This window comes from Betta splendens, chromosome 10, assembly GCF_900634795.4.
Source record: "Betta splendens chromosome 10, fBetSpl5.4, whole genome shotgun sequence".
Classification (NCBI taxonomy): Eukaryota; Metazoa; Chordata; class Actinopteri; order Anabantiformes; family Osphronemidae; genus Betta; species Betta splendens.
Window position 1 is genome coordinate 18,200,844 of NC_040890.2, and position 140,873 is coordinate 18,341,716.

At 44.7% G+C, this 140,873-nt stretch overlaps 9 protein-coding genes across 24 annotated transcripts in view; 3 read left to right on the forward strand and 6 right to left on the reverse strand.

The window, feature by feature from the left end:
- Nucleotides 1–8,639: 8,639 nt before the first annotated feature.
- fgf24 (fibroblast growth factor 24) lies at nt 8,640–29,763 on the reverse strand. Of its 5 annotated transcripts, none has more exons than XM_029165824.3 (5): nt 28,994–29,760; nt 28,607–28,755; nt 14,459–14,636; nt 11,714–11,820; nt 8,640–10,181 (listed from the first exon to the last, which is right to left on the reverse strand). In XM_029165824.3, the coding sequence occupies exons 2-5, from the start codon at nt 28,733–28,735 to the stop codon at nt 9,903–9,905; spliced, it is 693 nt and encodes a 230-aa protein (XP_029021657.1). In that variant the 5' UTR covers nt 28,736–28,755; nt 28,994–29,760; the 3' UTR covers nt 8,640–9,902. The 5 variants fall into 5 exon arrangements, with proteins under 5 accessions (XP_029021657.1, XP_055368374.1, XP_029021659.1 ...); XM_055512399.1 differs by lacking the exons at nt 28,607–28,755; nt 28,994–29,760 and adding exons at nt 18,656–18,692; nt 18,862–19,623 and having other exon boundaries at nt 14,468–14,636; XM_029165826.3 differs by lacking the exons at nt 28,607–28,755; nt 28,994–29,760 and adding exons at nt 18,656–18,692; nt 18,862–19,618.
- A 206-nt stretch (nt 29,764–29,969) lies between these two features.
- On the reverse strand, nt 29,970–42,064 carry npm1b (nucleophosmin 1b). The gene is made up of 11 exons (XM_029165366.3): nt 41,941–42,064; nt 41,547–41,629; nt 40,700–40,819; nt 40,454–40,547; nt 40,137–40,225; nt 39,855–39,913; nt 39,639–39,699; nt 37,009–37,098; nt 33,337–33,432; nt 33,183–33,257; nt 29,970–32,089 (listed from the first exon to the last, which is right to left on the reverse strand). The coding sequence occupies exons 1-11, from the start codon at nt 41,987–41,989 to the stop codon at nt 32,036–32,038; spliced, it is 870 nt and encodes a 289-aa protein (XP_029021199.2). The 5' UTR covers nt 41,990–42,064; the 3' UTR covers nt 29,970–32,035.
- Nucleotides 42,065–45,861: 3,797 nt separating this feature from the next.
- On the reverse strand, nt 45,862–54,850 carry tlx2 (T cell leukemia homeobox 2). 3 transcript variants are annotated; one of them, XM_029166005.3, is made up of 5 exons: nt 53,744–54,844; nt 49,001–49,213; nt 48,276–48,513; nt 46,576–46,756; nt 45,862–46,254 (listed from the first exon to the last, which is right to left on the reverse strand). In XM_029166005.3, the coding sequence occupies exons 1-5, from the start codon at nt 54,258–54,260 to the stop codon at nt 46,243–46,245; spliced, it is 1,161 nt and encodes a 386-aa protein (XP_029021838.1). In that variant the 5' UTR covers nt 54,261–54,844; the 3' UTR covers nt 45,862–46,242. The 3 variants fall into 3 exon arrangements, with proteins under 3 accessions (XP_029021838.1, XP_029021837.1, XP_029021839.1); XM_029166004.3 differs by lacking the exon at nt 45,862–46,254 and having other exon boundaries at nt 46,263–46,756; nt 53,744–54,850; XM_029166006.3 differs by lacking the exons at nt 45,862–46,254; nt 49,001–49,213 and having other exon boundaries at nt 46,525–46,756; nt 53,744–54,848.
- Nucleotides 54,851–98,210: 43,360 nt separating this feature from the next.
- Nucleotides 98,211–103,981, forward strand: adad1 (adenosine deaminase domain containing 1 (testis-specific)). Of its 4 annotated transcripts, none has more exons than XM_029165908.3 (13): nt 98,211–98,343; nt 98,862–98,995; nt 99,164–99,304; nt 99,448–99,618; nt 99,913–99,984; nt 100,268–100,390; nt 100,511–100,634; nt 101,230–101,400; nt 101,680–101,755; nt 101,865–102,021; nt 102,701–102,935; nt 103,152–103,311; nt 103,451–103,981. In XM_029165908.3, exons 2-13 carry the CDS (start codon nt 98,875–98,877, stop codon nt 103,562–103,564), a joined length of 1,665 nt encoding a protein of 554 aa, XP_029021741.1. In that variant the 5' UTR covers nt 98,211–98,343; nt 98,862–98,874; the 3' UTR covers nt 103,565–103,981. The 4 variants fall into 4 exon arrangements, with proteins under 4 accessions (XP_029021741.1, XP_029021737.1, XP_029021738.1 ...); XM_029165904.1 differs by lacking the exon at nt 98,211–98,343 and adding an exon at nt 98,508–98,749; XM_029165905.1 differs by lacking the exon at nt 98,211–98,343 and adding an exon at nt 98,508–98,749 and having other exon boundaries at nt 103,179–103,311.
- Nucleotides 103,982–104,109: 128 nt separating this feature from the next.
- Nucleotides 104,110–134,393, forward strand: bbs12 (Bardet-Biedl syndrome 12). Of its 5 annotated transcripts, none has more exons than XM_055512214.1 (4): nt 104,110–107,065; nt 124,123–124,402; nt 131,638–131,726; nt 132,162–134,393. In XM_055512214.1, exon 4 carries the CDS (start codon nt 132,174–132,176, stop codon nt 134,097–134,099), a length of 1,926 nt encoding a protein of 641 aa, XP_055368189.1. In that variant the 5' UTR covers nt 104,110–107,065; nt 124,123–124,402; nt 131,638–131,726; nt 132,162–132,173; the 3' UTR covers nt 134,100–134,393. The 5 variants fall into 5 exon arrangements, with proteins under 5 accessions (XP_055368189.1, XP_055368191.1, XP_055368190.1 ...); XM_055512216.1 differs by having other exon boundaries at nt 124,123–124,256; XM_055512215.1 differs by lacking the exon at nt 124,123–124,402.
- Nucleotides 119,851–124,129, reverse strand: LOC114864906 (interleukin-21-like). 2 transcript variants are annotated; one of them, XM_029165914.3, is made up of 7 exons: nt 122,427–124,129; nt 122,218–122,318; nt 122,079–122,120; nt 120,664–120,771; nt 120,546–120,581; nt 120,371–120,451; nt 119,851–120,208 (listed from the first exon to the last, which is right to left on the reverse strand). In XM_029165914.3, the coding sequence occupies exons 1-7, from the start codon at nt 122,437–122,439 to the stop codon at nt 120,182–120,184; spliced, it is 408 nt and encodes a 135-aa protein (XP_029021747.1). In that variant the 5' UTR covers nt 122,440–124,129; the 3' UTR covers nt 119,851–120,181. The 2 variants fall into 2 exon arrangements, with proteins under 2 accessions (XP_029021747.1, XP_029021746.1); XM_029165913.3 differs by having other exon boundaries at nt 122,218–124,129.
- Nucleotides 129,345–131,683, reverse strand: cetn4 (centrin 4). Of its 2 annotated transcripts, none has more exons than XM_029165910.3 (5): nt 131,545–131,683; nt 131,147–131,302; nt 130,902–131,030; nt 130,215–130,352; nt 129,345–129,575 (listed from the first exon to the last, which is right to left on the reverse strand). In XM_029165910.3, the coding sequence occupies exons 1-5, from the start codon at nt 131,545–131,547 to the stop codon at nt 129,486–129,488; spliced, it is 516 nt and encodes a 171-aa protein (XP_029021743.1). In that variant the 5' UTR covers nt 131,548–131,683; the 3' UTR covers nt 129,345–129,485. The 2 variants fall into 2 exon arrangements, with proteins under 2 accessions (XP_029021743.1, XP_029021744.1); XM_029165911.3 differs by lacking the exon at nt 131,545–131,683 and adding an exon at nt 131,382–131,521.
- Nucleotides 134,394–134,828: 435 nt separating the features above from the next.
- Nucleotides 134,829–139,229, forward strand: fgf2 (fibroblast growth factor 2). Its single transcript, XM_029165912.3, has 3 exons — nt 134,829–135,877; nt 137,129–137,232; nt 138,764–139,229. The coding sequence occupies exons 1-3, from the start codon at nt 135,700–135,702 to the stop codon at nt 138,947–138,949; spliced, it is 468 nt and encodes a 155-aa protein (XP_029021745.1). The 5' UTR covers nt 134,829–135,699; the 3' UTR covers nt 138,950–139,229.
- Nucleotides 139,230–139,376: 147 nt separating this feature from the next.
- nudt6 (nudix (nucleoside diphosphate linked moiety X)-type motif 6) overlaps nt 139,377–140,873 on the reverse strand; it is a 5,781-nt gene continuing 4,284 nt past the window's right edge. The window contains exons 4-5 of the mRNA XM_029165909.3: nt 140,452–140,506; nt 139,377–140,122 (exon numbers count right to left, since the gene is read on the reverse strand). Of these exons, the coding sequence (XP_029021742.1) occupies nt 139,740–140,122; nt 140,452–140,506 (438 nt within the window). The 3' untranslated portion in view covers nt 139,377–139,739. The remainder of the gene's footprint in view (nt 140,123–140,451; nt 140,507–140,873) is intronic.

The following is a 140,873-nucleotide window of genomic DNA, read 5'->3' on the forward strand; positions in this document are numbered from 1 at the left end:
GGCGAGTGATTCCTGTTATGGTTACGTAGATATTTATCTGTGAGAAAGTCTCTTCACATCCATTATCCTGACGGCAGGACCCAGTCACATCTTTTGCCATAAATGGGTTTATTATTATTATTTAATTTAAATTTAAATAATCAATTTGATGATTAAGATTTTAATAAGGAATTTTAATAAACTCACATGATTTTATTTTTTATGTACAGTTCCTCAGTCGAGGCTTTTGCGGTTCCTCGTTTGTATCGGCAGGTGTTGTTGTCCATTGATCATAGATAATCAGAGGATAATCTGCATGTTCATACATCACGCAGGTATGAAAGCAGCATCGGCGCTGAGAACTCTGTGCAAACAGAGCCTCCGACGGGCAATCCGTCACTATCTGTGCCCCCTCCGCATGACAAAGCAACAAATTGACTTTCAATTGCTTGTTGCGGGTGAAATCCCAGCTCCAGGGAAGACGTTTTCTCCCCTCTCAGAGCAATGAATCATAGAAATGTGACAAACGCAGTCTGACATTGCTTTTTGGGGCTGATTAATGAGTGTAGCTACAGTCACGGTGGAAAGTCCCACACAGACAGGTTTGAAGATTTCTCCTTAGCGCTGGAGCAGTGAAGAAAGGCCGTTCATGTGCGTGCCGGCGTTCAGCGCACGTTGGCCGTGTGACATGCAATCAGGCCGTTCCCCTCACGTGAACCTGAAAATGTGTTTTAAGGCTCGCTGCGGGTTCACCGCCAGCGCAGTAACAACACAACGGCGCTTGCACTCGCAGCGGAGCTGCTGTCAGGCCTCAGCTAGCGCCGGGCGCTAACGTGGCGCTAACAGGAGGAAGGGTTCACTCGCGTTTGCCTTGAGTCAACACAGATTACGCAGCGCAGACAAAGAATGCGCTGCTGTCATGGGTCAGCAGGACTTAAAGTAGTGACGGAACACAAAGCGCTGATCATAGACTGTAAACAGTCTAGAAAAGCAGCGCTTCAGCATGTGAAGTGTTGTTGCTCAATGGTGATGACACACCGGGTCCTCAAACATGAAGCTGTTTTAAAAATGTAATGGAACACCTTCAAACGACAACACAATGATGACAAAAATAGAGAGACTTCACCGTGTCTGTATTAACTGATCTAAACAGAAGAAATATTAACAAGTTTGTGCCCAATTTCCCAATTTTCTGCACAATCTTGTAATAAAATGTTATCTTTACATCATGGATAGCATTAATATGATATTTCTAAGCTGAGAAAACACAGCAGTCGTGACCTTTCGTGCCTCTGTTGAGCACCACCTTTAGAAATACAGTGATTGATGTGGGGAAAGGTAGACTGTTAATAACTGAACTCCTTTGGCATCCGCTCCCATGAGTGAACTCTTCCTGCAGCTGTGCATCAGACCTGAAGCTCCACGTGTGTGTGTGTGTGTGTGTGTGTGTGTGTGTGTGTGTGTGTGTGTGTGTGTGTGTGTGTGTGTGTGTGTGTGTGTGTGTGTGTGTGTGTGTGTGTGTGTGTGGTTGAGACATGGTCCCGTTCTGGACCCCGTCTGACGGGGATGTTGTTAACGCTCACGGAGGTGCAGCAGTTAAATATGGAGTCCTCATCTTGTGCTAGAAAGCAGAGAGTGGTATTTGTGTGATAGTAACCATGACTTCACACAAGCTGCTTGGAAACAACCTTTTCTCTTTCACCCGTTTATTTCATTTGTCACCTGTGGCAACGTGTTCGTCTGTGTTTTATTTAGACCTGCATTCCAACTGGACTACATGAAGAGAAAGGCTTATCATAGCGCTCATAGCTCCAGAGCCGTTTCCCCCGTATGAATCCTAATAAGCTCAGACCACACACTTATTATACAACATCCAGGAGAAGAGGCTGATCAATGATGAGCTCCAGCCGTGCACTGGATAAATGGACTCAGTGTCAGTGTAAAGCTCTGGCTCCACAGAGTAAAAGCACCGTCTGGGATAAATGAAATCAATCAAGTGATGTCACCTTACTAAAGGAATATCCTGATTTTTTTATAAACCAATGTCATCATGAGTATTGGTGGAATTTTTTAAACTCAATAAAATTATTGAGATTAGTTGCTTTAAACCATTTGGGGTGTTTAGTAATGAGGACTGAAGCAGGTGAAGCAGGTTTATCTCGTTTATCCGGCTTTTATTCTCAGTAGCTAAGAATTAAACAGCACGTTAACATCTATGTTAACGCTACAAACAGTAGGAAAACCAATAAATGAGATATGGCAGGATGACATTAAACTAAAGTCACACATGCACAAAGACCAAGCTGCCGTTTCAGGGCCCAACGATCGTGTTTGTGTGGATGCTGCACTTCAGGCCTTTCAGCTGTGAAAAAAACAAATCTGCTGCAGTTTTTATCAAGTGAACGTGAACGTGTGGCCCCTAAAAGCTGCTGCAGCGCTGGAGCGGTTGCAAAACCGTGGCTGAACCGAAAAAAGCCTGTCTCCTCCGGTTGAGTCCCGCAGTTGCAAAATGCCTTTAATGCATCTTGCCGCGTTACAACACACTGCATGATTTCAGCATTGTTTGGGAATTTCCCTGAAGAAGCTTAATATTGCAGAATATTATTAAGCCGCGAGACTGCATGCAGACGTTGGTCCTGGAATGGGTAGAGACAATTTTTCAGATGATTCAGCTGCTACAATAATAAACACTGACATTCCTTTCTTTATCTCGATATCTAGAGTTACACACGCGCTGCCAAAGTGAGCAAGGTGTTTTCTTTTTCGCCGTGTGATGTATGTGATCATACGTAAGAATGTTTGCTGTATATGCTGTGAGGACGCCGTGTCCTTGACCCTGCTGCTAACGAAGCGCCGCGACCATCGCGCCTTCGCACTTTCTTTTTAGCCCCATCAGCAAAACATGATATTTAACACGGCCCAACATTGGCCGTTACCATTTTCTACTTCGCTTTTGGCAGCTCCAGCGCAGTGAAGGTATAATTAAGGTACGGTAACCAAAACAGCGCTTTAACCCGCTTTAACCAGGTCCATCTGCTGTAATTAGGGGCTTTTGCTGATATACTGCAGCTTTGATGAGCTGCCTCTGGCTGTGCTCTGTGCACATTCTCTCGCAAATGAGGACGAACACAGGTGATTGAAATTAATCTGCTTTAACTTAGTCCAGGACGCCGTCGTTAAGACGTCACTACTCAAAACCTAAAGGAGGTTTTAGGAAGGATTAAATGTCGTAGAGCAAATCCTGAGCCTGTTCTAATTTAGATGCATTCAGAGGAACAGGTCCAACTGGTGAGGACACCTAGTTCTTCTGTGTGCAGCACAAACAGATTCATTATTGGATTTACATTTATCAGGCGGACAAAGACTCCAGAATCACCATAATTATTAGCTGCACCTCGTGGCTAAAGGAGAAGTAGTTCACAGCAGGGAAACGGGATTCAACCCTACCTTCATTTAGACTCCTACATTGAGTGTGTGTGTGTGTGTGTGTGTGTGTGTGTGTGTGTGTGTGTGTGTGTGTGTGCGTGTGCGTGCCTGCGTCCATGCGTGCATGTGTGCGTGTGAGCGTGTGCGTGTGCGTGCGTGCCTGCGTCCATGTGTGCATGTGTGTGTGTGTGTGTGTGTGTGTGTGTGCATGTGATGGACACCTGTCAGGTTACTGTAGGTGCGCGTCTCGTCTCCCTCGATCGAACCGTCCCATGGCGTTAAGTGCCGCTGTGACCGCTGGTGTTGATACGTTTCATCAGGAGGAAACTCTATCCGCTCATATCTCTGTTTCATCCTCACGGTCTCCTGGGGAACAAAAGCTGCAGGCTCCTTTGTGGGGTACACTTAGGCCAGGTTCGGTTTACTGTAAACACACCAGCGGGGCATCGGCGAGGTCACATATGAGTGTTTGTGTGTGGAGCCTTTTGTCGTGGTGCTTTCGTGGACTTAGACGGCAGCTGGTGATGGAAAGACTGAGGAAAACACGCCTGTGACAAAACTCAGTTAAAAAAGTGAGCATTAAGGTGAAGACATGATCTCCAGCGTGAGCTCGGGTCTGATGCCGCGCTGGTGCAGGTTGTCAGCTCTGAGGAGGAGGCAGGTTGATGACAGCTCACCTTAAGGAAGACGTATTGGCCGTTTGTCGCCTTGACCCTCAGCTGATCCGCAAACACACCGCGCGGTCCGGCCTCTGATGAGGTTCCCCGTGTGTGCGTCCATTTGCACCTTTTCCAGCGCGGAGGTCAAGCGGTCGACCCGGTGCCGCGGGAACAACTTTGATTTGCCTGTGAGCGAGTTGGCGAGTGTGCTCTCAAAGTCCAGTAGTGCAGCGTCCAGACAGACCACCACAAAGGAGCTAATTCCCCGATCACAGCCAGCGCAAACACATTAGCCTCACAACATCAACACTGCGCGGGAGTCTCACTGCTCCCTCAATGAGAGTCAGAGCGGGGGCCGTGATGTTCCTTTCCCAGCGAATGGAGGAGCTCAAATGTTGAAACCTAAGATGCCGTGAGGAATGATTAAATAGCACCGCGGAACATTTTCCTCTTCAAATAACAACACGTGTCATTAATCTCTGTCTGTTTTTGACAAATCACACGTGAAAGTGTTCAAAGACGAACCTTTAGCAAAAGAGGCTGTTTTTGGGAAAACCAGAACCTTTGTTGCATTTCGCTGCATTCGCTGCATTCGCTGTCTGTCGGCTGCTTCCACTTCACGGCTGCAGGTTTCCTCAGCCCCGGGCGAGACTTGTTTGAAGGCAGACAGGTGATCAAGATGACTGACGGCTGCGTGAACTTGACTCACAGATTGCAATCATCTTCTTTGGAGCCACGTGACCTGAACCGTAGCGCTGAGCGGCTGAAGTTCATGTAAACTGCACCTGAGCGTCAAGATCTCAACGGGTTCGTCTTATTTTTTTCCAAACCCTCTTTATTTTCCACGGCCGATGGAACAGAGACCTGTTCTCAGAGTCCTCCCGTTCTCGTCCCGGCCGCTCTGCGAGGCTCTTCTGCTGCCGCACCTTGTAATCGGGCCACTGGGGAAGCAACACGTGGACGTAGCTGCTAACAGTGCGAACGCGGAATTAGCGCTGAGAACAAGAGGATGTCGTGGGAGGCACAACAGGGAGCGGGCAGCGGGCCCTTGGGCGCTGGGGGGGGGGGCTCCCAAGTGAGAACCCCGTGGGCTCCCAGCTGTTCTATGCAACATGCTGAGCAGCAGGGGGTCGCCTCGTGTTTGTTTAAAACCAACAGGAGTCCCATTAAAGCCCTGACTCCCCTCATTTAGCACTGCCATGGCGACACAAAGGACGGCCATGGGAAGCGGCACGTTGCAAGAGATACCAATTATTGGGGCGAGGACACAGGCCAGCTTGTTCCTGCTCAGGGACATGTCAACTTGTTGGACAACCCCCTCCGTCAAACCCATTGACCAGAGCACACAGAGAGGCATCTTAATTGGTGTTGGGCAAACAGATTTTGTCACAAAGTTGCAAAGGAAGCTAAGTAGCTGAATGTTCACATTGTTCAACCCCTGACCTAAGCTTCGGGGGCCATTCCGAGACATCATTATGCTCCATTACTTTGAGTAATCGTCTCAGACTCGTCCTATACGGCAGCGGGGAATCCAGGACAGCAATTAAAAGCAATATTCTGGCAATAATGGCAGAGTAAATAAAAAGTGAGCCCTTTTCTCTGTGTACACTGATATGATGGTGGCGAGGGGCAAGATTTGGCACAGGAGGTAACGGGACACGTCGCGTTGGGACCGTCCGGGTCTTTACGGCGACCTGTGCTCAGCTCGTCATCACACACACACACACACACACACACACACACACACACACACTGAGATTCCTCAGATCACACGCACAAAACACCTCACCCACGGAATGAGTGAGGTGTTTAAGGCTCTGAAAACAGCATTTTCTGTCTCGTATCTCGTTTGGTGCGTGTGTTTTTGTGCAGTTTTGGGATCCGGCCACCAACGGTAGCACACGTTACAGTGGCAGCGCTGACAGCAGGTCAGGTTTCCGCTTGCTCCACCGTAATGTCGTCCTCCAACAATGAACCAAACCTCCGGGCACTCGCTGTTGTGTTTTACATAACAAATTCGCGTCTGGTTTTATTGCAGATCTAAATCAAATAACAGCAGAGCGTGGATAAAGAGCCAACTGTGACATGCATCAACCTTGTTGTCATCCATTCCTAAAAACCACGTGTCCTGATATTTCTATTACGGGAGAAAAGTCGTCACTGCCTAAAAATCTGGCCCTGATAGAATCAAGCAGCTTCTGCCCATTGGTGGGAAAGTGCTGATTAATTCTGTCACAGCCCTGTGAGAAAGTACGCCCAGCGCAAAGCACTAATTATGGGCCCTGCCTGGCCCAGAGAAAAGGGGCCAAAAAGCCTCAACAAAGGCTCATCTCATATCTCAAGACAATGAGGAGCCAAAAGAATAGGAGAGAGGAGAAGTTAATGAGCTGCGTCACCTGGCATCTGGTGCCGGGACGAGGCCTGGCCGGGGTGTGTGTCTGTGTGCGTCTGTGTGTTTGTGTAGATGTGAGAAAGCGTTTCGTGTCCTTTCTTCAGTTCTTCCTGCAGCAGCAGAAGCCTTAAACCTTCTGAACTCCAGGGTCTTTAACAAAACTCATTATCTGACATCACGGTAGAACAATTTGCATTGCAACTGGCCTTTATTCCTGACCTTTGCCTCATGTTGATCTAAGGCGATCGCACAAGAGGTCTGACTTTCCAGAAACTGCGCGTACGGTAAGCACATTTGTAATCCTGTAAAAACACAACTCAGCCGTGCGTCAAAAATACTTTGCGATTCCGAGTGTTTTCCCCTTTGAAGGGCGACCAGTCGCCTGTGGTTTGGTTCAGTGTGAGTGGGATGGGTGGTAGCAGCAGGCCTGTTTTGACAGTAAATGACAAGACGTTAATGGCACAAGGTATAATATTCTGTAGCTTGAACTGTGTTTTGTTTGGCGTCAGCACTTTGTTTTTCACTGACCTTGAGGGACGATCTCAGGAGAATTCACAAAGGCGAATCTTGTTTCATGTCTCGAACAGAACACATTTCTGTTGACACTGCTAATTGTTAAGTGTGTGGTTGCTGATCTCAAGGCCAAAGAACCACTTTTGGTTGTGCCACCAAAATGTGTATAAGTTCTAGAGAACCACAAAGTGTTGCTCGGCGTTGACGCTGCTCTCGGGTCATACTGTATCCATTGTGCTGAGTTTCAGGGAGCGGAGGTCTTCTAATAATAGAATATAAACTACTTGGCAAGTGGGACGACATTTAAAGATTCCACCTCCCTTGAAAAGGGGCTGGACTTTGCAAGTGGGAATTCTATGTTTCATTTTGAAGTTATTGGTCCAGTTCCAAGACCATCTAGCCTCCAATGATCAAAGGCCGGGTCTGAGAAAAGCCTGGCGGGAGGCTTATGCAAAAATGTCGTCCCCTTATTGCGAATCGGCCAACGCGCTGGAAACCATCGCCGCTCGTTTAAATGTCAATATAGCCAGACGCAGTTCGGCTGTGCTTGGGCAGGTTTGAAGTATGTGCACGGGAAAATGGCGTCTTGCTCACAAATAGCAATTGGTGGATTTGAAAATGGCACTGATTGAATTACTCGTCATGAGGAGAACAGACAGTGTTGTTTGGCTTTTTATTTTTACCTTTTATGAGTTGCTGAGCAGCTTTGATAAACATCCCTGCAGTGGCTGTTGGTTGCAGAACCTTTTTCTTTTCTTCCCATCATTCTCATACAGAGGAGATAATAAGCATTTGAAAGAGATGAAGGCAAGATGAGCAAGCGTCTCGCTGCCTCCTCCCTCCCCACCGATCCATTATGTTAATGGTGAGTCACCGGGTCACGCATCAAGCACTATGTTTCCACCTTTAAAAGCAGCCCAGACGTCCAAAATCCTTTGACAGAAAGGGGGACTTGTGGATCTGTTGGAGGTAACAACCAGCGGAGAGTGAAGGAGGAGGGGGCTGATAGCATCGCTAGGAATTTAAACAAAAGTATTTTTTTCTCCCTCAAAGCCGCCATCTTTCAGTCTGACGGTTACTGTAAACATCATTCCAGCACACGGTATCATAAGACATGCTACTCTACATTCCTCCAGTGCTTTTAAAAGATGGGCAAATGTCTAAAATATTGTGTGTTTACTGGTCTGGAGAGCAGAGCATTTACATCAAAGTGTTTAGAAGTGCTTTTCTCCCAGCAAATATCAACTGGTTGTCACCAAAGTTGTAATTGACCAATTAAAGTCGTTTTACATCTCACATTCAACAAAATCCTCATACACACACACAAAATATTGGGTCTTTGCAAAAACGACTCACTGCTTATTTACGTAACGATTTCCATGTGTTAAAAAGCACCAACTGTGACCTTTCAATGCTCTTCACAGATGTAAAAAGCCTTCGGAGATGCTTCACCAGGTCCCTGTCAATTAAAAGCCACTGACCTTAAAAGCAGTCCTCACACTCTGGTTTGTATATAAAAATACATACCTTGGCAGTATGTGGAGCAGGGAATGTGCTCGACGTCCAACTAATCGCTACCTGCAGCGCTTCTCAGGAGCACATCAACAAATTCCAGTCTGAGGAACTTTAACCTCCCCACAGAGCAAGAAAAGACAAAAAGTGGATACCTCTTTAAAATATAGTCCTCGTTTTATTAAAAGAGGCCAGATAAAACTCATCAAATTTTATTTACAAAGGGAGGCAATAAATATCTTTATAATAGTCATAAAATTAATTTGCTTACAATTGTTTAAAAAACCCATAAATGTGTCATGTTAGTAGCAACTCATACAAAAGCCTGCCAGTGGACAGGTGAATACATACTAAAGGTACAAAGAGGCCAAAGAGCAAACGTTCCCCTTTTACCACAGATTGCCGAGTTTTCCCTGAATCCGGACCAACTTAGTCCTTTAGGTTTCTAAGGAGAAGTCTCAATTGTCCTGTGGATTTCTGAAGTGACTGGGAGTCGAACGAGCCCCAGCTTTCCCGTCCGTGGCTCTCAGACGACCACAGGACCCAGGTCCAGCTCAGCATCGACTGACAGATGCTTGAGATTACCAGCACGCAGACAGTCACAAATAAAGATAAACGAGAAGGAACAAGGAGGTAGAGGAAGTCTTCATCCCCAAATATCACGCTCAGAGTCAAACTCCTACGAGTTCGAGGAGAGAAGAAGCTCGATTTGCATCCGTCTCCCAGACGTGATGAAGCTGGAAGACGTGGTGGAGTGAGGAATCACATCAGCTGCTGTTTGTGTGTTTAGAGACAGTTAAAGCCACAGCTGGAGCCTGACTAGTCAAAGCATGTTGTGTGTTAGCCGCGTCGCAGGCTGCATGGAAACGTGGAGGAAATCCCAGGCAGCACTGCGAGGGTTGGAGCATTCCAGGAGCGACGAGCGGAGCGGAGGATGAGAGACGTACAGAAAAACAAAACCAGGACGACGAAGACGAGCGGGCGAGCGAGCGCGAGAGAGAGAGGGGCCTGTAAAATATTGCACTCAAAGCTACACAGCGTCACCTGCGACCGCCACCTCTCCCCCGTTTCATCTCCATGGTGTCTGAATCCAGTGGAAAGTATGGGATCCGTGTTGTCAGGGGCAACGCAAACAAAAACCGACAGGTATTCCAATAAATCTCTAGCTGGCTGATTTTTATAACATTACAGGTCCCGCTTCAGCCCCCACTGCCGAAAAAGAAGGTGAGAACGAGTGTGACAGGAATTCTCTCAGAGGTCCTTTAGTTTATCCAGTATAAATAACACGACACACACGGTGTGAGCTGCTCAGTCATCCTGAAATGCCGCAGTAGAACATCTTTGACCTTTTTGCTCTTTTTGAACGTGGTCTTTTACAGAAAGGTGGGCTTTCGCAGTCCGGGTCCGTCCCGCTGGAGCCGTCAGTTCCTCCGGGGGCTGGGTTTCAACCGCCGCGCCCGTCGCGTCCGCTTAGTGACTGTGGTGAAGCGGAACTCCTCCAGCGGGTCCACGCGGCCCTTGGGCTGGCGCTTCATGAAGTGGACCTCCTGCTGCCGCTGCGTGGTGCGCGAGCCCTTTTTGGGCCGCCCCTTGCGGTTGAAGCCCAGGTACCATCCTTTGTACTTGGCCGACACCAGGGCCGTGTAGTTGTTCTCCAGGAATTCCTCCACAAACACACAATCCTGCTTCCGTCCGTCGGGCTGAAAGGAGCAGAGACATGGATGTTTGTTATTGTTAACTCGGCAGCGTGGCCACTTTTAACTCACGTTCTGGCTTTTGGCCATTACATCTGTGGATTCTGACTCACACCCGGTTGCTGGCTACTTGTGCGCTGTAATTATGAGGCATGTGTGTTTGGTTGTAGCACGTTATAAAAGTAAGAACATTGGACCAACAGAAGAACTAAAGGAGCTGGAGCCGACGTTCCGTTTGCTGGGTTCTTCCGGAGGTGTGTTTGAGGGAACGCGCCTCATTCACATCCAGCTCCAGACTCTCTCAGTCTGTTGGATCATGTTCAGACACTGCTCCCAGTTGTTTGTTCGCACATTCAGCGCTCGGCCACACAATAAGCGTCTAGTGTGCGTTCTAGCGTCGAGGACGCAGGACGTTTGACTCTGGAGCGTATCAGCGGCCGCGATACGCGAGATCCGCGTCCGTGAGGAAACCGCAGTGGCTCCGGCGCACACACGCAGCTCAACTGAAGTCCTGACATGTTCAGGATTCCAGTGTGTGAGTGAAAGGGGCTCCGTTTTTGCATGTGAATGGGGAAACGGCGAGCGCGACCTGTACCACGCATAATTCTGGCTGCCAGCATCTCTGAACCTCAACAATAAGTTGATTTTACACTTCGCAGCCACCGGTTGCCGGGCGAAACCGCAGGAAGCCGAGGACTGGTTTCAGTTTTAGGATAACGCTCTACTCGTATCATGCAGGTAAAACTGTAGTATAAACAGCAAATCATCTATTTATTCTGTGCTGGTGCACATGTAGTGGTGCCACTGATGGAGAGATCAGTGTCTTGTACCAAGGACGCTTTGACATAAACCAGAACATAATTTGGGTGAGAAAACCCTTAAATGATTTAAGCGGTTTTGTATAAATGTCTGTGATTTAAAGCACAACTTAGTTTTTATCATTAATAAGGCTGAAAACCACGGAGTATCCGTCATTGTGCTGCGTTTTATTCTAAACAATGCTGCGGTGGTTCAAAGTAGGAAATGAAGGGACATTTTTCAAACGGACCATTGCAACGCGAACGCAAAGCGCTTGTTCCTAACAGATGACCACGATGAGAGAGTGAAAGCGTGTGTGAAGTCCTGCAGTCCCATTGATGCTGACAGCATGAGTTATTAATGCAACCAAATCGCGAGGGCCTCCAGTGAACGTTTTCAAATAGGAACTGCTTTTCCATATCGGAGCGGCCGAGCCCCGAGTCGCTCGCAATCATCTGGCGCTTGTGGCCACCTGGTGTGACTAAGTGATTTAATTGCAATGGCATTCCTCCTAAGTGACCATTAGTCTCTCAATGCATTGTGGTGATTGCAGTCTGTAATTGACTGATCGAGTGTCAAAGGAGTAGGCTGATTACGTAATGGAAGAATGGCTGTGAGTTATCAAAGAGGTTTTGTTAGGGTGTATGAAAACAACCCAAAGCAGAGCTGTTCAGCCGCCGTTGGAATATGCATGTTGATATCAGCGGAGCAACATTTGCCGTGTGATGATAAATGCTCACCCTTCCCACTATTTTGCCCTTCTCGTTCATGCAGATGTAGTGCTCGCTCTCCTTTCCTTTTATCCGGACGTGGCTCCCGAAGGTTTCCGTCTCCACAACGAGGAGAGCTGGAAAAGAAAGGAAGAAGCAGAGCGTTACAGACGTGCTCGCTGCACTGTTAACCCCCACTTACATTAAGACAGGACAGGATTTATACAAAGTCTCAGCTTTAGGGATCCTGAACATTAGCAATTTAATCAAGACAGTCAAGAACTGAAATCATAGGAACCCTGCAAAAAAGAGGCCTGAGAGATTTGTCAAGGTCTAATCTGGCAAAGAAAGCGTCGATGTGTAAGTGAAGACGTGGAATAATGAATATGTTCTGAGGCTGATCACATATTGCATGATGTTGCATAAATATGACGTTTCAGGCTGTTTATGAGTCTCCAGAGCAAATAATGTAAATCCTAAAAGGGTAATAATTTATGTGATACCATACAGTACATGCACCAAAACAACAATGCCCCCGTCACTTCATCCCGACAAAGCACTAATCCACTCTAAAGACGTATCCCAGCTGCTCTTTTATTTTTGCCCCCCCCCATGCCAAACGTTAACCCCTGCGAGGTCACCTTTGTCTCTGCTCGCCCCTCGACCAGCACGGAGATCTGCCAAACATTTGTGGAGCGGTTATGTGCCCCTCAGGATTAGGTTTCAAGTTCCCTTTAGTCTGTGCTCACTCAATCAAAAAGTTAAGATGATCCATTTGTTTAACACACAGGGCCTTTCAGTAGCGCTCAAGGGAGCAGAGGAAGAATAGGCCAAGGGGACGGGATGGGCTCGGGGGCAGAAGTAATTCTCCTCCTCTCCCCTCCCTCAAATCCAAGGGAGGAAAGTGGGAAACCTGTCTGAAAGGTGAAGCAGGGAACGTTCGAGACATTTCTCCTTTTGTTTGGAGAGATTTATGTTTTTAAGCATTTCTGAGCTGGTTTTACAGTTGGGACGATCAGTCAGGGGCCCTGGAAAAGGACCGACGTCCAACTGGACTGTTTTTCCCATGAAGTGAGTGATATTCTTTAAAGATATTTCTCCTCTGCAAGTCAAATCAGGGGTCATTTGATCGCTGTGAGATTCGCACCGAGACCCAAAAACTCAACCTCAGGCATGAAGCGTGGACCCAGAACATCAGATAACGCCCCGTTCCCGCCTTACGGTGGGTTCTCCCCTGGATGTGACCTCTTCCAAGCACTTGGTGGTGTGATCTTTAAAGCACACAATGTCCTGCAGCTGCGAGTTCAGACAAACGAAGCCAGTTACACACACCGACACTGAAAACAAGTAGTGGGAACGAGTGGGATTTACTTTGACCTTTATTTCGACTGTAAGCACAAATCCAGCTCTACGCACAGGCTGTGGGAAGTTTATTGATCATTAATAATAATTTCAATATTATTTCATTATACAGTAAGAAGAGCGTACGCTGCCGGTGCCCTTTAAATTGCAGCCCGAGCACTCGGCCGTATTCTTCGAGTGCGATATGAACAATGTGGGACCACGGACATTCATCAAGCTCAGCGTGGGGTCACCAGTCAAAGACGCTGTTTTATTTCCCCTCTGCAGCTTTTGTCAGCCAGTTAAAAGCCTTTGTGACGACAAACAGTGCTCTGAGCAGACAACAGGCATCACTTATAAAGGATCGTCCCAGTCTCTAGAAAATAATGCATACGCTTTGCTAATACCTAAGAAGAATGGCTCCACTCTGGCTGCACGTCTATGGAAGTGGTGAGATTTACTTCTCTTCTTCTGTGGTGCTTTGTGGCCCCGTTTCATGAAGAGAGAGGATTAAAGCGAGGAGAGCTCCTCCTGAGCAACACTGGTGAGTGCAAAGGAGTTCACAGGTGCCAGGTACTGCAGCTGGAGGTGGAGGAGGGGGAGGAGAGAGAGGCGAGGAGGGCAGAACTGGCAAGGCCTCATGGGAAAAATTGGATCTGCTTCCACTCAAGCTCTAACAAGCAGTGAGGAAACTTCGCCTCGGCGCATCTGCGACTGAACGCACACACTCAGACCAGCAATTTCGGGGCCGTGAGTCAGCTGTTATGTGCAAAACACACACACAAGTGGTTTCTGCCTCATGTTTGTGTCGCTGCATCAAAGTAGGTCTTTGGTGACGGCTTTAATCATCTACTGTTTTTATTATCCGCACAGAAAAACAGGGCCTGAGCTTTAAACGGGATCTTCTTCCATTCAGTGAGGACGGAAACGCTTCTGTCACCTTCATGTTTATGCCAGACACACATCAAACGGGCCTTTAGGTTTTATCTCCTGTCTTTTCGCGTCTAAAGATCCAGCTGCAGAGCGGCTCATTCCAGCACGACCGAACGCATTCTCTGTAAAACATGCACGTTTCTGTGAGCGTTTTTTCTCCCTCGTGTCTGATTATATCACGGCAATATCCGAAAACGACAGCCTGATAAACAGCAAACCAACCAATGTTTGGCCTTGGCACAAACCGCGTCTCCAAGCGAAACGTTCTGCTGTGGAGACCCACAAAAGACCCATGCACGTTCTCATCCGCCTCAAGCAGAGGTCGCTGTCCTCCAAAGGCCACGATCCAAGCAAACAGAGCAGAAAAGTGGAGCAGCGACAGAAAACCTCAGCACTGTGTTGTGGCTCGGCTGTGGTGGAAGCTACAGGTGGAAGCTCAGTGCTGGCCCTGTGTTTGAAGCCTAGCTAAGTGTGGGGTGCGATGCAGAGGTTCTCTCATACCATACTTGCCCCCATCATCTCCGTTGGCATTGATCTTCTTCCCCAGGATCTGCACGTGCTTCCCCGTGGTCCTGCTGTACAGCTGGTAGATCCGGACCTGCTTCCGGCTCAGGTCGTCCGGGTTCCGCGTGTGGTTCTCGATGTAAAACCTGAAATCAGCAGAGCTCTGCTGGGATTCCTGCGTGGACGAGGCGAGAGAGCAAGAAACAGCAAGTCAGAGGGAGAGAGGATGAAGAAAGACGGTGATAGATCGTCACGACACAGGTGTTGATAGTAATCTGTGCTTTTATTGGACCTGTGTCAAAACATTAGCTCAAGGGGCTGAAAAACTGAGAACAAAACCTGGAAACTGTGGCATTTTAGTGTTTCATGCCGCACATTTTATATGCATCACTTTTACAAGCTGCTAACTGTCCTACGAGAAGTGTTAATGAAGTCAGCGCTGGAGTGAAACTCCCAGAACAAGTGCAAAGTCAACAGCGCGGCCGCTGCTGTGAGGCACGACTCCACTATGTGCCCCCGGCCACATTGAGAAACCTCTACTTCATTTCCACCAGCAATTATACACCTGAAGCATCCAGACCTGTTGCACTATCATCAAACAAATATCTGCCCGCGGGCGCAGTGGCTCCACAAAGTAGGAAGCGCGGCAGACGGCAGGAGGCAAAAACGCTGCAACGCCGTTTAATCGAATGCCCAAACCAACGGGCCTTTGAGGAGCCCGTGTTTACGCGCAGTCACCACTCACACAGGGAACGCGGCCGTCGCGCGGACCAGCGAGTAACGTATACTTTGAGCAGCGGTGGAATCTGCGCTCACGCCAGGGTCCCGGCCTCCAGCTGCAACGCTGCGTAATTGCACAGTAATGGCTTTTTATGTGGCTGCGCTCAGGTGGCTAATTACACACACATTACAAACCCGGGTGTGGTTTTCTGGCCTCAGTAAATTAACGACGTACGGCGAGGCGCTGGATCGTCGCCCGTCATGTCCAACGAACCCTTGAAGGTGTAAATGAGCAGCGTGGCCCCGTGATGCTGAGCCGCTGCTGTGCAGGTTCACACCGACGCACGCACAACCCACAACCCTGAGACGAGGCGTCAGCACAGACCTCAGCCGTTCGAGGACCTGGAGCGTGTGGCCCCACACAGTGAGAGGCCCCATGTTACAATGGGAGCGACTGAAGCCAACGCTACGGACCTGCAGGAGCCACCGTCGCTCAGGACTCGTAATGGAGGCGTTACTGGAGCCGCTCAGTGTGTTACTCTCAATCACTGGAGTTTCGTATCAGGATCGTTCCCAGAGGTCCAACAACATTCGTGCACAAACCCTGAAGTCAACTGATTTTACATTTAATTTAATCTAATTCCAGTCAAACACCTGTGACGCGTTTAACTCAGTGTAGCTTCACATTTGATCATTTTATGCCTTAGTTTCCACCATGTGTGGTTTGTAGTGAAGCTCATAGTCAAGAGTTCATCAACAACCTGTCAACAAACAATAATGCATTTCAATTAAAAATGAATACGTTGGCGACAAAAGAGCAGAGAACGACAACAAAGACCTGTTGTTCTTGTTTTTTGGACTCCAGCAGGAAGTTCAAAGCTTTTCACACGGGAAACTCCACAACATTGGGCTTTTTTGACCTGAGCACGAGATCACAGCAGTTCAGCCAACAATGAAGAGTCTCAGCTGCAGAACTAAAGGTGTGATCCAAACGCACCACTGACACAACTGCACTACAACACACACCGACACGAGCCAGCTCCTTAATGACTTCACCACATGAAAGGCAGCGTTTCATCTCCACGACCACGCGGCCATTTCAGAGTCAAACAGCAGCATCGTCATGTTGTCAACTCTCTCTCAGGATGAACCTCAAAGCCGACGAGCAAACACACAACAAACAGAGTCTACGTGGGCCGCTGAGGGATTTGCCCCAAATCTCCCCATCTCTAAACAAACACCGAGGTGTGTTTGCTGGAGCGTCGAGGAGGAGGCAAAGCCTGAGCAAACGGCCGAGGTGACGGAGGTTCAACCACACGTGTGCTGCCTTCACAGACGCCGGAGGAAGAGGGTACGGCTACGGATGAGTCAGTCTGAGGCTGGAGAGAGGGGAGACCTGGGTCCACCTGCACACACACATGCAGACACGCACGCACACACGGACACACGCAAATACACACACACGTGCAGACACGCACGCACACACACACATGGACACACGCAAATACACACACACATGCAGACAGACAGATACACACACACATGCAGACACGCACGCACACACACACACACGGACACATGCAAATACACACACACACATGCAGACAGACAGACAGACACACACACACACACACAAACACACGGACACACGCAAATACACACACACACATGCAGACACGCACGCACACACGCAAATACACGGACAAACGCAAATACACACACACACATGCAGACAGACAGACACACGCACACACGCAAAGACACACAAACACACGCACAGACACACACGCAAATACACGCACACACATGCAGACACGCACGCACACACAAAGGGACAAACGCAAATACACACACACACACACACACACACACACACGGACACACGCAAATACACACACACACATGCAGACACGCACGCACACACGCAAATACACGGACAAACGCAAATACACACACACACATGCAGACAGACAGACACACGCACACACGCAAAGACACACAAACACACGCACAGACACACACGTAAATACACGCACACACATGCAGACACGCACGCACACACAAACGGACAAACGCAAATACACACACACACACACACACACACACACACACACACACACACACACACACACACACAGACAGACAGACAGACACACACGCAAATGCACGCACAGACACACATACGCACAGACACAGACACAGACACACACACACAAACACACACACACACACACACGCTGCAGGGACCTGAACTTCCTGCTGCGGTCGCCTCCGTTGCTTTTCCTCATAAACCCGACCGCAGCGTGACGCGTAGCTGCTGTTGGCTGCAGCTGTCAGCACCGACGAGGCCAATGGGACGATAAGAACCTGACAGACAGATAAAGGCCCGTTTCCTGATGTTGTTGATGTTTGATAAGCCTCAATTAATTCGCCTTGACTGACACATTTTGAAAATGAGTAAAAGACAGAACAAATGATTTAGCAACTCGGACGGAATGAGCACAGAGATGAAACTCCCTCCTCCATGTTTAACTTTTATCTGTTATCTTCTATCTCTATATTCCACTGTGACGGGCTGAGCCCAGCAGAACTACGTGTGCACCAATAAATCAGATCCTACGTGATCCTGTGACTTGGCGCTTTCTTATAACGGCAAATATATATTTTATAACCTGCTAAAAATATAATGAACTAGTAACAGATGGAGGATGAAACCCAGCCGTCATCATCTAATGCCTCCAATCACAGCAACAACGAGACATTAACGCAAAACATCAGCACGTGTTATATTAGGCGCACACACGTCATGCCAATAAACTGATCAGATACGTTCATGAGCGAGGGCGCGTGGCCCGCGCGACCTGTCTGAACCTCGGCGCGCGTTCGTTCGGGGAAGTGGATGCCTGCAAACCATTAGCGTTCAAAGTGCGACGCAACTAATAAAAAGCGGGGCTCCGTGCGCCAAACGAGCTCATCTGCTCGACGAGCACCTTCCATCGCCGCGCACCACAATTATTACACAGTTCTGCCGTAAAGTTCCGGTTCTGCTACTTGAACGCCGGATCCAAAGATACTCGCTTTTCATTTTTCCAGATTCACGTGTTTACTATTATTTATTCTCGTCGTTTACGTCCTGAGCGCCTGCTCCGTTGTTTCTCGTTTAATATCTAATATACCAATAAAACCTCTAAATTAATTTTAGCAACTGTAGGCGTTTAATATTGACTTTGACAACTTTTTAAAAGCGTGGTCATTTTAAAGAGTTGATTATCAATCTGCGCAAAAATATCTGCGTTCAAATGATGTTATTTCCCCACTAATAAAATTATAATGACTATAAGAAAAATCAAGGACCACAATTTAGTATCTTTTGCGCAAGTAATTCGGGGACCACGTTCCACATTTTTCACATTAAAACGCTTGCAGGCACATGCAAATACACAAAAAAAGGGCCGAAGAAGGGAGTGAACGTACCTGGAGCTGGAAATAGAGTACCAGAAAATGTAAACACCTAAGAGACACAAGGAGAAAGAAGGGAGGAGGGGAGTGAATCACACAGGGAATTACAAACGCAGCCGACCTGAATGACAGCAAGGCCCGAACATGAAGCTTTTAGCGACTTCTATTGGTAAGAATGCATGGTTTAATGTGCAAAAGCCAGCGGAGATGTGGACACTCACAGGTATATGAACCTCGAAGGCAGCAGAGACATCTTGACTCGCAGAAATACACCTGAAATACACCTGCTCCCACAGATTTACAGCGTCGGCAAAGGTTGGCGAAATCGCCCCCTCTCTCTCGCGTCTTCGCTCCCTGCGCGTCCTTTACGCATGCGACTGCGGGTTTAAGCGTGAGCCCGAATCCCAGTGTGCGGATCGATCGCCGGAGAGCAACAGCAGAGGCGCGGGGTGCAACATCAGGCGCTTCCTTGTCGGGGGTTTTATCCAAAAGGTTTCAATCAGACCCGTCTCCCCCGCTCCCGGAATCCGACGTCTCCGTAAATCGGTGCCAAGCGTGAAAGGGATTCAAAAATCGACCACCGATTAAAAATATCCTCCGACTCGTGCGCACCTAAAGCTTCACGCGAGATGTCCCGCAACCTCAATCCCGCTGCTCCGGAGATCACGCGCTCCTCAGCTCCGTCCGTACCTGCGGGGGCTTTCTACACCTTGCGCGGCTCATTTTATTCTGCTGCTGCAGAGGAAAAAAGTAAAAGCGGTGGGTGCCAACACGCCCTTCCACCAAAAAGCAGTCGCTAAAAGCGGGGAAAGCAACTCATCCACGAGTTTAAAAAGTTACGTTATATGTGGAAATGGCAGCGACTGCAGCGAATCCCTGGAGGTTTTGGCGCTGGTGATGGCGCAGCAGTGCCTGTCAGTGGGGTTTGCGCGTCTGCGGCTTGAGATTTGGGCACAGAGAGGCTTTTTTGTTGTTGGTGGGTGGAAACATGTCAGCGGTTTGCACCTGATAGGGTGATCTCGGATAGACCAGCAGCCTGCGGAGGCTTTTCTCCCCGCGGTGGGCAAAGCGCTGCGCTCTGCACAGGAGGCGAGAAGGAGCAGATCACGCGTTTCCTTTTTTAATGGTTTTTACCTTTTTTAATTTTGGACAGACGCTCAGGAAATTGTCTGGTTACTCGGATACAACAACGAACCAAACTTATGAAGTGATGAAAAAAAAAAATAACATCTTTCATTATTAGTTAATATAATAACAGGCTCTTTAAATGCACTTTATTGAGGTTTTAACTGCACTCGGTCCATTAATGTTGTTGTTATTATTGTTATTGCGCCGATCCACGTCGCTTGATTGCTGCTGTGTCGTAACAGAAACTGCTCCTCTCTCGGTTGCCCGCTGTTGCTCGTTTGTGGATTGGCCTCCACTCTCCCAGACACCATTCAAATGCGCGTCGCTGCCGAGCTTGATTTCGTCTTTTTCAGTAATGTGCTATAACTTATCGCGCATTTAAATGGAGAGGAGGTGTGTTTACTGGCGCTTCAAAGCTGACAGCAGCCGAGCGAGCGCTCATAAAAACAAAACGTTTGTGTTTCGGCCTTTTATTGTCCCATTAGAATTGGATCCTCGGCATTCCTGCTCCTTTTACATTCAAAGCGACTCTTAACGATTCTACGCGCACGTTACAGCGTTGAGGATTTCAAAAGAGGCTCCTGTAGTGAGGTGTTTCCCAAGAGCTGCAGCTGCAGCAAACACTAAATATTAATTATCAGGTAAAAGGGTAAGACTGCACCGAAGCCTTTATGACTTACATTGAATCACAACCTGTGGAGCTTTCAAGTATAAATATGGATAAAGTGGGTTCATGTGGGTTTAGCAGTGATTCATGGCCGGCTGCCTAACAAGAAGGCTTGATCCTGTCAACCACAGTGCGCTTTAATAATCCCTGCAACACAACTGGTGTATAATGTCATTTAAAGCATGACTAATTTGGACTTGTCTGCCTCAGGGAGGGAAATCACAGCAAAACGGAGCGAAGTGTACCTAACCACAAGGATAAATGATGACATAAGAGTGTCTCTGATCAAATAGGGCTGAAAGTCCAAAGTAAAAGCACCTGATTTAAACAAGGACAATCACTGCAGACTGTGACTGCGCTCGTTGCCTCCGAGCTCAACACGCAGCAGCAGGTTTGTATGATGCCACCATCCTAAAAAAGTCATCATTCCAAATTAAATGTTGAATGTTTAAACCGTTTACAAACTTTATTAAAAATGACTTTTAATACTTCTATGGTTTTTTGTATTTGAACCTATTCAGACTTATGCAGTAATATTTACTGAATGGAATTCATTTGCATAAAAAACTCTAACATCAATTAGCACGTTTTAACTTACAGTACATTTCTGCACTTTGGGTGAATTAACTGATTAAAGGGGGGAGAACAGGAATAATCTGTCTATAATCTACAAACCACTACTTATTCTAAAAAAAAGCCTGTTTTACTAACTGGATTCAGTGAAACGCAGGTAGAGTTAAGGAGAGTGAGGTTCATGCATCGGTAGAACTGTTTCAGTCTCGTTCTGGAGTGGGGGGGGGGGGGGGGGTGCAGCCACTCAGGAGTTGGGATAAGGTTACCCACAGAGATTAGCTGACAAGAGTGAGCGAGTGAGAAAAACAAGCAAGCTAGTTAAAGGTCTTAGTTTACCTGGCTGCAAGTCAGATTCACTGGGGATTCTCTGCCGCCACATTTACCCGCCGCTTGTTTGCTTGTTTGTTTGTTCGGGTGAAACCGAATTCAGCTTTTAAACCCCCGGCTTCCAAGTGACGACTGATGCGACTCGAACAAGTGCTAGAGGCCTTTTATGTCTTTGAATTTGAACCTTGCTGCGCCGGTGCAGCTATGCATGTCTGTCCGCAGCGACGGGACTGTGGGAATGTGACTGAGGATATCGCATTGAGGCTGAGGGAGGAGGCGAGTGAAGGCGGGCGAGCGCTCTGCGGTTCAAAGGGTCCTCGCAGCCATTTAAGGCCTGACAAAAGAACTTGGCAGATCAGTAAGTGAAGCCCAATGTACTACATTAGTGTCAGGACCCCCTCTGCGTCCCTCCCACTTTGCACTTTCATCTTTGACACGGACATATTGACTCTAAGGAAAGGAGGGGTGCCAGGGCCGTAAGGGGGGGGGCGGTGGCCGTGTGAGTTTGGGGGGGTGCGGGGGTCCCATTCAGTTCCCAAGGTGAGGCGATTGATGCCGAGGGGTGACCACTGACTCATATAAGCCACCCAGAAGCCTTTTTTACTACTAGTAACAGGCCGACGAGTGTGTGAGACCCCAACGGAACGGCCCTCTTCCTCTCATCTCGCTGGAATCGGCCTCACCCCATTAGTACACACTGACCCCGCCGCCACCTCTGCGAGCATACATCCACATCCTTTTTCACACCAGTGACCGTGCCCTCCTGCGAGCTACCGACGGTTCAGCGGTTATCTCGGGTTCAGGTCGCACCGGGGTCGCGACACCTTGACATTGTGGCGGGTGACAGAGAGAGGAGCCAGAGGAGGGAGGGCGCATCCAAGTAGCTACCACAAAACCTTTCAAGTATCACCTGAAAGGCAGCGAGGAGGGGAAGGAGCGGGAAGCGTTGGTAATTTGTCGCCCGTCACACATTGTTTGCATGGAGTCATTAGGGAACATTTAGGTTTTGCCCGCGAGGGAGCGTGGGTGCTGGTGGAGCTGGGGGGAGGAAGAGTAAGGGTGAAAATTAAAGCACAAATCCTCTCTGAGCACATGTAGAACGTGTTAGTGACCTGCTCCATCGTCGTCCGGAGAGTTGTCCCGAAACATAAAAACCAGGGCTAGTTACTAACACATGCAGGAACTTCATGTGACTACATACATTTTGAAGACATCACTGAATTGTTCCTGCTTGGATGAGGACCTTGGCCATTGCTCAACTCAGGGAAACTGCCAAGATGTGTCACAGTGCTACAGCGGCATAACAATCAGACAGACCCCTCGCGCTCCGAGGTTTTGGCCCACGTCTGACAGATAAATGTCTACTCCCTTGGACAAGGAGAGCTAATCAAAATGTCTTGTGTCTGTTCGCAGGCTAATGCTGAACAATATGAGTGTCTTAATGACATAATAAGCCTTAAGAGCTGGGTGGACTAGTGGTGAAAGTTTGGAAAGTAAAATGATGTAAGTGTTGTTTTGTCAGCTCTTTAATATTTTCCTCCCTGAATTGAATAAACCCAAAACCGTTTTCTTGGATGGCCATAATTAATGGGCTGGTTGTTTGTAATGTGACATTAAATTGCCGTCCAGAAAGTTTGACTCATCCACCCAAAACGTGTGATTATTTGAAGGTTGACCTGCTGCGTTCAAGCCATCTTCAACCCCTGACGGATGGAAGTTTATAGATCTCATTAGGGCTCAAAGAAAATTCGAAAATGTGCTTGAAACCCTCTTTGAGGAGGTGATACTCCAGAAACCAAAGGGTGCTGAAGCCCACCAAGTGCGTGACCTGGACTCTCCCACGCATGAGGGCGGCGACTTTGATTTAAAGTCATTAGCTTCATGTTTAGGGGTGAGAGCTACTAAGTGAGTGTTCAAAGCCGAAACCTGTCAGGCTAATGTTTATCTCATTACTGCGCCGTCTTAAAAGCACTTCCTCAGGTGCAACTGGACGGCCGCACTAGCCGACAGTAACACACTGGGTCGGTTGCATCTTTTCTCGTGATGGCTGTGTAGTTGGAAAATGGGGGATGAGTATGAATAGTTCTAGAGGACAGTTGCAGTTTGAAATAAGAATTTGGTTAACATCAGTTTCAATCATAAGGTCTCTGCAGCCTACGCGTCCACTTCAGCAGCGACGGGTCCCACAGCGTTTGGAGTGGAGTCCCCTTTGAGCTGTCTCAGCCCTGCTAAGCTAGCCTGAACCTGCAGTTCCACTCATCCTAATCGCAGAACCCAATCCATCCCCCTGTCTAGCACCTCTTCAGAGGCCGCTCACCTCTTTGTTCTGACAATACACAAATGGCCATTCAAATGGAGAGACTCTGTAATCAGTGAAATACTAGCCTCTGGGCTTTTTAGAAGAGAAAAAAAGGGATGGAGAGAGCGCGAGAGAGAGAGAGAGAGAGAGAGAGAGAGAGCACCGTCAAATGAACAGAGAGAGAAAATCCTTCAATGGCCAATCAAGTGGAACTAGCAACTGGTTGTTAAGCTGCAGATGTTATTTGGGAACGAGGACAAATGTGCCCATTCCAGATGTGAGAAGTACAAAGTGGCTGGTACCTCCACCCCCAGAAAAGGCCAGACATCCCAGCACCCCTTTGATACGACTGAAGCCACGTCCTTCAGGTAATAAATGATATGGGCCATTGTGTTAGCAGGAAACCTGCTATGAAATGCTATGAACTGCTCTGAAGCGATACACCGTTTTTCCAGTCTGTCGTTAACGTTTTGTCAAAAAAAATTGAAGGAACAATTTCTGAAAAACAGTCACAATTTTCAGTTTTCAGCTTTAGATTTTTCTTGTAGGTTCCAACAAAATCTAATCATTAGATTCTGTTTTGGGTCTAAAGTTAATACGCTTCATGTTTGCTAAATCATCCTAATGCCTAATCTGTTGTTGTGATCCATCGTCCTCTCCTCTCTTTGCTTTAAATAATGGTTAAAAACACCATGTGTGATGGGATCAAACATAAAGGCACCTTAATTAGTTTATTTCCTGCCCCAATAGATTTGTTTAGATTTCATTTCATATCACAAACCGTGATCGCCTGGAGCGATGCCTCCGTCCCCCTCCGTTCTGACTGTCTTGTTAAACTTGTTGTTTAAGTATTGCCGTTCCATAAGCAAGGGAAGCTGGGGAATATGTCAAGTGAGACAGCATGCAAGGTGCATAATGGCCTTGGAGAGCTGCAGGGCTCGACTCATTACAGATATCAGGTATTTGAAGTTCGGGCTCCGACAAATTACCGTGCTGAGTGCAGCGGTGTGACTGAGGCATGTCTGTCGCAGCGCTGGGAAAACGCTGCCTAAGGCCGTCGCTGCACTGATTTTGGACAGATGTGTGAAACAGATAATGTTATGAGCTATAAGTAGAAACGGGCAGAGCGATGGCTGACTGGTTTCCACATCTCGCTCCTCCACAGAGGCCTCACCAGGTTGAGGAGCGCCTTCCAAAGGATCCCAACCTTATCAGTAGTCAAGGTTAGTTCCTGGCTGAGAACAAGCTTCCTCCCATTATTGAGTCATCTTCAAGTGCAGTGAGTCAGTGGGTCTTTCTCACTTCTTTCCCCAAATGTTTTACTCATGTGTCACTGCAGACTTGGTGGTATCACATCATTTGGTATTCTTTGAACTGATTAGCCAGCTCTCCAATAAAGGGTTTGAAAGTGGCACTTCTGGACCGCACGTCCCCAAACTCCCCCTAGGAGGAGGTGACGACCGGTAAACAGGGTCCTTAACCAAACACAGAGGCTGTTGCATAGAGACTCGCTCTCCAGAGAAAACATCACCATAGCAGCACTAAGCAAAGACATCATGACTTCCACATGCATCCACTGCCTCTCACCCCGGACTGTTCAGGAAGACAAGCAGGGCTGGACGAACCAGGAACTGCTGCTGCTGCTCTATTTCTCATTTAAGCTTGGACTTGTTTGAGAACAATGGAATCTTCCAGCTCAATGACTATCAAAGTTCCTCAGATGGACAGTTGCTTGTTGAGTTGGTTCTGTCTGAAACCAAACCAAAGTTGAATCCAAGAACTCAAACGTAAACATATATATTCCAACCACTGTCCTGGTGGTGTCGGTCAAATAACTGCTTCATTGAAGCCGGTGTAGGAGGCGAGTCTGTGTGCGATGGGGCCATTCAGAAACATCCAGGAGCTTTTCCTGTGAAAAGGGTTCCTGGGCAGAGGAATGCAGCTTACATCTTTGCCACAGCAGCCGTGGAGGTAATGCCTCGCGTGTCGGCGCTTGTCGAGGCGAGCGCACCTCCCTCTTCTGTATTAATAACCGCATGTCCTATTGCTGTACCAACTGGGCTGTGTTTTACTGGGCCAAGGTTTCCTTACGGGAAGATAGATGATGAACTCGCCCACCTCTTCCTCTAATTTACACAACTGCCCCCCCCCCCTCGATGTGTGTTTCACTGAACTATTCCCTCTCCGTGAAGGAACAGCTGCGCACCTCCACCCTGTCATCCACCACGCACTCCCGAAGCCGTGAGCAGACGAGGAAAGAAACAACCCAGGGAGAGGACTAAAAATAACTGCCTTTCGTATTCACTGGATTCATGATCACGCCGCAGAGTTCACGCATCCCGACAGCGAAGGTTTGACAAGAAGAATGTTTACGTAAGAGCATCATCCACGACAATTACCTTCTACATCGAAGGAATTGTTATTCAGACAAAGTCAACTGTCAGAATGGTGTCGTGAAAGAGAAAATGACTGGTGATGACAATGATGGCTTCCTTTCTGTCTAATATAAACATACCAGCGTGATCACTTTTTCCCCTCAGGCGAAGGCATTGTTCCATTCTGAAAGCTCTCCGCGAATGCTTGAAATGTTCCCTTGATATTTTTTCCCTGCGCTGGTTTATTTGCTTGTATCCAGGTGATGTGCCAACCTGTCACATCAAGCACAGACGGCCTCGTTTCCTCAGGGCGAAGGTCAAAGCCATCGTCATGGGAGGGATGGGCGTGTGCGTTTGGGAGCTCGCTAGACCTCCACTACTACGTGGTTTCTGACTACGAACCTCCACTGGAAACCCATCCTGTCAACAAAGCGCTCACTCAAACCCGCCTGACACCGACCTTGACTTCTTTCGGATCCCAAACTTTTTGTTGTAAAGAGGAACCCAAACATTTGTGTTCCATGTGTGTAAGTTACATTACAATACGAGGAGCTAAATGTCACAGAATGGAGGGCAAGGCCGTCTGTCCACATCACATAACGTCACATTAGGACCCGCGACCAGGCCACAGGTTGCCGTCAGAGCCACTTGAGGCCGCCAAAGTGCACATTGGGCCGAGCAGCTCCTTTCTCCAACATGTGTCAGATTGTAGGACAATGAGGCACTTTCCAGTAGCATGGAACTATGCCTTCCTCAATTAGATGTCTGTAGGTGAGAAGCAGACGATTTGGACCTCAATAAATGTTTAAAAAGGAAAAAAAAACATGTTCAATAAACACAACAACATTCTTTCTATGTTTCTTTCTGTAAAAATGAAGGCTGAGGCAGCGCGGACACAGCGATGCAGGCCGTCTGACAGTCATGCTAGCGTTCCCTGAGGCAGGCCGAGGAACAGTGTAGGATGAGGTTGCATAATCTGCGCCTGGGATTCATGGAAAAGAGTGGCTGGCGTTTGAGAACGCTATACTGACACTTCCAAGACGTCGGAGGAGAGGTATGCGCAGCAAAGTCTTGGCAGAGACGCAGGTGATTGTATCAAATAGAAATTTGTAGCTTAATTGATACTAGTTGCTACAAGCCGTACTAACAAAGAAGGTGATGAAGCTGTGACAACACATGTCAGAATGTTAATGTGGATCTGAGTCTGTTTCTTTAGGCATATCTCAACATATTTTGAAGACATTCGATCTGTGACATAAAACAAAAATACTGGGATATTTATACATTTAAACGATTTGAGATTCAGGACTCAGACGAGCTGCTTGACGCACTTGTGGTGCTATTGTGTAGCGATTCTGTCAACATGGTGTTATTGGGCTGAGGATATTGTGTGGACCAGCGTTTTTGGATTTTATTAGCCAGCGGTTAGTTCCGCTTCAAGGTAATGCGTTTGCAAACGCATGTGCATTAGTGTTTGGTGTTTTGCAATCATAGTGGATCAGCAGCCACAGGTGAAAGCTCTGACATGTTGCTGATGAAATCTTCTGCAAACAGCATGAACAGAAACAGAAAACACACAGACTAAGACCAGGGGTCGGTGCAGAATTAAGCCTCAGCTCAGTTATGAAGTGGGAAGTGAAGTGGGTAAAAGTGTTTCTTTCTTTTGAATTAAACCATCTCAGCTCAGTCATTGTTTTTGTTTCTATTTTCATTGTTCCCTGTGTTATGATGTTTGCTGTCATGTGCAAAGTGCTAAATGAATCGAGTGGTGTTCATTTAAAACAATAGAATCACACCCAAACCATGCATTGTTGCAGTAAAATGATTCACGGTGGATGAAAGCTGACTTAATCCCCCTACGATCCTAACGAGGTGCTACACGGAACACGCTGCCTGTCCTGTGCTCGTCTCGCTTTCGCTCTCGACCGGGTAAAATCCCACTCGCACACAACACACATCAGAGGAAAGGTGCGGAGAGCTCATCCTCAGATAAAACCGCCAGGTCCCACATCCCGTGACAGCTGCAGACGAGGCAACAACAGCCACATGAAGGATGGATCTGTGTGTGTGTGTGTGTGTGTGATCTCACATGTACAGAGCTCCCACCTTGTTGCTGCATGATTTAACTATTACAACAAACAGCTAACACACGCAAAATAACAGCAACCATTAAAGGATCAGTTCGCCCATTTAGGAGGAGACTTAACACTACGTCACATGTGTTACAGCAGACACAAGGGCAGATAAAGGGCACAATGAGATCCATTAGTCACTGTTAATAATAAAATACATCATCTATATACAGTACAAACACTGAAACAGGGCCACAGATAACAAATAGCAGACACTGGCAGGTTACACTGCTGTGACTGTGATTGCAGTAGTCGGTCGTGGTCTGTTTTAGTTGAACTAAAGCTTAGCAGTTGGTCACCGTATTTAAAGTGAGGTCAAAACATTGGAGGCACCTTCTCCGCTCCCCTTCAGTAATGCACATATCGTAGATTCATCAGCTTAAAGACTGAGGAATTAGGCATTTTAATTAATACCTTGCCTGTTGTGTTTCGGACTCATGCCTGCGTGTGCATGTGTGTCAGTACCTGCAGGCTGGTTGCTGGTTCAGTCAAACCCTGGACTGGAATTCGAGCCAGCCACAAAGGGGGGGATTTCCACGTGCCTCTCAGCCTCTTGCTTGGAACATAGACGCGTGCGTCATCCCGCGGCTGCATCCGCCTGCGAGTGCGCCTCACTTCCCCACGGCCACAGGGCAGAAAGCGTTCAGGTGCCAGTCAAGTAATGCCTGACTCACACTTAAGGTAAATGCTTAATCGACGTCTAGAATTATAAAGACTGATTTTGGAAATGAATATCTGGGGTTGAGTGCCACCCAGTGGTGACAACAGATGAAGAGCGATTACACAATTCTCACATTAAATATTAGACAGTGAATGTGCAGACATCTAACCAGTAGAAAGCAGTTTCCTCACATGCTCAGCTCAGAAGCTCTGCCTTTGTGTCTGAGACTCTGTGGCCTGGAACTCAGGGACCATGTGCAGGTTTCCGGCAGAGACGCTTCTCCTGGACTTCACTGTCGCTCCAGTGTTGGTCCATTGGTTCTACTGGGCTGAGACCAGGTGGAACAGAGCGCAGTGGTGGAGAATATCCCGTTTGTTGTCCGTAGACGCCTGGTTCCTTCTGCTGCTCGGGTTCGGTGATGACCCACCTGCACCTATTTGACCCAGCGGTCCCATCTTCCATCAGCACCATCCGGTTCCGCCGACGGCCACGCGTCCGTGCCATAACACGCTGCCACCGCGCTCCGCTGCTCTGGATAATGGGCTGTTTCTCCTCATTCCTCATCACTGTGGTACAAGTTGACCGCGGTTTCGTCGGCCCAGGGCGTCTTCGTGTCTTTAGGACTTTTCTGCCCAGCTCTAATAACGCGTCGACCTCCTCGAGAGCGCTCATGACTTAACTAGATGTGGTGAATGGCTTCTTTTTAACCAGGTACAGAATTCTGAGCTGATCCACTTTAGTTGTTGTCCGTGGTCTTTCAGGCCCTTTGTTAACGCTGAGCCGCCAGTTAATTCCTTCGTTTTAGGAATGTTCCAAACTGTTGTATTCGCCACTCCTGGTGTTTCTGCTTTCTCTCTGACAGGTTATTTCATTTATTCTGCCTAACAATAGCCTCATTCACTTACATAGACACCTCTCTGGACCTCATGTTGAGAGCTCCTGGTACAGCTGCCAAACGCAAATGAGAACCACCTCCAGGCCTTTATCTTCCTGATTAGTCCTAAAGTAATAAGAAAACGGGGCACACCTGGTGACACAGCTGCTTGTGAAACATCCATTCCTTTATGTACAAGTCCCCAAGAATTCGTGTAATGTCGCCATTTCGCAGAATCAAAGCTAAACAAAAGTCTTGTACTAATTAAGATAGAGGTTGACAAGACCACTGTGTGACTCAGTCAGCCTGGATTCACTTTATTCAGGTAAAGGAAAAGAAGACACAGGACACATATGCTCATATTAACAAACCATGTCAACAGTCAACACTCATGCATGAACTAACCTTTCTTTCAACAGTTCGCCCATCATCAACTCGGCATTAGAAGACCCTCCAAAACAACAGGCATCAGCTTGTCAAGGAGATCACCATCGCCTTCATCTCTTTTTTAAAACATATTAGCAATGCGCCTACAGTTACTTTGTACAGTACTAAATAATAATGAACTGTGGACTAATAGGAGGTCCAAAGTAAAAATACAGGACACCACTTTTCAAAACGGGTACATAGTCAACCAAAACAGTTTTAATCAAACTAGAACACAAACATTACAAATGCAAACAATGACGAATGAAAGCAGACTCAAACACAGAATCAAAGTGTTCAGCTGCCACAAATGAAACGAAAAGCAAAGAATTCATTTACAGAAATGAATGTTAAACAATTTTTATTTAATGTTGATAACTGGACATCATTCTTCACCTACATTAACTAATATAGTCAAAGGACTTTCCTAATGTACATTACAGCCAGGAGAAAGGTCGACCTTCTGTCTGATTGGTTAAAGGTGGAACGTAACCACTACCATTTGGCTTATAAAATGCATTATACACTATCATAAACACGCCATAAGCATAAAGCCAGTGCGTGTGCATTGACTTCAGAGCATCAAGATGCAGACAATTAGGGGCCTGGGCTTCGCTGGGTTTCCATTAAGGTGACAAGTTTTTCTCACAGATTTTCTAATGTTAAGATGAAAACCTGTGATAATCATTGTATAGTGAAGCACAATGTTGGTGCCAGCTCGTAAACATACTCCTGGATTTGGTTAACATGTACTTGCTGTGTTGTAAACCTTTAGAGTTCAATGTGTACAACATGGACTCAACACATCTGTGGGTTGAGTGAAAGAAAATGTTGAGTTTGTATGTACAGTATGGGAGGTTTTCCTTCACTGTAATGAACAGGTGTTAATGGGCCAAATATGAATCCACACTTCTACAAACTAAATCCAAACTATGTTCCTTCATGTGGTTTGAAAGGTTCCCAGTATCAGCTGATCTGCATTTACAAAAAAAACATTTGGGATGAAATGGTTCTAATTTGCTTGATAAAGTGATACACACATGTTTTTATGAAGACATAATTGTCGCACTATTTCTATAATTTAACCTAAATGTTCTGCATAAGCTGTTGTTTGTCGTTTTTGCTTATTTGACTAGTCTGATTGAAAAGAAAATGCAACTCTGTGGGTCACAGTATCCTGCAGGACACGACTAATCAGAGAGGCAAAAAGAACAAAGGGCATTTTACATTTACACGAACTAACCTAGCAATCTTACGTGTATGTGTATATATATATATATATATAATACAATCAGCAAGCAAGTTGCAAGCTAAAATGCTTTGTAAGCCGGACAAAATTAAAAGAACCAAACATGTTTATCTCACTTCTCAGTGACAGGATATAAGCTGTTCCTCGCTTGTCTCAGCCATCCTACGTTGCTCATACTCACACAAACTGGAACTGTGATGTATTTTATGTTACAGTAGAGATATTTAAAGGCACATTCTGCAATATCTCCTATTGCATTATTGATTTAAAGTACACACAGTGTCATGGATGTGAAGCACAGGAAAGCAGAGGAGCTGAAACAGCTTCTGGAACTGGACAATTAACCAGCTGATATATTTGTTTCAAACTACACAATTGTGTTCTGTGTATGCAGATACTGTATATTACTGTATATTATATTGTGTTAGTTGGGAGTTTTGATATCTATAGAACTTAGCACATGCTCCTGATACAGCTTTCAGTGAAAATACATCCTTATTTTCAGTCTGCACTTCGCATCTAAAAAAATAAAACCATGACACCTGGATCATTCATGGCTTAACCACTTTCTGCTCACTGAAAGTCGCCGTTAAAAATACTGACACAAATAAGGCCAAGTAGGAAATCTCGCTGACTGTGCCTTTAAATGTCTTGCAGGATGCAAAACACACAGCATACAGTTTGTTACTTCTTCTCGATCTTCAGTGTTTGTACAAAGCTCCAGAGGTCCTTGACCACCTGAGGTACAGTAGGTACAGAGGAGAGAGACGGACAACAACAGAATCAGAGAGAAATTCTAAACGATCCAAATGAAGTGCTGTACAACATGAGACACATGACTCACTTTTACTACAACATGCTTTTGTGCGTCCTGCCTGTGGGAACACTGCGCTTACACAGGCCGGTTGGGGAACAACGAGGGGTTGGGTGGGTGCAACAGTACATACCAGAGTATATGACTAGGTGCTCCAGGTCTGACAGATCTCAGCCTTGGCTGATGAAACCAAAGCACTTCCACAGATGTTTCGACACACTGGGATCAACAAGCTCTCCCCAACCCGACTCCACCCCCACTCTGTTCCTAGTCCACCCAAGCCTTGCTCTGCTCCAAAGAGCTTTCACCTGCTCTCATAGCTGTACTGTTAACACTGTAGTGCAATTACACGCAAATGTCTGAATGGCTCCATTCAAGTGACCACGATCCAGCACATGCTTTGATACAGAAAACACTGACATACTGCTGGGAAGCATTTAGTCAGTTCTGAGTTTAACCGTTTATCTTCTAAAACAAGCAGCAGCACCAGGATTCATCCTATGTTCAGAAAATCCTTCTCTTGCTGCTGGTCAAAGGCCTTGAATCTGAAAGAGACTGGTACAATTCACATACCACCAGTTCCTTCATTAAGGCTACAAAAGACACTCAGGTCACTAAATCATAGAAAAGGCTTCGCCTTGGCAGGTGTACTCCCATCTCATCCCCACAGAGCCCACTGATACAAAACAAATATAAATTATTAGGAACACAGTGTTCTCCTTTTAGACATTGAGACATCTAAGACCTGCTGGACAGTGGAAAGTATAAGAGAAGAAAACCCTGATGATCTATCACGGAGAGGAGCTCTTAAAGCTTAACACGTAAAGGATTGTGCAGCTACTAACATACAGAAAACTGGTATAAATCTAAAACCCTGGCAGTGATCATTGCTCCCCAGCTGAATATTTATGACAGTAAAGGCATAATGTGTAAAAGCATACAAGACTAAAGCAAACTGAAATGATGAGGAAAATAATCAAAAAATAGTGTGCAACCAATAAATATGAGATTACTTACGGTTTTGTCTGAGATTTTAAAAGCATTCTTCACGAAATTCTCAAACTTCTGCTGCGACTTAGGTAGTGGTTTCCCCTGGAGAAAAGGGCCATTTAATCACGTTTCAGACATTCAATTAGGAACAGTCATTTGCAAAGGAGGGTGACGGCCTTACCTCCTTGGCTGTTGTTGACAACTTGTTCTTGATCTCAGTCAGAGACAGAGTTTTGGACGGGCCGGCCTGGGGTTTGTCTTTTCCTGGTGCAGGGGCCTTAGGAAACACAAACTACTGAGTAAAAAGCACCTACAAGTGTTTTAGGGATGAACTCATGCTGACCAACGGGCTAATCTGCGCTGCAGCCCTGTCCTGACCCATTTCGTCTGGGTCTGTTTTTACAGGCTTGGCGTGGGTAACCAGCTGGAAGAAGATAAAAGCTTCACAAAGGACAACAAATTCTAGCCTAATTACACCATCTTTTGTACAAATACATCAGGTACAAATTATGTTTTTATTGTTTGTAAGCAGGAGAGGGCAAGCCCCCAACTCTGCAAGCAGCGAGAGATTGTTTGGTGAATGTGGGTTTCCAGTAAAGGCAAATCCTCACAGCTCAACTACAGGAACACGAAGGGTCCAAGTTCAACTGCTTCACTCGTTTGAGAAGTTTGAAAACAACAACAAGTGTCATTTTGAGCAGCTAGGAGTGCTGCGTGGTCTCTAAGAGGAGGGCAGCCTGAGCGCTGAACAAGCAGGGCCCCCGGCCGTGTCCGGACCTGGGCAGCGGAGGCCCCCAAAAGTCCTCAATTAGGATGTGCCTGGATGTGACAACAACAACACACAAAGCAAACCGAGTGACGGCATGTTTCACGAGCCACAGACTTGTTCCTACACGTGCAGCCGGAGAGGAATCCAGTGAAATTGCAGGGTTTTACCCACAGCCACAGACACATTGGAAGAACAGAGGGGCACCGAGCTTTTACAGGGCGAGTCAGAAAGGCACAGCCCCAGAAACAAGTAAACAGACTTTGGCCCCTTTGCTCGGTGTTCAACAGACTACACCACGTCTGCACCATCCTTCAGCAGCTTGGTGCAGAAAAAAGTCTGATTATTTAGGAAGCACAAACACACGACCTGACATTTTACGCACACGTTTTGACATTTTAAGCTGGTTTCCACAATTAGCCTGTATTAGCCATAACGTCCAGCATCATCTCTCCCAGACACACATACATGTCCAAGGTGTATAAGAAGGAATGGATTACGTCAGCACAATCTCTGGTACCAGCCTCCATACGCGCTGGTGTGGCTCAATTTCCATAGATAATGAGGCGCAGCATGTACACGTGTGATCGAGGTAATATTATATACATATAGATTGTATGTGTTGTCTGACTAATTATGTTTTTCAATGCTCTTTGTATTTATGTCCTCAATGCAAAAAGTAGTATCAATAACCCCAAAGTAAATAATTGCACACATGCACATCTATAAGTTGAACAGTATTATTAATATTTTCACGATACTTTAACAGCTTTAGGACCTAGAATTGTTTTATTTTTTTTTTCCAGTTGTTTGTCATACATGACCCAGTGTTACATCAGATGTTAAACATTCCATTTCAAGAGTCCATTTTTATATTTAAAACTCAAATTCAGTTCCCTGTACAAATATTTTTGTAAGCAACCAGCACCTGTCATGCATTAGTTAATACACCTTTAGCAGCTTTCACAAGCGGCGTAAGACCTGAACTTGTTAAAAACAGGTGGAATTATTTTAGCCTAAAAACATACAATAATCTGTCCCTGTCCCTAAAAGAGCCGCAGTTTATGGCACAGATCAAAAGGCATGAAGTGAAGAAAACCCTTGATGCACACATGCCAGGCTGTGAAGGGAGCGCATACACTGTTGGCCTCTGGCCAGACAAACGCACTAAGGATTTATTATTTACGGGCAGCTCTCTACTTCCAAAGGACAGCTGTGGACCTGAAACAGCTGATAAACACACAAAGCCAGCAAGCTTTTTCATCTGAGCCAGACGCTGATTATAGATGCCACGAGACATGGAACTTAATCACAAGCACGCTATCATTTGATGCAATCTCTTGTCTTCAATCCAGAACAAACACATGGTTGTAACACCTTTGCTCATCAGGTCTGTCCAGAGAGGGTAGTTGTCATTTTGTTGGAATGAGGGCTTCATGAGACGATGGCTCTAAAATAGGCCGTTTGTTAATTAGGTGTTCTTTGTTTTATTTAATACTGGCCTATTCTTTACTCTTACATTTGCATGTTAAATACATGGTCGAGTGGTCGAGGGGGACAAGTGAGATATTAAAGAACTTTGATATATAGGAAAGGTCAAAACCAGTGGAAAGACCTGAAACAGTTTATGCAAAACGTCAATGTGTCACAAATAGTTCTGTCTTGTTTGTTTAATGGAATTCCCTTTATCCAGCTTTAGGACCTGTATAGAAATGGAGTCACACTTGAGGTGGGTCCTTTGGAAACACTTCATGCACAACAGGTCAAACTTAGACGCAAACATTCTTACAATCATGGGAACAATAAAGTAGCACTAATAAGACAGGCACCTGTTCTAACACATGTCAATCAGTCGCTAAAACAATGACTCATACCCTTTGGGGATAAGACCGAGTGAGGTTCTTAACAACTTTATGAGTGTGACGTAAAGTCGATGGCATCAACTTCTCCAAACCCATCAATCAAGAGACACCAGCTGGAAGATAAAGCAACTTAAAATCAGCACATTTCCAGTTAGTTGGTTTTCATGCCAAGTCTCTTATGCAAGAAGTGAAACTACATGCTAGGCTATAAGAGGTGAGAACTGCAGTACTGGCAACAGATCTGACAAGCCAATCTAATGACCAGTCACCTGCATTTAGGAAAGAAAAAAACAGACATCCACGCCCGCTTCCTCACTCCTCAGGGGCATCTGGAAGCGCAAGCTGCACCAGACATCAAACGCTGGTAATGAGAGCAATTGGGAGAAGGTGTGTCCAGGAAGTCAGGGGTGTAAAGAGGTTGTAGAAAGGGAACAGTTGTTGTGTAGAACTAGTGAGGGGTGGGGGGCTCAAAGCTCCACACCCCAGAAAGCTGAACTGACAGCATGGTCTCATGGCTTCAGCTGCCCATCAGCTAATCCCCCAGAGCATTTCAAGAACCACTGTGTTATGTCTGGACAACAGCCACAACAGAATTAGCTGAACTCCAAAACACAGCAAAAACAGTGGCCCCGGGGGGGATCCCTTTTCTCACCTCCACAGTTTAGCGATCCAGTGGCTTAGTGTTTAACATGGAAGAAACTGAGCTTTCTTCCTAGATGTCAGTCAAGCAATGACAACTCTCTTTGTAGACCAAATGCATAAAAAAGACAATGTGCTTTTATTGTAAATGTTTACCAGCAGTCACCATTCACATGCCTATACACCTTAAGCAAGTCATTATATCACAGCAGGTTTTGCAAAATGTGTAAACCTACTCCCTGATAGGTGTGTGTGCTACAGGGGGGTGAGGAGTATCTAAAGGTGGCTGCAACAGCGGGGTCAGGCCAAGGGGTCGCAGGTTTAAACCGTGCCCCAGGAAACCAGTTTAGAGGTCAGGTGTGTTTGCTTAAAGAGAGGCAGAGTTCAAGCTGTGGCTTTGGAGAGTCTTGTTTTAGAGAGGCTGTTCACGGCATTCCAGTCAAGAAATTAACTATCAGGTTTGGCTAATTGCAAGGTGCATTTATCACATTCCTTGACGCTGGAATGGGAAGACTCTCCACGGTTTGCTTCTTATTAACGTTGGGAATGCTAATGGATGCAGACTTTACACTTTGACAAGATGTACCTTAATCTGTGGTTTGACTGCTGATCCTGATGCTTGTCCTGCAGGACCGTTCTGTTTTACCGGAGCTTTGTAGGGCTTCTTAGCAAGGTTCTGCAAAACAACCAAAGACGCAAAAGCTCATAAAACACGTCACCAAGTCTTAAAGGGTAAAGAATAAGCAGAGCCCATAAAAATGTGTCAAAAGAAATGTATCAATGCTATTTATAGTAACCACAATACAAAGACCAGATGACAACAGGTTGTCAGTTAGTTCAACTGACAACTAAAACCATCATAGCAGAAAGCTCCCTTTAAAAAGACATAAATTAATAACTTATTCTGAAAAAAAATATCTATTGAATTTCTGGATGTGATAAAAATATGTTAACAATATGCATCTTCTACAAAAGACAAAATCAACTACAGGAATCAGTGTTGTAAAAAATGTGAGGAAATCCTAGACAAGCATGTTAATTTCTGAGTGTCCAGATACTTAGTACACAATAACCTGTCATTGTTCTCCTGGAGGCCTTCCCATCAGGTTTCTATTGCTTTCAGTCACCTGTGTAATTGCCTTGTAATAGCTAAGGCAAGTACCTGCATTTCCTGAGCACTAACCCCTTCTTTGCAACGACTGGAATTCATCTAGGAATGAGCAAGAAGTGTAATTGCCTGTGTTGATTTAACTGCTACAAGGCAATTACACATTTCCTAGACCAGTGCATGGTTACAGATGCTGGAAGACAGTTGTATGTTTTATAGGAAGCACATTAATCTATAAATGGACCTGTCCGCACTGATGTGAATTTGGACTCATAATCATGTATTCTATAATAATAATAATAACTATTAATGCAGTAATTTGTACTGCTGATTCTTTTTTGCTTGTGACAAAAGTAAATTGTTGTGAGTCAAATCCTAGTACTGACTAGTAAGCAACACAACTGAAGCAACAAAATTCTGGAAAAGCAGCAATGAGGTTGAAGAAATGAACTACGATGCAGGAAGAAGCAAGTTATTTGTGCGAAAGGAAGGTGAAGTCTGTCCTTTGTTGCGTGTTCGACTGTTAATATTGTTAATATTGTAAAATAATATTATATTGCAAAAATAATAATTGTATTATTTTAATCAAGCCCTTTCATCTCCAAGACATCAAGACTTAAAGATTGTGTTCTCAAAAGCAGTGTGAATTGTGTGAGCTTAATGGGTTTAAAATATAATTAAAGCACAGGGTGCCTAGAATTTCAGGGAAAAAGTTGATTTAGGATTTTAATTTGGAAAACATTTTTACCACTACTGATTTTTGATACCAAGTCAATTCACAAAAACCTTTGACTCACTGTGATAGCCAATATTGTTGAGTTATCAGTAAATCAATAACTGCTTCAGGTCCAAGTTTTTAAACCTTTATGTCTTCATTACTAAAGAATGAGACAGGATACCAATGGCGCAAAAGATAAGAAGGGTGAGGAAAAGGATTAAGGTCGTGAAGGGGAGGGATTGGGTTGTCGGAGGTGGGGGAATTAGAAGAGAAGACAACAGAATAAATCAACAGGTGACAGAAACACTCAGCTGTCATCTGTCCCTGAGGCAAAGATCGGCGCTCACATCGCAGGTATGTGCATCTGCCCTGCTTTGATCTTTGCCTGGCACAGTTTGCACTTGGATAGTGTTTAAAAAAAACAGAAAAAAAGAAATCACAAACAGACACAGATGTAAAAATGAGGCCGATACACACATGCACAGACACACTTGCAAGCGATTGTGGTAACACGCAAAACAAGTGTTCAAAGGCAAAGGCCAGGTGCAAAGCTGAAATGGCATGAGAGACGATAAAATGGAGCAATCATAATAACAATGGGATGACAGAGGGACAAAGATATGCAGCGTTACAGAAAAATGGTAGAAGATGTTTCCAACAAACTGTGCGTGTTTGCGGGAGTAAGAAACTGTATGTAGTATGATTATCTGCAAGGTAGCTGTAAATCTGTATAACACACTGGAACAGTCTGCTGTGTGCATTTGTGTATTCCTGACTGCATGTATACGTGTATGTGAAGGATAAGACAGTGCCGTCTTGCTGGTGACACGGTGAGAATTCAGGCAGATTACAGAGGAGAAATCCGATCATTACGCCACACAGACCCTGTGTTTTACTGCTGAAAAACAGGTGGGTACATGAGAGAACAGGATGAAAAAGTTCCCTGTTTTGTCTCATACAAAAAGGTGGACGGTCAGTGAGTGCAGGAATGGGAAGGGCCTGCTGAAATTAAATGCTACTATAGGATGCAGTCTGGGAGTAATAATTATGTGGCAGAAACAAAAGTGGAGCAGGCGGACTGCATTGACACACAAAAATACCTTTTACACTCTCAGAAAAATGGGAAGTAAAGCCCACAGCTACTCTGACCCCTGGTGGAGAAAGGTGGCTTGCAAATACTAACGGTACAAAATTATAACCTGCACCAACATTTTGATTTCATTGAAAAGGGATTTAAGAAGAGTAAATGAAAGCATATCTTATTAATTTTAAAGAATGTAACAGTAAGACACTATAACTACTGAATTTTAATTTTCTATGCTACTTGAACATGTTTGAATTTTAATATTATTTAATATGTATTTCTATTCAAGGAAAAGAACTGTCCTACTTTCAACTCTTTTCCAGCAGTCTTCTCATCATTTTCATCACTGTCATCATCATCATCATCACTGCAAAATAGTGGAGACCCAATTCATGTTAAGTAACATCAAAAGCAGTGGGACATAATGATATAACAATTCATTAAAATTAATCTGAACTAAACTTTAGGCAGATAAAAGTAGCTTATTTGAGTACATTGAGTGAGCAAACTAAAGAAGCATACTCGTCTTCATCGCTGTCTTCTTCATCATCATCCTCATCAGAATCCATCTTTAGTTTTTTCTACAAGAAAAAGAACCAAGTAACTGTCAGAAACCGTCTCAGGCTAAATAACTATGTTCGCAACAGAATTAAATACAAAGCTTTATATTTATGCCATCATATTGTCTAACAGCTTGTTCAAGTGCTTCTTTATATAGAATGTGTACTGAGCACTTGATATTGCGCCTGAGATGATTTTTGTTGTGACTTGATGCAGACTTGAAGAACAAACTGAGGCAGGTACCAGTGGAGGCTTCTTTCCCAACATCAAGCTTGCAGGTCGTTTCACCGGTGATGTGTTGTTCTCTTCCTCGTCCTCGGAATCCTTGACACCTAAAACGCAAACACTGGTTACCGGTTTATTTTCAAAGAAAGGATTAAAATAAGTTGCAATATATAATATGTAGTGTTACATAGTGTTATAGGTGCACAGGGTGTGTGATCTAAGTGAAGAATTCCTGCTAATGATATGAACTGTAATCTCATTCTGTGTAACTATTTAACAGAAAGTCTAGAATAAAAGAGAAAAACAAGGGCAGCAATAAAAGCTTTGATACTCACTAACAAAGTGTTGCCCACTAATGTGAACAGGTCCAGAGCCAGACTGAAGGCGAAAGGTAACTGGAGGAGTCATCTCAAATCCACCTAAACTCATCTGGAGGGCAGAAACAAAGAGAAGCCAGAAATAGTTTATTAATTAGGTCAATATACGCATCAATGATGTGTCATGCACATTTTTGTTGAGTAAAATTTGTTTGTGTGTTTACTTTTCCATATATCAAAAGTCCATGACTGTATTTGACTTACAGATGGCAGAATGGACGGCTTCAGCACAACCAGCGGGACTTTGGTTGTTTTTCCATCATAGGTGAGGCCTTCGATTTCCACCATATGGAACTTATCCTCAGCCTCCGCTCCAAGGCAAACCTGCAACAGCAGCACAACAGTACTTAATACTACATGTATGTCAAATATATAACTACATTTTATAAATAGTATAGAAGGTTATCCTAGCGTCATGACATAACAAAGTAATTACTGACTTTACTGCATGGGAACAACAAAACTGAAAGCCCTGCAGTAAAGCATAAAAGGCGTAGAGTATGTTGTTAACTGTGAGTTCTGCGCTGATCTGACCAGTGCACAACTGGACTACGTTTACATCAGAGGGGCATACCAATTACAAATAAAAAAAATTAAATAAAAATATATTTTAAATTTTGACTTATAACTAATAGTGGCCCAAGTATGTACAAGTATTCTTGATATAAATATTTACTAGTATTACTGTTGTTTTTGCTGTACTATTGTTACTACTTGTTTTCTTTTGCACATTTTTTTTTTTTACTGTTGGTGTTTACTTTCCTGTTGGTCTTTTTACTGCACATTTTTTTACTGGTGGTTTACTTTTCTTTTTGTCCATCATGCTGCTGCTGTAAACACAAACATTTCCCCATTGTGGGATTAATAAGATCGTATCCGATCCTATCCCACTCATTCAACAGATTGAATACAGCTTTATTTCCTGCTTTAAACTTTTAACGGTAAGGCTTCATAGCTAAGGACATTTTGTTGCACATTACATTAAACCTTTGACGTTTCATGTTACAACAGCTCAGTCGTGCTCGTTGTACTATGGAAAGCGTTGTCTTACTGTTTTGAGAGACAGCTGTTGCTCCGTATCGTCGTCATCTACGTCAATTTTGAACTCCCGTTTGTCGGATTTAAGGGTGCAACCTGGCAAACAAACGATACGCGAGACGTGTGAAAACCTTGAGGCTGTACGTATCTTACAACAGCACATACAAATGCATAAGATTGTTCACAAAGCAGGGAATTATTCATCGCTGTGCGTCTGCACGCTTCGCTCGGCTAGCTAACAAAAGAGCTGAATTGGCGCCGAGCGAAGCCTGCAGGCAGGCTATGCAGCGACCGATAGAATAGAATCGGGATAGAAATCACAAATGGCTACTTGTGCGTGGTAACATGACGTTAAAGTTGATTGTGCGACCAAATATTTTAAAGTTTGTCAGAATAAGCGAGCTCACCAAATAAGTACATTTGTGGTCTGCTCAAATCTGAACTATCGTCCTCCATCTTTGAAGAGGGTGGTTACACTTCCGTAAACTGTCTTGACGGCTACATGACTGAACCAATGAGGTATGCGAAAGTCCATGAGGGTAAAGCGACATCTAAACCAATAGAATTTAGAGAGAGGCGGGACAAATAACGTTGGGCGGGAGAGCATATATTAAGTGAACACAAGATGGCGCCGTTATTTTATAGATCGAGGTCATACAACGGTGCAGTACAAATACAAACTAGGCTATTTATGGCAAACAATTAAAAAAATACTTGTTTTTCAACTAATAAATAGAATATAGCTTAATGAATAAAATGAGTAGCCCCTGCCTTGTGAATTTAAAAATTAAAAATATTTGATGTACGTTATTCTAAAATAGACTTTGTTTTGCTATGGACGATGTATCTAGTGGAACGAGATGTTGTTATCATACGGTATATATAATATACATTGATGACACTATCATATCATTACTAAAAATCAACAAACTATATTAGATGACATCACATCCAGGAGCATGGCCCACTTGTTTATTAAACAAGGATAAACGGTGTGCAGGCTCACAGAAATAAAATATATTTACCTAGAGTAAGGTTATTAAATAATTTAAAATAATAACAATGTGTGACTTTGTGGCATTGTGAGTTATTTGAATTGCATATAAATCTAATTATGATTATTAAATAATTAACAGTAAATATTAATATGAGCAATGTAAAGGTGTGAGGAAATATGGGAAGAGTGCAGGTGTATTTTAATGGCACAGCTTTTACTATTAAATTGGGAAATTGTCCTTTATGTCCATCGTTCACTGTGCTGTTTGGACTAAATAAAAGAGGCCAATAAAGGTTCAGCCTTGGGGGCAGTTGGAGCTGGTGAAGAGTCTTTTGTGGTTTTTAAAAATATTAATAATGAAATGGAAGATGGCACAGAATTGTAGGAGAAGTTACTGACTTAGTCCTTGTGAATTAATCTGTTACTTTTAAAATTCTAAAAGTAAATTTATTTTTTCTTAGGCCAAAACATGCCTTACGTCATCAAAATGTTTTTTTTTTTCTACCTTGATTTGTTTGTCATGCTTGTACGATGGCTTGAGAAAACATTAAAGCGTCCCTGACTGCCAGGACACGTCTGCAGTTCCGCTGTCATGGTCGATGAGATGCTGATGCAAGCGGCCTTACTCAACACATTAGCGGCTGAAGAATCGCTGTGTGCATGTATGGTTCTGTTTTGCATGAGCCCCTGACAGCAAACTGGTGAACCGAGAGCAAAACACTGCACGTTCCACAGAACCAGTACAGAATATGGAGAGTGTCACGACAGCTCTGGGTGAGTGCAGGTTCAGTTTCTTCTACAGTTGTGGTCATGCTGAAAGACATCTTCACTCATCACTTGACTCAGATGGACGTGACTCAATACCTCTGTTTTTTCCTGCTACAACAGTCAAAAGTAGTTTAATTATCACTCCCATCAAATTGTAAACAAACTGTAAATAACAACTCGGGTATATATTGAAATGCTGCTTAATTTAAGAATAGGACATTTATTTCAATACACATCTATGGAGTTTATAGATTTCAAATAAAAAAATATGTTCTTCACCAGAGATTTGTGGTTCTGATGAGACGCAATCTTTTTGCTAGTTTGATATTGAGCTGTTTCTACGCTTCATCATAGACGAAACCTATTCAGACAATAACTTATCGAGACAATTTCATATGTGAACATTCTGCAGAGCTCAGAATGTTTACATATGAAATTGTCTAGACTGTCTTGTCTAATTCGTGTTCATGAATTAATCAATTAAAATAATGTAAATCTAATCAAATTTACTTAGATTTACAGCTAATAACACAGCATTAAGTACAGCACAACCCGTCAGCAGGATTGCCCTGTAACATGCACTGTGTTCCAACTAATCGACCGTAGCTGTATCCTAAGTCAAGGGCCGTAGAAACCTTTTGTCAACAGACCCTCACATGTCAACACATTCGACTGATCTAACAGTTTTGACAGTTCGGTGGAGGCTACTTTCATCAGAAATCTAGCGGCTCACGCAGCTGTTGGAGCCTGGATGTGGCTGTCAGGGCTGCAGACAGTTCTGTATCACATCTGGAATCAAGTAGAAACAGAGAAACCACACCTTGACTCAACGTCCAGACCTTATCAAATTACGCTCCTCTTGGCCGTGAGTCACACAAGTGTTTTGAGCAGGCAACACAAAAGGTTCAGACACAATACACTACACTTATTATCTGCATGAGAAGGAACACATTTCCATATTTTTCAACTCTATATCAATAAGTTAAGAAAACACTTGAAACACTTGTAAGCCCTGCTCTAAGATGAACTCACCTGAATGTGTATACAGTTTGCATAAAAAACTGTAAATGCTCCAAAACGCTGCCAAAACATCTCCCGGTGTTTGTGTATGAATCCAACCTCCAACCTTGGCAGCGCTCACGTTTCTGGATGACTGAAACTGCAGCAGCTGCCTCTTAATGACTTAGATGTTTACTGCTTAGTAAGATTAGAAACAAGTGATGGGAACCGAAAGAGCGTGATGCACGGGATGTGGTGAATAGCTTCTGGTGGCCCTGTTCAAAACACAGTGTTTGATAGGAAGTCTGATATTCTGACTGAATGAAGACAGGACTCTGTGGCGGCGACAGGAGGAGGCGAGCCAGAGAAAAACAGAGGAGAAAGATCTACAAGCACCTGCAGTAAAACACAATGCACGGGTTGGAAAACAGCAGCGAGAGGAATTTTCCCAAAGTGAGGCCAAGTCACGTCTTCATGGCGTCTTAGGCAGATGAAAGCAGCAGGGAGCGCAGGAAATGGGGGTGGAGGAGGCGTCGCCTGGAGGACTGCCTCTTACTGACAGGATGTCAGCGGCGCGAGGTGCCCTGCTCAACGGCTCCACGAAGGTGCGTGCTTGGAGACAGCGGGGTTGTTTGGGATGAATGCAGTTGCAGAAAGCTGGGCCTGAGCAGGCAGACGCCTGTGATGTCCACAGCACAGACGGGAAACACCCAGTCTGTCACCAGGCTTTTGACGGTGCACGTTCATTCACATGTAACCTGAACGATGCGTTCGCTGTGCCCCTGGATGGGTCGTTTTTGTTATGACTCAGGTGGACGATAAGGCGGATGTGGTGATAACAGCTGTTTACGTCTGCCTGGTTCCTCGCTGGCCGTGAGTCACAGACAACAATTCAAGTCAATTCCAAAAATGATTAGGGGAGGTTTGTTTTTTTAATTATGCTGGAAACCCATGTTTACTATCATGGTTTTACTTTTCAAAACCACAACTATGCAGCTACTTCACCTTCTGAGTGAGTCCTGCTCCTGTTCCATGAGAATCACGGGAACAAAACAAGGCAAAACAAACAGAACCCAGCAGGCACGCGACCGTCAGCGTTAAAATATGGTTGAAATAACGCAAGTTGTTTTCGTGACGTTGACTGAACCGTGATTGCACGTTAAAATGCCAGAGCGCGGTGGGAATCGTCACCTGGCAGCCGCTCCACTTCCGCTTTCCTCCGTGCTCGCATTCAAATTGGAGCTGGCGCCTCTTTGCGAACCTTTATTTATCCAGGGAGGTTTTTGCAGTTTTTCCAGCAACGCCCTTCTTCACGTTCGCACACACGCGGGAGCTGTAGTCATCGGGTTTTATGGAGACGAAAAGGTTCTGCACCGTTCTGATACAATTCAGTGGTATCTCACCTCTGGGTGGTTTGAAACTTTAATGTGTAATCATATCTAAACCCCACCAGAGCAAGAGCCGCGCTAAAACCATAAAGTATTATTGCAGCGGTTTTCATAATGGTGACAAACAACCAACAGCAAATGTGTAACGAGACAAAACGAGGCGAGAAGAACAGAGGTTTGTCATCTTTTCAAAAAGTCACAATATCATTTATTATAAAACACCTTTAAATTGAACATAATGAGGAATCCGTCATGGGCGTTTCACCAGGCCGCTACCACTTGAACCCTGCGGTCGGGGAGGACTTCCACTTCGACAGCAGCTGACCGCAACGGTGCGTCCGAGTGCACACAGAAAAGGGTGGAAACATGCATTTACTACATTGTACAAAGTCAAAAGCGAAAACACTGGAGGTCTTTTTTTTTTTGCATTTGTGGCAGAAAGTCTCTGCCGCCTCATGGGGCTCCAGAGGCAAGAGAGGGAACAGTCTTGTTGGTGGGCATGTACAGAGGTGTCCCTTTGTTTCCTGGCGCGTATGGACAAAGTGCCCTCCTCTCTTTTAGACAGTCAGCTGAAGGGAAAGCGGAAACTTGGTGTGAGGCAGGAAATGACTCAACATGCTTCAGACATGTACCATAACACACGGGACCTCACAGCCGGGTGAGGTCCTACACTCTCTCCCCACCGCGCTGCCGGTGCAGGAAGCAGTGTCCGTTCAAGGTTTGACTCCAGAGCTTCTCTAACAATCCCACAGTGCTGCGTTTTGAACGTCACACACGCCACAAATAGCCTGAAGAGACTCAACTCATTCCCAGCCTCCTCCCCTCCCTCTACACAGCCACACACACACTCAGGCTCACACTACGGATGCCACGGAGGTGACGGAGGTCACCTTATTGTCTTCTGCCCAGGGCTGCAGGTTCTGCAGGGCGTACAGGGACGAGTTGTGTAGACAGAGCGGGTCCGGCTGCAGAGGTTGGCTCAGCGTCTTCTGGAAGGCTTCCTGCTGGAGCTGCAGCATCAGCCGGTTGGCCTGCTGCCTCTCCGCCTCCCTCTCCTCGGCCGTCTGTCTCCTGGTGGAGCGAGGAGACAAGGAGCAGGAATTAAGACACGTACACGCGTGCGGAGCATGTGCACAGCAGCATTTGTGTGTTTCCTAATAGTCTGGATGCTGTTTATGGTCTATTTGAAACAGCCGCGGCGGCTGCTGCAGCTCCAGGCTGCGTGACAGCTGATGGAGATGAGTGGCGGGCGTTGGCACGGCGACGGCGGGTGGAGGACGCGCGGCACAGCTCCTGCTGTGAGCCGAAAGGCTACGGCAGCACGCGTTAACGGCCACATCAGGGCCTTCGCGGTGAACAGCCACGTTAACGCAGAGCCGGTGGAGCTGCTGTGTTTACGTTGGAGACCTTCCAAACAGGCGAAGTCGCACAGAGCTGCACGTGGAGGCATGAACTCCAACCTTCACCCCGTTCCTTCACTACTCACATCGATGCCTCCCACAGATCACTTGCTTGAGCTGTTCTTATCAGCGCGACAGCATGAGGCCCCGCGACCGAAACGGAGGCGAATAGCAACAAACCACCGTCGAAATCAGCCACGGAGCAGGAACAGGAGGCGGAAACACACCTCCAAAGCACTCTTTCATGCACACCAACCTCCATCCATTAGCCACACATTATTGTTAACAGCATTATCATAATCTGATTGGCTGCCTGTTGATTCGATCATCCTCCTGTTACTAGCGCAGTTGTCACGCAGAGACATCCTTCATGCTCATCCTATCAGGTGTGCACTACAGGGAAACGCCATGAATCTCAGCAAAACCAGCGCATCTGAAAAATGAGTTAGGCCAATTCCCCCGTTGCTCGCGACACGTCGATCCGTCTCCGACTCAGTTCGGTGGCGTTCGCGTCGCGCGCTGGAGACGGGGGCCCTGTCTGATGCAGTCAACCGCGGTGAAAAAATCGTAGTGCAGGTTTGTCATCAAACCAGATCTGGAGCAAATGACTGAATCCAACGTCTGTATGATCATTTACACATTAAATCCTTGAGGTAAATCATACATTGTATCTTGAAACAAGCGTCTGGCCCTTTAACTGAGGGCAGGGCATCATAATTGGATTCCCTACTCATTTAGCTGCAAATGGCCATAAACAACAGTTCAAATCAAGTGTGTGTGTGTGTGTGTGTGTGTGTGTGTGTGTGTGTGTGTGTGTGTGTGTGTGTGTGTGTGTGTGTGTGTGTGTGTGTGTGTGTCTGCCAGCCAGTCCATCCCTCCTGTGAGTGTTTCAGTATTGCACTGGACAGCAGCTTCCTAAAAGGCCTTTCAGGACTAATTGTGCTTGGTCAAGTGAACGGGCCTCGACTGGAAGCTGCGCTAAGCAAAATAGGTGTCGTGGACGACGTCGCCGATGCTTTCAGCTGTTGGTCGTTTGACTTTCGTTTCAGGTGAAAGCATTTGGACGTGAGTGAAGCTGGTCCATGGAGCCAGACGGGCCCAGAACCCAGCGTGGCCCGTTTGGAGTCCGCTCCTCCCTTCGACGCGGCTAAATGAGAGCACGCTGAGCGCGCGCCCTGCCGGGAGCTTACCGCCATTTCGTCCGCCGGTTCTGAAACCAGGTCTTGACCTGTGCGTCCGTCATCTTCAGCGCCTTCGCCAAGGTCGCGCGCTCGGCCGACGCCAGGTACTTCTGTCGGTGGAAGCGCTTCTCCAGCTCGCAGATCTGCACGCGGCTGAAGGAGGTGCGGGGCTTTTTCCGCTTGGGCGGCGTCCGGTTCTGGTACGGGTGTCCGATGCGACGGGTCACCGAGAAGGGAGAGAGTGCGGCTGGAAGGGACGAAGGACACACGTCTGATCAGGCGGCCATCTTTAAGCAACGACCTTAAATCATGTAAACAATGAGGTTACGGCGAGTTCAGAGCAACGGCCGAGTGTAAGAGGTTGATCCTAAATGATTTGTTTTTCTGTAGAACAAACTTATTTCCCTTGGGGATTTATTTGTGCATGCTCAGGTTAGAAACATAATTTTGCTGCAGTCTTTGGTCAGAAGAAAAACATTATCCTTTTCTGGAAAAGCCACTTTGCTCTGGGAGTTGAAGCCAGAAGCTGCCAGCTGAAGAAGATGAATGTAATTACAGGCGCCGTTCCCTGCGCGCAGCACAGTAAACGTTATGGGCCATGTCAAAGGGGGGCGTCTTAAAGAGATGAATGTAAAGAGGGATTCTGTTTGCAGCTAATAGTAAATTGGTGTTTAAATCAAAATGTAAGACATTCACATTGAACCAGCGGCGACAAACACGGGAGGGAGACTCACCTGGACACGCCCCCTTTGGGAACGGATACTCTGCTAGGAGCCCGTTGCCGTCTCGCAGGTGAGCGAGCTCGGGGTAATAGCATTTGGCTAATGTCTCCACAGTGCTCCAGACAGGGACCCTGCCGATGTCTCCCTTGGGGAGAGGACAGAGGGACCCGGCGGCCCCCGGGCCCCCTGCGGCCTCTCCTGCTCGGCTCTCCTCTGCCTGCTCCCCTAAAGGAAAGGGAGACACAGTGAGGGCCCGCATCTGGAGCAGCTGCCGCCGAGCAGGCGCTTTGCAGAGCCGCTAATCACATGATGAGGCCTGAACGCTGGGCTGAAGCCTGCTGTAACATGGTTTACTGCTAGTCTCTGCGCTTAACATCAAACAAAACAGACAACACGTCGGAAAAGAAGGAACGCGAAGGTTAATCCGCTCAGCCAATCACAATCCAGCTGCTACAAAACGTAATATGCTAGCTCATCTCTAATACAAACATGTGGATGTGGATGTTTTTGTTCATTCGGCCTTTCATCACTCAGTGCAATTATTCAAACAAACAACGCATTTAAGGTTTATTAGTTGCCGTTTTTAATCATGCATGAGCACATAGGAACTCACGCTTCACCTGCACGTATCACTGCATCTGGGTATTAATACCAACTTATCTCCTGCATCATAAAATATCTATGAATTCTGTCTATTTTGTCAGCCACGGGTAAACAGAAGATCAATAAGTGTAACGAGATCGTTCCTGGCCATAGATCCACTCCCCAGCCACATTCTCATTGTGAAGCAGCGTGGAAATCAACCACCGCCTCCCTCTCTCCTCCGCTCCGCGCTGCTGTGTCGCTCCTCCCCAGCAGCCTGTTTCGCCTCCTGTCTAACAGGCTGTTTATTTGTTGTCGTTCTGTCACAAAACGCTCACCAGGAGCCAAAATGAATATGAAAACATCTGCACAGGTGTTCCCCGGAGGGAGGGGGCCCGTGCGTACTGACGCGCGCTCTCAGCTCCGGCGACGTGGAAAATTCATTTGCAGCGCTAGACGACGACAACCCGGACCGGGAGCGGCGCGTGGGGCCGTCACGAGCTTCCGCGGACGCGCCGGCGTCCCCTGATGGAGCACGAGTGGCAACGTGAAGCGTACGCGAGCAAATGACGTGTAAAGCGGCGACGAGCGGCAGCTGAGCGGCACTAGGTCACATACGCTTGATGTCACCTGAGTCTGAGAGCAGCAGCACACGCTCAGTGGCTGAAATAAAAACAGCCTTTAATATCTTTTGCACTGGATTTATAGTGACCGGGCCGTTTCTCTCATTATTATTTTAATCACCTGTGCTACTATTTTTATAACACTATTATCACTTTTCATGTTATGCGCTGCACTGGTGCACAGTAGCAGTAAAAATGGTAATCACATCCCTTTAATGCTGCATCTGGGACGCAGACAGGCATCTATGGCATTTAATAATGAGTTTATAGTGATAAAAACACCAGGATGTCTCCTATAGGTGCTCACTGCGGACTGGAGCAATTCTGTGACTCTTAATAGTGAATTTATGGGGGCGTAATTGCGCTGCATTCTTTACTATGCGTGCGCTGCAACGGTTTGCTTTGCTTCTCGGGCCTGAACGACACGCAGCCCTACAGGTCACTGGTTGACAGCGAGCAGGCCTGCTGTTGCTCCCAGCGGCGGGTCTGGCTAACTAATACTGCATTAGGTGGCTATTTCAGGCCATGTGCAGGTTAAGTAATGGACCAGGCACATGCGGACACGTTCAGAGGAAACCCAACATGCAGCAGGGCTTAGCCTTACAGAGTGCAAAATGCTGACAAATATATGATACAGTGATGATATGGATACTGCCTGAGTCATGTTGTGACTGAGGGTGTAAGGCCAAGATGGTGCAGGAATCAGATATGCCCTCAGATTTATCCTGGGGCTGTTATAAGCTGCTGTACACACACACCAGCCACGATGCAATGTTTGAGTGCCTGGATTTTAAACTAACCAATAAATTTGCATTCTTTCTAGAATTTCACAATATATGGCAACTTTAGCACCTTAACACGTTTCAAAATGACTATAAAAAGGTTAGGGCCATATAGAAACAGGATTATTGTCTTAAATGATTTACACAATATAAATTTCCACAGATAAATTAAAGGCATATCTAATATTTCAGCTCAAAAAGTAGTGACGATAAAACATGATTATTACATTATTACCTCATTAATATAATTGTGTGAAATATATTGATTGTTCATCTAAGAAGCAACAGTGCAACCTGCAGAACCATCAGAGCTCTACGTTCACGTCAAATGATAAAAGAAAATGGGCCAGAATAGTAAATTTGCTGCCTGAGTAATACAATTTAGCATAAGCATATCAAAAAATAAAATGCTGCCGTGGAGAATATGTTTCCCATAATAAAACCACTTATACTTAATAACACTTCTCGGTGACAGCGCCTCTCTTCCCCACTGCGGATATTACCTTTGTAGCAATCTAATAAATATATCCGTGAAGGATTCTAAAGGGGATATTGAAATATAACATGAACATATATTGCTATTTATTACAGTATACGGAACAGGGACACTGTCTTCTGTCACACAGAGAACCGGGCCAAACGGAAACACAAGGACAGGAGAAATAAAATCCTATTTCGCTGCTCGGCTTCCCATTAACACCCAGACAGAGATTTACTGCAAAGGAACGAGGTTTAATTATAGCCTTTATTGGTGGAACCAGGCCTGTGGAGTCGCGATGTGCCCCAACGATCCTGTCGTTTTCAAATTATTATGTTAGTCATTTCTATAAACTCCACTTCATTTTATTGCTTGTTGAAATGGCGATATAGCTCATATGGATTATTACACCAGGAGCTTTTTTATATTTTAAATGTTTTATGGCTTGAATTTTGTTGCCTTAAGCAGATTAAAAAATACAATTTAAATATGTTTGAAATACCCACATTTTGATTAAAAGATGCCTTCACACCTCATTTTGTTTCTGCCTTAGTTGGATATAAGCTGTCCCGGTTTGGGTAAATACTAATGGTTTAACGGGTTTCCTTCACGCCCACGTTGAAAGCTCCCGGAGCTGAGAAAGCTTGAAGCCCCTGGCCACGTATTTATCTGCTCGCAGCAGCGCGGAGCCGCTCTTCTCTGCTCCGGTTTCAACGGAGAAAGGTTTAAATGCTCCTCTGTCCATCAGGAGAGCGGAGAGTCACTTTGATTGGACAGATCGTGTTTGTGTGGAGCGTGTGTGCAGCTGATCAATACAATGAAAATATATAAGCTGCGAAATGATTACAGCGACACAAAGCTGGGAGAAATTAAACGAGAGGCCCTCGGTGACTATGAGTAAAATTGATAAGCCTATTTACACTGGATCTTTTTGCACTTGACATATCGTGCCCGGTTTTTAATAATTAATCAGGCAGAAAGAACGGAATGGTGAATATTTAATGCGTGGAGAGGAGGTGGGGGCAAGAGCGCGCAAATCCATGATGTTCTTCATTTTCATCATCGTAAGGCTGAGGTCATGAGAAACCGAGCAGTGAACCCGCCTCACAAAGGAGCAAAGATGGAAGAAAAGATGGAAGAAAGTCACACGAAAACACTACAAAATAAAGAATGTAATAGCAGCTTTGGGTTTTCACTTTAAAGAACTGTAATAATTGTACTAATAGTACAGGCTTCTTTTGTGATACTGTAATATAATGTGTAATATTATATGCAATTTCCCCAATGTAGGACTAATAAAGGTGTTCTCATTCCTGTTCTTAATATACTCAATTGAAAGCTATAGGATAGTAGCGTATTTGGTACATAATGTGCAGCGTGTAAAGTCAGTTTAAATTTATCTGAATGAAAATATAATTCATTATTATTATTGTTGTTTAAGCTATAATAACAATAATGAGATACGGGGTAAAGGATAAAGTTTTTGCTCGACTAAGAGATAATCTAAAAAACCGTTATGTCACAAAACAACTCTTGTTTTGATAAATATATTTGTAATTTGTACTTTTAACTTCTCAAACACAGAGAAACTGAGAGTAAAATTTAAACCATTTTCATTAGAAAAATGGAAACCTGTGATGGTCAAACAGAAAACTAAATAATTCTATCATTTTAATTGACACAATGAAATGTTTGATTATTATTTTTATTATGAATAATAATAATAATAATAATAATAATAATAATAATAATAATAATAATAATAATAATAATAATAATAATAATAGCCCAGAGTGTTTGATAATGTATAGATTTAAACCTGCCATGTGCTGTTACTATTATGAGTCATCTTCCTGTTTCCTCAATTGGCTCAGAAGAAACTAAAATCATTCATCCTCATGAAAAAACGGGAGCGTCGTTATCCGTCATCCAGCGTAAATGGAGAGTGATGGTCCAATACTGATTCATCAGCACGTCCAAGCCCATTTCTGCTGTCGTTCATCAGGCTGCCCTTCCAACATAATAAAGCTGACTCTGTGCATATTATACATTACAACCTATTGGAACCAGCCATCAGGCCCTGCTCGCTCTGCACTGTCCACGGCCTCATGTTATTTGTCACAGGCAGCATTAAATGCAGCGACTCGAGGAGATTCATGAAGGTGTGACATGCAGGTGATGGTATGAGGTCATCCTGTAGATGCTCTGAGCCTCTGGCCTACATCTGCTTAACCTAACGCCGAACCCAGTCGTGTGCAGGTGTTGCAGGACCACATGGAAACGTGTTTACCTGTTAGCCTGTCCTTAGCGAACCTCCTGCTGCTCTCCATCCACGGGAAGGTGAAGTTTGCCGCATTCCCCATGCCCATCCCGGGCACCGACGCGATGCCGGGCCCGATGCCGGGCGGATGCGTGGAGGGGGGCGGATGAGGCGCAGCAGCGGCGGGCGGCGGCGGCGGAGGAGGCATGGGTCTGTGCGCCGGTACCCGAATCACACCACCGGCGCCGCCTGAGTTCACGTTGACGTTCATGTTCATGTTCATACTGACGTTCATGTTCATGTTGACGTTGTAGGAGCCGGCCAAACCCGCCGCCGCCGCCATGGAGCAGGCCGGGTTGTACACGCTGTTGTACCCGTTGCTGTAGACGTTGGGCGCCAGTGCGTAATCCGGGTCGCCGGTCCGGTTGGGCAGCATGCAGCCACTGGACTGGTCCGAGCTGTTCAGGATCTGGTCAATGCCGAAGCTGATGGGTTCGTGCTGCTGCTGGTGCGTCTGGTTCACCTCCTCGATGCCGGTGTGCTCCATACTGGTTGTCGGTGTGTCACACTATGTTGTGAGGCAGCGGATGCTTTTTGACATACAGCAAATCACAACTTCAGAGACGAAATGTTTGTGCATGGGATGCAGTGCGAGTCTGTTGTGTTGCCTCTGAACATCGGCTCGGCGCCGATCTACTCCCAGGAAACCAGCAACGCGTCCAACGCTATCCAAAATCTTGCCATTATTTTTGTCCAACAGCGGGGTCGACTGTTCCCTAAATGAAGCGCCTGTCCGTCGCGCTAAGAAAAACCATATCCATTTTAACAGCGATTTTCTTCACCCGAGTTAAACACGAGGAGAGCAGAAAAGGCAGCGCCGTCCACAACACTTACTAAATCCCCGGGTTTTGGCAGCAGGCGGTTCTCTGGAGGCTGGATGCGCTTTGTTCGCCTACAGAGGAAACGCTCCACGCGCACGGGGCATCGGATACCCACGCTCGTGGCACCCAAATAAAGCGGGACACATACCAACGCAAGGCAGGAGACGCGGCGACCTCACGGGCGCGATATTAATTGGAGGTAAGAGCGCGAGACGCCACTGTTGAGCTGAGGGTGAAGCGTGTTTGAGCAGGTGAGACGACGCTCTGCGTAAAAGCTGCCATTCGGTCATGCAGCCAAACCTCCCTCCCTCCCTCCCTCTTTCGCTCTCTCCCTCCTCCCCGTAGGACACTTGTTTTGCTCGGATGTCTTAAAGAAGCCGCAGCTTTCATTTTCCGGCAGCTCGTCCGGTGTTTCCGTGCCCGTTTCGTGCCTTTTACCGGGTTACCTGCGCCATATTTGAGCTTTGCTGTTTAAAATGCACTGCAATGTAGTCAGAAGAGAAGGAGGACGTTTAGGAAAGTAGGATTCGACCTAAACATCAATTTTCACGACTGAACGATACCATTTTTTTATTTATGGTGTGTTTTACTGAATTTGTTTGTCTGAGTGTTTCACTACTACTTCATGTTAGACGTTGTGGGTCAAAGCGTTCATATCCAGGCCTCTGGAGAAACGTCTGTTGGATCTGCTCATTGTTTGGGAACCCTCATCCACCTGAGAGGCTTCCTGCCAGGCAGCAGTAACAGAAACACGGAAGTCTCACTCTGTCTGTCCAATTAAACAGGTCCACATGTATGTTTGTTTGACCGGGGGCCGAAAACCCCGTCCAAGGCCGGAGTGGCACCTCGTTCTCTGGGAAGGCGGGACGTGGGGTCCTACAAGATGCAAGAAATACTGGGTCGCATTTACATTTGATTCTGAAACGAGATGAAGCAATTAGCTGTAGAACTGTGGACGCACAAGAAAACCATAAAGAGTGGAAAATATAGGTCACTGAAACGGGCGTAATCACTGCAATGTAATGTAAACGAGAGATAGATAGATAGATAGATAGATAGATAGATAGATAGATAGATAGATAGATAGATAGATAGATAGATAGATAGATAGATAGATAGATAGATAGATAGATAGATAGATAGATAGATAGATAGATAGATAGATAGATAGATAGATAGATAGATAGATAGATAGATAGATAATTAAACATCTAAATAGCAGCTGGAGTCATATCATGAACGCCGAGTTGCTGATTTGCACAAATTATTTAACCTTTCTTGGCCCGAAGCGACGACGCGGATCGCCAGGGTCTCAATTCAATAAAAATGAAAAATGGCTCATAATAAAAGCGCGACACGGGGAAAAACGAATTTAATATATCACCGTTTTATTACGCACTTATTTCACTTTCCGTGCGAATAAAGATATCTCTCAACTGCACAAGGTGGCTAGAGGGAAGCATAAAAATCAATTGTGTGAATTCGAGGCCATATCAATAACGGGCGGCGGGGACGAGAACGGGGCGAGCGCGGCTGCTATTAGGCCTGTTTATATTTGCGCGATACAATAAAATGAATAGGGGCGAGAGGATGCGCGGAGCCCCGGATCAGTTTACTGACAAGGTAATTGGCCGTTTATGCAAAAGCAGCGAGATCTACGGGCAGGAAGCTGCCAAATAACGTCTGGGGCCTCGGGTAGTGATGTCAGCGGCAGAAACGTGACGCCGGGCTGTGCGTCACCTCGTCTCATAATGCTTTGGACAGACGTGCCCAGATCTCAGTGTTCGGCTTCTAAGTCCAGGCGTCTAATTATAAACGAACCACACGGGCGAGTAAAGGCTTCAGGTGCAGAGTTGCTTTAAATCGTTATCAAACTAAGCGCATCTCGCAGCTTCTGTCTTCTTGTCTCCACGCACGTAAACTAAAATCACCCCACGTTTGACGAGGCCCCCATCAGCAGTCAGCTGACTTTGGGCCAGACTGGAAGTCCAGCCTCCTCGCTGCTCGTCACAGCACAGGCCCAGCTTCTGATAACTGCTTCCAATCAGGTCCTGGCGGAATGTGGAAACACTTATTGCGCCACATCTACAAGCTGCACTCAATGAGAACAGTGCTGTTAACTTCACATTCTTCAGCTGCTGATAAAGACTGAAGAATGTGGCAAACGCAGCAGAAGGGACGGACAGCTTTCACCTTTCTTTTTAGGTTATTGAGCCCAAGGTGCTTATTGAAAGGGATTTAAACGAATTAGCTTTAGCTTTGCATTGAATTTGAATAATGTTTCTATTAATTTCAAATCTATGTAATCTAATCCAACAAATGTGCGCTTAAATCTCCGCATTACTGCTTCAGTCGCTGAAAAGCCTGCAGCTGAAACCGCTCCACTTCAGGCCGCTGCCGTCGCGTGCATGCGTTTCCATAGAGCCCAGTGGCAACAGCGTGAAGCTCTAATCAGCAATGTGAGAGTTGTCTTCATTGAGACTGACAACCAGAGCTGAGCTCAGTGAGACACTCGCGTATTATTCCATTACTCTTCGCTGTGATTAGTTCCCAGTGAAGCATCCGAGGATTGAAATCCGTTTCTTAAAAGTTCTGATTTCTAATGTGCGACCTGGGACTCGTTAAAACACACCAGAAACTTCTCATCGTGTGATTGGTTTAAATTGAACTATTTTATTTATCTCGGTGAGGGAATTGCTGTTGGGCAGCAGACTAATATGTTTTTGTTTGGTCTAGAAAAAAAGCTGCTCAAAATATAAAATCAAAAATTATTTTGAGCAATTATTTTGAAACCAACATCATGGATGGAGGTTTTTAATAAAACCTGGACAGACGCAAACATAAAAATAATTTCATATCACAACATTCCTCTGAAATGTTAAACACCTTTTACCTTCTGCATATGTCTGCACGTGTGTGATGCACTGAGAAACACTGTCTGCTTTAATGAGACGGTTGTATATGAAGTGTTTGACTCCACATCCTCCTGCTCCAAATGTTCAGTGTCTTCATTAGCTGCTGTGCTTCTATACGCGCTTCTACTGCTGCAGTTTTCCCGTCTGGATCATTAAATTTTTATCTAATAAGCTATAGCTGCGAAACATGGGGGGATTTAAATTATTATTATTCTTATTAAATAAAGATCCCTGACTTATTATGGGCTGGCGTCATAAAGTTAGTTATAAAATAGGCCAATAGGAGGTCTGCCCATAGGTTTTAATGCAAACGCGACATGATTCTGTGCAGGAGTGTAATCAGCGATTTTACTAATGCAATAAAAACCCATTGCCAATTACGGTATACCCCCTCGTGCGCGCGCGTACACACACGTGCGCACACACCCTCCCCTCTCATATGAAAGCCCCTCGCTGACTTTGCCCAAAGGCGTTGTCTTTGGTTGCCGGCTGTGCGTGATGAATCGTTATCTCCAGGCCATGTTGCTCGTCTGGGTAATAAAGTACCAGCAAAGCGGAGACAAAAGGAATTTGTCACAGTTGCCTCTTCGATATATTAGTGACCTGGCGGTCACTGCACACCGCATTAAAGTGAACAGCAAAAATAGAGGCGTGAAATGGGAAGTTGCGCACGTAAAGTAATGAGCCAGTCTGGGCACGTAAAGGGCGCAGAAAGAGCTGATTTAAAAAGCAGGAATGACGCAGAGCTCCTTCTGGGCCCGTAGCAGGTTCCGTTCCTGCTTCCTCAGAGGCGTCCTATTACTTATCTTATTTTTGAGTTAATGAACGCACGAGTCTTTAGCAGAATAACGTTGTACGCAGACTTAAGTCAGGACACTGAGCAGTTTAAATAAAGCACAAACCAGCAGCCATGGGTGTTTCATAGGAAACACCATGTACTGTTTTTATGTGTATATTATTAAAACATTTTATAAAGGAAATTAATTCCGGACGCAGTGAACCCACCAAACCATTTCCACACAGTTTATTCACGTGGCTGGAAGAGATAAATACATGTGCGTAAATAATGTAAATACACTATTTGGATTAAAGAATGTTTGTACTATTATTCTCTCAAAAATTAATTTTAAATTTCTTGGGAGTTATAGTCAGTTATTAACCCTGCTTATTGCTCCATATCAATAGAGTCTAATGACAACAACAAAACTAGTGGCAGAATTAACGTCCTTATTATAGAAAACGTCCCATTCACACTCACATAAGTATTTAATTATATGATGAGCTGCATTTCAGTGACGTATTGAAACGTTGATGAAACGGCATCAAACGGTGATAAGTCTTAGAAACACCGCTTATAGTGGAACTGCTGCACGTCACTACCGTCATTACGGTGATGGTTCCGCCTGTTGCCCGCTCACTGACGCTGCTATTACTGTTAGCTGCTGTTTGTGCCATTAGTGAAACCACATTTGTCCTTTATAAACTGTGGGCAGTGACCTGATCTGGTGCAAATGCAGGTTTTGAACGTGCGTCTGAACCTGGATTCACCCAGTGAGAGCTGAAACGTTTAACTCCGCCGTGTTACTGTGTGTAGTTTTGCTGCCAGCCGCTTCTGTGTGAAGTCTTGTTCACAGCTTTCATGGAAAACTGGCCAGACAGGAGACACATCCGATAATGGACACATATAAATTGACAGCTGAAATGATCCCAGACCTGCGAAGAAAGGAAAGTGCCTGTGCAATCAAGGATGTCAGAGATTAGTGTGACGGAGCTGTCATCCTCCTCCTTCCCTGGTCCTGCTCGGCTCTTCTGCCGCCCTCAGCTTCGATTTCAGAAAACACACGCTGAAAAACACTGGGTTAATGGGCTGAGCACGAGGCTGGCGCAGCCCGAGACGTCGCCAGAATAACGGAATGAGAAAACGAATTCTAACGTGTAGAAATCTTTAATCAGCCCTCAACAATAACAATAATGTTCCTGTAACCTTGCGCTGAGCTCAATGTCTGCATCAGGAGAACAAACATGGACTGACCCGACCAGAAGCAGCGCATCACAGGCTCAGACCTGAAAACTCTCCCTAATGTGCGCTGAGTGCTCCATAGGCGTCTATGAATTCTGTGGCATCCCTGCGTTTCTCTATGGAATCAAATAACTGTGCAAATCCAACTAAAATCTCATGTTGCACAACTGTTTTCCCACAAACCCACATGTTTACAGCCCTGGTGAGGGAGCAGCAGCCAAAAGACGTTTAAGGAAACCAACACGACTTCGGGAAACTTGAACGTGGCTCCTGCCTCAACACGCTGGCACCTTCCTGTTGATTTCAGTCAACTGCAACTTCCCGCAACCACCAGATTAATTGATGGCTCAGGTGAAATAAATACTCTGAAAACGACTAATATAAAATTGCTAATGGGAAATCAAATCATTAAAACGTTTCACTCCATCATCAATGAGTAAGTTTCACATTTTTGTATCTTGGTTGGATGAATCTCCTTTTGATGATTACCGTAATTTCTTTACTTGTGCAACCAGTTTTTGAGTGTTCTGCGATAGAAGACGAGCATCACCACGTGCCACCTCTTCCTCAGAGCCATCAGTGGCCGCTGCAACTGCAGCCCCTCCGAAGAGCCCTGCACCCTGTACTCTGGGACCCTTTTTACCGAGAGTGTAGAATTACATTATTCTGCATTTAGAGGGTTCAGTCCTTGACTCTTCGCCCCCTCAGGGGAAAACCTGGCGCCTCCTGCCCGGATCAGACGAAACTGGACGGAGTGGAGAAGAGGAGATGAGAGGAGGAGGAAGGGGGACTAAAAAAAACTGAAAAAAAGAGATAGAAACCGCTGAAGGACGGAGACAGAGAGGATGAAGAGTGTCATTCACTAAGCGTAAAGGCAGCGAGAAACAGGTAAAGACCCATATTATTATTATTATTATTATTATTATTATTATTATTATTATTATTATTATTATTATTATTATTATTATTATTATTATTATTATTATTATTATTATTATTATTATTATTATCAACCTCGTTTATTTTCTTCCACGCAAAAAGCTGCCATGCTTCAGATTCCTCGCCTTCATCGTTTCCCTCTTTTCCTTTTAAATGCAAACCGATTCATTTCGCTCTCTCCAGCTGTTTTCCTCAGATAAACCCATCGATTAGACATCAGTTAGATTCGTAGCCAGCGCTTTATTGAGTAAGTTGGTGAACCTTAAAGTGAATTACAGGAACTGCTCTGCTCCTCCGGTGAACTATTTAGGTGAATCTAATTGAGTTTGATAAAGACCAGCTATTTTATTTATTCTAATCGCGGCTTTATTGGGAAACTAGCTTGTACATTATTATTATTATTATTATTATTATTATTATTATTATTATTATTATTATTATTATTATTATTATTATTATTATTATTATTATTATTATTGTTATTGTTATTATTATTATTATTATTATTATTATTATTATTATTATTATTATTATTATTATTATTATTATTATGTTGGTTGTTGTTGTTAAGTATCTAATTGTCCTCTGTTTCTAAGCTATATTTTGCAACAGATGACTACAAACACTTTAATATTTTTCGGTCAATACTCTTTGGCAGTTAATCAATAACATCTGCGAACACATCTGTTTGGATTTTAATGTTCATTCTTCTTTTGTCTGCAGCTTCTCCATCGCTGCTGCTGCTTCGTTTTACGGGAAATGATATTTGCAGACTGATCACGGCCCTCAAACTACATCCTGCTGTTACTGAATGTATGAGATTTTATGAAAGTAAGTTATGTAGTTTAAAGATGAAGCTGGAATAAATATTCAGATTATTTTTGCTGCGAGATTAAAACATAATTTCAAACGAGCATTTAAGGAGTTAATTCGTATTTTTACATCATAATTTAGATTATTTTGGATGCAGCTATTTTTAGGTAACATTTAAATCAGCATTTGTTCTTACCACACAAAATTATTTCGACATTTTATTTTATTTTTTTTTAAACGCAGTTAGTGTAAAATCCTACAATAAATGGGATGAAACCAGAGGGAGATAAAAGTGTGACAAATGTCTACAGCGGAAATAAAATCTCGGTGGCTCCACTTCATCCTCCCTCCACGCCTGATCCTGCGCCGTGGCTGCTCTGAGAGCCTGTTGTACACATGCATCTTTTTTTAAAGTGTAATTGGCCGTATCATTGGCTTTTGTCTTGTTTACAAAGCGGGCTACAGGAGCAGTAATTTAATTTCCTCCGCGGCATTGAAGAGCCACCAGCCGCCTGTCAGACCGAGCCCAGCCTCCCCAACCCCGGGCAGCGCTCAGGAGAGTGGCCCGGGGCGAATGTGGAGGGGGGGGGAAGAGGAGCAGGACAGACAGCTGCCTCCAAATAAAAATGTATGAGAGACACTCTGGGCTGGAAAGGAAGACTGAATACAGGAGAAAAATATCAATTTGAAGGCTAACTTTTAATAATTTTGGTTTGGTTTCACTGTCATCATCGCAATAAGCATGCTCTGTTTTCATGTGTTTAATTATTTTCTAACGTCTCTGTAATTTTCTTAAATTGTTTTGTTCATCTCCCCCCATTTGAATCTTTCATTGGAATCAGTTTCCTTTTAAATAATTCCCAGTTAGTTCCCGTTTAAATATTTGTTTTACACATATAACTCAGTTAGAATGATGAAGTGTGTGTTTTAAGGTATGTACTGTAAAAGTCAAATCAATAACAACATAACTAAAATCAAGATATTTACTTGCCACATTATTTATGGTTTAAAATGAGGAAAAGGCCCAAACTAAACTGGTGATTAGAACAAATGAGCTCTGGGCCTGTTTGGTTCCTGAGGTCAAACACACAACAACTGAGAAAACAGGAGAGAAGGTAAAAATCCTGGGAGGAACTCGTGCAGGACGACAAACGACAGCAGCCTTTGCACGTTGCAGCTCAGTGATGAGAAACGGAAGCGAGCGGCGTGTGATCGTCAGGTCATTAAACATCACACACAAGATGAGAGTTAGATCCGAAGGGGAACCTAAAATGGACAACATGGCTGCTAATATCCAAACACCTCAAATGAGTTAGAGTCTGTTCTCGACGTCAACAACAGCAGCACGGATTTTTAGAGGGTTCAAATTAAAACGCTTCTATGGAATCAAATGACAAGGTGAAGGTGAAAGCATGAAGGCAAAGCAGGCTTTTCTTTAAAAATGAACTCTTTATTGGCATCATACTCGTGTGTGTGTGTGTGTGTGTGTGTGTGTGTGTGTGTGTGTGTGTGTGTGTGTGTGTGTGTGTGTGTGTGTGTGTGTGTGTGAGAGAGAGAGAGAGATGGCACATTAGGCCTGAGGGCACATCATTATTAGAGCCCCCCCCCCCCCCTCATCCTCCCATCCTCTCTCGCTCCATCCAGTCACATGGGCGGTCCGACCAACACAGCCGGCTGTTGTTCGGCAGCTTCCGCATGGGCCAACGCAGCTCCCGCTCTCTAATTACACCATGATACAATGCAATATTCCTCTGCAAATATTCCCACATAAATTCATTTCACAGCCCATTAAAGATACAGCGGGTGAGATCATTTACATCGCCGCCGCGTCCCAGCACAATACAGCACGACTCCGGCTTTTACAGCGCGGCGAGTCCCCCGGTTGAGCGGCAACCTGGTAGGCATTAACTCAACATAATGTCTCACAAATTAAAGTATTGCTGGGGCTACCACCATGGCGTCAGATAAATGTGCTCTATTAGCAGGCCCCTCGCTGTGCACAAAACAATTGATTGCTTGTTTGTGTTTTCATATGGCGTCTGCGAACACGCGGAGTGATGGATGGCGCCGCCATCTCAGGTTGCTCTCAGTCGATCGCTGCCCGTGCTTTTTCCCCTCCGCTCGCTCTGACAGGAGCGCGGGCCTTCGTGCTCCTGCTGAAGGTGCAGGAGGTCCGGTGGGAGCCGAACCCGGGCCGGGAGGTGTTAACTGCAGCTCTGTTCACGCTGCAGGACTTCGTGTTCAGCCTCTAATCGCAGCTTAGCTTTTATCTTGCTGTTTATGGTCGATTCACATTCACTTTCGGACGTAGTCTGTTTTTGTGGCACAAGAGCTTGATTTCAGTGATGACCGATGAAATGTTTCATTACCGAAGGTCAAGTTGTTGGTTCTGGACTTAGTGGACCCAGACGTGAGCATCACCTTGTGTTTGTTAAAGGCAGTGGGATTTACAGAGAAGCTCCAGGAATGAAAACTGTCCTAAACTTGACCCGTTTGACCTCACGCCCACCCCCTCACACCTCCACCCTGTGGTGAACACACATTAGCTGCATTTATCTTTATACACGTGTGACTCACCTGTTCCCCTCCTCAGGTGAGAGCACATCACGGCTAAACCTCAGCTCGCGCGATGCAGGCGCTAACGCTAGCGCTAGCGCTAACGGACAGACGCAGACGGACGTGTTGAGCAGCAGCAGCGGCTGCAGCGTGTCCTGCTGTAAACTGGCTGTTTGATCCTGAGGAAGCGAGCAGCCGAGAGGAGGCCTGGCTCCAACGCCAGCCAACACGCCTAATTACATTTTCCATCTCGACAAGAATGGAGGATCCCTTCCTATGGTATTAATCATAATGAGGGGAATGTAATAAGCTGCCATACATCATGCTGTTGACAGTCATAGTTTGCCATTTGCAAGCCCAAGCATTCTTTTTTTTTTTAATGGCCGTAACCGAATTAATGTACAGTGAGTTCGATGCGCATAATCAATTGTGGATGAGAGTTAAGGCCTTTTAGCCTCACCCTCCACGGTTCTGGATGGACATCAAGAACGGTTCTGTCCAGGAAGTGGCTCTAGGTGTTTATGTGTGTTGTGGAGGCATCAGTGTGAGTATGTGAAATGGGTTTTCCTAAGGAGAGTTTGCATATCTGATGCATGTCTGTTGCTTTAAGCATCAACCAAACGTGGTTTCGGGAAAACGTCGCGGCCGAGATGCGTCCCGGGCCAACGGAGAGTGGGTGAAGAAATGAGGCAATGGAAAACAAATCACACATCAGGGCTGCGTCATTCGATAGTTTGAGTCCATCAAACTGAAAACTCAGCTCCAAGCACAAAGCATTTTTTGCTGTGAGGGATGGATGGTTTATGTGCAGCGGTCGGAATTTTACAAAAGTTCATTGAAATCTTTATTGAGAACTCGTTGACAGCCGTGAAGCCATTTTCTTATGGCCTCAAATCAGATCGACTCAAATTTACATTGAACCTTTTGCTGCAGCCTCATTTTAATTCATAATCTTTAATCGCTGCTTCTGAAGTCAAGCTCGCAAACAGAAGATTTAAATAAAGGGCTTCTCTCCATTAACTTACATGGGAGGAAGCATGTTGCTGAAAGTGACCGGATCATGTTCCTTCCTCTGTTGTCAACACAGGCGGCTCTGAATCGACCGGGGAAGCCGATTTTATCACTGTGTTTAATAACGCCACGAAAAATGAAAAGATCCTGAAGGTAGCTATGCCTCCTGAATGGCCATCTGGAGAGAAAAACACCGCCGCAATGTAATTTTTCGTGACTGAGCTCACGGCCCTGAGGCTTCTGCTTCGAAGGAAGAAACCCTCAAAACGGGCAAATAGGAAATAAAGGCATTTCTCCTCTTAATCCTCTTCACCTCACGGGTGAAAGACACAGGTTAAAGACTTCACAGCCGTATACAAGAGACATAAGAGCCAAGTCAGTCTGGTCAGTATTTCGGTAACTTCATCAATCCTGGAAAATGCAATCAGATCCAGTGCAACTCTAAGCTGCTGTTGCCCTCTGGGAGGCTGCGAGAGCCATTCATTTTAGCGGAGAGGGCACACAATCTCCCTTTTGTAATTAAGAGTGCCCAAATAAACTGTGTGTGTTACCCCTGAAGTGGAACAGTTAGAAACAAATAAAAGGCTAATGAAGAAATGATTGCTCTCTTACAGGAAGAGAGGAGAGGAGGAATCTTAAGGCAGCAAGCTGCAGACAGCAGCTCTGCAGATGCTGGGAATCAGAGGAAAGCAGACAGAGACGGAGGGCTGAGACCCGGACGGGACTGACCCTGCGTCTTTAGCTAATTATAGACTGTAGGGACTCGAGCTCGACCCGTGTTGGGCATTAGGAGGCTCTGTTGTCCTTTACTGATGGATATCTTCAGGGAAATGCAGTATTAGCTAATGTTAGCCACTTAGCATCACTGTGGTCAAACAACCTAACACTGGCTGGAGGTGGAGACAGGGACCCAACAATGAGCCCCAATCAAAGAAAGCTCCAACATCCTTCTCACGTTCTGTCCCACAGTGATTTACCTCCAGTCGATTCGACTGGATGCTAAACGTGCGGCTGCCGCGCACGCCTTCTGTCCCGTGTTTACGCTTCTTGGCAGATAACTGACACACATCGAGAACACATCGAGGCGCGCGCTGAAAGGTTTGGACTGCGGAGATGAAAGTTTGCGAATTCCACGGCACAACTCCGTCTCCGGTTACAAAGCGAGGTCAATCCACTTGTGGTGACTAGATTTCTGCGGCGGCGCCGCCATAGGTGGACGCGGGCAGGCAGCTATTTCAGGATTTCAGCTGTCTCCTGTCTCGCTCCTTTGAAGGTCCAGCCCCGAGAAGACGAACTTTATTAATGTGTCATCAAAAAAGCTGAGTGCGCGTGGAACGCGGCTGCAGCCGCTGCAGAGGCTTGTTGAGGCCACTGGAGCGTCAGCCTTCGTCTGAAACGCTGGTCTGAAACGCTGGTCTGAAACGCTCGTCTGAAACGCTCGTCTGAAGCGTTCGTCTGAAACATTCGTCTGAAACGCTCATCTGAAGCGTTCGTCTGAAACGTTCGTCTGAAACGCTCATCTGAAACGTTCGTCTGAAACGTTCGTCTGAACCGTTCGTCTGAAACGCCCGTCTGAAGCGTTCGTCTGAAACGTTCTCAGCTACTGTAACCAGGGACCTGGCTCTCCTCTGTGTCAACTGTCCACCCATAAAAGGCCGAAATATCTGGATTAAGCTGCCATTTTCAACAGCTTCGACGGCACAGGAGGAAAACGCATTAGTCCCAACGGACGCGGTCCTGAGGAAACCAGATCTGCGGCTTTTATTAAGAAGGACACGAGTTAATTTATGTCACAGCTTAAAATGAGCCTGTTCGTAAGTTAATCAAGAAGCAGGTGCTGTGGGGTTCAGCCTCACGGAAACAACAACTGGCTCTGACCCAAGGCTGCTTCTCACATGAACGTTCTCCAGTCGCAGTCACAGCGTTTCACTGGAACCAACACCACAAACGTGTTGGAAAAGCAAACACGCGCACGCAGGCACAGGTTCCCGTCGCTCGCTGAAGGAAAGCGCACACTAACGCTCTGACACCCACAACTTCAGGCCGCGTGTCTGGACCTGCAGCCAGGTCTCTGATGAGGTTGGCGCATTCCCATCTGCAAAGAATGCTGACGATCACAGTTTGAAGAACCGACGGACCATTGAACTGAACCCGAACCCGAAGCCATGGACGCCCGGGTCCAGCTCAGCGAGGCTGCGAGGAGGCGTCTGGACTGCGTCTGGACTGCGTTTGGACTGCGTCTGGACTGCGCCGGCCTCTGGAGCGTCCAGACGCTGCTCCTCCAGCTGTCAGCTGCACTTTGGGCTTCCTGCAGCCGAGCTGCTGACAGCTTCCCGACGCGAGGGACGTCACAACAACAGCAGCGTTTACGCTGGAGCTGTCGTTACCTGCTTCCTCCTCACCCTGACTCATGGACGGCTCACGACAAGCTCTGAGGGAACCGGCGGTTCACCTACAGTAACTTTGTGGTTCATTACTTTTTTCCCATTATTTATTCTACACCTCACTCACAGTTCACATATACTGGGACACAGAAGAACCAGTAGGCCTTTACATTATTTATTCCAGTGTTTTCTGAGAAAAAAAGCAAAACAATGAGATTTTTAAAGCTACAAATATGCTAACGAGTACATGTTGGAAATAAAATAATAAAATAATTTCAACCATGGCTAATTATTAAAGTAAAAACAGCCTCTGTATCGATAAACAACATGTGCACTGAGGCAAAAGGCCTCATCCAGACACTGAAAGGAGATTAACATGGATTGTTCCATAAAAACCTTGAGTTTAACAGAGCGGCCGGAGTGAAACGAAGGCTTTGTTTTTGTGTATGTTGGATTGTTCATCCGTTTCAGGATCATACGTGCACCACACTTTCCAGGCCAGGTCTTGTGGGCGCTATGAACACTCATGCACTGCTGGAGACAATTTGAATTTCACTCTTAAATTTCAATTTGTTTCTTGCTGTTTCCTCAAGTGCCCATCCTTGATGCTATAATTACATTTGGGCAATAGGGTCTACAGCATTTCAATTAGTAGGAGCGGGCGCCTTCCGCGACGGCGGCGGCGGCCGCGGCTGCCGGCTTGTCATGTGAGCGCACGAGGCCGGCCGAGCAGGACACCCAGCTGGGTGTAATTTCACAGAAAAATATTGCCTAGTTAAAGTCCTACAACAGCGAAATCTACCTCGGTGCAAAACTTTAGTAATGAAGAAAGTGCATTACATGGCAGTCTTATTCCAAATGTTCCATGTAGGAATAATTAGAAATAGAATAAGCAAAAATTTAATGTCTGTCTCTCTGCAGGTGACAGTAAATTGTCTTTGCCATGGTTCCTCGGTGAAAACACAACATATAAAGGAAGAACAATTAGACATAAAACAACTACATAAAACATCTGGTTAAGCTTTCTCAGGACCACCACACAGCATGGAAACCAACAGGGGTCAAACATAAATCCAAGAATCTCATAAGATACATCTGATGCATCACGAAGAGGACACGCTTTAGCGTTAGCCGCGATCAACAGGGAAATAAGTTTGACCCGTTGCAGTTTCGCTACTTTTATAAAGCTCTGATAGAAATCTCCTGGTTGCCACAGGATGTCCCTTCACAGCGTGAGAGATGTGAGAGCGCCCTCAGCCACCATCGCCGAACAGGTGATGTATGGGGCTCATGCCACTGATGCAGCCCATAATAACGCCAGCACAAAGCTGAGAGTGTTTGGAGAAACACGAACACCACCAGCATGGCTCCGCTTTCAATAAGGCCCGATTCATTCATCAGGCATCTCTGATCTCATGACGGATGCTGAGGGGAGATCAGGTTAATGGCCTTTAACTGAGCCCGCGACGCTGCTGATCAAATCTTTGATGCTTCTCGATAAGACAACGTTGGAAGAAACGGCTGAATGTATAATGAAGTAGCTCACATATCTGCTCCAGTCTCATTCAATCTAACACATATGTTTCAATAGTTCATAGATTCTTAGACCTTCAGTCAGCTGTGATTGTCCTCTCCCCTCTTCACATGTTTACATTGCAGATGGGCTAATCTGAAGAATCTAGATAAGGAGAAAAGCAATACTTAGAGAGGAAGTGCCCTCATGGGGCGATCAAACCGAGCAGCCAGCATCCACGGCTCTCAGCAGAGCAGATAGGGGCCGGAGGAAGACGTGGCGTTACCACGGAATGGAATCCCGAGCTCGGCCGCGTGACTGACGGCGGTTAATGGGGCGCGGACGGTAGTTTCTCACTAAGTGCCATCATTCATACATTTCAAGCCTCAGTGACTTTGCTTCAACTGTCAAAAATGAAAAGCTTAATTGAAAAATGCTCCGACAGGAGGATGGACCACGATTCACACAAAGAGAAGAGGGGTCGAGGAGGTTGATTGGAGAGTTTGTGTGAGCACGAGTCAAAGCGGAGCTCAAGACGAAACGGATGTTAAGCCATTTTAATACTGACGCCGAGTCATTTTAAGACACTGAAGATGAAGGTACCCGCTGCACAGCGTCATTACATTTAGAATCGACAGTGGAAGTGACTGTTGCTAAAAGTAATAATGCAAAGTCAGCAAAATCATCCCTGAATAAATAAAGGTTAAATATACAGGAAGGAAGCAAACAGGATTTGGCTCATCCATATTCTTCTTATTGTGTTTTCTATATCTCAGCTGTTCATGTAAAAACATGAAGCTTCAATTACAAAGTTTGTCGCCCTCACTTTAGATGAATGAGTGAACTTTTCACCCTCCTCAGCAAAGAGAATGCATTATAGTGACAACAGCGATGGAGCGTTTGAAAGGTCTGAATCCTTACGGAGCGCTGAGCTCACGTTTGTAGTTGTGAACGAGAGACGAGGCTCAAAGTGAAAAACGTGAGGCCTCCAGTTAGTGGAGAAACGAATAATGTGACTCATGATGCGTCACGTTTTAGTTTTTGCATAATACACATTTCAAAACTACGTCAACCTCCCTGGAATCAAACTAATTTTCCAGCAGCGACAGTAAGAGCAGCGAAACCCAATCAACTCCACGTGATCAGACTCTCAACAGCTTAAGTAAAAGCCGCCGTCTTCTCCCGCGCATCACTCAGCGTCTGCTCCACTAATTGAAACAACAGCCAACTAACTTTTCTGCCGGCGTCAGCAGCGCGAAGGACGAACCACATGCGTCCAATCAGGCACGGTCGCGTTGGGCCGCGGTGGGAGCTCACGCTGAGAGTTTCCGCCGTGTGATGTCCGCTGCAAAAGATGCAGAGCGGCGTCGCCGTGGCGACGGCATCTAACGCGCTTTCACGACGGATGCATGAGGTCGGATGCTCATCGCCCGCTCCTCATTTCTTGCAGCGGGTCGGGCGGCATACAGTTGCTGCCTAAGCAGGCAGCGCCTCTAATGAAGCAGCGGGTACCAGCAGATGTGGGTCTATAACTTAATTTCACCCCTCAGCTATAGAGCAGATCCTATGGCGTGTAAGTGGTCTTGATGGATGAGCAGCGCAGCTCATCATACCCCCACCAGCATCAGCACCCACCCCCATCATCCAGCATCCTCCAGCTCCGGCTCCCAGAATAATCAGGCATCTGCATATTTTACTGTATCGTTTAAGATCCAAGGGTTTAGAGTTTAAAAACCAAAGTGGACCTGTTAGCAGCGTTTTATCAGAACTCTTGAGTTCAAATGTCCGTTTCTGATTCATCCCTGATTTATCACTTTCCACTCACTGCGCCCTGGAGAAATAAGAGTCGGCGCTTTGGAGGTTTTAGTTCAACACCCTCCAACTTTAGTGTCGAAGTCTGTCTCTTAGAAAGCTTAGACAACGAGACCCACACGTTACGGCAGAGATCCATGGAGAACCCAACAGAACCTACAGCAGAAAGCGCTCCACCGGTTGGAGTCTGGAGACGGTGAGGACTACAAGGCAAAGCTCTCTCTTCGCTGGTTAAACCCTCCAACTAGGCTACAGATGGACTCCCTGCATACACATGCACGACACACAAGAACCCAAACACACACGTCCTCTCAGCATATCCTCTGTCCCTCTCAAGGGCAGCGAGCTGTGGTCGCTGCGGGGCCGATGGGACCGTGTGGCGCGGCGTCCATATGGAGTAACCCGAGTCCGCGAGGGGCGAGGCCGCCTGCGCCGCTGCGCTCTGTTGACTGTTCCAACAGACATGTTTTCCCAAAGCAAGAGGAACGTACACTAAGAGGGATGCCTTAAGCCACGGCTCCGGAACCCGATCCGGCTCACTGAAGGACTGCAGCTTCAGGTGTCACGCGACCGGCTTCTCAAACACGTGTCCTCCCGCTAGTCGCTATCGCCTCACCTGCTAACACAGTCTCAATCAGAAACGCTGATTACCCAAGCGGCTTAATCGACATTAGAATAATTACGCTATTAGAAGACGAGCGCGCTGCGGTGAATGTGCGATGGCAAAGTCGTGTACGACACATGCTGTTTAGTTGATTAGGACACAAAGATGGATCCCCTGCTAACGAAACAGGTGACTGATAGAGACGGAAACAAGGCAGAGCAGATTTCATGTCCCCTTGGTGTGAAACGAATGTGCTTCCTCTCTTCTTTATGATTTAATTATTTAATTTATTCATTATAGATTCAGCTAATCAAAAAAATGGTAATTAGCTCCAACTTACAAAATTAATGAGTCGCCTGCTCCTCGGTGCAAAGGAAGGTAAAAGAATTGATTTCCAATTGAGGTCAGCGCCACTCAGAGGATCATCAATATGTAAGTGAGAGGAAAATGAGTGCAACTGTTTTGCTGACGTTTTGACCTTAAGTGTCTGATTTTGGAGATGAGGATGGAGGCGTTTAGGACAGAGCAGGTCAATACTGATACATGAAGAAGTCAATTAACGCCGCAAAGTGGCTTTTCTCCTCTTTCTCTCTTCATCCCAGCTCCAAACACCATCTGCTTGAAGAGTCTCCCTAAACTTGACCCCATTGCCCCCGGGGGTTGCCTGACCTCCGGCGCGGCTCGCTCCCCCGGCCGCTCGGCAGGCCCATGTCCGGGCGTGAGCCGACTTGACGTGACGCGTCAGTGATTTATCGCCTTTCGGGCCAAAGAACGGCAACCTGCGCTCGCCTCCGTCACAACAAAAGCAGCGGCAACACAGAGGTTGGGGGGGGGGGGGGGGGACATTAACAGCCCATAAATCTGCCACAGAGCTCCACAAGTGCTCTGTCTTTGCTGCCGTTTAAGATGACGGACACGAGGGCGAGACGGCGCGTTACCCAGAATGCATTCCACACCGGCGTCGGAGGAAGGTGCACTCTCACTGACTCAAAGACGGCGCTGGTGATTATGCAGGGTCTGTTTTTCATCCTTTCTCACAGTTTGAGCTGATGTCTGAGATGCCCACAGGCTGTGGACCAGCTTTTAATTATATGGGAAAATGTTTTATTTTTCTTTATTTAAAACAGGAAAATAATTCATTGTGTCTTCAATATTGTTTTAGAAGCGGCGAGGATGACAGGATACTCATTAAATGCACCAATATTTGCATATCTTCTCCTCGGGGGGAACCTGTGGGGTTGTGGTTTTTACACCAACATTAATATATAATTCCTTTTTATTACTTCTGTCTATGAAAAATGAGGGTTGAGATGCATTTCACGCGAAAGTGTTGTTTTGTTGCGTTTGCCCTCGTGATGTCTGAATAAAGTTTAGTGGCATCAAACAAAGGTGCTGAGAACTGACGTGTGCTGGCGCATCCATGCAGGTGCATTTCCTGCTTCAGTCCCTCTGTTGGACCCACCAGCACGGTTTGCCTGCTGTTAGGCTCCTGCTGCAGATCGGTTGCACAGGGGCGAGGGCTCTATCCCCCTCTTACGCTGGGACCTTCCAGGGCTTCACAGGCACTAGATAACATGTTGCAGCTATTGATCTCTGCTGGTATTTTAAGTTTTGGGCGAGTGAAGCTCTATCGGGTTTCCAGGCACAACTGCTCAGTCTGCCCCGTTTTTAGAGATCTCTTACGTTCCCGGGGTGGAGCTGGAGCAGAACCCCCCAGGAAAGCAGTTTAAATCGAAGTCTTCAGAGAATAAGGATCCAATGGTTGGGTCAAAAATAGCCTCACTGCAACTTCTCATTCAAAATTCTTGGAGACGTTTTCCTGATTTCTTAGGATATTTTCCCTTTTGCTTTGAAGGCTTTCGTTGAAGCCCTGCATTGTGTTCTGCCCAGACGTTTCATTCAACTACAATTACCTCCAAGACAAAGGAAAGAACAGACGTAATGGCTAATTTGAACCCACCACATCAGCTACCATTATCACAGTAAGACGCAGAGACCCTGGCAGCAGGGTGATTACAGATACTGTGGCGTTATTTGAGAAATTGCTCATTTGGCAAATGCTTATGTTGTCTGAAACCTAAATCCTCATTTTCATCGATGCGTTTCAGGGGATTTGTTTTTAATTTAAAGAGACAAAAGAAAAGGAAGAAAAAAGACTTATGGTGGGACACATAATCGTTGACACATAACCAGTAACAGTACAGTTGAGGCTCACATCCAACCTTGATAGACACATCCCTCAAAACAAAAACACGGCTCACGAGGGAAATAAGCAAAAGGAGGCCTAATGATGGAAACTTAATGTGGCAGCAACGTGGCCCAGACTCCTCCCCGACAGCACGGCTTGGCTGTGTGCATGCGTAACGTCCATCTGGGACGGGCGAGCTAATTTACCGCGGCCGAGAACAACACCGCAAGGCCTTAATGATCGCCGCCGCGTCGCCGGTGTCGGCCAATATCAGCGGCGTGCTCCCGTCCAGGCCTTTAATTTGAAACCAAAGCTGAAAAATGACCGTTCCCCGTGGCGGCGCGTCAACTCGACAGGAGACGCGTCCTGACGGCAGTGGCGCACGTTAGCACAGGTTCTGCCCTGCGTTGTCTCCCTGTCTGGCTCTTTCTCTGAACCGCCTCCTGCACCAGCGGCGAGGACCATGATGTCCGCCGGCGCTGCGCAAATCCACCGCTCCATCAATAAAAGCCTGGTGCTGAGGCGATGTAATTGATCATGTGAATGAGGAACCTCTGCGCGGGAGCTCAGGCTGCTGCCGCTGCTGCTGGTGTGTCTCCAAAAGTCTTCCCCGGGGAAGCATCCTCTCCACCTTGTACCCCTGGCCTTCCCAGTAACACTATATCCACATCAGAGAGGCCTGCCCCATTGATTTAGCACTTAGCTCCTTCGTCCCATATGAACAGTTATCATTTTGGGCCTGGGGCCAGAGGCGAGGCGTCAAAGTTAGCGATCAATTATCCAAACTTTGGAATGGGAGGTGAAGTGGAAGAGTTTAGGATGATGTGTTGATTACAGATCAATGCTAGTGCCACTGGCACTAGAAAGGGAATATGTAATGAGGTAATAATGAGGGCGCCAGTTCTTCACCACAACTGGTCGAGGCAGATGACCACCCTGTGTATTCTGTGTTCAGGGAACCTTTTCTGTCTCCTTCATCCATTATAAGGAAGCTCTTACCTTTTCTAGTAGCAGCCTCGGTTTAGAAGCAGCCCTAACATAGGTTTTGGTTGCCAGTCTCTGGACAGTCTGTTTAAGCACCCTCCTGGGACGGGAGGGCAGCATGGCACAGCAGATGGGACGTTTAGCTTAAAGATCGCCTGCATGAGATTTGAGATGTGACCTCTTTCACAGGGGCCGCAATTTGTCTACATGTTTTCGTGTCTGAGCTCTGAGGTTTCACTCCAAAAGCAGTCGCTGGCTGGGAGAAGATCTGTTGACTTCAGCTAATAAAGTCCTTGTGTTGCACAGCTTTCAGACTCTCAGGCAAAAAAGACGCCCTGCAGAAGCAGACGCAGACAGTGATTGCAGGCTCCAACGTCTGCAGCCGGACATTCTGCTCATTTGAAACAAACGCGATACAGTTACAGGCTATTTTTAACTCTGCTTTATGGCACATTTATAATTCAAATGCTTAGCATTTAAAGCATCAAATGATGGTTCGAGCGGTTTATGTTTTCATCGTCGTAATGGGCGGAAAAGCTACAAGCTGGTGTTTTTCTCAGGATAAATGTCCTTCTTCATTCGGTTTAAAAATAAACACATTTCTCAACCTAATATTTTTGTCCCCAAAGGACGAACATCCTGCTTAATCAAACATTATTACGCTTTACTGGAAATACTATTAACAGATGAGTGGTTTCTGAGTGGAGTCATTTAGCATCTTCTTCCCACGGTGTCTAAAATTGGGACGGCTAAATGATGTTATCGTTGCCTTGTTAATTCACCTAATAATTCCTCATTTATTTAGATGATGAGCTCTATAACTCAGCTCGCCCAGATAATTGTACCTGTGGATTTAACACATAACTCTTTTGGAAATCCAATACTGCACCAGTATTTGCTTTAGCTTTACTAAGCAGCCTGCAATATTTCATACATCCCCTGCAACTCAGAGCTGATAAACACATTCATATATACAGATTTAAAAATTAATGATCTACTTTTTCTTTTAGCTTTTTTCAGAATGGCTTCACAGGATTTATGTGACCTGATTCACCGTGAAGGCAGTGACTCAATCCGCCTGCAGCTGCTTTGCACTTATCACAGTCTGTCTGCAGTGACACTTGTCATTAAATGAACAATTCATACAAACGCCAAGAAAAACATTTGCATAACAGCAGTCCTGCAGTTGTGTGAAACATCTGAGACGCTCAGCAACATGACGTGCTCAGCGGAAAATAGGCTGCATGAATGGAGCACGCAAACACAGCCTGTGCTGCTTCTCTGTGTTATGTGGATGCAAAGGCCTCAGATGTAGAGTTTTGACCTGCAGGAGGTCACACAAGCAGCTTAGAATGTGTTAAAGCTATGGAGCACAATGTAGTGATTGACATCTACGATCTTTAAGACTCACTAAGAGAGCACCAGGAAGTATAGTATGCCAATAATATCACGATGACACAGCTGCATGCATTTATATATTATAGTGTACATAACCTTTGAGAAAACAGTTACCTCATATAATATACAAAGCAACCACTTCCGTAAGTAGTGGACAACTGATGTTTTTCTGTTATTGGGACATGTAAATGGGAAGCGTGAGAAGATCATGGCGTGAGTCTCAGCCAACGTGTGTGATTGGCAGCTTGAAAAAGTGAATATATTTACAGTACGCTAAATGGCAAAGTAAGACACACACAGGAGTTTAAAGCACAATATATTACAATATAAACTGTTGTGACAGGAGTTATAGCATTCACGGACCAGAGACGAGCAGCTGCTGCTTTTCCTTAAGCAAAAGCCGGAAGCCTGATTTTACAGGATGTTGGTCTGGTCTCTCCTTCGAAGCCCCCCGAGAGCCATCATCTTCAGCTGGGCTTTGACATGGTTGGCTTTAATACCAGGCTGCAGGCCTGAATTAGCATGTGGCAACTACAGCAGCCGTGTGTTATTTATCGTTTTACCGTACAATGGCTGAGTCGTCAATAATGAGCCATTAGAACTGCAATGCAAATATTTGTGGCATTGCATTTGCATGAATTTAACAGGTGGAATATTTTCCTTCTGGTGTTTGTCTTTGGACTTTTCCAGCGGCTGCATCTGCCCACTTTTCACGGCATGCGTTTGCCTCTATGGCTGATCTAAAACTTTCCAGGAACTACACTAAAATATTCACAAATTCTTCACTCAAGTGAAACAATTTTTAACCGGCGTGGATGCGTTTCCTCCTCGGTTCCACCAAAACAAAGTGTCCGCTCACGGGCTCCATCCTGCAGCAACAACCACAAAAGTCCAGAAACCGATGTTGAGAATAATTAATACCTACAAGCCACACATGCACACATCCAACAACGCTCCTTTACCACTGCACAGAGGTCTTTATCAGGGTTTGTGCTCCAAGTCAGGGCAGAATTGGGCGTCAGTGCAACAAATGAATACCACAGTATCTTGGAGGCAAATGAAAACCCTTCACTCTGAGTGGATCCGAGCAGCCAGGAGTCATCGGCGGCTCTCCCTGGTGTCACCTCTAGCCTATTAGTCTCTATAAAGGATGATGAATTAGAGGCAGAAGGGGGAGGAAAGCCTCAGTACCGATGCTGAAGATGGGGGTCATAAGAATGATAAAGTGAACAGCATGAGCGCTTTAATGGCCGACGCCAGCAGAGAGGGCGGAAGAAGGAGGAACATGAAATCTTAAAGAGGGGATTTCCACGGTGCCAAGACAAGCGAGCCAGAATTTCATTCGCAGCTCAAATACGTTTTACATGTATGACATCCAGCGAAGTGTGGAAGACGGAGCTAAGTGAAAGATAAACACACTTAATCTTAAAGACAAAGAAGGACGAGGGCAATTTATCTTCAGTGAGACGTTTCACCGTGGAGACGTGGAGCTGGAAAAAGAACAAACCAAATGTTAAACTCATTGTTTTTGAATTGTTCTGTCTCAACAAAACAAGATTGGACTGTTATTCATTTCAATGAAAAGAAAGAAACAGTGTCCAGTCACACACAGTCTATAAAGGTTCACTTCCTGCTTCATAGAGCAGCAGGTTGAAGGACAGTGACTGCAAAGTAAAGCATCCAGGATGTTTTCTGCTGAGACAGTGAAAAGGCCTCACATAATATTCTAACACAAGAAACATTTAGCCTGAGATCATGATGGATGAACAACTATTCTCCTGACTTTGACAAACGAGTCAGTCCAACCTGGAATAGCTCAGTGGTCCAGTAATGGTCCCAGTGAATGACGTGAGCTGGGAGCTGTTCTGGGATTTTCTCTGTGAAAATGGAAAATGAAAGTAAACATCTATGTTTAATATAAAATATATGAACCCAGTTTAAAATCCACAGATGCTGCAATTAATTAAAAACATAAATCTACAACTGGAGTCACAAACATTGTTTTAAAAAAAAAAAATTCTCTGCTAATAATAATAAATAGGAGCGACGTGGAGATGAGTTGTGGTTAAAACGTCCTTGGCAGCGCGTTGACCTCGTTCATGCTCTTCACGCGAACCTCCTTCGTGCGCTTGTCCGCATGCATCGCTGACAGCTGAGAAGCTAAGTATTGTGTAATTGCAGGAGCCGTGGCAACATGCCGTGCAATAATACTCTAAGTGACTATTAATCATTATGGTGACAAAATAAAGAAGACGTGGGAAGAGACCCGGTTCTGATTGATGTTCTGCAGCCAAGGTTGTGTGTGTGTGTGTGTGTGTGTGTGTGTGTGTGTGTGTGTGTGTGTGTGTGTGTGTGTGTGTGTGCGTGTGTGTGTGTGTGTGCGTGTGTGTGTGCGTGTGCGTGTGTGTGCGTGTGTGTGTGTGTGTGTGTGTGTGTGTGTGTGTGTGTGTGTGTGTGTGTGTGCGTGTGTGTGTGTGCGTGTGCGTGTGCGTGTGCGTGTGCGCGTGCGGGGTTGTTTTTGAAGCCCGCTCTCTGAATAATTACTCTTTTGACAGTGTAATTGCTGGTTTGTTCGATTTATTTGTTTTATCTAAAGGAGGAATCTGAGCTAATCTGCTGAAATGCTTATCTGCTTTTTTATTTACTGATGAGAGGACGACATCATGGTCCTGTTTGTTTTCGATTTATGTTTGCTGCTGTCACACAATGAGGGATTTATGCTGTTGGATTAAAACTACTTGACGGTCTTGCGTCTGCTCTGTTTAATATTCATTTATTGCTCCATTACTGCACCTGAAGACAGATAAGACAAGAGCATCACACACGTGATCTCCACAACTGCTACAAATCACTTCACATCCTGCACAGATATTAGTCCTGTGAGATGAGGGGTTAACTGTGAGCTCCGTGATGCGGTGACAGAGCATCCTTTCTCCTCAAAGCCTCCTCTGGATGAGTCCGGCTGAGAAGGAAGCGGCTCACAGCAGACAGGCCCACTGCTTTTGTTGCTGTTGTTGTTTCGTCTGTCATCCAGAAGCCGTCCACGCTGCCCATTCTCCATCAGCGGGTGCTTAGGGCTCTGGGATGACGGACGGGGGCTGAGACCGCCACTCTCCGGCCTTCCTCTCAGGCCGGCATGCGGCCGACGCGCTCCCCGGCGGCCATCAATCTGGTTCCACCCATCTCAGAGCCGCGTGCAATAAAGCGCCGCGCTTCAGACGGAGGAAGAAATGAGACGCTCGCTGTGGGAGCGTGAGGGGGTCTGAGGGAGAGGAGGACAACAAGCTCGCGACGCTGACAGCAAACGCACCTCGGAGGGTCGTCAAGAGGAAGCGCGGGTCCGGGCATGAGCGCCGTCTGACGGGAAGCGAGCCAGTGCACAGGGGAGAAAGAATCATGTCTTCAATGTCTGGACTCAGCTTGATTCATGTGACGTCTGTAAAAACAGAGGATCACAAAGTGATTCCTGCTGACGGTGTTTACAGCCTCACACCGAGGGTGGAGGCAGACGGCCGCCGCCTGAATGCCAACCGCACGCTGACTTCTATAAAATAAATGTCAAAATATGTTACATTATCACTGTGGGGTAAAAACACAGAAGAACTAATTGATTTGAGGTGGAATCATCTCATAATGATGTCTTCATGTTCTTTACTATGATGGATTGTGCAACTTTTGCAAGATTGAACAGGTCAAAAGACTTTTATAAAACAGAAATGACTGGAACCAGAGTGTTGCTTCATTAAGATATTAATATAATAGCTATAATGTATGCATATGTACAGTCATTAGTGTGAAAGTAGAATTGCGCTGTACAAATTCTGAACGTGCTGTTGCCATAACTTCTCTCTGACGCCCAAAATCTGATGCACATGGTTGATTTCACTTTCTGATAACAAAGAGCGGGCGCTGGTGACGGTTTGAGAGGCAGCTGTGTCATCACCGGCCCGATGGCAACCGGCGTGGAGGTGCCTGTCACGTCCCGTCACCCTGAAGACACCGTATTTAATTGGAAGCTGTCATCTTTAGGTCGAAGTATTACTGCTCTGAAATAAGATCACTCCTGACAGCAATTACAGACGGATCCGGCTCCACGTCGACGTTATTGCTCCTGTCGTCAGCGTCAGATTGATCGTCTTTGATCAGTCAAACTGACATTTGAAAAAGACGTTAACATGATGAATGATCGAGCAATAAAATTTACAAATGGATAAATGATAGTTATTATTATAATGTTGGCCTGAGTCTGTTTTCCCACAGGAAATGGGAGAAAAACCGGAAAATACTCGATTGATTGATTGATTGATTCTTGACAGCATCAAACGTGCACTTATCAACCATCAAACCATCAAATCCACAGCACTGACAGAACAGAATTAACTCAGTCGATTGATTTAACACCTCTCCAGCGACGGCGCATCATCGAGCTGGACGGCGGTGACAATAACTAATACCTAAAGTGTTGGAGGAGTTGGATGCGCTTCAGTAATTGATGGTGGGCTGTATTTTCCCACTGATAATGTGTCTTTGCTTTCATGGGGTTGCTGGTTTCCTTCCTCTCTCTCCGTCAGAGCCCTTACTGTCAAAACAGCACATGCGTCTTCCCCAATGAAGATGGATGACCCTCTGCCGGGTGGATGCTGAGTGATGCCAGGGAGGAGGAGGAGGAGGAGGAGGAGGAGGAGGAGGCGCAAGATGGAGGAGGGAAAAGGACTGAAGGGAGCGAGAAGAGGTGGAGAAAGGGAGCGAGCGACACAACCAGGGCGAAGAGAGACAAATGAGCAAAGGAAGGAGAGAGTGAGAAGAGTGACACAAAGCAAAATGATGGAGGAGACATTTCCTACAGAGCCTCAGTGTGATGGGTTTCCTGTGTGGTTGGTTGGTCTCAGAGCTAAAGAATAAGAACTGTTATTTTTACGGTGTTCCTGAATACGCAGCATGAAAAATAACAAAAAAAAACCACAGTCAGCAGTTGTGAAGATCAGCCAGTGTTTAGTTTAGTTTAATTTGAATGTGAGTGAACACAAGATACAAAAATAAGATGCAAGAATTATTATAATTAATATGTTGCTACAAATAAGTTATTTCTAGACAGGATTCATCATTTGGTGCGTTGTCACATGCTGAGCATCAAAGTCAACGACACACAACTGGAAAACCCCAGAGTTGAGCCTGAACGCTTCACCACCACTCTCACTGACGTAAAGCCGCTTCCTCTGCTGCGCCATCCATTAGCATTGACCTTTGACCCGAGCAGTTGTGAGCTTGTGATTGTGCAACCGGGGTCACGCTGCCTTGTCAAAACACGGCTGATGTGTGACAACGCCGTAACCTAGAAGCCGCTCCGGTTGAGGGGATGTCGACTCCTCCCGTGGCTGTTTGTGTTGTTTGTGTTGTTTGTGCTGTTTGTGCTGTTTGTGTTGTTTGTGCTGTTTGTGTTGTTTGTGTTGTTTGTGCTGTTTGTGCTGTTTGTGTTGTTTGTGCTGTTTGTGTTGTTTGTGCTGTTTGTGCTGTTTGTGTTGTTTGTGTTGTTGTGTTGTTTGTGTTGTTTGTGCTGTTTGTGTTGTTTGTGCTGTTGTGTTGTTTGTGTTGTTTGTGTTGTTTGTGCTGTTTGTGCAGCTTGTGTTGTTTGTGCTGTTTGTGCTGTTTGTGTTGTTTGTGCTGTTTGTGTTGTTTGTGCTGTTTGTGTTGTTTGTGTTGTTTGTGCTGTTTGTGTTGTTTGTGCTGTTGTATTGTTTGTGTTGTTTGTGTTGTTTGTGCTGTTTGTACTGTTTGTGTTGTTTGTGCTGCTTGTGTTGTTTGTGTTGTTTGTGTTGTTTGTGTTGTTTGTGCTGTTTGTGTTGTTTGTGCTGTTTGTGCTGCTTGTGTTGTTGGCAGACGGAGCAGAGGCAGGATTACACCGGGGCAGAGCTACAGGATCAGAGACGCTGTTCGCTTCTGTCATAATGGGAAACACAGTTATGCATAATGCAACTACAGAATATTTCGGAGGCTATGGAGCGTTTATTATGCATCGTTCTCGCCAAGTGATTTATGGGCTTCTCCGCTTGCAGTGTTTGCTGTTTTTTACACCAGTTCATTTGAGTAGCACCGGGCACTTTAGGCATATTTTAGTGAAACCTTTACACCTCAGGTGCTGAAACATATTTAGAGATGATCTGTCAAAGCAGGTTAAATAGTCACAGACCTACAGATGCCTCTGGGGGCAGGGATCCACTGTGGGCAGGGATCCACTGTGGGCTCAGATCCACTGTGGGCTCAGATCCACTGTGGGCTCAGATCCACTGTGGGCTCAGATCCACTGTGGGCTCAGATCCACTGTGGGCTCAGATCCACTGTGGGCTCAGGGTGGGCGGTCATCTGCCTCGACCGGTGGACAAACGGCACCGTGAGGTTTATTGTAGCTGCTCAGCATTTAGACACAGATGACGCTGATCAAAATCTGTCTCAGTCTCCTGCAGAGAAACGTGGCTCCGTTTACAACAAGCTGCCTTTTGGCATCTCTTCCTCACTGCTGCAGACAGAGCTGCGCTGTAAGTGATCTGTCATTTACCCAGAGCCCGTGTTGTTTACGTGTCAGCCATGAAGGACAACAGGATGTCTTTATGTACCAGGTAGAGTATTAGTTTGCCGAGATTGGAAGCAGGGAATATTCCCTGACACTAATGAATATCAGTTTTATTAGGATATGATTGCGGCCATCAAAAAGGTTATTGCTTTCATAACATTGTATATTAAAAACAATTTAATCTCATCCTTGTAAACAGTAATTCAATCTCTTTCAAGCTGCATCTCCAGTGATTGATGGCAAAAGGAGAAGTATGTCGTCCATAACATGTCACTAGGAGACAACTGCCTTATTTCAGGACACTTTGGATCGATGCTGGAGGATTCCTGCCACGGCTGCAACCGCGTTTACAGCATTTCTGCTTCGTCTCTGCTCTCTTGAAGCATAACGAGGCCTGTTACAGAAACGTATGAGTCATGCGAGGTCATAGCTCATCTGTGATGCGTTCTGACATCACCGGCCGCCGACCTCAGTTGTTCTCATCCTGCCTCTTTCTGCCACTGCTGCCCTTAGAACGCTCATGGAGAGAGCGACCGGGTCCCAAATGGAGGAACAAAGAAGAGACTGGAAGTCAGAGGAGACGAGGAAAGAGATTAAGAGGAACGGAGCGAGATAGTGAGGGAGTGAGAGAGAGAGAGAGAGAGAGAGAGAGAAGCTTTTAAAAGGATTTTGTCGGTTATTGACTGGTTGCACTCTTCAGCTAATAGCCATTTAAAGATTATGGGCCTGCTGGTGGAAATCAAGGCCTCCATTGTTTGCCTTATTGCATTCTGGCAGATGGGGGCTGACACAACAACACGCAGCATCCCTCCGGGCACGCTCGGCAAGCACCGACCCTCCATCAGCAGATCTCCTATTGAACTGGCCCTAATAACTGGCCATGAATTATTAATCCACATACCATATTGAAGACAGAGAGGGAAGAGGGAAAAAGCAGGGGAGGACCGTGGGCCGGGTGCAGCGTGTGATTGGCGTACAGGTGCCAGTGCAAGGAAAAAAGGTCCGTTCCAAAGAGTCCCAGGGCGGCCATTTCTCGGAACGGGGAGGACATTCCGATAACTGGCACGGGAAGATAAAATATATATTCATTAAATGTCAGATTGCTGATGAAATGGGTCCGATCCATTAGTGGGTAGCGGAGCGGCCGGTTAATGTTTCCCGGTTGTTCCTGGGTTGGGTGGCTTTTAGTGTTGCTCTGGGTAACTGCTGGAAACAGGATCACTTGATCTGGAAAAAAACAGGGAAGTTTGCAGAACTAGCAGCAGGTGTTGTTCCACTTTGGAAACCGGAGTCAAATGCACCTGTTGGTGAAACCGAAGAACTTCGGCGTGTTTCAAGTAAAGTCAACCTGATCACTCATTTGCAGCCGGTCTGATTTATTTGCTGGGATTGTTCGACTCGATTTCCTTCTCTCGTCCAAAACTGCCACAAAAAGTGTAAGAACTACACAAAATGAAAACTGTAGTATTTGATTTGCTTCATTAGATTCGGTTTCGGTTTCGATTGAAGCTGGACTGGTCATGAGACTAATGGTACCGAGTTAAAGGTGTGCACAGGTTTTCATAACATTATTCTGAGGTTAAAGACAAAGGTCAGAGGTCATGTATGCTCAGGGGCAGATGTAGAAACAGGTGCCCCTCCTAATTCTGGGTTTGACCCCCACCGACGTCCAATCACATCCTCAAATGCTCAGTTCTCTCAACTGTAGCGGAAGAATTTAAGCATTATTCACTTTGCTGCCCTCAAAGTCAGGTCAGTGTTGTGTGTTGACCTCAGTTAACCCTTTTTTGTAGCATTTGGTTGTTTTCACTGAGCTTTGTGACGGGTTTCTATTATATTGCACTAACACTGATCCCACGTTATCCCACATACAGCTGGTTAGCATGTGGAATACTTTCATCTCTGTTTCTCTCCCTGTCTGTTTCGGTGCGTCAGCCTCCAGCTCCCGGTGAATTAAAAAGCCTTTGGCAGAGCTGTTCTCGCTTCCCGTTGATTCGAAATGAAGTCTACCCCGCGCCTGATGAATTGAATTTCCTGTGTCAAAAGCCTGCGATTTCAAAGAAAATAATGAACAACGCCCGAAGAATCCCCTTTCAGATTTCATTAAGAGGGAGAGGTTCTAATTGCGAGGAAATTAAATTTTCATTGCTTTCTCTCTCTATGAGTTCCTCGACAGCCGCTGATGTGGTGAGGTTTGTTTCAGTTTGACGCTCGGTGTCGTCTTAGAGGCCATTCTCATCGTCTCACTTTAACCGAAACCACAACAGGAATAATGGTATCAGCACGAATCAGGCGCAAGATTAATGTGTCACTCCTCAGCTCGTCCTCGACCTCAGCGACGGCGGCTGCAGTTTGGCAGACGTCAAGCACACAAACACACAAACACACAAACACACAAACACACAAACACACAAACACACAAACACACAGAGGGAGCCGTCCCTCATCTCGATGGCTGAGCTGCTCCGCGGCCGAGTGCCGCCATTTCATCAGACGCACGCGAAGAGCGTGAAGGAAAACGGCAATAAGCACCTGAAAAGGAGGCGCGAGTGAGACACATCGACTCCGAATGTCCTCACAGCTCGGACGCCAGCAGCCGCTCTGTCTCTAAGCAGCTTAAATATGTTTCACTGCAGTTAAAAACATTGATATGTGGGAAATACAGCACCTATTTACTAGAGTCACTGAACCATCAGATATGTTGAAATGAAAAATGATTGATAGTCCTGTTGACCTGGAGGCCTGAACAACTGTTGAGCATCAGTGAATATTCATCGCATCATCCTGATCTTCGCTTGACATTCAGGGAAACAAAAGTATTTCTGCAAATACATCATCTGCACACGAGGCGTGTTTGTGTGTGGTAGAGACACAGGGAAAACGCCTGCAGACATGTGGGGGGGTGGGGTGGGGGGGGGGGGGGGGCAGAGCAGGTCAAAATGAACACCATCTGGGTACATGAAAGGGAGACGGGCGGGGTGGGGGAGGAGGAGGTGGGGGAGACAAAACAAAAGCACCAGCTCTGCCAGCATGTAGCCAACACCACCACCCTCCATGTCATGCCCCCCCCCTCACAGACACACACACACACACACACACACACGCACACACACACACACACGCACGCACACACACACACACACACACACACACACACACACACGCGCACACGCACACACGCACACACACACACACACACACACACACACACACACACGCACACACACACACGCACACACACACGCACACACACGCACACACACACACTTTCCAATCAGGTCGAAAGGAGCAGTAGGAGTCACCATCACTCATGCAGCACCTCCCTCCTCCCTCCTCCCCCTTCTCTTATCCCCCTGTGGGTTCAGATCATTGCCAAAGGAGCCACAGGCCACTTGCAGCCTGACAGTCAGCTCCTCTAATGGGCCTGGCTGTTTATTTTGTACCGCTTGGAAGTGGATTAGCTGGAGGTAATTATGGTTAATGATCTGCTCGCCTCACCCCGCTGATCTGTAGTCACCCGTTCGCTTGGCTAGTAGCAGCATATAGCTGCCGGCACCATTAATATGGGATAATGTTACCTATTAGGATGGAGGGGAAGGGGGGGGGGCAGGGGTTCATCAGATGGATCACAGTGTGAAGGGTTTCAGAGCAAAATGACACGGATCCATTTTGGAGAGAAAGTGCTGCTTGGTGCTGCTTTTGTCAAATCACAATCCGATTACGTCGTTTTGGCGGCTGCTTCTGTAAAGACAGGCGTCAAACGAAGGCCGTTAACTCAGATTCACTGAGTGCTTTAGTTTGAAATGGACACGTCTTCATTTAGAGAGGCTCTGATTTGTCAAAACATTTGTTGGGATTAATCTGTTTTTGATTTCAGCTCTGGGCTCATCTTACTCCATTAGCATCGGTGTTTGTCACAAACTGTGCTCACGTTATGAAAATCCAGCAGAGTCCAGTGTGTTTATGGAACACACAGCACGTCAGCAAACCAGAACCAGAATCCAAATTCCTTAAATTCACAATATGCAGTAATATAAACCTGAAGTTTTCAGATTGAATTCCAGCTGATTGTGCTACAAAACCAATGGTCTAGACTTGAATCTCATGTTGAAAGAACTACAAAATAAAAGCCCTCCCCGACCAGTCTGTTAATTTAATGAAAACTAATGTGTCAGAATCTAAAAGTGACAAAACAGCATGACATCAGATCCAAAAGAACACATTTATTGGATAATGTCAACACAGAATCATTTTATTAATCATGAAAACAACATAAAAGTAAAAATTTGATGAACTGAGACAAACTCGAGTCACAACAGAGACAGGAGAAAAAACGAAATCAGGAAATGTTCCTCAGTGAAGAGTGTCGAAATCCACGGCCTAAACACGTTTCTCTCAAGTTGCAGCGCTATTGTGGAACGTGAGACTGCACACACACACACACACACACACACACACACACACACACACACACACACACACACACGCACACACACACACACACACACACACACACACACACGCACACACATAAACCAGCTGATAGCGACACAGAAATTACGTCTTTCGCAGCCTCCTTTTTTTCGCGTTCATCCATCTTGGAAATGCACCAGTAATAGCAACAAAGTGGTTTTTCCCCCCAAAATGAAGTTTTACTTAATCAAATCAGGGGTCAGAGAAACATATCTTCACGCGAAAAGGACAGGACACATCAGGGTTAAACCGATTACATCCTGTTAAACAGGCATTTCAGAGTCTCCATCTCAGACACATTTTCCTGCCTTTTCCAGTAATTTCTGAAAGCCTTCAAGCTGTAATAAAATATCACTTTTTGTGCATTTGTGCATTAAACACTCTTGGTCTCATTGCCTTTTTCTGATGATAATTGCATTTCTCTCGAACCCCCCCCCCCCGGCCTATTCCCAGCTCCCCTCTTAAAGCACTTTGCTCCTGTTTCAGTGAAGATGACACTGATTGGGGGGTGCGGGAGTCGAGGGGAGGAGCAGGTTTCAAATGGACGCCTTCATCCGGGGCCTCGTTGTGGAGGCTGCGCGGCGTCGCGCCTCCGCCGCCGCCGTCTGCCTCTCAGGGACCCTCGTAAAGTGCTCTGATGCTTCATAAAGCAGATCATTACCCATAATGCTGCGGGAGACCCCAGGTCCCCTCTTAGCGCCCCCGCCGTGTTATGCCTCCCTGCAGACGCCCTGCAGACGCCCTGCAGACCCTGCAGACGCCCTGCAGACCCTGCAGACGCCCTGCAGACGCCCTGCAGACCCTGCAGACGCCCTGCAGACGCCCTGCAGACGCCCAGCAGACCCTGCAGACGCCCTGCAGACGCCCTGCAGACGCCCTGCAGACGCCCAGCAGACCCTGCAGACGCCCAGCAGACCCTGCAGACGCCCTGCAGACGCCCTGCAGACGCCCTGCAGACGCCCTGCAGACCCTGCAGACGCCCTGCAGACGCCCTGCAGACACGCTGATGGGCCGTCCCCGCCGCCGCCGGCCTCGTTCACGCTCAGTTTCCCCCGCGAGGCTGCGTTCGCGCTCACGACACAGACGCCTCCTCCCCTCAGTGCCAGCCGAGGAAAGGAGGCGTCTGCACCGGGTCGGTCACCCGGTGCGGCTGCACCGGGTGACCGATACCGGAGTGCATTCAAGTCACAGGCGATGGTTTCAGAGCGGCAACGACTGCGTGTGAGGCTAATGAGGCACACGTTTCTGCTCACGCTTCGGTCGCGGCGCGATGGAGGCGTCATTTTCAGTCAAGCTCATGTAGTAAAATGCAAACACACCAAGTGTCTGACACCGAAGTGGGTGCAGCTTCAAATCAGGGTCTCAAGAATCTTCCTTCAGATCAGGAAATGTGTGAATCACGGACGCTGTCAGGTGAGACCATCTAAAAACGGTGCTGAACTATATGGAGCAACATTTGATCTGGAGCAGAAATCAGAGCAAACATGGCGTATTGGGTGTCTGTCGGACACCGGATCGTCTCGAGTACACAGATCTGTCGGGCTCCATCACGTCGTCCTTCATCTATCAGGGATTCACACACACAATTAGATTTAATGCGGTTGCTTCTTCATTAACTGTTTCCTCACCTGGTCACCGTCGAACGAGCACAAAGAGGGCTTCAGGTGTTGAGAGAGAGAGAGGGCGAGAGAGGGAGACGGGGGGAGAATGGATTTAATGAAAGCTCTGGCATCTGTATCTGATTCATCTTGTCAATGCTGCACTGCAATCTCTGCCCTAAACCGAACCCCCAGCATGCCTCGCCAGCCACTTTAATTACTTTTCCTTTTTGCGTGGAAATGGCGATTTGCAGAACTGACAGACAGGTGCAGCGATCCTGATTAATTAAAATAATAAAGCGCGGGAGCGGGCGAGGAGGGGGAATATCAATGCGCGGACACCTTCTCCTGATGGGCAAGCGGTGAGGGGACGTCAGACTGGGGCGGGAACATTGATTTACTCTGTGACAACGGGGCGGCCTTCGGGCCTGACAGGGAGATGGAAGAGAGGGGGGGGGGGGGGGGGGGGGGGGGCATTCACATCCTCAGGGCCTCGCTTCACCTCCTAGAATGAACCCCAGAGCCTCAGCAGCTGCAGCAGCCCCCTCTGAAAACACTGGTGCCATCACAGCCATCAACACGAGATGGAGTTAATAAAGAACACCTCATGGGGTTCATCAGCTCTAATAGCTATATGTTATTTCACCAGACAAAGACAGTGTTTAATAAGACTTGAAGAGGGAGCGCAAACTGTCCTATCGGCCCTTTTGAACCGCTGTTTGATGATGGGAGCCATTCAGTTGCGTGCAGATTTGCGCGTTTCTCCAGCACTCGTCGTGCTTTAAATCAGCTGCTTCAGCTTCGTCTTCGTCGGGGCCGAACCGAGCTGAAACGCGAGAAGCGCCGGTCGGTGTGTGTGAAAGCTGACCTCACGCTGACACTTTAGAGCTGTTCTGTCTCAGCTGAGCGTGTCGGAACAACAGAGACGTGGAAAAGACCAGCATGTTTACCAGCTCGCTGTGAAATCAAATACAAGCTGCTCGACCCGAAGCAACGGCGCCGCTCACTCCCAGCCTCAAAGCTGCAAAAAGGCTTTGTTTTCACACTGTTTCACCCTAAAAGACAAAGAAAGACCCCCTGAACTACAGCGCAGCCAGCAGCTGCTAATGAAACGAGGTCCTCTCCTCTTAGAAACCGCCGGTGCCTTTAGTTTGGGCCTCGAGCTGCTGCAACGCTCGAAAATGTGTGGAATTCATGATTCTGTTTGCAGGAAAGAGAAGAACGTGTCAGAAAGGATTTATTTATTACACTGTGTTAGTAGCTCATTTTGTTTTAACAAATTGTAAGCATGTTTTATATATATTCATAAAAAAATTGTCACAATAAATAAATTGAATAAGACACAGTTTTGTAAAAACTAAATATCAAAAAGCAGCATAGACTCATAAAATATTGCACACATTATTTGCTTTTGTTGTTTGCATCAAACTTGTTTTCACACTTTAGACGTTAAAGTTTATTTTTGTATTTATTTTTACTTATTATTCTTTTCTCCACATGACCTTTTCTTTATCTTTATAGTTGACTAAGCATTTCACTGCATATCGCACTGTGTATAGTTGAATTTGAATTTTTCTGAGCGTGTTTTGTTTCTTTTTGCACCTTCACTTACAGCAGAGCTTAAACGCAGAGCTACAATTGACTATTTTACGTCTGGTTCATGACTTTTGCTCGAGTAAAGGCCGTAAATCCTCTCCACCGCTGCAGCTCCGTGTCATTCCGCTCACTGGCGTCCTCTCTGTCAGAAGCAGAGCATCATGCGCCACCTCATGGACGAAGGCAGTGGCGCATCCTCAGTGCACGAGGCTCCGTCACTGCAGCACGCTGAGAGCAACCACAGAGCATCATGATGACTGATGGGAGCCAGTGGCGACGCCAAGTCTTTCTGCTGCTTCAAGGAATTGTTTGAGGCCACGTTTAGTCTAAGTGGCCACGTGTGTTTGTGTAAAACCCGTCGTTTCTGTTCTTGTTTTGTAGAAAATCATGCAAATAGAGGTTTAAATAATTAGAACTAGAATCGCCACTAAGTTAGGTTTTAATAATTCATTTCTAAATTTATCGTTCCTCAGCAAAGAGATAACTCTAAAGAGCACATATTGATTTTCAGTGTTCCTATTCAAGCAACAAAGTCAGAAGCTCTTAAAGCCGCTTGCTATTTGATATATTCATAATCAACTGCTCTGATGTACTGTGCAACCGTCTTAACCCGCGATGGCTCTGGCAGGAAATGAAACAAATTCTATTGGATTTCTGTTACGTGTCTGAAGATTGGCTGCTTTGTTTCCTTTTGATTGGTCAATTAAAAGTGCGCTTCCACTTTCGAGGCCCGGACCCATTATAGGAAGTAATTTCTCGAGCCAAGCTGTTTGGCCTGTGCTGTCTGCTGCGAGGAATTCCCTCTCCACTCTGCAAAGTCAGGGAGCGGGCTGGTAATATTAGCCCCCGTTTTATTGAGAGATCCATTAATCGCAGCCTTCTGCCGCTGAACCTTTGACCCCTGCTGACCCCTGGACATCATGTTACCAGCCGGGCAAACTAGAGTTAAAGCTGGCAGAGCGGAATCTGTCTGACGAAGGGGCCGAACGGAAAGGGAATGCGGCTCGCTGTCTATTGGTTTACATTTGTCCACAGCAGAACTTGCTATTTTTAGACAGACAGTCTGAGACTTACTACCGTTACAGAATTCATTTGTGTTTTGAGGGTCAGGCCAAGAAAAAGCAGCAATTTATGAGCATTTAAAGTATGAAAGATAAACAGAGTCTGTTGTGTGTTTTATTATTTTGGTTGGTACCATAAAACAAATGGGCAGAATTATTAGTAAGCTTATTTTTAATCCTGTGAAATTCCAACACTACAACTGGTTTAATGATTATCTGGATGATGTCAACTCCTGCACGGTTCAGAAAGCACACCATCAGGGCTGCTCGCGAGCACATGCATTAGGCAACGGAAAAACCTCCAGCCAGGTTGGTTGGGTGGGGTTAAGTACTCTCACTGAGTAAACAATTATCTAATGCTACTGTACCATTAGGTCCTGTACGCGTGTAGAGTTTCACTCAAAGTATTCTGACATCGCATCGAGTATTGTGCAAATTATGCTAATGACGCGTCCTGACAGCGCGCTCCTTTTATAGGAGAACACGAGCTCGGCTCCATTTCCAGGTCTTTGACGAGCTATTTTTGAAGATGATGGCTGAATACACTCATTGCAGCTTCACCACGGGTCACTGAGGAAGTATCATTCCTGCAGTACTTTACAGAATCTCTTTACCAGCTGTTGAGCGCCACACAATAGAGGACTTGTGTAACTTTATATACGCCTTTTGTCTGATGGCTACATAAACTGCACTCTACCTGTTTTTCGACAGCTGAGGCCTGGGCCCGGGACGGGCGTTGAAAGCAAATACCTGATTGTATTAGTGTCTCCCCTTTAAGCTGTTGTCACCTAGCTGGCCGATTATGGGCAATTACCTGCTCTGTCGGAATCCTAGCCGAATAGATTGAATTCAGATTGATTTTTGCCCAGGAAAGAGGAGGGAATTTAAAGCCTTTTTTAATTGGGTATTTGGTGTGTGCTGATCTGAACACCGTGGCCTTCCCGAGGGATCCTTTATGGGCCAATAATGGCATTGGAGTGGGGGGGTGCTGCAGTCTCGTCTGCCGACTCCCTCCCAAGGCCATAACCCTGCATTTGCTCTGAGTGCTTTTCTATTATGCATTGATAGTTGAGCATCAATCAATAAGAGGGGAAACAGAAAACCCAGCGAAACCAACTTCTTAAGTGTAAAATGCCTCTTAATACCCGAGGCCTTTCAAACAACTTAACCTGGACGCTTTTTACCCTCGCCCTTCCTCCCTCTGCTCTTTGAGGGACACTTACCGGCGCCTGGCGACACAATGTTTTATTTAGGAGGCCTACAAATGTGCAGCTCTCAGGTGAAAATGCACCGCAACCCTCCGGTTATAGTTCAGCAATACATCAAAGGGTGCGTCCAGGCACAGAACCAGACATACAGGAGCAAAGTGGATCAGTGCATTTCTATTACATTTACCTGTTTTCCCCTTGTCCCGTATCAAAACAGTTTGCTGGCTCTGAAAACATCAACACAGCAAAGCAGGCAGGAGCCTTCCATTAAGTGGGTTTGCTTTATTTTGCTGCAAATTATAAAAATGTTCAGGGTTGAGAAGGTCAGCAGAACCCAGGTGATTGTATTATGAATGTGCTGCACAGCAGCATGTCTTGAAATCAAATCCCACACGATTCCGAAAAGACGGCTTCTGCGCGTGAAGCGCGCAGCTGGAGTCACCTTTCGTTCCCCAAACTGGGACGATTCCAGGAAGAAAAGGGCCCGAAATGAGGCCTGAACCGCAGATAAGAGGAGTAGTGGGCACCGGACCCCCTCGGTGGGAGAGATAAGAGCGAGACAGTCACAGCAGTGGCCAGCCACATAATACACAGGTCCACCTCCAGCCGTCTAAAGCTCCCGTCCGCACCGATCCCCAGCGGCCCTGCTGTCACCACTAATGCACCTTTTCCTACAGGACGCAGCCCCATGTGCGGTAAGCTTATCTGGGACTTTGCGGGATTTCTCGGAATTGGCAAGTTCACCTTTCCTTTAGCCGAGATGACAGGAGGAGATACAGTTGGGGGGAAATCGATTGTCGCTTGCGCTTGAGTGTCTTATTCAACATGTTCGATCTTCGTCAGCCGCTGATTGGTGATTTTAAACACGAACGGGTGAAGGTTCAGTCGAGCGAATACGGTTGGAAAAATGACGGCGCTGATCGTAACGGCGTCGAAAGGAGGGAAAGTGATTACCCACGATGCATTAGTCCTCCTCATCTCCAGTATTCCTTGGTGACATCGTAGCCCCAGGTTCGCAGTATCTGTGAGAGTGATTCATTGTCCTAATAAAAAATACCACATTCTGATGGCTAAATGATTTTGTAATCAGTGCTCGGCATATTAAAAGCCAGCGCTGCTCTGAAAATGTCGCCATCGCTACGACGAGAAAGAAAAGGCGGTGGCGGCGGTGGAGATGCCCCTAAACTACTTCGGTTACACAAACTTTGTTTTTGGGCTCAGTGCATCAGAGCCCTCTGCCTTCGTCTGCCATCTGCTGCCGAAGAATCTGTTTCACTCAATGAGCCAAGCCCAGCCTTTATTGGTCCTAATGGCACTATCAGCTGAGCTGCCAAACCCAATTACCTTTTAAAAAGGGAGGCCACCCCAGCTAATCATGGCTGCCTAACCTGATTTGCCTGTGATGAAGAGACGGGATAAAGAGCAGTTAATGGAGGGAGAATGATCTCACAAATACAAAAAACTCAATTCATTTCTCCGGGAGAGCAATCTGTCCGATTCAGCGGTAATGGAGTGGAGATTCATTAGTCCTCGGGCCTTAGCAGTAGCACCGTCCCCTTATCAACTGAATGACAAAGGAACATTTACAGAGCAGCTCCTATAGAGTTCATTTCGTTGGGAAGGTATATAAATAGGTGGTTGAGTCACTGCGTTAAGGCTGGAGGCTGAGAATCGTCTGCTTCCACTGCTGCTGCTGCAGTACGCTTTACCAGCACCTCACACACTCTTAATGTTCATCAACTTATGATGCACATTGAATTCAGTCTATCATTACGTGAGTCAGATTTATCCAAAACCAGACAATGAACTGCACAGTTCAACCACCAGTAATGTTTGGCAGGTGATCGGTGCTAAAACCAGGGTGTCAGTAAACACTCGTAGGTTCTGTAGGTTCTTAGGGGATGGAAAAACAGGCCCATTCTTACCAGCGCAACCTGAAATCACATCACACTACCAAACTGTACAAACAACGGTACCACAGTCCATGTGACAGACTTAAATACTAAAGCACTGATCTCACATTCATCCTGGGCCACATTTTCTATTTCCCTTTTTAAATTGATTGGCACGACTTATGGACCTCCCTTATTACTGTGTGCTTCGAACTTGCACACGAATCCTGCAAATGGTTGCAACATGCATATTTAATGGGCTGTTTCCCAAACATTTACTGCAATAATATTACTGGTAATGTGATGTACATTAAGCTTTTTATTATGTAGCTATAGAGTTTAGGAAAAGTTGTCATCGGCTTGAGTCTGAGTTATATCCACACTGGCTCTGTTCATCTGGAGCTTCGTGTGAACAGGCGCCAGCCTCGCTCAGATACATGTTCCCCTGATGATGTAAGCGACACGCATGAATGAGCAATTGATGCCAAGAACGTCGCGCAGGGCAGGGCTGGGCTGACCTGACCCCCAACCCTGCCAAAGCCAAAACGACTGCAGCTTCGGCTTCTCATCTAGATATGAACCAGAGGACACTGGCTGGATGGAGCATAGGCCACAGCCAGGGTTTGCAGACGGACATTAGGCCAAAGCCAGAGTTAAAATCCTATTAGTTTGAGTTGGGAATCGGATTATCGTCGTCGAGAATCACTCGTCTGGCAACTAGGGTCTAATTTACGCCAATCAACAGCAATTATTGAGGGGAAGGGAGCCCCTATTAGAGAGCCTCATCCACTTAGTCTAATGAATGGGGAAGATTCAATCTTGGCTGTGGAGACGCAACAGAGAGCTGCAGCTGAATGCGACTGCAGCAGCAGCAGGCCAAAGACAAGCCGCTGCCGTTTATCAATGGCGCTGGGTTCAGCTTTGTGACGGAAGGCCTTCGCGTGCGGACGCCATGCTCTAAAAGAAAGGTGTGTATAGCATCATGCTTAAGCACAGAGAAAACTGTAGATATTTAAATCATCCTCATAAATAGTTTACACTTTTGCACATAATAATCATTTCCACGCCGGCCCGTCTAATGTTTTCACACAAATACCTGAAATAATAAAAATGAGTCTGAGAATGAGGAAGAATAGTGACAGCATCAGATCGTTATAATTTCAATAACTGGTCCCTGGTGACTCACTGCCTGTCACTGTCATGTCCACCAGTGAGTAACACTGAAAACGTCCTCACGTCATGACGAATGGGGGGCGTTTCATCTCTACGCTCACACTGCCCTCTAGTGTTTAAAGACCAAGCATCAACTGGGAGCCAGTTAAAGTGTGACATGCTGTATTATTTAAATAACATTTATATGCATTGTATCATGTGGACACAAATTTAAAAAAAAAAACAATTGAATGAGAATTTAAAAAGGACAGTTATTAGTCTAATAGTGATAATTATCTTTGCAGGTGGAGACAAAAACAAGACTCCCACTATGGAACATTCATTTACATATACATTATGCATGTGCTCCGATCTGGGGATTTTCATGTTATATCTCATTGTTATTACACCACATGTCCACCTGTGTCTTCCACTGCCTTGAATGGCTTTCTGTTGGGGTTTAGCTTTTCCAAGTTGGTAAGGGGGTGCAAAAGTGCACAAAGTTGATAAAAACAGCAAACATTTCCAGGGGTGAGGTTCTCGTTTCCGATCAGGGCCGTTGTTATTTTTCCGTGCTGATAAATAGATTAAATTTCAACCTCTGTTAAATCTGAGCAATGACGCCTTCGTCGTTCACATACACATGTACCCCACAGGGACTGCGCTGTGGAAACATGAATGTGTGTGTGCGCTGTAAGTATGAACATATTATTAGAATGACTGATGAAAACCGCTGCAGCGATGATTTACGGCAAAGAGACTGCTGCTGAAAACATTTCACGTCCACCTACTGTACAAACACGCATTAAAACCTGTTATTTACAATATATCAACAAGAAAAACATAAAAATCTCTCAAATGAGAGGAAAAACAAAATCCCCTGCTTCCCCTCCGGCTTCATTAATGGGAAAACTGGGTTGTGCTTGTGGCCGCTCGCACGTTGAGTGACTCATCTTTTTCCTTCATCTTAGCTGCTTATGGGAAGATTAAGTAAAGGATGGAGCGTGCAAAGTCATTTCAGACCACGTCCTTTCCCTTTTCAAGTGTGACTGATAAGACAAGTCGATTCAAGCTCCGTCCCTAGAGGCTGCGGGGGTGTAAAACCATGTTTGTTCCTGTGGTGACCTTCGTCGCTCGCTGACTGTGGGCCGCTTGTTCCACTTTACTGTTTTACGCTCTTGCGTTTACTAATCGCCGTCCCCGCGTGAGGGCACTTCATGGATCCAGGGGGGTGAACTGAAAGCGCCGAGGCCAGGACCCGTTCCTCACGACGCATCAACATGCAAACGGTTTTGGTTCTGGCCGTCGCCTTAAAGAAGGAAACTCAAGGTCAAACCACAAACACCGTGTCAAACCCACTGCACTCGATGACACTCTATTTAAGACGCAACACTAATAGCACACAGCACAGACGTTAGCAGGCATCGCACACGCTGGATGTGCAAATAGTGTGACAGTCCTCACTGTGCATGTACTTATGCTAGCAGTTATGAAACATTGAATGAATTATATAACCTTGATATCAAACTGCCCCCTGCCCTCGCGTGGAGAAAAAATAAAGGAAGCTGCACCACCCACACATTTGCTCATATAGTGGATAAAGTAAATGAAATGAAACAAAAGTGAGAACGAGTGACAGGTGTACTTGTTCTCACTGGCCATTTTATTGGGCACGCCTGCACATTCGAAGTCCATCCAACTCTGCCAGTAACCCCGCTTTCACCAGGATATAAGGTATTTGTTTAATCCAATTTAAAAATAAAAAAGTAGGTGTTTGAGTATTATTGCAGTACTCTGTATTATAACATGTATTGTGGTCGTGTAAACTGTGTAGAAGTAGAATTAACAGCAGAGCTGCTGTATTGGATGACGTGTACTAATAAAGTGGAAAATGAGTGCATAGCTTTAAAAACGAAATATAATTTAAAAGTTGTCTCAGATATTTAGGCTCCAGAATATAAATAATTTCGCTTTGGTGCTGTTACTCGTTATGGATTACATTGGCAATTTGATGTCAATAATGTCAACATAAACAAAAACCGGATATAGTCTGCTGTTGCTATAGTGACAGTACTAGGTCAAGTGTCCCGTGACTTGTCATTTTGTCATCTGAAACTATGCATCTGCTATAAATAACAAAGTGGGAGAGCGCAAAAGCCCCTAAAAGCATCAGCGAGAGGTGACAAAATAAGCCAAGATCCGGATGTGGGGAAATTCCTATACTACACTCAGTGACATCCAGGGCACCACAATGATCACTTCACCTCTATTAAGTGTGGATGTAAGTTTGCAGACAGCGAGGGTGGGAGGACGACAGCTGCCGTCAGCAGATGTCTGAGAGGAGGAGGAAGCTGATCGTGTACAGATATATCACGACTGTCATTGTGCCGGTTGTGAGAGGAAGCCTCGTTTCACAACTTGCACTTGAGTTTCATTGGAACAAATTAAACGCTAGGTCACAATCTATGTGGGAAATAGACATTTATTGTTTGATCAATCAATTCTCACGGTTTTGTGTCAAAATAAAAATACAGTGTCAGCGGGTTTAGTACACTGATATTTTAAGCATCACTTTGTCTTGTTAAGTGATAACACAGGACAAGATGATTCTCCGTTCTTTGCGTTTGTGACGGCAGCCTTGTGGGAGTGAGAGAAATTAGTCTGCATGGGTTTAATAAAGGTCAACTACCAAAGTAACGGGCCTAAAAAGACAAAAATTTAATAAAACCACGTTACGTCGTCTACAATTTTAACTTATTCAACCCATAGTTTTGACTCTTTGCGGCAACGTCGTCGCACAAGCAACAACGCGTCAATTATTATCCCAAACGCTGTGATTCATCTCGGACAATAAACGATCTCTGCGCTCCAGACACCTGATACAGGCGTGCACGGTAAGCCGCGAAAATTCGCTTAAAGTACTATTTTTAACACTTAATATAAACATTTTAATACGTCTATTCCCAGGTCGTTCTAGACCGTTGGTTTAAGAAGTTATTCTTTAGGTTTAGACCGCAGTGTTCCAGCTGAAGCTAGCTAATTTGGGCCACGCCGTGAGAAACCGGTTAGCATTGTATCAAAAGACGAAACACAGCCGTGATTAATATAGAGGGTTGTGTGGAATTCTTTATAGAAATGGAGAATGTAGAAATATAGTAATGTGTGGATGTTTTTTACATTAACTTAAACGATAGAAGATGTGGTCGAAAGCAAATTTAAAGTGGACTGAACTAGCTCTGGGTCATGGTCTCAAAGCGGTTCCATCGAGGGCCTCTGTCTCTGGTTTTCCACTCTCTGCTCCAGCTCCTCCTGATCACCTTGACCAGGTGTGTTCAGTCAGTGGCCGCCCAGAAAAGCCAGCGGACACACCTGATCAGGGTAATCAGCAGAGAGCGTTGGAAACCCCGCAGGGACAGCGGCCCTCGACGAGCCCGGTTTGAGACCCATGCTACAGCTAAAACCCTTGAAACGTTGGCGATTTGCTTTTTTACGGCCCGAACTTTTCCAGTTCATGAATGTTTCCCGTTGGTTACGGTTGTTAACCCACACTGTGAAGGCTGTCTTTTTATTTGCTCTTTTCAGTTCGTGTCTCAGGATGATTTCAAATGGATCTTTTCGAGTCTCCAGAGCAACAAATTCTGCTCAAAGTCTAAGGAAAGACGCTCCCGTGACGTCAGAGGTGTCGGAGGAACGCGCCAAGAGTAAATTCAAACCTGGTGAGTTTCATAATATTGCAATGTAGTGTCAGTTAATTGCTTTAAAACACACTAAATATGAACTATGTTCTTTTAGTTTCTTCCCCTTTTACAGCATATTTAATTGAGCTTTTGGCTACAGCCTAATTGCCATGGTAACAATCTCTGCTCTCTTCTTCCACACCGAAGGCTTTAATGTGAAGCCAAACGTCTCGGCTCAAACTCTTATTGAGCGATACAAACAAGGCGCGACGCATGCAGTGACGCTGCTCTATCAACTCAACCAGATTCTGCCGTTCAACCTGGAACTGAAAGAGACGGTGACTTCGGGTAAAGCTCCACATCCTCTGCAGTTTATACTTGACCATTCATTGTCATTAGTTGTTAAATGTTTGACTTATTGCACTAACTGAAAAACACACATACACAGCTATTATTGATTTAGAAGCAGGAAAAGTCTTTCCCTTCCTTAGACAACATACCTGGAAGTTACTTTGCCTTCTGTGCGGTCATTGATGGGGTCAAGTATAAGACGGGCATGGGAATCACCAAGAAGGAGGCTCGATTAAAGGCAGCAGAGCTCGCCTTGCAGGACTTCCTGCCCTCTTTGGAAAGTCTGAAGTGTTCCCTCCCTGAATTATCAGGTTTGCATCTCATTCTTACTGTTAAACGCTGTTCTTGTCTGAACTGAAGTGAGACACTGATGGTTAGGATACCTTTAATTGCTTTAGGAGCTCAAAGTTACATAATTCATGAATAAGTGGTTTATTTGTGTTAAATTTGATTAAAACACATGCTTGTTGTATGTTTTCAAACCATATAATTGTATTCTGATTGACCACTGTAACAAAGAATAATGCTTCAATTTTTTCTGCTTACAATTTAAACAATTACTGCATTAAAAATGACTCCACTAGTTGTCTACTTTTTTCCCTTAGGTGTCCCTCCACCGCTTCCAGTAAAAGAGGAAGTCCCCACATCTGACACTCGTCCTTTTCGAGCTTTTTGTGGTAACTCTATATTACTGTATAATATTTTTACTTTTTTTTTTTTTTTTTAGTGCCTCAGGTTGTGATGATGCACTATTCAGACTTAACTTGTAAAACATGTGTACTTGGGTTTATATGTAGAACAGTTATTTAATTAATTAGACCGTTGCCACTTAATACTTTACAAAACTGACGCTGGATGAAATGTTTGTGGATGTTTATCGCCATTTTCCAGTAGAAGCTAAGCAATGTGTTTTCGGGTTTAACTGACTTTTACTTGTTCTTTCTCTTCATGGCTGTTTAGACGGGAAGAATTCTGTCAACCAGCAGCTAATTCACGCTGTCCGAGACAAGCTTACTAAACTGATGAGCAGTCAAGAGTTTTCTGCCTGTTCTGGCACCACCGCAGCCTTCATCATGCAGACATGTATGTTTGCTCTTTCTGCTACTGTACTGATGAATATGAGGATGAACTTTGGGCATTACAGCTAATAGACACTAGCCATGCACTTTGATTGCTTCATTGTGTTTACTTTTCTGTCTTTAGCCAGTGGTTTCGAAGTGGTTGCTCTTGGCACAGGAGACTGCAATACCAAAGAAAGTGCCTCTTCAAGTGGGCGGCTGGTGCATGACTCCCATGCAGTTGTGACTGCAAGGAGATCTCTAATGAGGTCAGAAAATATATTTTCTTAATATGTTGTAATATAGCTCATAGTGAAGAAATCAGGTCTGAAATGAAAATTAACATTAATATAGTAAAACACGTTCCATGATTCTTCTCCACTTAATAAATAAATCAGTACGAGTCCCTGAATGAGACATAACGAAAGCCTGCCCACCTCCAAACACTCAAACAGTGAAACATAGTCACTTTTTTTTTTTTGCAAAGTGTGCCAGTGGTACATGAAAGTGTACACAGATGCGTTTGCAGACCACAGTAGCCTCTAAAGGTCTTGGACTATGACTCTTACTGTGGGTGATCTCCTCTTACGCAGTCCGTCAATGCTCTGAAGTCATGCGTGCTGCAGTTGGCCTAGTTTCACCTGATTTACCTTTTGATTTATAAATGATGTAATGCTTTGCATAGAAACATTAATGTGACATTTATATTCAAAAAGACAAAGATGGTTTGTCCCCTTTTATAAAGTATGAACAGTGGAAACTGTTTGCTGCTTAGTTATTCATGGAGAAAACCTGCTGCAGACAAATATGTACAGTACACACATTTTAATAGAACTTCCGTCCTAATGGTCTGTTCTTTGTCAGGTTTCTGTATCGACACCTACTGATGTTCTACAGCAAAACGACTAATTTGACAAAGAAGTCGATCTTCCACCAGAACAGCAACAGCAATCTGCTCGCTCTGAAGAGCGACATCATCCTTCACCTTTACGTGAACCAGCTCCCAAAGGGTGCTGCTCGAATGCCTTCCATGCTGTAAGTGTTCACACTGCTATGTGGCTCGGAAGGAATCTGTCCTGCAATGATTGATAAAAGAACGTTATGCGAAACCAAGATTTGGATTAATAGTGGGGTTATTTGTCACCGTCTTTTGGAATTGCGATTAGAGAATCTGACCATCTTTACATCTTTTAGTGTGAAGAGCACTGATACCCTAATTGATGTTTTCTAATAAATTTGACTTAAACTTATTTGACATACTGCAAAGTAGCATGTTTTTTCAGAAGTAGAAGTTGTAGTGTGCTTTATTCTCAGGCGCCTGAGTCCATTTTCCATGCATGCATGGGAAGTCCGCAACGACATGGGCCTGCATCTGTCAATGGAGGGCAAGGTCTTGTACTGTTGCTTTTTCTGAAAGCTGATTGTGGTTTGAGCAGAGTTTTTCTGAACTACAAAGTGATGTTTGTTGTGTCTGTGTGGTTTTTTTTTTTTTTTTAAAGATAATTTCAGTTTTCTCATCAAGGATTGATGACTCAGCCTCAAAGTTAATCAGCATGTCCACCACAGACAAGATCACTCAGTGGCAGGTTTTGGGATACCAGGGAGCCTTGCTCAGCCACTTCATCGAGCCAGTCTATGTCCAGAGCATCCTTATAGGCAAGTAAATGTGTCATATGAGCCAACCTATCCCATCTTATTGTTTGTGTGTGGGGCCAGTGATGTGTTTGCATATGGCATCTTTACTCTGGTTGCTAATGCACCAACGACAACTAGCCAATAAATTCCCCAACATTTGTTATCTGTTGAAAAGATCACAAACAGATCTGAAATATCCCTCTCAAATTTCCATATTAGATTTTGGCAGGGCAAACTGAGTTGTTTGGTTTTCCACCTGAACAAGTCCTCTCCTGTTTGTATAATCATAATGATTATATGTGCGTTCTGTAATGCAGGGAAACTCCAGAATTAGTCGTTATGGTTGTGTGTCAATATGCAGCACAGTATATTGTTTTATAAAGGCAACTGTAAACATTGCATTATAAAAATATAACCAACTTATTTTTGAAATTAAATATTACTTGGGAACTGTTACTTTCACAGTACGTAACCACAAGAAAGCTGTGGCTCATTCTGTATAGAACTTTCAAGTTTATAAGTTTTCACTTGTACATGTTCCAGCAAAGAATGCTTTCATATAAAAGAACTGGGGTACAGACAGAAAGCTTTAGCTTAAACATGATGTACTGTTAAAATTCAAAAGCATGCAGGTTCAGACTGAGGTCAAGTGTAACTGTACATATGGTGGTAAATGCTACGTTCTTACTAAATCTTGCAGGAGATTCTAGTTGCAGTCAAACCCGCGGCATGGAGATTGCCATAATTCAACGTGTGGAGGATATAACACCTCAGCTGCCTATGTTCTTCTGCATGATAAGGCCTCGCATAAGCCTGGTGCCTTCTGTGGCTCCTGACATCATTGGCAGTAGCCCCTGGACTTGTAGTATCAACTGGAGTGAAGGAGACTGCTCTTTAGAAGTTGTGGATAGTCTGGAGGGCAGGACCATAGAGGAGTAAGTGTGACAGAGGTGGCAGCTATGTGTCCATTAGTGTTTACTGTAACCGGCAACATATTTTTACAGCATTTTGGCTCCAAATGCCAAAGTAGTGGATTTGAGGAAATGAATCTGCTAAAGCACAACGTTATGGGATGGGTGTTAACTGTCTCACTTGTCATGTTAAACATACTGTAGACACTGGGTTAAAAATTGCAAGCTAACTTCACCCAGCTGTCTCTTGTCACTTATCATGCCTAGCTCTCCATTTAAGAGTGGCCCTGCTCTGGCAAGTCGTCTGTGCAAGGCAGCAATGCTGCACCGCTTCAGGTTGGTGGCCAAGGAAGCACAGAGGCAGGACCTGCTCTCCACAAGCTCCTACAGAGAAGCCAAGGTAAGCCGACCCCAACTTGGTCACATTACTGTTTAGGCGACCTCATTAAATTAAGTCTGATTTAAAATACATTTATATTTGTGGTAATTGTCTTTTACGAACGGTCTTTCCATTACATTCCTTTTTTTTGTTACTAAAGAACATGGCAAAGCCCTACCAGGAGGGCAAGAAGAAATTGAGGACGTACCTGTCACAATGTGGCTTTGGTTCCTGGCTGGCCAAACCTGCGGTTAGTGACAACTTTAGCATGTAAACAAAAGCAGATAATTGCATGTGTGGTCGAAGACACATGGAAGCAACACCTGTTAAAACTGAGACTATGATGGGAATCACTTTTGTTGAATCTATAGGGATTAAAAACAATTCATGTTGAAGATTAGCTTTGGGTTTGTTTTAACAACTTGATCAGTCAGATTTTCAAAAGGACACTGATTCATGTTTGCTTTTCTTCCTTTGATACATTTCTTACCATAACACTAGTTATACCTAATCCATAAAAAGCTTATGGTATGAGTAATGTAAATGTTTCACATTCACCATCCTGTGAAATACTAACTGGACAATCTGAGTTCTTATTGTTACATATGTTCTCTAAAGGTGACAGTTTCATTTGTTTCATTGTGTTCTGAGTCATACTTTATGGTTTGACTTAATAAAACAAATAATAATACCTTTTAGATTTCCTGTTCTGGCCAGAACAATTTACCAAATTCCTTTTTCACAGACGTCTCCGCAAAAAGGGAACTAACCAGAACTACTGTGTAAGCCTTATCAAAAAGGTTTTATGCCTGATCTTAAAAGTGGCAAGTGTGTCATCGTCTTGAACCTGGACAGGCACACCGACACAAAGGTTCCTCACAGTAGAATCTGATTTTTAGGCCCAAAGATAAGAACCTCCTGTTTTATTTGACTTTAGCTCAAGGAAGTTTTGGGACATCAAGGATTATATGTCTTTTCAAACAACTTTGAATTTTGCCTAGTTGATATGGTTCATTTCAACTAGCAGGTTCATTTCAACCATCCCTGTGGTACTACAAAGCTAATCCTTGTAAACACTGTACTGTATGGAAGATTCATCATTAACATGAACAAACTGGAATCTGTTGAACAGATTTAATTCCAATGCTCTTCCTTTTACACTTGAGTTTTAGAGTCTGGGTGAGAAAGGCTGAGTTAGGCTCTCAAATTAGCTATACTGTAACTACTGTATGTTTAGGTCTAGGAGTAATAAGTCTGAGGTACAAATTGCTGCTACACCTCCACTTCGACCTGTAAAATCATAGTTGATGTGACTCATTGGAGTCGACCTGTAAGACTGCAACTCTCATTTATTAGCCATAAAGCCCACATTGTCTACTGGACATAAACATAAGACACACCGACCAGAGGGAGAGGGGGAAGTCATAACTGGAAGTAAAGTTAGGCACTAAGCTAGCAGAGATAACGATAGATAAATGTGAAGATTAGCAGGACGTTTAATGAAAAGATGCTTGAGTATTGCAAGCTTGTTTTGCGACTCTTAGCAGTCGCTACCAGATATAAGGCGATAATATTTAGAAAAGAGCGGAGAGCAACGCCGTACACAGGTAGTGGCAGCAAACCTCGGTAACAGGAAGTGACTTGATATGCTTATCATCATCCAGTCAGGCAACGTGTCCGTCTGTTGGGAGTTTGACATACATTGTGAAAAGTTTCAATATTCTAGGCTTAAAGTCTCCCACTGTAATCAGCCAATCAAGCAAAAGAAGTTTCATCCAAAACCACCACACACAGACGGATCCTGGACACGGGCTTTAAATGTCATATTGTTCTTGTCAAGCTGCTTCTGAACAACAGACTTTAGCAGTGACTTACCTGGGCTAAAGGAAAAAAAAGAACTGGTCTGTTGCTCAGTGGTCCAAAGTCCTCTTTTCTGATAAGGACAACTTTTGCATTTCATTTGGAAACCGAGGCCCCAGAGTCTGGAAGAGGAATGAAGAGGAGAGGCTCACAGTACAAGATGCTTGATGTTTCCACAGTCTGTGCTGATTTGGGGAGCTATGATATCTGCTGGCTTTGGTTCATTGTGCTTCATTAAGTCCAGGGTCAACCCAGCCGTCTACTAGAAGATTTTGGAGCACTTTATGCTTCCGTCTGCAGACAAGCTTTATGGGGATGCTGACTTCAATTTCCAGCTGGATTTGGCACTTGCCCACACTACCAAAACCTGGTTCAATGATGGTGAGATTACTGTGCCTGATTGGCCAGAAAACTTGCCTGACCTGAACCCTATAAAGAATCTATGGGGCATTTCCAAGAGAAAGAGGAGAGATGTGAGACCGAGCAATGCCAAAGAGCTGAAGGCCTCAGCAGTGCCACAGGCTAATCCATGCCATGCCGCAATGAGGCAGTAATTGCTGCAAAAGGGGCCCAAACCAGTACATATGCATACTTATACTTTTCAGAGGTCTGATCCTTGTTTTATTGATTAAAATTTTAGATTGAGGATTGGAGGTTTTCATGAGCTCTACACAATGATCATCTCAATTATAACACATCACATCTGAGTCTATCTCATATTAATTTCATATTTTAAGTTGCTTTACTGAAAAAAATGGACTTTTGTATCACCTGTAAATTCGAAACACATTCTTTTGGCGTTTTGCTGCATCAACACTGTTTTACAGTCGCTCCATAAAACGTGGGTTAGTTGCTACCAAACTTGTTTAATCAGGAAATGTGTTTTCTAACAAGCCCCACAAATGACCTGATGTCTAAGGTAAACATTGGAACTGCCTGTGTACATACTGGCTCCATTGTTCCCCATGTACACACAGCGGCATCAGCTTGGTCGGGTGGAATAATGGCTGCTGCTTGATGCTTTGATGCCATAAACTTTATGGAGTGACAGGATAAAGACCCTGATTTTACTGTTGGAGAGAAACCGACCAGGTCTACATTTTAGGTCTAGAGTTTACATGTTTAAACAATAAAACAAACTTCTTGTGCCACCGTATGTTCACGTCAGATGGTTTGGGCAATGTACTGATTAAACGTATGAAGCCCTTTGAGGCAGATTTGTATTTTTATTTGTATTATCTATAATTTCATAATACTTATACCAGGGGATGTATTACTTGTGTTTCATCGGCTGCGTCATTCATATGGCGTCTGTCCTGGTTCTGGTTCTAGCCCAGAGGTGGGCAAACTTGGTGCTCAAGGGCTGCTGTCCTGCTGGTTTTCTAACTCTCCCTGCCCCAGTTACCGCTGATTACCTCGCCCAGGTGTGTTCAGTCAGTTGAAAAAGCTAACTGACACACCTGGTCAAAGTGATCAGCAGGGAGAGTTGGAAAACCAGCAGGGACAGCAGCCCTCGAGGACCAGCAGTGCCCACCCCTGCTCCAGCCCCTGGCATCACTACCAAATTCTAAAAGACAGTATTGTTGGCACCTGAGCTGCTGTTATTGCACTTGTTCAAAGTGCCAAGTTTTACTGGATTTGTTGTCATGGCCTTTAAATTTTCACTCTCCTTCAATGTTGATGTTTGACTGTTTTCACAGCTTTTGACCCATGTGTTTCATGCAACTGTTGATTTGCTTAACTGCTAGTATACATATACATACAGGAAATGCTTTGGTTTCCTGTGTATGTGATGCAGCAGAGTGTTTAGCAGTCTTGTGAATGGAGTAGCATGTTTACCTTGTACTAGTTAGACCAGCAGAAAGAATTTCCAGTGTCCTTCAGGAACTTGGTACCGAGGAGCTATTCATTTAAGGTACAACTCCAGCTTTCATACAGTGCTTATTTCTTATTATTGGTTGTGCAACATGCAGTGCAGAGCATGGTCTTAGTCTAACGCCATTTATTGTGGTTTTAAGTTGTCACATGCTGATTATCATGGTTGGATAAATTATGTATTTGAGTGCTTACATTCTAATCCAAGTGTAATATTTCATTCTTGGTTTTGATTTGATTGCCGGTATGTTTGACTCCCAACCTGCTTCTAAGCAGCATTGGCGTGATGTGTTTAAGGCTCTACATGTTCAGTGCCTTTAGGCCCCCTGCATTTTGTACATTTGGAGATTTTAAATTACATTCATTCATTTTTAGAGTAAATGAGGCTGCCATCTTAGAATTAACTCTTTATTTATTTGTTTTTTAAGAATTGGGTTTTTGCTTCTTGTAGTCAGGGTTGTGTTATCCACAAGTGATACTAGTAGGTAAACAGGATATGCAACTCCCTTGATGTGGTCACACTGAAAAGACCTGAGCACACGCATGCTGTGGCACCTATTCGAAGGTACCGAGCAAGATGATGTTTGTTGATATGTATTACATTCTTGTAAACCGTGCTTGAAGTAAGAACACTGCACCCTTTAGCTACTGTATACAGCTGCAGTATACAAATAAAACCTCAATGGATTATACCTACTATGAACCAGTGAGATTTCTTTTTTTTTTTTTTTTTTTTTTTTTTTGTGACTCCGTCTTTAAATCCAAATGTACTAGTTACCACTGAAACACAGGCAAAGTGAAAGTTGTCAAAGGTTGATTTTGAAATCCCGCCTGTAATTATTTTCAAGATGTTGCAGAGAAAATAGCATTACATTGTATCAGAGGTAAATACAGTAGTACTCTACTACTGCAGTACTATAGCCTTGAGCCTTAGCAACAGATACTGCAAACTCCAAGAGCATAAACGTTAAAGGCAACCTACCATTTGGCACAATAGCTGAAGCAGGCACGATCTGAATTTGTTCCTAAAATTAGTTTACCCTGATTTCACTATGACTTGATCTTCCACACTCATGCTTTTCCATGGACAGCCCAACGCATTTCCTCTGTGTTGAGAAAACTCAAACTCTTACAGCAACCGCACTTTTTTTTTCCACATGAATTCCATTAAGCTAAAAAATGGTATCGATTACAGCCCTGATGTGAGGATGTCTGATGAAGCATCGTCCCACCTAAGAACACAAACACTTCAGGATAACATTTATTAAATTAGAGCACCAACATACAGCGTTTTTAAATAGACAATAAATATATAAATAGAAATGAGCTTACATTCAAAACATTCTCATATTTGGAAGTTGGCTGAGAACTTTTTAAATACTTTTCACAGCAGTATTTGTAGGTAAATACAGTTACAGATGTATGAACCTTGTTAACCTCATACCTAGTTCCAAGGACAAACATTCAATGTGAATATTCCCCTTAAATTCATATAATATTGTATAAATACAAATTTTTTAGAGCAGTGTTGAGTCATAGCATCACTAAGCAATGATATACATGAAATCACACCAGTGGGTTTGGATTCAGCTGGAAACCATTTGAACCCTTGGTTCAATTCTTGAATTGTCCATCTGTGGTACAAACAATGTCTTCATGTCGTACGTACACATGGCATAGTCCTGCCAAGCTGCTTGAGACGTGCAGTGTTCCTGGTACAGCTGGTGGGAAGTCTGTGGCATCGAGGCTGAAACTCAATGGGCTGACGCTGATTGTTCTAAACTGGACTTGAGCTCACATAAAGCTTCCAGCGCGTTCAGAAACGTGGTGAAATTATTTGTAGGCCACCCCTCACAGGCACAGTCATCACTGGCTAACTCCTGTAGAAAAGAAAGTGTCTGTCAGTTTTCAGAGTTGTTTATCCGTTGGCTTGACAACACAGTTTAAAGAAGTACTCACCTGGTTTTTGTCTGGACTGTCGTTGATCATAAGGTCCAAGTAACTGATTCCTTGGTCGATGTACTCATCTTGATCATCACATTCCTGTTGGGCCGTCTTGAGTTCTGCCCTTATACAGTCCAGGGCTGCAGTGAGGCATTTAGGCTGTGTGTGAAAGAGATGTTTTAGCTTCCTTTTGCTGCTCTGACTGTGGCAGACTTGTGGCTGCACACAAAGAAATCAGCAAGTAGAATTTGTCACAGCTGTGACAGAAGCTGTGTATCAACACCTGACAAGCTCATTTCCTGTACTAGAGAACCTTTACATGTGGTTTATAAAAGCTCAACTAAACCCGAATGCTTGATGCTGGGGAGAACCCAAAAGCTTTTTCTTTTTATCTACATTTTGAATCAATTGTGGCAAACTGCTCAGTCTGTTAACATTGCCATAATGACACGCAAAATGTTTCCTTACAGTACTTTAAATCAATGTAAAAGCAGAGTTCATAAGGTTTTTTATTACCTCCGTTGGCGGTGTGTAGAATGTCGAATTTTCTTCCTGTATGAACATAAGAGCACAGATTGTGTTAGCAGCAGATAATAATGTAGCAACTGAGCAGTCAAAAAATAAAATGTAAATGACTCACGCATGTAAGACTTTTCATTTCCCTGAGTTTTAAGGAACCCTTTCTGCAGACTGCAACCCTTTCTTCAATAGGAAGTGCTTGAAAGCAGCCGTAGAGAGTAGCAATCCAAAACAGAAGCTTTAAGATCTCCATGATGAACCTGAGAGCTCGTCTGTGATGAGCCAGTTTAGTCGAGGTGTTGTAAAGGTTACCCCCATCTTGAACTGAATTTATAGCTTTTGTGTGGAAAGGGTGGGCTGAATTAGTTATATATCACCTAATGCATACAGCGTTGTTTTTCCTTTAGATGACTCTTGGAATTTTTTTTTCATGATGCTACTACAACATGGTAAAATCCCTCAAGTGGCCTATTGCAGCACAGCATCTAACTCTGAAAGTAGGTTGTCTGTCCCTAGCTTGTGGTGTAGAGGGTGTTTTTTTTTTTTGGTGTGTGAGCTCAGTTGGGCAAATGTTTGTCATGAACTAACAACCTGCTGTTTTTTGCAGCTTTTTAATAATAGTATATACAAACTGACTGAATGATCGTTGCCATTTATCGTTCAGTAGGTCTAAGTTTAGTATGACACCAAGAACACTATTATATTCATATTATATTGGACATTATTATTTATTTATTTATTTTTTGTCCCTTATAGTCATTACATGTGTGAATATAATGTAGAATTGTTTTCTAAGTCCATTAATTATATTCAGAGGTTCCAAGTTGACATTTAAATGTGTTTATTAGCTCATTTTATTTTATTGGTTTATTTGCTTCCTATTGCTAATACCATCCCACTCTGGGTTTCCACACAGACTGTTTGACTCTCGTGTCAGCGTATTCCCATTGCCTCCCCTTTATGTTGGTGTTGTCCTGCTACATGTACTTGATATTAAAAAGATGTTAAGTTCATTGATTTCAGTTTGCTTTTTCTTATCCACCAGAGTCTAAGTCACTAGTGAGAAGTGGCCCCTTGCTTTTTTGTGATGTAAAGCACTTAGTCATCAGTGTGGTTTGTTTGGGGTACAACAGACAAGGACGAAAACATTTTCTTATCTGGTACATGACATCTTTCATCATCGGCCGTGAAAAGGCCCAGTTAATTGGTGGCATTTCCTCAGTCTATAATATTGTGACTCTGCTGTGATGACTCATTGTCATAAACTGTGAAAGGACGCAGCCTTGTGGCACCTTCTGTCCATGAGGTGGTGAATGACTGTGTGCCCCCTACAAGCAGCACAAACGGTTACTAATTATGCATATTTAACATGGTTAAAGCCCAGGAAAAACATGGGCAGGTAAAACATTATTTTTGCCATCTCGGAAACTTCCCCTCATACCTTTCCACTTCAGACTGGGAGTCATCCTTGTATTTAGCATTGGGGCATGCAAATGTGTATTTATTTGTAGTTAATAGTTAATTTATAAACGTCACCTCCCCACCCCGTTAGTTCTACAGCCCTGCACATGCTTTTCATAGTCAGCACTTTGCATGAGTGGGGCAGTCCTCCCTGAAGCATGAATACTGATTAGTTAATTGTAGTGTCATCTGGAGCAGCCAGAGACATTGGTTCCTCACATCACAACAACATTCAGGCAGCCATGAGTTGCTGTAATTATGTTTTTATTCACAAAGTGTCACAATGTTTAAATAAATGGTACATTTAAAATAAATAAATATTGAGAACTCGTTACAGTGTTTGATCTGTATCTGTTAGACACCTTCAGATTTTAGTGCAGTGTTTTTGTGTAATAAATTAGCTGTGTTTTAAGGCATTGAGCGACTCGTTGTATTGTGTGAAATTATGCAAGGCGATTACAAATTCTGGAAATGTCTTCTGCTCCATTGTGCACTCCATAGAGCTCTGGTCCTGTGTAGAGAGAATGATTTTAACTTGCATTCTGCATTTTATTTGAGGGACTTGAGATATTTTAAGGCAATACAGCTTAGGTTTTGTGGTACCTGAATCTTGCATTCGTTCAAGGCAGTCAGTGTGTCGTTAATTCGCTCGTTATCATCCTTGCAGTTCTTAAAGGCCCTTTCCAGTCCTGCTTTAAAGGCCCGCTCAGCTGCAGCCATGCAGCTCTCCTGTCAGACACAGCAATGCAAAACATTAAAAACTAAACCATGAAAGTTGGTGAAAAGTGGCACAAGATTGTGATGGTGCATTAGTGAGTGATACTAATGTTGCAAAAGTTGAAATATGTTTGTGATCTGTGGCGATTGTCAGAATTCTCTTACCTGGTATAACGGAGAAGCGAAAGTCAAATTAGATTCCTATAAAAGGTTTGAGGGAGAAAAAGCTGTTATTTATTCAGTCCATTCAGTGTTACTCATTTCTCATGTTAGACCATAATTACTTCATAATAAAAACTTAAATGTACTTACGCATTCCACGTCCTTCTTTAGGTCTTCGAGGCCCAGGCTGAGACACTCAGTAGTTTGAGGAGTTGGATGTTGCTCTGACAAAAGAAGAAAACTAAGGCAGAGCACAACTGTCAAGCACTTGTCCATGGTGAACCTGGGTGGTAGCTGTCTGTGAAGATGCAGAGTTGTTCTGTTGATCGGTGTCTTGTGTTGCCCTCCTCTAGTCTGCTTATTTATATGATGCTGCAGAGAAAAGAGTGGGCTGGTAAAACTATTTTCTTGGAGCAACATCTTTTTGTTTCCTATTAATCATGGGGCATTTTCCCTTATCAGCTGCATGGTGAAAACCCAAAGGTAGAACGTGTTGGGGAGGGGAGGGGGGGCACAGCATTGCTCAGGTCACCAGTTCTGAAAGTTTTTTTTTTTTTTTTTTTTTTTTTGCTTGGTTTTTTTCTCAGTGTTTAGTTATTCAGTGTCAAATTGATCACGCTTCTAACGGACGGTAGGAAATGAACTGCAACAAAACAGACCCCAGTGGTTTGTTCGAAGACAGAAGGAATATTTATGAAGGTGTAGTGCAGCAGAAAGTCACATCAAGAGGTGTAGTTTTCTTTGCATATTAGTGGAAATAATTACGATTATTAACTGTTTACGACATGAAAAGGCAACAAGTAAAAGTTGACCACGAGTGTAAGTATTACGTGATACAGTCAGTAGTGAGCGAGGGCTACACTACGCCCACAGGCTGATGGGGATTCCCCACAAGAATCCCAGTTTAACAGCAGTAGCCCCAGCAGCCACTCAGGCTGTGGACAGTTAGGTTTATTTAACAGATGATTGCTCAGTGGTTTCAGATTTCAGATTGCTGCTGATGTTGGAGTCACTCAAAGTGAATGTGTCAAAGGATTTTGACGTGAGTCGAGGGCGGGGAAATTTCTATCCATGGAATCTGTCGCTGTGTGGGGCATCCCTACTGTTTCCATAATTTTATTGGCCCACTTGAAGATTTTAATATTGAGTGTGTGGCAGACAGGGAAATAAAGTTCCACTGCTTATCTTTTCCTAAGTGCATCTGGTCTTTTCAGTTTCGCTCGTCAAACATTACTGCAGACGCAGACATTTAAATTGAAGTCTTAACTCTAATTTGACCGAGTGCTGATTTCCTGTTTTCGTGTGCCCTCGCCTTTAGTGAAGTGCAGTGTCGCAGGATTCTTTTGATGTCAGAACCACCGTTTATGAAAAATGAAGAAGCACCTTTTCTGCAGCCTGTGTGAACTGCTGCCGTTCGTCGTGTTGACGATGCACATTAATGCAGCTTTCACAAACCTCCTCTTCTCTGTTTACCTCACACTTTGTCTGAATTACTGTATATCATGCTCGTCGTCCCTCCGTTGTTTATTTCAACATACTATCTTCCTCGTGACTTTCTGTGGTGCATATCTTGTTGGCGCACCCTTCATGTGTTCATTTACTAATCTACTGCTCTATGTCATTCTGTCCATATTTGGTCACTTCCTCCTGCACTTACCAATGGGAAAGCATCAGGTTTTAATGCTGATCTTTTTTTTTTTAATCCGCTTTTTGCATCACTCATTGTGGGAACTGACAGACAGCACACAGCGGATTGCTGCCTGCATTAAAATGCAACCTGCAGAGTGTGGTGTTAATGTGGTGACAGAACTTGAACGGCCACCTGAGCCCAGCATGCTGCATGTAAACCCATGTTTGAATATGCATCAGTGAAATCAGTTTCTCTAACTTCATAAGTTGGAATCTGTGTATTGGAAAAGTAACTTGTTGCAGCTGGACATCGGTTTGTCACTTAGATACCTGCTAACAACCAGTAGTTTTCAATTCTATATATATTTATGAATTTGCATAACATCATAGTAAATCATTGAATCTCCTAAAAATGTAACTGTATTCCACATTTCACTTTCTATGATGCTTTGTATGGGGGTGGTGTCATTTAAATACACACATTTACCAGAAAATGCCTTTCAAGCCCCAAAGGCCGAGCGTCACAACTCTCGCTGCACCCCCCACCCCCACCCCCCGACACAGAATGAAATAGGAAATAAAATGGTTAGTTTCCGTGATAGAGGTGTTGTCAGTGGAGACTCAACAGGTCTGGTTGCCACAGGAGGGTATGACATCAAGTAGTGGTGCTCAAGTTGTACTTGAGTCAGATAGTGTTTTTTCTGTGTTTGAGTGTTCAGGCGCATGCTGCCCATAAACGTGCATCAAGAAACCAGAGAAAGGCTTGTTTTATTTTTTTACTCACTTTATCAATAAAGGTTTTTGAAAATTTACACAATTTTCACATTTTTTTGAATTCCATCATTTCACCTTCAGTTCAGACTCTTCAGCCTGCGGTGACAGTGAGAAGACAATCCGCTGCCTCAAACAAAAGACGGGAAACATTTTATAAAACAAAACTACAATAGCTCCCTTCTTTAAAATATCTTGTGCTTTCTATGAACATTTTTCCTTTTGATAGAAGCAGCCCTGCATTCAGGTGCAGCTGGAGCAGCCACATGTACATGCTCTGCTCTGACGCTGCAGCGTAGTAAAGGCAAAACCACAATGTAAGTATTCCACCACAGTGTTGCTCAACCCAGGTGTCTGTTAGGTGAACGGAGAAGCTGATCTATAAATTCTAGCTCTGCTTTGTTTGTTTCGCGTTTGGATCTTTTTGGTTCTAATGTATATTAATTTTGAATGAAACCTTCAAACCTTGAGGTGGCTTTTGTCAGTAAACTGAGCAGGGATGTGTCTCATCGAGGAGAAAGACTTCAAAGGAAAGATAAAAATCATGAGCTGTCAAATCAAACAGAATGTTAGTAGCTGACTGAAGGATTCTTAATCCAGTTGATACTTACCTTTTTAAATGTTGCTGCTGTTATGTTTAAGTTGGCTTAGATTTAACCTTTATACCCTCTCACTTGCATCCTCACTGCATATTTCTGTACTTTGTAGCACACGGCCAGATGTTTTTAAGTAAAGGTTATTGTTTTTTATCATACCAGAAACCAAATTGTTTTTATATTCAAGAAGTTACTTTTAAAGCTGAGCCAAACATTTCTATGTACAAGTAAGGTGAGATGGTCATAAAACCCCACCATAGTGTGACCAGTTCTGCTGGACTCACGTCAAGGCAGAAGCTCAAAGATGGAGCAAACCTGAACCTAAACCTGGACTGTGCCTAGTCTAAAGCTGTGCGTTTTTCATCATTTGAAAACGTTTCATTATTTTCCTGCATTAGCATGTGAGGTGTAGCCACATTAGCGGCTAACGGTAGCATCTCCACTCGGAAGCGCAAACGTGGCTACGCATCGTTAGCTGTAATCGTGGGGCTTTGATCTGCAGTTGTTAATGTGACGTGACCGCATTTACAGTGACTTTTTATTTTTACTCTACTCTGAAACAGGAATGAACTATTTGCAGACGCTGCAGGTGGAGGCCCACTAAAGAACAGGGAACATCAATGCTGAGCCGATCCACTGAGGACCAAACTGTCCTTATGCGTTCATGAGGTGTCAAATGAGTGTAGAACGACGCACAATTTATAGCTACGCATGTAATGACTCCAGCTTCAATGATACAGAGCACAAGCTTATTAAGGGCTGTACATATTTTATACACACATCTGCAGTGATCTCATTCATTAGTGACACTTAAATATGTACATCTGTGGACTTGACCTGACTTCTTTGGCAGTAGGAGTCAACAACGTGACTACTTATCAGACCTGTAGTTCCTAGATCGTGTATGCACATTGCACCTTGTGTCCTCACCACCGTGGGGAAAAACCCCAGTGTGACTGCAACATCAAACAGCTGGAGGGACTCGCACCGACACCTGCGACACCTACTAAGCTGTTTGCAACTGCACATCTGTTTATTTGCTCATGCTTCTTAGTTTACTTTGTTGACGACGCCTCAGGTAATTCCACCCTGCGCTGCAAGATTTTGTTAGAACATTTTAGTGTGTGTTTGGTTTTCTTACCAAGTTCCGCAGAAAACCTCAGTTTTTCAGCCTGTAGTGTATTTTACTCAATTTGGACCTTTCCAGTAGCTCACAAGTGTTTGGTTAATGCCAGGCATCAGATTGAAACCCTGGAGTTGCTGAGAAATTCAAAAACTTCACTATTGATTCTTTTGGTCATGTAAACCGCTGCTGTCTTTGCAGTTTATTACCTGACAAACTCAAGAAATACATGGAAATTACCGTAATCCTATAACTGTGTTTAAATGATTTTAGGCCAATGTCCCAGGTGTGTTGGGGTGTGTACTGTAATTTGCCTATTCCCTTGTGCTTGTGTGGGTTTACTCTGGGTACTACTTTTTCTCACAGTCCCAAATCAATACAGATGGCTTGATTTAATTCAAGTGTCTCTCTCCATATTTTACACTGAAAACTGTGTGACCCCTGTGGGCTGAGATGATGGATGGATGGATGGATGGATGAGTGAGTGTCTGACCATCATTTAGACCACTTTTGTGATTCAAGGCTTGACACCAGCAGTAGATGGTACAGGAGACTCTAGGACAAGGTTCCCTTTGACTATTATTTGATGATTATTCAACCACACAATCTATTTATCCAACATTTACTCTTTATTTATGTAGGCTTTTGTTGTTGTGATGTCAGTATTAAGGAATCAAATTAAATTTATTTGTATAGTACTTTAAAAACAAAACACCTGGCAAAGAATTCACACAGTTTCAGACAGTCGGTTTCGCTAAGCACCATAAGCCAAAATAAATGATTGGGTTTTTAGTAGTTATTTAACAGATGTTACAGTAGGTAAGACGCTGCTCTGATATCTGCTATCCACCCCCATCACTTACATTTAGACCTTGGTGGAGTGTGCCACCGTAGCGGAGCAAAGTAATTTAAAGCCTCGAAGACAATGGACAACAGCTTGAAGTTCATTCTAAAATGAACTGGAAGCAGTGAAGGGAGCCAGAATGGGGGTTATATGGTGAAACGTTCTTAAATTTCTCAATAGATGAGCAGCAGCATTTTGAACCATTTCAAGTCTAGAAGTTTCTGAATAATTACGGTAGTTAAGTCTGGAGCTGATAAAAGCTTTCAAAGTCATTAAAAGAAAGAAAAGACTTGACCTTAACTGGAGAAAGCTCAACGTCACAACTGAATTAATCTGTTTGTTGAACTTCAGGTCAGTGTTGAGCAGAGGAAAGAACACAATGCTTCACATGGTGGTTTCATTTTTGTCTCAAAGTTCTTGGGAAGAAATCTATTTCATGATGAAGCCCTGGTAATGATGTTATGCTTTAATCTGCTTTAAATTCTACCTTTTGAAACTTTGTATCCTGAAACATTTTTCAAGAGGACAGAGAATAAATGTGTTGATGCAAACTGTTTGTTCAGAAAATTCGAGACTTCAGTGATGCTGGAGCACAGGTGTGAGGTTTACCTTCAATTTGCTGACTTCTTCAGCTAAAATCCCCTGTAGCACATGGGAAGTCCACAGTAGTGAGGGCATCTGCTGAAAAACAAACTTGCACCTGTCATTGTGAGAGTTGGTGGCATTTGGACTATTTGAGCTTCTGTTTTTGTGGTCTTAGCTGCTCACCACAGGTCCAGACCCAGTTAAATTCAATTATAAAAGACCATATAAGACATGAGAAAGGTGGTGTGATTTGTATTTCTAAAATTTGTTTATTTATTCAACAATAGGACACTGAACATGTTGAACACAACAAATGTTATCATGTTTTTGTTTTCAAGTGTACAGCAAAGGCTGTGGTGAAGGATGTGTAGACACTGTGGGACACCTGGCTGCCTGAAACCCACAGTGGAACTGAGCCCACATATGCCCTCTAGCGGTAGGTTGTGAAAATATAGTTTCAACATATCCTCTTACATTGTCACAAATCAGCTTCCTTTTTAAAAAAAAAACATTTATTACAGCTAATGGTTTCAGACAGTGTTTGTCTGAGGACATGAGATAAACCGGTTCCGCTGATGTGGCCTCAGGTCTGTGTGTGAACCTGGAGATACTGGGATTAGCTCCACAACTCGTATGTGGATGGATGAATGAGTGTCTGCTTGTGGAGTTTACTGCAGTTTCTGCATGACTTGTGTTGTTCTGGCTGAAACTTGTGTAAGGGAGCTTCCTTTTTCACAGAACATCTCATATTTGTGTAATACGGTTGCTATGATGCTGAACAACACAATGTCAACAACACGACGCCCCAATAATTATTTTTTCTGAAAAGTTGAAAGTGTACAAACAGAAATATTGACCCTAACTACAAATTAGCTTTAATAGGTGGCGCCAGAACCTCCAGCTGATGCTCAACACACTATTGGTACAAATGGAGAAATGTGTGCAACACAAAAGACATAAAAGCATCTTTGTCCCATAGGAACCGTAGCTCACAGGCTAATCACAGTATTGTTATTCGAGTCAGACATGTTCATTATTATTATTATTATTATTATTATTATTATTATTATTATTGTTATTAGTTTATCTCAGATTAGTGTACAGTGTACGGTAGGTTGAACATAATAGTGATGTATAAAGTGTATAAGAGTGTATGGGGCTGAAGCGAATGCGGTTGTTAAAGTGACTGGTATAATACTGTATGTAGCAGCGTGGGGAAGTGTTCATTGTAAAGTCTGACTTTACAGTGGAGGACCGAGCTGTGGAATCTCTACTTCCCTCAGCGAGGGTGGATCAGTGTCACTGAATCTGCTCTCCAGGGCAGACAGCGTGTCCCGCAGGGGGTGGGACTCGTGGTCCAGCATAGATGTGAATTTGCCCTTCCTGTACAGTGCATCTGTGTTGTTGGTCCAGTCCAGCTTGTTGCTTAGGTCAACACCAAGGTACTTGGAGCAGTTCACCTTCTGGATGTTCATTTTCTGGATGTTTACTGGTTGGGGGGAGCTGGAGAATGGCCAGCTTTTCAAACAGTATTTTGTATTTCTATAAGTGGTGTAAAACTATGGAATAAATTAAGCGAAGACATAAAAATAGTGGTAACTAAATATAAATGTGTCAATTAAGATATAGGCAAGAACAGGCTCATGATTAAATTAGGTGGGACATTGTTGGAGTGGTATAAGAATATTTGACTATTCACATTCTGTAATAATTCCTTATCATACTTTCATGTGATGTATGAAAATAATAGATATTGATTACAAAGCAGTGATTGAAATTTGAGGTCCTGGGGTAGGACTAGATAAGTCTAACTTAATTCTACTCCGTTCAAGCATGTACTAGGTCAGTTGAAAGCGAATTAGCATTTTCTTGTATACGTGTGAAATATTGTGTTGATATTAACTGGTTTTATGTTTGAAAGAAAGAATAAAAATAAATGTATAGAAGGACATGTATTCAATAGGATTCAGATGAACGGTTTAAAGGAGAGTAGCAAATATTATATTAAAAAAATAAATCTTAAAAATTATATTTTAAACAGTTTTGCTTTTTAACGTTTGCACGTTCAGCTCTGCACTTATTGCGCTGCAGATCCAATCAGCTATACTTTCAGTTCCTCAGCTAGTTTCAGTTATGTTTCAGCTGCTTCAGTTTCTGCAAAGATTCAGCTGTTTAATGAGCACGTTCTCTTCTTCCACAGATACATTCAGCTACACCTGAAATGTCTCAATTACTAGCTATGTTTTCAATGTTTTACCTACTTACTGTGATTCTTCAGCTACGCATTCAGCATTACAGAATTCACTGTTCATTTTACTATGGAAATGTTTTTCTAGTTGGCTAAATATGGTTTCATTTGTGACTACAATGAAACTTTTTACACTAATCAGTGAAAATGCATGAGAGAGAAACAAATGACAATAAAAAGTAGCATTCTGTGTACTTCAGCAGAATACAGCTATAAAGTAGATGAATTATGTGTAAAATAAGTATTTAATAGTTTAAAAGGTTACAAACATTTCAGTGAAGTATTCCTGTACTAAGGCATGTCATACATAGTATACATGAGGTTAAGTATTTCATATTCTTTGAGAACTACAAAATTAACTTTCACTTTCTGTGAAAAACAAAACTGCCAAGTCCACTGGGTGGCAGCAAAGCAGCCTTCCTAAAAGTACATTCATCACAGCTTAAACTAAATAAATAAATTAAATAGACGACTACAACATGTAGACTCAGTCATGTTGAGCTTTTTTTCGTGTAGTGTGTTCTCTTTGTTCCACCTTGGGTTTTAACTTCATCTTCTTAGTTCATGCTCAGGTTGCTCAAGCCCTGAAGGAGGACAAAGAGAGCGTTCACATTCACCAAACCGTTACGAGACTGACGTCATCACAGCAGTTGAATGTTCAAGCGGCTCGTCCTGAAGCCACAACAGGAAAAACTGACATTTGAGTAATTTATGTAGTTGGTATCAAAGAAGCGATCAGCACTCACCATTTGAATCAGAGACTCCAGTCTGTTGAAAAATTCCCTGCCGCTCACCTTTGGTAACGAGTCGCACGACTGACAGGTCGACTGCAGGAGAGGATGAACGTTAGAAGTGAGCCCACACAGACTGTATACATGCAGCACTGTAATCAGGTAAAACGTGAACCGGAACAGCTCTTACGTTGTTCTCTGAGGTGCAGAACGCCAGCGCGCTCTCCTGAAACACATGGTAGAAAGTGTGGTCAGAAACGGTGAAGCTTAAGAGCTGGCGCTCGCGGCGTCCGGCGGCGCCTGCTCACCGTCAGCGGGTTCCGAAGGCTCCGGTACAGTTTCCTCTGCGGCTTCTCTGCAGCGTCGATCTCCAGGTTGGTGCGAAAACACTTGAGGGCCGACAGACAGCAGCCGTCCTGTTGACAACACGGGCGAGTCAGTGAAATGAATGCAGATTTAGTAGAGTTAGTCATGCCCCCACCGCGGACAATAAAGGTGCTCTGTCTGTCTAGTTTTCTCGCTCTGTCAAGTGTTTTGGAAGCGATGAACTCGTTTGTGCCCTAAAAAAACTTACAAGAAAGCTGCAGCTTCTGGTTTCATGTGACTTTCCAATCACATCCACTCATATAACACCTTTACAACTGAAACTTCACTCAATAAAGTTTCCACTATTTTAAGGGTTCTTCTTCTATTTTAAGTTTCTCTTCTCATTAGAAGATGAGACACTTTCTTATCAGCATCGTTTTTCCCACCAGCGGGTGTGAATGTGTTGACGATGTGACATTTTCCCAGCGAAGCGGTTCGTTTCTCCTGGCTCTGGTGTGACGTGCCCGGGTCAAACGGGTCAAGGCCGGAGTGAAGGCTGAACAGTGGTTTTAGCAGCGTTGGCCTCTGACAGCTTCACGCGGGCATTAATTGCCACTGTAGGTTTGACTCAGATGACACGCTTTGCGCCTGCGGTGCTGTGAGGAAGTGTGATGGTTTTGTCTGCGCTCTGCTTGATTACTCATCATTTTTCTCTTTGGAGCGAACGGAAGCTGAGAGAATGCACTGAGCAAACTCTGGAAGTGAGTCACTCAGCAGCTCAAGCCTGATTTGAATTTACAGGTAGTCAAGTTGATTTTAAAAAACATTTCTTTGAAGTGGCTGCACACAATGTAACTCAATTCAACACCAGCAAAATGAATGTGGGCTTTGATATTTAGAGGCGAACGTCTAGTGGAACACGACGCCTAATATTTCAGCTAAACTTAGATTAAGTTAAAAAGAAACACCGGTCCCAACTGTTTCACTATAGTGCCTAAAAACGTTCCCTTAGTTGTACTTTTCAAAATAAAATATTGGAAATAAATTTTAATTAAATAATGTCAATAGTGTAAATTTTGTTAAATCCAAAAAGTTAACAATTTTGTAAAAATTGGAATTTGTAAAAAAAAAAGGTTTGTACAAAATTAACAATTGCACTTCTGCTAATACACAAACAGAAGTGTGTTTTTGTATGTAATATTAAAGAAAACTTTTAAATCTATTATCTATTATCTTTGGACGCTGTGTACACAACACGTTTCGTGTTTTCACACATCATTTGATGTCCTCCTACAGTAGCCGACACATGAGAATATTAGTCCTCGTAAGTGGGAGAACAGTGACTAAGCAACCACAAATATAAAAGCGTGACCCTGAGCAAAACTAGAAAACAATAAGAAGAATTATTATTTCATACCTCAATATCCTGTGGTGGCGCATTAAACATCTTATCGCTTTTCTGCACGAAACCAACCAAAAAGAACAATTAGTACCAGCAAGCACCACTGCACACGATCAAAGTGAAGGAAATAAATGGCAGAAGTGGCAGAACGTACCAGCACGGTGTCTTTCACATCGTTCAGCTCCTTCTGAACCTCTCTTAGCTTTCTGACCTGGTTCAGTACAGTTGATGTGTTGGCCAGAGACGAGCAGCAGACTGCAAAGAGGCAAAGAGCAACCAGCTTCATATTCTCAGTGTCGGCGGCAGGCAGGTCCACAAAGTGCTTCAAGAGTTACTGTAAATGCAGACAGCTGGGTGACCTACCTTTTATACGCATCCCTCGGGACGCAGGAAAACCACTGGAAAGCTGCAGAAACTGGTGTGAGTAGAAATTTCTTTCCGCTGGTAGTCGCCACTACGTGATGCGAGAGTGGCGTCAGGCGGCGCGTGCGTGGGGCCTATAGATGGTGTGTGAACGTAAAGCCGTTTGAGTGCACCCGACAGGAAACGGCAGGAAGACGGCACTTCCCATTTTCACTTTGAATCAGTGGAGCCGCAGCGATACCGTGTCATAGGTAGCGTTCGTAGGTGTGGTATTGACAACCTGAATGCCTTCACCGCATCACGGCCACCTACACAAACACAAAGCGCCTCTTTCAACAACAGGAAGCATCGTCTATAGTGATGTTGGGCCGAAAGAAGAAGTGAGGAGATGCTGGTTGTGTAGGAGGAAGTCCAGCGGGCGCCGGCCCAAGAGGCCCGGCCTCATGTAGATGAGTGTCGCTGGGCCGAGGGCGACGCGACACGAGCGCTGGGGAATGCCGTGAAATCATGAGCGGCTGAATCACTGTCGCACCAATACCGAATATGAATCAATGAAGCCGCTTTTGTGCTACGGTCAAATACAAATGACGCCTGACGTGTGTCCAATGTAGAATAATAAACAAATGACTGCTACATTATTGATATCAAAGTCTTCTGCTGTGCTGATTAGTGCGTGTGTTATTGTTGCTTTACACTTATCGTAATGTTTTGCTTGATCAACAAAGTCTTCCGTGTTACGATTCAACACAAGTCTTTCTTTTTTGTCTCTTTTTTTGAGACCTCCTGTTTAAAGGTTCATCTTAATGGGTTTTGGGCCCAGTTATAATTCTTCGTGCTCGACTTTCTGACTTGGAACCCGCACGTTGGGAATCTCCACGCGGCGCTGGTGTCGCGCTGTAAACGCAGCTTCGCCTGTGACGTTGCGCGGTGCGGCTGGTAAAACCACCCGTCTGTGTGGATGATGACAGGCCGGGCAGCGCCGGCCCACCCTGCAGCCCGCGGTGGGTGAACGCGTGGTTAATAGGAAGCGCACAGAGAAACGCCACAGATGATGTCATCGCAAAGGCAAAATGGCTGTTTGTATGAAAGTGAACAGAGCTTCTTTGGTGACCTTCTGCATTACTTTAGTATCACACACTGTGGAAATTCAGGATCATCATATGTTAGTCAATGCATGCATGTACGCACGCAGTTAGCGCAGCGTGTCGGCCCCGTTCACACATATGTTCCCTCCACATTATCTCTACATCTAGCTTCAGAACCAGTGGAGAGGAAGTGAGAGTAAGACTGAAAGAGAAAACCCCTCTTCTTCGTCAGCGTAAGGGAAAAGGTGGGTGGGGGCTTCGACTGGTCTGAGAGGTGCATCACCCTCTGACTCCCGTCTTATCAGGAGTCCCTGTGATGCACATACACGAGGGAAAATGTGTCTGCAGGTACATTCAAAGATTCACCAGAACTTTCCTCCTCTGGTTGGCAGCAGGGAACCCCTCGAACCCACCGAGCGTGTGTGTGTGTGTGTGTGTGTGTGTGTGTGTGTGTGTGTGTGTGTGTGTGTGTGTGTGTGTGTGTGTGTGTGTGTGTGTGTGCATGTGTGTGTGTGTGTGCATGTGGTCTAGAGGCCTGGCACTGAATGGAGCAGTGCCTGTACACTGGTATTAAATGAACCTTAATCTGTTTCTGTCTTAACATTTACCAGTGTGGAGACGTGTGGGACAAAGGGGACCAGTCGCTGTCCCCAGTGGTGACACTGGTTCTGGTGGTGGAAGGCATCGCACACACAACGCGATGGTGAAGAAGCGCAGTCGACACCCAGTGAAGCTGCTGATTGTGGTCAGTGAGTGTTAAACGCAGGGCAGCAGGTGTGAGCGAGGCGCCACCGGCACACGACGCGACAGCAGGTCGACGTTTGGGTTCAGAGTCTGAAACACCAGAATCTCAGGAGGCCAGCGTGGTTTTCATCCCCTCAAAGGTCAAAGGTCGGGATCAGAATAAAGCCTGGGTTTCGTTTACTGCTGTTACGACTCTGCTTTCCTTTTTTTGGTTGTTTGTCATTTCATTTCCTGTTTGTCGTTTCCTGTTGTCAGTTTGATTAGCGTGACCTGTTTTAGTTATTGTTTTTAATTTAAGCTCTGTGTTTGTGCAGTCTGTGTTACTGTGTCCATTGTGCTTCCTCTTTCAGGGTTGGTTTGTTTCTTTGTTCTGTGCCTCATGTTTTGAGTTTGTTGCAAAAAGCTTTTTATTTATTAATGATGAACTTTCCTGCTCCGCGGTGGTTTTTACTTGCGTGTTAGTTTTGTGTTTGTTGTCATCCTGCATTTGTGGCTCCCTTTGTTTATTTGTGTTAATTGGTTTATTTCTTAACTGTTGGTTGTTATTCTGTCTTCGGGTCGTGCATCCGACTGGCAGCTGTTCCTGTTGTTGTACGTCCTTCTGTGCACAAACGCTTGCTTTCTTCTTTGTGACCTCCAGTTGTCGGTCCGTTTTTTGTTCCATGTGACAAACTAAACCTTTGTCCTGTTCTGAGCAAATTAGTCTTTTTTATCTAATGAAGTTTGTTTTTATTTTTTAACTGTGGGGTAATATTTATTTATAGTGTGTATGGAACATTCCTGACTTGAATTAAATTGCAGTTGTCTCACATCAGTCGGGTTCTGAGGAGGCCTTGACTCTTGGAGCTGCAGTATTTTAGAGCTTTTTCTCCTCCAGCAGAACGTGATGCTGTAGCTCATATTGTTAGTTCAGTCTGGTTTTCCACTGTATATTTCAGTATTACGTAGCCTCGGCGCTGATGCCTCAGCCACAGCTGTTGCTCATCAATATCATAATTGTTGTTTGTTTTGTTTTGACTTGACGTTGTGGTACTGGAGTGATGTCATGTTTGTTTGGCTTATTTACGTCTCTGTGCGATTTGAAGCGTGCGTTTGTGCGCGCAGCTTTAAACACAGACAGCTGTGAGATGGACAATTGGGTTGATAAATAAATGTTAAGTAAAAGTGTGCAGTAGAATTCTGTAGATAACTCAAATATTTTCTTTTTTTCAAGTGCTGAGGTTAAAACAGAGGAGGTGCTGCAGTGGCCTTGTTGAAGCTTCGTGTATGTGTGTATCTGTAACTATTATGCAATAGTGTTTACTCTTGTAGATTACTGAAGTATGTAGATAACTTTCTACTCCCACTGCAGTAGTACGGTTTCCTATGATGAAATGCTGCGGACGCTCAGCGTTTCCGGGTTGCGGGGCGAGTGGGCTCAAGGGAAGCGCGGCAGCACGAACACAGCGACACACGGCCGATAATGCTTTACTTCACCCTGAAGCCCTGACCGGCCGGAAAGCCAGGGGTTTGCTTCACTCTGCACAGTTATTAAAGCAGAAGCTAAACGAAGGTAAAGCCGTGGACTGAAAACGCGAGCGTGATATTACCGTAAGTGCACAGGAAGAACAGAGGGTGTGGGTGGGGGATCGCCTGTTTGAGTGCTCCACCGGTAGCACAAGAGGAATGACACAGCTCGTTACAATTAGTAAACAGCCTGTCAGTCACGATTACACCATTAGGACTTTAACTTCTTTATGTTTGACATAAGGTCATGGGTGCAGGTCAGACAGCGCCACCGTGTCCAAGCAGCGCATGTGAACGAAACCCGGGCGGGACACGAAACCTGCAGGGTGGGAATTTACCACCGCACAGATGCAGATCTGGTGCAGCACATCAGGCTTCAGTGTCTCGTCTCATCCAGTTTCCAGTTGCTGCCTGGGGTTGTTTGTACGAGAGACAGGTGATGTGTCGATCAGGTGGAATCACTTTTTTCCTGTCCTGCTTGTGACCTCGTTTTTCCAGATCATGCAACGTCTGTTAATTGCGGCCGGATCGCAGCCAAAAGTGCTGAATCGATGGATATTATGTTTCATTGACTTTTCAAAGCAATCTGATAAAACCGTGTCTCGTCTGAATGTGAGATCACCCTCAGTTTCGTGTCTTTATTTAAACAACATTCAACAACAGCATCACATCAGTGCTGATGTTTCATTCCCTGAAGCTTTAAACAGCTGGAAATAAAGAGTCAGCTAGAATCTCTCCCACATTTGTTACTTTGTGACAGCGCTATTCACTTAGGCCCTAAAAATATACGATGAAAAGGCCAAAGCAAAAATTCAGTATTCAGTTTGGGCCTTAAATATTTGGTTTTATATATGTATGGTTATTATTTATATTTATATTTAAAGGCACATTTACAATTTGTAGAGACCAAATTATTTACTTTTTAATAGTCTTACTCTTAATAGTTTAACAGAGAATTTTCCAGACTGCTTTGCTTTAGGTGCTACTGAGACACTCACGTACAGTGAAAAAGGAGAGAGTCTGAATCACTGAAGGAACCAAGTGAAAGGACACAAATACGAAGCTAACGACCTTCACCAGATTCTATGTGAATGCGAGCTCTCGTTTCCAGGCGCACTCACAACTATTCTCCACATCATGGACATAAGCTTCTGACTGAACACTGGAAACCGTAGCTGTCAGGTAGAGTTGTGATGGAACAGACGACGGATCCACTAGTTTGACACACCTGCATAGACACTTAGACATAATTGGCTAAGACGCTGCTCTGTGTAATCGGCTGATCAAAAGCGAGGAAATGACTGGAGATGAACAACAGTCCTGATAATGGATCAGGCGATATCAGACAGTTATGGCTTAATCTTACACTGTGATAAAACAGTTTCCCTCTCAGTCAATGTAGCCAGAGAAGTCAGCTGTACAATCACAGAATAAATGAAGCACTTTTAAATTTAAAAATGAATTTAGGATCATTAAACACTAGAGCAGTGCTACGTTGCTAACATCCCTCTATAAATGTCTAATAATCCAGCTATTTTACAAATGTGTGTGAAGGTAAAACAAACGTACCCCTGATGTAGTCACTCTGCTTCTTCAAGGCACAATGACAGTTATTAGTTCGTCAACATCTTTTACTCAGAGGGGGCTTGAGAAAATAGGTTGCCTGCATAGCGGTGACACATCCTTGACCTTTAGGAGTTAATAATACGATCATCTTTTACCAGCAGCGACCAGACGCACAGCGCATAGCTGTTTTGGAAAGTATTCGTTTTATGGGAAAAGACAACGAGCAGCGGAGCAGTGGGAGTATTGAACAGCCTGTGATGTGAATGCTCTTTAACCACGACAGTAGGGGAATAACGCCCGGCTGAGGGGCTGTGGAGATTGGAAAGGCCATGAAACATCCACCACTTGAACAACACCTACGCTTCAAAAATGTGACCTCCGAACCAAAAGCACGGTTTTAAATCTGCCTCTAGGTCTGTTGCTGCGACTGAGACCTGTATAAAACAGAAACCTTCGTCTCTAACTGGACACTAGAGCGTTGCCCTTACGGTGGGATCTTTAATGTGGGTTTCACACCAATGAAACACAAATATCATTTGCACTGACAGCGCACATGAACAAGCAGGTTCTTGTTCTTTCCAGATTCAGAGAACACAGTAAAGCTGTAGTGGGAGCTGAAATCGTACCATGGAGCCACTGTAAACAAACTGATTGAGGGGCCAAACATTAGAACCACCTCTGAATGTATTTGAATCCACTACGACTCAACTCAGCAATAAACACAATTGAGCATCATCACATTTGCAACAACTCCAACCTCAAAACTGACTGTCTCTGGATGGAATTGGTCATGGTGGGTACCCGATAACGGGGCCTGTGAGTGTTTAGAAAACTTAAGGTGCTGATGACGTCCACCTGTGAGGAGGCTTCATGGGAAAAATGCCTGAACATGACTCCAGCAGCAGCTGAGTAGGTGGCACACGCTCCTGGTTGAAGTGCCAACTCATGACCTCCTCCGTCCACTCAAAGTGAGCTACGGTGCCGTATTTCAGCTCTCACCTGGCATGTGGTGCACTTTGAACTCCAAGAAGGTGGATAGATTTGAGTCATAGGGGGGAACATAAAAGGAGCCTTTGATATACTGGCCTTTTGATTTGGCTCCGCTATTCAGGTTTCGGCTCAGGAGATTAAAAAAAATGCTGCACTTTAATTTATCACAGTGGAAGATGAAGCTTAGCTCTACATTTAAATCTAGCTTCAAGCGTCATAAAAATTCCTTTTCAGTTCTTCTAACTTGTGAACCTTTAACCTAGATAGGTTGTGATTTTAAAAACCCACAATACTTTCATTGTGCTGGTATTTTCATGCCATCAGACATTTTATATGGAATATTTTTTCATAAGTAACTTTTCATATTTTCCACCTGATGTTCCTGTGCTGTCTAGAACAGGTTATCATGACTTTCACAATCAGTGGCAGGCATCCTCAAAATAATAGACAACCGTTTGACGGCTCGGAAAAACACGTCACTACAATATCCTGTTTATTTTAACAAGGTATGGTGCTTTGGCCAAAACCTTCCGCTGTATATTTCAATTAATCAGCAGGATCATCTTTCCTATAAGATGAACAAAAGTGTAGGTAGGACTGTTTTACAATATGTTCTTCAGATAAGTTGGGTTCAGGAACTCGAAGCATGAAGCGAGAGTCACTTTTACTGAGTTACTCATCTCATCTTCACGCTTGTCATTTCTGTTGACTGTAATAATTCTGGTTAGTCGACATCGACTTAGTCATAGAACTTTCACTGTCTGTTCTCCGGCATCTGACCATTGTTGGCATGTTGTGCTTTGCAAGATGCGCTGCAGCAACCACAATGTACTGAAATTATCGTCTGACATATTCAAAACCAAAGCATTTTTTCCTCTTTCCACAGATGAAGTGCTCAGGGTTTGAAAATGACTCTACAACCATTTATTTATTTTACACATTAAAACGCAATTTGATGCTGCATGTTAACTTTTAATGTATCAGGACACTGTGAGGCTGATGTTGAAGTAACAACAGACACATCAACTGATGAAATAAATTTATTTGTTGTTGTAGAAAAAAATGTACAAAGATACTCTATCAAAATATTTATTTACAAATAAACTAATTGGCCTGAGTTAAAACTACTGTGACAGAAGAAACAGCTTAAAAGGCTGCAGTGATCAGTTCAGTACAGATTGGTCTTCTTCATGATGCGCAGGAACTCCTGCTCGTTGACCTCACCGTCTCCGTCTCGGTCTGCCTCGTCAATCATTTCCTAAAAAGGTTTGAAACAAAGAGACACACTGTACGATCAAACAGGAATAAAAGGTTCAGCACTGAAATGTGAAACACCAGAACAAGTCTCTCTCAGCCTCGCAACACACTCGTACAGCTTTTTGTCAGTGCACAGGTTGTTCCAACAAATGGTGAATGGTGTATGGCTTGGATTTCCCATCCTGGTAACTAATCTTCTGCAACCAGTTTTTCCTGGGTAATTAACATGTTTAGGTTTAGTCCTATCAGGGTTTTTGCATTTACTAAAAAATCACATTGACTTTGAGCATTAATCTAAATGTCCTATCTAAATGGGGAAAGGGGTATAAAGAAAGAAAAAAGTTAAGTATTGATTTTCAATATTACACTTACTGTTTGGACTGTGAGTCCACATCACAGGTTTTACCACAGTTTTTACACATGTACCACATCCACTAAATGTGCCGTCTCTAGTCCAGGTCTCGCTACACTTGCACTTCTCAATAGTACAGGAGGTAGATGAAAATAGATGCGACTCGTGAAAGAAACATCAGGTTTTCTCACACATTACAGTGCGCATGAATGATTGTAAATAACTACATAAATCTGTGGGTAGTGGCTCTACTGTTCTACTGTTCGTGCTCATGTATTACAACAATACCTGTAATTCTTCATCTGTGAGGTTTTCTCCCAGCTCCTTGGCAACTCTCTTGAGGTTTTTGAATGAGATTTTTCCTGTGCAGTCATCATCAAACAGCCGAAAGGCCTTTAATATTTCTTCTTTGGAGTCTTTTTCACTCTATCAACAATGAATCGGGACATAAGCACATAACACTGACAGAGAAATCATACAAAACAACAGTAAATAATAAAGAAAACACAAGTTTACAAATAAGCTACATTTTGAGATGTCTAAAAGTTGAGCTAGTGCAGTTTACATGACAACTTTCAGACAACTTCACCTGGACGACTAAGAATCTTCACTGAGATACATGTTGAGATGTATATTTTGAAGAACCTAAATTAAGTAACTCATACTTAAATAAACTGAATTAAATAACTACAAAAGATTGTTAAACAAAAATGTCCAACTTCAACCACGGTTTAATCTTGTCTTTATACGGACAGAAAATTATTATCTACGTCACGTTTTGGTGAAATCAGTCAGACTCTCAGTCTTCTCTCTGCGGGTGGGGTTAAAAAAAGCTACAGAACAGTAGAGGGCACCAACCCATTCAATCAGCAGATCACAGGCTGAGGAAGCTACTTGAATGCATACAGGAGGGAAACGTTTTGCGCCGACAAACACAGGTCCAGCTGCTACTACTTTCCATTATATCAAACTCACCATTTTCACAGTCATCATACTGAGAAAGTCATTGAAGTCAATCGTTCCAGAGCCCTCTTTGTCAATGTCTGCAATCATCTTCTTGATTTCTTCTTTCTTTGGCTCAAACCCAAGAGCCCTCATGGCAACCTGCGGTACACAGCGAATCTGAGGCTCTCTTTGAGACTGTGCATTTTAAACTGTGTTCCTCAAGTAACGTTGCACTAAACTACTTTAATGCTTGTTCAAATAAAACGGAGTCAAACCTTCAACTCCTTGACGTCTATGGTTCCAGTTCCATCTGTATCAAAGAGATCAAAAGCCTCTTTAATTTCCTGCCGTTGCTCCTCTGTCAGTTCGGGTTTGTGAACTGGCTTTTTCCTCTGACTCGCCGAGGGAACTGTTTTCCTGTAACTTGAAGCCTGAAAACAAACAACATTAAGTTGCTCAGTACTTAGTTTCATAATAAAGCACAGTAACCCTTAGAGGGCGATTATTTACGTTTTTCTTCAACTCTTATGCTATCCAACGTTAGCTCCCGTGGTACACTACGAGACTAAGATAAAAAAACACGTCTTCAAGCTAAAATAACCGTCAGTTCTTCCTAATTCATACTTAACTACTTCACTTTCAGCTCTTACTATACTTTAAACTGACTTTATACCATTTAAAGTGATATATTAGCCAGGAAAGCTTCAGTGGCGTGTTTGATGATCGGATGTCAACAAAACGGGTAACGGCTGTTTTTTTCCTTCAGGAATAACACGAGAGCTGACCAATAGAAACCCCGGCTTTGACGTGACGTCACACTATCACCCTATCACACGAAGAAACAAATGGACTGTGGTATGGGCGACCAATCGTTGAAAAGATTTCTTGTCTCTACGCAACCAAGAACTGTGACGCATGCGCAATGATTATTTGTTATGGTCCGTGCAGCTGAGCAGCGGGGAAGTTGCAGAAGTGACATTATTACAGCGTAAGAAATTTCTTCACGGTATATATAACATGTTACAGGAGCGTTTTATGGAAACGCTGTTTTATTCTACATTTCTCTTTGCTTGATAATAAGGCTGGATCAGGAAATTAACTAATTTATGAAGCAACCAGCGTATTATTGTAGGTTGTTGCTAAGCTAACATGCTATGCTATGGCTTTATTGATCAATCACTGATTAACAGGTAAAATAATTGGAATTATTCTAACAATGTAACGTTCTTAGTCTGTTTGGCAAAACGCTACAGATTCTCTGGTCTATGCATTTCCTTGTTCTCTATTCAGGCACCTCAGAAAATGCCGGCAAGTACAGTTTTGAATCAACGTCAACACATTGGACTGCAGAAGCTCTCAGCACTGGCCGGATTCTCACATTCTGCTTTGGGTCCCAATAAAACGTATAAGTTTATCCAAGATGATGCCAGTGGGGAGTCGGCTCTTGTGAGCTCGTGTGTTCGCCTCTTTGAGAACCTGGAGCTGACCTGTGCTGTGGGTCAGTTGGTTTATGAAACCATCCAAGCCCACCACAGCGTGTACCGCACAGGATCAGGAAGCCTGCTGTTCCTTGCAGGAGCGTGGAGCCGTGCTGCTTTGGAATGCCTTCAGAGAGGAATTTCAGTATCACACATCATCTCAGCCATGTCTGAAGGGATTGGGATATGCTTGGATGTGTGCAATAAATGCAGTATACCAGTGGAGAATCTTAGTGTAGCTCATTCAGAGAGCTTTACTGCAATGCCTTTTGATGTAAGACTTCAGCAGCTGAAGAAACCCGTCGTAGAGCCTTCACAAACATCATCCAACATGCACAGAGAGCACAAAGTTAGTCAGAAAGCTACAAGTACAGTGGGACAAGTGAAAATAAAGCTCAGCAGACATTTTTGTGAGACCAGAGTTGAAAATCTTTCCACAGACTCACAGCCCCCTGAGCCTCAAGGTCCCAACATTGCACACATTGCTGGTGGATTAAGCCACGGTTCTGCAGATGCAATGAAGTTAGCTGTTGAAGCCAGCTATTTGCAGTCAGAACGAAATCAACAAGCTAACAGCTCTGTCACCTTTGACATTTCTAAAGTGGTCACATGTTTGCTCCCTGGCCTATCTGAGGAACATGCATGCGTTTTACCAGGCTGCATTCTTCTCTTATCTGCTGAACAGGCTTCGGTTGCACGTCACTTAAAAAATCAACACATACGGGTTGCTCTTATCACTGGTGATTTATCATATAATTATCGCCATCTAGGCTTTAGTAGAGCAGCAGGTTTACATCGGGTGAGTGACCAGCCAGCTTTGTTAAGTTCAAGCAAAGAGGATGAATGGTTGGGAAAAGTTGTGACACTTTTGCTGAGCTTGGAAGTGAACCTGATATTAGTCAGTGGACTTATGTGTGACACACTGATTCAGTGCTGTTGTGGACACAATATACTTGTGGTGGAAAAGGTGAAGGCTTCTATTTTGAAAACGTTTGCCAGTGCAACAGGAGCTGTTCCAGTGACATATGCCTCACAGTTGAGCAGGCAGTGTGTTGCCACCGGGGTGAAGGTTGAGCTATGGAGGGACCTTGGTTACCAGTACAGAAAGCATATGACAGCTGTGAATATTTCCACTTGTAGGAACAGTGGATTAGTTACAGTGATCCTCACAAGCTACGTACAAGGCAAGCTGCAGGCCCTGGAGGACCAGTTTTGGGCCTGTGCTTCTCGGTTGCACCATGCGTTGAAAGACAGAGCCCTCCTGCCTGGTGCAGGAGAGACAGAGATGCTTTGTATCCATCGCCTTCAGAAACAAGCAAAGTACTGCACAAATTGGGATGGTGACACGGTCCAACGAGCCACAACGGACACTGGGACAACCCACTATAAGGGGGAGGTGTTGCATCTCATGGCAGATGGATTAATTGATTACATATGTACTGTAATGGTTAACACTGGAAGGACCTCAAAGGTCAGAGCTAGGACTGTGGTCAGTCAACAACTGCAGGACTGTAATGGACCTATCGCACAGTTCTCACAGCTTTTCTTAGAGGATGAAAGGGAGGAAGGTGTCTCCTCCTCACCCATAAAAACACAAGCAATAAAAATCTATGATAATCTAAGTGTGAAGCAAGAAGCATGGAGAAAAGCCTTAGATGTCGTGTTTCTGGTCTTGCAGACTGATGCAGAGCTCATCACAGGAATGGACCACGAAACAGATCATGTGGAGGAAAATGTGATGCTGTTGTGATCTTCATGCAAATGTTGTAAATTATTGTTTTCTTTTTTTTCTTTTGTTGTTTTTATTGATAGAGTCAATGATTGAACTTTTAAGTCATTTCATTTTCTGCCACATGGGGGAGACAAATTACAGTGACGTTACAGTCTGTGCACCCAAACATGTACATGGGTAAACTGTTAAAAACATCTGATTAATATTTAATCTGAGCAAAGAAATCTGACTGGACATTCAACATTGTTTGGTTTTTGGTAGGACTCACTGGAAGTGCTGCATGTTCCTCACAGTAAAACCCCTAAAATTCTCCTTACTTTGTTATTAATTTGTGCTCAGAGCAGCCAGGGAGAACCAAGCCACAGTGGAACCCTTCTGCCGTGGAGCACACCATGTGCACTGAGCTTTGTCATGTCAGACGGGCTTTCGTTCTTCAAACAGGTTTAAGAACCCGCCTTCCACGCCGACTAGCGTCGAACAAGGAACCTTCCTTAATCTGAAAAAGGTCGCGGGATGATCGGCACCAGTTCCCCCAACCCTTCATCTCCTGCACTGTGCTTTTGGTTGGGTTTTATTCACAGTACCTTTAAATAAGCGTTTAGGCGATTATGCAACCTTAGAAGTGTGTGCTATACGGAAAAGTCAACTACTGATGGATCACGTTAAACTAAAACTCTTTCCTATTGTGTGTTTCTGTCTTTGAGATTTCAGTCACATGTGACACCTTCAACTTCCTCACAGAGAGTGCGCTTCATGTCACGTTCGCTGAAATAAAATGCTGCAAATACATTAGGGTGAAGCTGTAACGGCCCCGAGCATCAGCTCCCTCCCTGACTCTGACCTTAGTTGCCCTGATGTTCTGGTCAGATGTCAGACCAACTGCTCAGTTCTAGAGAGATTTCAAGCGAGGTCCCAGCTGAAGTTCTCCTGATGTGGTAACAGCTCCCCAGAAACCCAGACCAGATTGTCTATTTTGGCAAACGTGTGGTCCTAGTGGTCAGAAAATCAAGAGAAACGACTCTGCTCTTAGCTGATACTGAAAAAGTAAAGCAACTAAATCACTCTTTGGCCACTTGCTGGCTTTCGCTTTGTCTCTCTTCTTCTTGAGACGGATAAACACATGGGCTCTGTTGCGGCTCTGTTCTCGTCGTTTGCCCTCCTCTCCTGGTTTGGTTGCTTAAATCGGCGAGCACTAGTGGGCGTGAGCATGCGAGTGTGTGTCGGTGCTCCTAGGGCGCATGCGAACTGAGGCCCAAAGGGGAAAAGCCCTCCACAAAGATCTAAGCCAGCTGCCCTGCTTTAAACACTCACTGCAGGCGGCTGGACGCGAGGGCAAACCTGTGTGCATCCTGGGAGAAGACCATTCCAGCCTCTCAGCAGCGACGCTCAGTAAAAGCTCCGCTAAGAAGTCTCCTGCTTCAGATCTACTGCGCTCACAGGGCACTTGCCCTGAGAGGGGGGTGTTCGCGCAACCTGACCTCCGGGGTTAAGCGCAGTCAGTTTGTGTGAGGCTCTGTGGAGGAGGGGAGGAGGAAACCGGAGGTAGGAGGCCTCCGTGGGGCTTCTGCACCGCTGAAGAGGAGACGACGCAGCCGCCAGGAAGCAGGAACACAAGGACATGGCCACGGGAGAAATCACCACACTTCCCTCCACACCTGAAGACGGCGGCGGCGGCGGCTTTCCTCCTGGGAGCTTCAAGGACCCCAAGAGGCTGTACTGTAAAAACGGAGGCTTCTTCTTGAGAATAAGGTCGGACGGGGGAGTGGATGGGATCCGGGAGAAAAACGACCCCCATAGTAAGTCCTTCCATTCCACATTCCCAACGCTTCTTTATGTTCCCTGTAACATGCTACAGAAAAGTAGGAACAGATGGACGGTGACGGGTGAAGTTATTCTGTTATTGTTATAATGTAAACATGACTGTAATAAGCGCACGTCTACTACAGAGACGTAGATTTCATATTTTCTAAAGAAGTGGGACCTTGATGGAATTTGTTTGAGTGTTGTTAATGTGTGTCACACGACACAAGTCAGATTAATCATCCAGACGGCCCAATGGCACCACAGTCCGCAACATCTTACGTTTGCTTGTGTGTAAATAAGTTGCATCAGTGGGAGGGAACGTGAATCTGGAGTTTTTCCTAGGAAAACACCTTCATGAGTACAGACTGAAGTTCCAAACAGGTGTGGCCCAAGAAAGTCCCGATATAGAACACGTTCAGGAAGAGAGGAGCTGTTTTTAGGGTAATTCAGGAGATTTATGTGAAATGTCCAAGAATGTTAACCTTTTCGTAGCTTTATTTTGAAAAACAAAACGCGCCATAGTTATTCACAGTGAGTCATCAAGCAGGAATGAGTCTGCAGCTACCTTTTTACCACAATGCCTTTTTGGACTGGACCTTCACCTCTGTAGACAGGACCCCACTGTAAACACTGCCAGTGTTCACCATCAGTGGGGCATAATGTACCAGTAAACATCCAGAGGAGAACCCTCCCTTGATCTGGGCCCAAACTCATGCAGGCATCTACTTTAATTGCTGACACGTGTGTCTGCATGTGAACTTTTAATGTTGGACAGATCCACTGGTTTAGCTTCTGCCGCTCTGCTTCCTGTTTATGGCTTCGGCTTCGTGCAGGCGATGCTCTGCTGGCTGCTCTGTCCTGAGGCATCTGCAGGTGAAGCTGTCAGATGAGCAGCAGACGGGAATCAGCTCCACCTGCAAATATTAGCGCCCAAACAAAGGCATAAGATGTGTTTACCTGACTGAACAGTGAATGCAATTAATTGTAAAGTGATGACAACTTTGAAGGCTGATTAAAATACTAGAATCAGGTGGGGTTTAATCGTTTGCTGTTGTTTTGGTTGATACATTACTGGATAATTTAATCTCACTTCGTTCTAAAACCTTTTTTTTTTGAATAAATTAATTCCATGTTAAAATCTCACCAACAGCAACTTTACTGCAGGTTGTTGGCTGTCTGTGATAAAACCCTTTTTAAATTCCTCCTTTGAATGTGACAAATGTTTTGCCTTTCTTTTTCCTCAGTAAAGCTCCAACTCCAGGCGACCTCCGTGGGGGAGGTGATCATTAAAGGAGTCTGTGCCAACCGTTATCTGGCGATGAACAGAGACGGGCGACTCTTTGGAGCGGTGAGTGACCTCAGCTTTCATCAGGTTCCATTAACTGGCTGAGGTTAGGGTTCTTCACAGTGGCTTCACAGACTGTTGTAGTATTGAACAGCTACAGTCAATGTCTTCTGCTTAGAAGGAGTCAGTGACTCACCTTTAGTGACTTCTGCTGATGCTGAGCCGTCGGCATGTGGAATAAAAAGGTCACAGTGTCAGAAGCATCTTCTTCCCACTAAACAGCCTCCGTCTGCTGATGAGCCCTCGGCCCTGACCCCTGACTCTGAACACTTGTTTCCTGCCTGTTTCATGTTTGCTCTGGACGGACTTCCTGCCCGTGTGAAGCAGCCAGCACACGTTTGCCAGCGCTGGCAGCCACAGTGTTGAAGTTTACAGCAACAGGGGACGTGTGAAGTGTTGTGGACTGATGTGGTTTGGTGGTTGTGACGGCTGGTGCACAGTTCGTGTAAGTGGCCAGAAGCGTTTCCTCCTAATGAGAAGCTACAGGATGTTAAGTGTGTGTGTGTGTGTGTGTGTGTGTAGAAAACACTTAACACCAGACCAGCCGACCTCCCATGGTGTTTGTAGGTTTAAAATAGAAAATACTAGGATATATGTTTATATTTAGCAAAAGCCGTCTGTTACTTTGATGTAATGGTTTAATGTTTCTGTGGTTGCTACAAAGTCAAGTGTCTTCTATTCCACAGCTTTATGGATGCGCAGTCAGTGTCATCTATAAACAAAAGGCTCCCGTTAGACACAGAGCAGGGCAGCGAACGCATTGAGCTTTCTTCTAGTTAAGAAGCAATAGACTTGATCAGCGACGTCGACAGGAGGCAGGTTTTTCAGAGCGGTTATGAATTCATCTCTGCTTCGTGTCTTCGTTGACTTGTTGTCTGGCTGCTTCGTGCTTTGGCTCGTTCCTGGTTTAGTGTTTAGTCACGATTAACGGAAGCGGAACAAAGACAATGATTGCGAAAATCTCTCTGTCAGAAGTGGTTCCACTGGAGAATGGCTTCATTAACATATAAATGTGGCCTTTAGTTCTAAGATGTTTCATGTGGGAATTTAATGACAGAAATATCAGCGTGGCAGATTTCACCCTTTACAAAAACATATGGGACATAAACAATGTCCTCTAAAGGAAATATAACTATAACTAAATAAATGCCCTCACCAGTGATCACATCTGTACATACAGTAAATGATGAATGTAATGAGAGAAGATCATTAACAGGAGAGAAACATTTATGCAGCAAATTCTATAAAATACTTTCATATATGGGAAATTATACTTTAATGTATGAATTATTTATTGTTTTTAAGAAAAAACTAACTTGTCCCAAACCGTGGTTTGTAGATTCTCAGTTTTCTTCTCGGTATTTTAGTATTTCTTCATTTTCCAAGCATTTAAGTGGGACGGCAGTGAGACACTAGTCCTTTGTTCTGGAAGCAAAAAGCTGCCCTGCAGCAGCCAACTCTCCCCTTAAAGTCCCCTGAACCTCCTCTTCAGCTGATTGTTTGACGAAGCTCCACTTTGTGTCTTCCTCTCTAGAGACGAGCTACAGACGAGTGCCACTTTCTAGAGCGGCTCGAGAGCAACAACTACAACACGTACCGCTCCAGGAAGTACCCCAACATGTACGTGGCCCTGAAGCGCACCGGCCAGTACAAGTCTGGAAACAGAACCGGACCGGGTCAGAAGGCCATTCTCTTCCTTCCCATGTCGGCCAAGTGCTAAGCTAGAAATATTAACGTCTCAGTGGCAACGACAAACACGAATATGTGACGGCAATGAAGATAAAGTGTCCCATCAACATTGCCCAAAATAGCTGTGATGCTTCCGAATGCCATGCTCAAGTAATTATTACTAGCATTATTTTCCCAGAACCTTTATCAACTTTTATTATTCAGCTTTACCTGCAAACAGTGGCACATTCACACCAGACTGACTCCAAGTAAAACCAATAATCTGCAGCCTTTTATGCTTCCAGAGAAAAAAACCGAAAGACTGAGATCGACAGACGTCCTTCTTTAGTTAATGACCTTATACTCAACACATTAACAGCATTTATCCTGACAGATCTTCCCTCTCTTTGACATCGACTTTGAATTATTAATTTGGTAACAATTCATTTTCCAGGTCCCAGTCATTTCCTGGTAAAATCCCACAATTCAGACAAATGGAATGAATTAATGTGGAATTTTTTTCTCTGGTTAAAAGTTGATTATTCCCAGTCTTAGAAATTTGAACATTATTTTCCCTTGATGAACTATTTTCCACTTGTCTACTTTATAATTTCCTTTTGTTTTCCAGTAACTAGATACTGTACCAGATCATGTAAAGATTTCAGGTCCTATGTGCTCGTCTCATAGGTACTATAGAAGCATGAACGCTGTAGTTCAGCCTATTGCACCATGTTTCCTCAACAGTAAAAGTAGTGCCTGAAAAACTATGAGTAATACTGAGCGGCGTGTGCGTGCATCCATCCATCCATCCATCACACACTAACCGCCTGGGGGAGGACTTGCTAGGGTCTCAGTGGAGGAGGGAGCTGTCTGTAGTACAGCTGGTACACGGTGCCGGAGTAGACGGCAGGAAGCTCCTCCATCCCCAGGTCGATGTGGCCGAAGCCCGACTCCAGCCCGCGAAGCAGCAGCCGGGCCACGCGGGACGTGATGGGAGTGGTGCTGTGGGTCTGGGCCAGCTCGGCCAGGTCCAGCCACTCGCAGCGCACGCACTCCTGCGTGCAGAAGTGGATGTCGTAGGTGAGCGGGCTGAGTCGGCAGATGATGTACATGTCCGACATGCCGAAGGCGTTGGGGTGCTGGTGCTGCTGCCGGATGCTCAGCAGGGAGCGGAACTCGGAGCGGACGCCAGTCTCCTCAAGGACTTCACGAACGGCAGTGGCACCTGAAACCCAATCGGCATGTGATGGAGGCATTCATGAAGGCCTGACTGAGAGGACCTATTTATGTTCCCTGTCAGAGCCTGCTCATACTGTAGGTCGATGAGCAGAAGGAGGGCGAAAGGAAGAACAATATATACTGAAGAGATTTGCTGCTTTTTGTGTTGGATCATGTCTATAAGTTTAAAGCTGCTTTAGAAGACACACAGATAGTCTCTGACATATATACAGTGTGATGTGCCTTTTTTGTATATTTCTAATGAATGTAACACCTGTAAACATTGTACTATGGCCTTTTGTTCTTAGGTAGATGTACTGTATTCATGACACTCACCGATGTTTTCTCCCGGATCAGACAAACCACCGGGGAACTTCCACGCGTTCTTTGTCTAGAATTCAAGACAAAGGTTAATATAAAGTTAAGTGTGACAGATGGCACTACTGTAAATGTACACTGCAGAAAACCTGTCTCATCTTTACGTTGAAGCTTTTTTTTCCATCTTAGTTGATCATGTGTTCAAACAAGTCACTTCATGCGTCTCCAGCCGTTGTTTCACGTGTTAGATTTAATGTCTCACTTCTAAACCTGTACATTCATGTGTGAACTGTCTCACCACTTAACCCTTGATATTTAATAACAGTTGCTGCTGGTTAAATTATGTCATTGTTGTGTAAATATTTTTTGTAGAATTGTCATGCTACGCTTTAATTATTACACTGTCTTAAACAGGCCTCGTTCTCTCTGTGGGGAACAAA

Excerpts from the sequence above, each read along its gene's own strand:
- fgf24 (XM_029165824.3), bottom strand. The coding sequence starts at position 28,735 with ATGCAGCCGCGGGATGACGCACGCGTCTATGTTCCAAGCAAGAGGCTG. Across the intron at positions 14,637-28,606 it reads AACCAGCAACCAGCCTGCAG|GAATCCCAGCAGAGCTCTGC; the intron begins GTACTGACACAC and ends TCGTCCACGCAG. Across the intron at positions 11,821-14,458 it reads AGATGATGGGGGCAAGTATG|CTCTCCTCGTTGTGGAGACG; the intron begins GTATGAGAGAAC and ends TTTCTTTTCCAG.
- npm1b (XM_029165366.3), bottom strand. The coding sequence starts at position 41,989 with ATGGAGGACGATAGTTCAGATTTGAGCAGACCACAAATGTACTTATTT. Across the intron at positions 40,226-40,453 it reads TAGTGGGCAACACTTTGTTA|GTGTCAAGGATTCCGAGGAC; the intron begins GTGAGTATCAAA and ends TTTGCGTTTTAG. Across the intron at positions 33,258-33,336 it reads TGTCAACAACAGCCAAGGAG|GGGAAACCACTACCTAAGTC; the intron begins GTAAGGCCGTCA and ends CCTTTTCTCCAG.
- tlx2 (XM_029166004.3), bottom strand. The coding sequence starts at position 54,260 with ATGGAGCACACCGGCATCGAGGAGGTGAACCAGACGCACCAGCAGCAG. Across the intron at positions 48,514-49,000 it reads CCCAAAGGGGGCGTGTCCAG|CCGCACTCTCTCCCTTCTCG; the intron begins GTGAGTCTCCCT and ends CGTCCCTTCCAG. Across the intron at positions 46,757-48,275 it reads AACCGGCGGACGAAATGGCG|GAGACAGACGGCCGAGGAGA; the intron begins GTAAGCTCCCGG and ends TCGCTCCACCAG.
- adad1 (XM_029165904.1), top strand. The coding sequence starts at position 98,523 with ATGGTCTCAAAGCGGTTCCATCGAGGGCCTCTGTCTCTGGTTTTCCAC. Across the intron at positions 100,635-101,229 it reads GCAAGGAGATCTCTAATGAG|GTTTCTGTATCGACACCTAC; the intron begins GTCAGAAAATAT and ends GTTCTTTGTCAG. Across the intron at positions 101,401-101,679 it reads GCTCGAATGCCTTCCATGCT|GCGCCTGAGTCCATTTTCCA; the intron begins GTAAGTGTTCAC and ends CTTTATTCTCAG.
- LOC114864906 (XM_029165913.3), bottom strand. The coding sequence starts at position 122,349 with ATGAAGCTGGTTGCTCTTTGCCTCTTTGCAGTCTGCTGCTCGTCTCTG. Across the intron at positions 120,582-120,663 it reads GCCTTCGGAACCCGCTGACG|GAGAGCGCGCTGGCGTTCTG; the intron begins GTGAGCAGGCGC and ends CATGTGTTTCAG. Across the intron at positions 120,452-120,545 it reads TCTGCACCTCAGAGAACAAC|TCGACCTGTCAGTCGTGCGA; the intron begins GTAAGAGCTGTT and ends CCTCTCCTGCAG.
- cetn4 (XM_029165910.3), bottom strand. Across the intron at positions 131,031-131,146 it reads TAGACGTCAAGGAGTTGAAG|GTTGCCATGAGGGCTCTTGG; the intron begins GTTTGACTCCGT and ends TGTGTACCGCAG. Across the intron at positions 130,353-130,901 it reads GTATGATGACTGTGAAAATG|AGTGAAAAAGACTCCAAAGA; the intron begins GTGAGTTTGATA and ends CATTGTTGATAG.
- bbs12 (XM_055512214.1), top strand. The coding sequence starts at position 132,174 with ATGCCGGCAAGTACAGTTTTGAATCAACGTCAACACATTGGACTGCAG.
- fgf2 (XM_029165912.3), top strand. The coding sequence starts at position 135,700 with ATGGCCACGGGAGAAATCACCACACTTCCCTCCACACCTGAAGACGGC. Across the intron at positions 135,878-137,128 it reads GGAGAAAAACGACCCCCATA|TAAAGCTCCAACTCCAGGCG; the intron begins GTAAGTCCTTCC and ends CTTTTTCCTCAG. Across the intron at positions 137,233-138,763 it reads ACGGGCGACTCTTTGGAGCG|AGACGAGCTACAGACGAGTG; the intron begins GTGAGTGACCTC and ends CTTCCTCTCTAG.